A 108,176-nucleotide genomic window follows, 5' to 3' on the forward strand; every position below is an offset into this window, starting at 1 on the left:
CGGGCAAAGTAAGACCCAGACATGAACTGGGGCTTTCCTTACCTGAGCCAAGCTGGCGGCCGGAGGCCTTCAGTCAGCCTGGCTAACCAGCAGGTGCACAACCTCACTGTGAAAAGACTGGTGAGATCAGTGAGTGAGAAACATGCTGTGGCTCCCCACCTTCCCTCAGAGGCCCTTTCCAGACCCTGATCCTAGCAAGCAGGGTCTTCTAAGTCTATTCTCCTCCATTTCTGCACAGCCCTGTCCAGATTTTTTTTCTAAATGGACCCTGAAGTCCAGTTTGAGAGAGTTCACAAGACAGAAACAACAAGCATAATGAACCATATTTAAAATGATATTTTTTCTGCCTTTGGAGTTTGGTTAATTTATAATCTATAAAAGTCTCTGCATAATTGTATCTTGATTAAAATGGTATAATTAGGTGCTCTGGATCTCTTTCCCCTTTCCCTAAGATTATTTCTGTCTAATTGCTTTAATCTGTGTTTTCATGCACCCACTAGAAAATCAAAGCATGCTCCCATGAGGATGCGGGTGAGAGTGAATAAAGCTGACGACTCATTAAGTGCAGCAGAGAGAGGAAACTGCATCTAAATCACCACTATATTAACGAGGTAAAATAAAAAAATCAAACTGAATAACTAACAAAAAAAGGAGGATTAAAAAAAAATAACAACCACAACAAAACAACCCGACACATATTTTATTATTAATTAAGAACATACTGAATAGAAAATTGTGTGTTGTTAAAACAAACTTCCTCCATTGTTGAAGGAGAGCAAAAGGTCTGGCAATTTTAATTCTCCAGATCTGGAGGTGTTTTGGGGAGGGAGCAGAGTGCAGCCCTGCTAGGGACTGAATAAAGTTCACTGAGCAAAGGTTGGAAGACCCGGAGAGGGAGGACATCAGTCCAATACAGCAGTTTAACAGCAGTGACACAATTATTCTCAGTTTGAATGAGAACTGGATTGGACTCTAGAGAAAATGGTAATGGCTGGCTGACTGCATTGCTGGGGGGGCTTGGCAAATCCCTCAAGAGCTGATGAAGCCAAGTCACTGTCCTAAGACCAGAACAACTTTGCCTATTCCTTCCAAGTGACTTTCTGTCTTATTATCAATGATGATCAGGTACAGACCCTGGCAACTAGCTCCAGTACCCTACAAACAGATCACTTATTTCCTTCTGAGTGAGAAGTCAGACAAACAAGGTACTTTAAAAAAGATTCTGTCTGCGTATATGGTTTATTAACAAATGCTCTAGTCTCCTGAGAAGACCAAGGTAGTGCTGTCCTCTGGTCTCCTGTTGCAAGGGGGACTGAATGTGCTGTTTGCTATTTGCCTAGCTCAAGTGTAATTCCCACCCGTTGCAGTGCAGAGAGGCTGATTTGTGCCCCAGATGTGACAGAAGAACTTTGTCACCACCTGTGCACAGCACTGTTTGCTTTCAGCACTGCTGAGCAGCCCAGACAGGGCACTGTGCTGGTGCAGCCACTCTCTCCTGGGACCTGGAGTTCTGCACTTTGTGGCACAGATGTAGTTGGTGATCCAGCTGCCCAAGACATGGGTGACTACAATAATTTCCTGCATGGCAGCTGATGGGATAATACTGAAAAAGAAAGGAGGATCAGCTGCTTTCAGCCCTTGAGTTCAAGAAGAGCCTAATCTAATTAAGTGGAGACCACTATCAAATTACCAGCTCTCTTTTAACGTAGCCATTTTAAGTGGTTTGGTGTATTTATAGCAGGCAAGTTAGGGAGGGCTTTTCTCCCTTGAGGTTACATTTGTGTGTAAGGGGAAGATGTATAATGTTAAGACTTCTGCTTTGAATTACTTCTCATCCCTAGCCTAGAAAACATTTTGCTCAAGGTTTAAGATACCAAAATCTGATCCTAGCTAGTCTCTTCCTATGCCTGTGATTGGAATGTCTGTCTGGCCTGTACCTGAATCTTACTGCAAGCCAGCAGCCCAGAAGTTTCCTTTGGGGATCAAGCTTTCCTTAAAGCAAATCCTTGTGCATCTATCTTGGGTCAGTCGACAGCCTTGAAAGGGCAAGAGGAGGGGCAGGCTTGCTATGGTCAGAAGTCAGCAGCCTTTTCCTGCTGAACTTCGAAGGGGGTGGCATGGACATGTCACCAGTTATTAGAGAGTGAGTGGAGAGGCTCTCAGCCCCACAGCCCAGCACGCTGCTGGTTGATGGAGTGGCCCCAATTTGTCTTCCCCTGATTAGTGTCTCTGGCAGCCTGCAGCCTGCTCCCTGTAATTCCATCTCTGGGGGAGCTCCTGTGTGGCAGGATCTGTGTCAGATGATCCCCCAGGCTCGAAGGAGGGAGGAGATGGGAAATGCTCGTTAGGAGTTGTTTCCATGCATAACAACAGTAATAATCCTTAGCCTTTTATCTAAAGCTTTTACAAATGTTAGTTCATTAACTTCTTTCAATCACCCTCTGAGGTGAGGATTGTTATCCACGGGATTGGACAGATGGGACAAGCTGAGATGTGGAGTGCCCAGCCTGAGGCTGTGGGACAAGTCAGTCAGTGCCACCAGGTCCTCCTTTGCCCTCCAAAAACTTGTCTCTCCTCTCCTGATGAGGGGTGGGCTGGCTTCTACAGGTCACCCTGTCTCTGACAAGAGGAAACCTGGCTGGCAATGTTTGCTGATTGTCTCTCTGGCCACAGAAGGGCTTTTCAAGAGGAGCTGGCACACTGAGCCTCATGCCTGTGTCTCACCACAGAGTGCCACCAAGGGAGGGCTTGACCTGCAGCACACCTAGGCTATGGCACTGCCCTTCCTCCAGCTGCTGAGGCCCCCAGTGTGTTCTGTGTCTGTCAGGTCACCTATATTATTGCTTGTAAGCAGAGAGGAAAAAGGAAGGAAGGGAGAGAGAGATATAGAGGTGGGGAACAAAGCAGAAGACTTAGAAACAAGAGGACTTTTTGTCTCTTTCACCATCCTCATCTCCCTTCCAACTGGGATTCTTCTACTCTTAATGATGTGTCTCATTCTTGATGTGAAAGATTAAAACCCGAGAGATTAAAAGATTACACAAAATGGATGAGATGGACTTTGCTGTCTCTGTCCCTCTTGCTGGGACAGACCACTGGGAAGCCTCTCCTGCTTTTCCTGTCTTGATTCCCCTCCCTTCCCCTCCCACACCTTGATCTTTGCAGATCAAAAGGCCCTTGCCTTCTGATGGTTTGAGCTGTGCTGGCCACCTTCAAGGCCACTCTGATGCTTGTGCAGGGGCAGATGGAGAGAAAGGATATGTGTGAGCTTGGGGGAGCCCAATGACACAATGCTTTAGATGTCTGTCTTCAGACATTTGTCCTCTGACGAACACTCCTTCCCTAGGTGGTCTGTATTGCTGGAGAGCTCTAGAATCAGGCAGGAGAAAGCTCCAGGGTGTCCTGAATCCGTTGCAATGGAAGTACCACCCATTGTGATGTGTCCCCCTTGGAAAATGAGCATGTGGGAAGAAGGTTGGAGCAGGCCAGACTGCTGTTGTATTCCTTTGGCTATTTCTCCTTTTACAGAGCAGGTGCCAGCAGAGGTGAGGGGCCCTCTGAGTAGATCTTCAGTTCTGACAAAGAGATTTTTTCAGAAGGAAGTCTGATAGAGCAGATATTTGCTCCTATTCACTCTTGAGATGTTGGGGGTGTGGAGAGGAACATTTGTTGCACTTTGGTTGGTCCCTCTGTTCTCTGCTCTTCTGTTTCCAGACTGCTTCAACAGTCTGGCTTGAGCTGTCCCACGGTAGTTCCAGGTCAGAGCTGGAAAAACCCAACACCTTTCTGCCCTTTGATTTTGTTGCTCTATCCTTGCTTGAGTTTTGTTGCTCTTCTTGACAGTGCAAGAGCCAGGAGAGTTAGAACTAGCTTTCTCTGAGCAACCACAGCCAGGAGAGGGAAGAAAGTCAATTCCATACCTAGAGGTGCTACCTCATTCCAGGAGAACCTTGTGTCTGCTCTGAGACCTCCTGGGGACAGCAGGGTACAGCCCTTGCCCCCTCCTCTATGTCCACAGCTATAAGAAGAGAATTTGGAACCACTTCCATGCTGGAGTCTGAAAGCAAGTTAGTGTCCAATGCACTCATGGGTTGAGGGCATTGTTATTTCCCAACATGCTGTCCCTTGCATTGAAAACTGGGCCCCCCTCCATTTGGCAAGGATTGAGTCATCGTCACAGCAGAGCAGGAGCCGTTCGTGCTGTGCAGTGCCTGCGCAGTCCTTGCTGTCTCCCACAGCCACTGCAACATGCATCTGCCCATGCAGAAGCAGCCTCATGTCTTTATTCCTGATAGATGTCAGTTCCTGGAAAACAATCCCTTCCCTCCCTCCTCCTGGAGTCCCAAAGCCAGGCTGGGAGGCTGGGAGCACAAGAGCAGGGAAGGAAATCTGCCAACTTCATGTTTCTCCCTGTCGCTCCCTCTTTAGCTGCCTGTGAGCGAGGTTGCAGTAAAATAATGAAATAAAAGCCAAGGACCAGAGAAAGCTGATTCATCCACAGCCCAGGGCCAGCGGCCGGCTCCAAGCAGAGCTGTAAAATCAATCTGTCACTGTTCACCGCAGTACAGATCAGCGGAGAGATTCTGACTGCAACGAGGGCAGAGCCCAGCCTTCTCCCTTGGCCTGCTTTCCCCATCCGTGGGACCCACTTGGGCCCCTGTGGGAGACGGGCAGACGGGCAGGGGAAGAGACAGAGAGGGAGAAGGGCTGATCCGCCGGCTCGGCGAGCTGGAAGCGCTGCCAGCGAGGCTCCCCTCCCTGGCAGCACACCGCAGGTAGTGCAGGAGACTGCGTGGCTGCCTTCCCTGCCCGGCCCTCCCTCCTGCCGGGGATAAGCGGCACAGGGCGATGGGCGAGAGGGGGATGGCTGGCTGCACTCCCCGCCCCTACTCCTTACGTGGAGTGTAGGTACCATCCCCACTGAACTGATAATGCCTAGGCGGGGCACAGAGGGTTAAAAAACCAGTTTTATCATCCCTTTTGTGACTCCCAGATTCTGGGCTGTTCTAGGACTTAACAACTCCCTGGCATATGTTGGGAAAACACTAGGGAATTGCTCTAATAAGGTCAGCTCCCTTGTTCACCCCTAACAGAATCTCCAGTCTTAGAGGACATGGCAACCCAACAGAGCAGGAGCTCAGCAGAAAGGTCTAAACCTGAGTGGTTTTTGGGGCTGTTTTGATCCCCATTAAGGGGGCAGAGAGGTCAGGCCTGACTGTAGGTAGTGGTCTCAAAGACATCGGCACAAAAGAATTAGAAGGTGATTCTTTTTCTGTACCGCCGGACATAGGAATGAGGCACCTCTGCAGCTGACTTAAAGTATCTATGACGTCCTTAGGAGGTTTTTTTTCCTCTCTCAGTGATTTTTTTTTTTTATTTGTGAAGTAAAAAACAACAGAGTCTTTCCAGGGCTTTTTGCAAGGTCAGAGCCTCTGCAAAATAAACATGGGGGTGAGCTTTTGTATCATGCAGATCATCTGCAATAGGACAAATACGCATGGAGGGACTGGCTTTGAATCAGATTGAGGACCCAAATGTCCCACACTGCTGGAAATGTGGTACTTGCTTCTGCTTGTCTCTTGAGGCACTTCTGTTCTGCTGGAGTTAAGTGTTGTTCCTGGGTCAGTGGGAGTATGAGCAAATACCATTTGACCCCCAGAAGAAGCCCTGGTTGCACAAGGATCCTGCCCTAGCCCTTCTGAGTCCAGAAGGGATGTGTGCCAGCAGGAGAGCCTCTGGGAGGCTCATCACAAACAGACTGCAAGATGATCCTGGAGGAACTCAAGCAGGAACAAATCCTGCATTAATTTGGAGTTGGAAACCTTTTCTCCTACTTCAACACCCTCCAAAATTAGATACTGTCTGTCCTTGGAGGAAGTAGAGAGAGATGGAAGCAAGTCTATGTTCCTTTAGCTTTTAGCTTCAAAAGAGCTTGGAGGAAACACCCCACAGTCATAACACCCCAAAGTGATAAAGGCAAGGAAATTTGAGCCTGTAGTTGCCAAGACAAGCTTCCTTCTCTGATTCTGGGAGGTGTGAGTAGTTTTGGCATTTAAATCCACTGGGAACAGATGTCTACAGATGGTCCAGGGAACATCCAGAAGTGTCCTCAGAGCTGCATGCCTGTCTGCCTGAGGAGTGTGTGGGTCTTTGTGTGTATTTTTGTGTCTGGGTGATTTTTCCCACTTGGGCTTGCAGGTTTGGAGTACGAGAGGGCACAGCAAGCTTCCTATGTGTCATTTTCAAAAGAGTTGATGGCTTGTGTGTTTGTGTCTAGTGGGCCAACTTGTTTCTTCATGCCACGCAGCTGATGTTTGCAATCCTGGGCCTCCTTCTGTAGATGGGTCCTTTGTGCTTGCCTGTGTTCTGAGGGAGGCAGCTCATTCCCTTGGGGCTATTTATTGTTTGCCTCCCCATGCAGAGGTTTATTGGTTTGGTGTTCTGTCCATGAGGCTTTTGTAGGCCTGTGAGAAGATTAGGGGCAGTCCTCTGCTTGCTGGGTTTGGATTTACATGAGATGATTACGCATGACCCCTCATGCAGGGGGGTCAAAAGAGCTCACCTTCCTTCTATAAAGCTGCAGGCATGAGACAGATGGGGCCATTACATTGCTCCGTGCTCATTTATTAACTGGAAGGATGGGGACGTGGGCCACAGGTGAGCTTCTTCAGAGGCAATGGGTGTCACAATACAGAATAGAATAGAATAGAATAGAATAGAATAGAATAGAATAGAATAGAATAGAATAGAATAGAATATCCTGAATTTGAAGGGATCCACAAGAAACATTGGGTCCAGCTCCTGGTTCTGCACAAGACAACCCCAAAATCACACCATGTGGCTCACAGTATTGCTCAAATGCTTCTGGAACTCTGTCAGGCTGGTGCTGTGACCAGTTCCCTGGGGACTCTGTTCAAGTGTCAACCATCTTCTGGGTGAAAAATCTTTTCCTAATATCCAACCTAAACCTCCCCTGCTGCAGTTTCATGCCATTAATATAATATATTTAATAGCAGTGCTGCTTGCAGTGGTGTGGGAGTGTGTCAGCCTAATTCTTCTTCAATTTCTGGACTGCATGAAGAAAATCACTAGTTTGCCACTAGAGGTTACACGTTTGTATATTCTGTACCTGAGTCCATGTGAGTGCTGAGGGTGGCAGGCTTAGATGGCTGTTTACCTAGAAGCTGTTGTAAGCATGTTGGTATTTCTGCTGAGGGGAAGGTTTTCACCTAGTTGTTGCGTGTGTGTTATGTTTGTGTGAAACAGGGGGGCAGCAGGTGCCTGTTCAGGTGGGAGTGGAGGTTTCAGGGCACTTCCATTTGTTCTTGAAACCTCTATGCATGCCCAGATGAAGAATGTGGCCAGCTGGCCCAGGAACATGTGGGGTTGAATTGGGCCTGGGTAAATGCAGATGTTGGGGCAGGCTTTTAATTTCAACGTAGCTTCTGAGCAGGAAGCAAATAGTCTCACAGTACTCAGATGGACCTGGAGACATTTATGAGCTAGACTGTATGATGTGGTTGCCTGGAATAGCAGGAGGCTGGACTGTGCATCCTAGGAAGCCAGCTCCCATCCAGTGTCTATAAGTTTTTTCAGCTGTTGCTTGTGTGCATGTCTCTGAGAGAGCAGGCAGTCCCTCCACTGCTGTGGTGAGTGTGAGGGGTGCATCATGTCCCTTCAGCTGTGGTCTTGCTGTCTGTGCAGGGATTATTTATGTCTGTCAGGTGTGCTTCTGCTTTCTGTCAAGGAACTGGGGAGTTATTTCTTAAGAGTGTCCTTGTGCTTGGTAATGTGCTTTCCTAGCAGGTATTGCCTGTGTGAAGTATTTGGGGGCCAAGCTGTGGCTGAGTCCCCAACACCTGGTGCACATGGGTGCTTGTTTCTGACTGTGAGCAAGATCTCCATTGGTCATGGCACGTGTGGGGTTGGGGAGAGGGTGATAGAAGGTCTTCCAGATGTACAGGTGGGTATGTGGCTCCAGGAGCTTCCTGAGGAGCTGTTGTGTTTCTGTGGTGGTGATTTGAGGAGGTGTGTGATAGACAATGTCCCCGGAGCAGTGACATGCATGTGTTTGTGTGTGGATGAAAGGTTTTCTCCACCTCCTGTTACGTTTTTATGTGTCAATTTTTTTAGCAAATAACACAGGGGCTTGTATCCAGGTGTAGTTTCCCATGGCTGTTGCATGTACCTGTGTCAGTAGGTGTACAGCTGTACAGCTGTTGTATACATCCATTTGTGTATGTGTGTGTGTGTGTGTGTGTGTTTGTGTGGCTCCTCAGCAGCTGTTGCTTGTAGCTGTGTGGTTCCTAGAAGCTGTTGTATTTTCATGTGGGTGACTTAATCCTGAGAAGCTGTAGCCTCTGTGTGTGTGCGATTTCCCAGCAGCTGTTGTTTGTGTGTATTCCCGGGAAGCTGTTGTGTGTTGTGTGTAGCTCCCGAGCAGCTGTTGTGGGGAATTGTGTCTGTGTGTGTGTTTGTGCGTGTGTGTGCGGTTCCCAGCAGCTGTTGCATGCGTGTGCTCATGTCTCCGGTGGAGGCCCACCCCTTTCCGCCTGCACCGGAGCAGTGGCTGTGCAGGCGAGGAGAGCTCGGAACTGGCTCCATGAGAGAGGGTCCTTTGCCTGTCAGAGCCTTCCCAGCCGGGAGAAGCAGTGCCGCCGGCTCTGGTCCCTGAGCCCTATCAGCCGAGCCTGTGGCGAATTAATCACTTGCGTTTTAAATGCCAATACAGCCCTTTCTGCCTTCTTCCCCCAGTGATGCGGATGCGGCGAAGGCAGCAAATCCTCCGGCTGTGCGTGCCCTCCCTGGACTGCTGCTCCATCCCCGCCTGTCGTGCTCGCGCGTGTGCATGGCTGGGAGCGCTGCCTAGGTGCGGCCGGGAATGAGCCAGCTGCGGGGCAGGGAACGCTACAGCTCCGAGGGGTGACACCAGTGGGGGACACCCCCCGCATAAACACATCTGCAGGGCTGCAAGTTGCTCGAGGACCGGGGTCTTTTGTGCCTCCACTTCGTCTCTGTCATGCCCCGTATGGAAGCTGGGAGCAGTCACCCCTCCAGAAGCAGGTACGTGTATGTGTGTGCGTGTGTGACACGTTTTTGTGTGCAGTCCTTGTGCTGCTGCCTCGCGTGTCCTCGGCTCCCGGCTGCCGGCCGTGCTTCCTCTCGGAGAAGCAGCTGAGATTGGAAAAGGGGGAGAAGGGCAGGATGCATGGATTGCCCTTTTCCTCCAGCTTGTGCACGCACTCCCTGGGGGTTGGATGCCTCTGATCCGAGGATGAAGGCAAGGGGTGAGTGCAAAGGAGATGGGGAAGTGGCCTAGGGGGTGTGTGTCTGTGTGGGGGGGGAGATTATGCCTACATGGGGTGGTGGGAGGGAGGGAGAGAGGCTTGGAGACGGGTCTCCCTTTCACCGTGTGTGTGTGTCTGTGTGTGTGTCTGTGTGTGTGTGTGTGTGTGTGTGTGTGTCTGTGCTCTGTTTAGGACTGGGATGCTGAATAGGTTCAGGGCTTGCTGCACACAGCTGGGTTTGACCTGTCTGCATCTATTTGGACCTTGCAAAAGGAGGTGATATATGTATCTATATGTACATGTGTCTGTGAATATAGAATGTGTGAATAGATGTGAATATATGATCTGTGTGAGTTCATGTGTGTATCCATGTATAGGTGTAGCTATAGGTGTGCGTATATACCCCCCACACACATGCACACATGTGCATGTTCAGAAAAGACAGTCCTATCTGTGTATCGCCTGCAGTTATGGGACAGAGAAGGAGTCAGTCTCATCCCTCAGCTCCCTGTTCCCTTTCTCTCTGTAAACTTTGCAGGGGAGCCTCTGCGGACAGTGGTTGGTCTGTGTCTGTGTGTCTGTCCGTTGTGTGGAGTGTGGATATTCGCCTGGTTTGCATGCAAGGGAGTGAGTAAATCTCTCCTCTGCTCTCACACTGCTCTGCCGGGAGACTGGCTGGCTGCAGAAAAGTCATTGCGTGGTGTCTGTCGGGTGTGTGAATGTGTCTGTGCTGGTGGTGGGAGCCGCGTGTTTATGTAGGGGCCCAGGACAGCTACTCCAATGCATATGTAAGTGTATATGTATTGCCTGCAGGGTGTCTGCATGCCCGTTTATTCCACCAGAGAAAGCATGCCCACATTTTTATGCATAAGGATCTTCCTGCTTTGGGGCATGGGATGGGGGGGAGGAGAAGCTGAATGAATGAATGGGAGCAAAAGGAGGGGAAGGAGGAGTGATGGGGGGTGGGGGAGAGAGACGAACAGGCGCATCCTATTCTCATCCCAGGACAGGCAGGAGTGCACAGCTGCCGCTGCTCCCATTCCAGAGCTTGGATCTGGCTGGGGAAAGGCAGCATAAATCAGCTAATACTGCAGGAGGCAGCACATTCGGGAGCTGCTGTGCGTAATGCCCTCTCGCGTGTGTGTGCTGGTGTGCCCCAGCCCTGCACTGTGCACGCAGCACACGCGTGCGTGTCCCGTGTCCGAGTGTGCACAGAGCCGGGCTGGCTGTGCACAGACACCAAACAGCCTCCCCAGTGCCCGGGCAACAAACAGGGTGTCTGTGATGGGGAGGGAGAGCATCGCTCCTGTGCTGCGGGCAAATACAGCTGGCACAGGTCCTCTGGCACCCACTCTGGGCTCACACGAGCACGGTAGGTGCAAACAAAAGGGGTGCACAGGGTGCAGGCCGGACTTAGGAACTGCTCCCCTTCCTTTCCCCTGAAGGCTGCAGAGCAGGACCCTCCTCCCCACTCTGGAGGCACAGAGGTATAAACCAAGCTGTGCAGCAGGGAGAGCATTGCTGAGATTGGAGCGGGGTAAAGATGATGTAGGGAGTGGAGGGGGGCCCCATGCCACTGGAGGGGCCTGGGGACTGGGGAGCCTGGCTGCATTGCATGCTGTGAGCCAAGGAATTTGTCATGCACGGAGAGTGGGAGGGAGTGGGAGTGTGTGTAATGTGGGGGAGCTGGGGTGGAGGGGGAGGAAGGAGGCTGTGCTGGGGTATGAGGGAATTTCTGGTGAGCCCTACGTCCCCACACCCCCCCTTCCGGGTCCCCACACATCCCGTCACTCCTGGGTCCCAAGAAGCGCAGCCTGACAGCATCGCTAATGTAATATTCAAAGGAAGCTTCATTTGCATGGAACATGCATTATTAATATATTTAAATACAGCCCCCCTCTCGCCTCCCTGCTCTGTGCAGACCGTACCAGCAGCAGTGAGGAAGCTGCAGGGAGTGGAAGGGTGCCGATGCAGTGCCAGGGGTGAGAAGCAGACACTTTAATCCCACTGATTTCCCCAACCTACCAACCTTCCCCCCACCCCCAACCCCTTCCCCACCTGCCACCCTCCTCACGCTTTTGTTTTCCCTGGGGGGAGATTGGCTTTCAAGGCACCCATCCCACAAAGCATGCAGATTTGTCGGCATGAAGCAAACTGCCTTCATTGCTCTTCCCCCATCAGAAACTACGACACCAAGGGAAGAACTGTGCATGCATGGCCTTTCCCACTCTGCCCCAGCTCCAGGCAAAGTGGGTATTTGGGAATGTGCCGTCTGATCCGCTGCACTGGTGCAAAGCTACGCTGTGGAGCAGAAGCCACTCGGAGGATAGGGAGGGCATTTGGGGAAGGGGGGCATACAGAGGTGGAGGTTTTGCTGGGGGGCAGCTTGCAGTTAAAATGGGAAAGGTAACAACTGCAGGGAAGGCAGAGGGAGGGAAGCATAGCTGTGATGATGTCCGCGGTGTTTGTTCTTACCTGGGTCATGTCAGAAGCCAGATGCAGCTCCGGGCAGAGTGCAGCTGCCTCATCTGACCCTGTTGAAGAGTGGTGAAAAGCTCTGCCCACCTGGGAAAAAAGCTACTGGTCATATCAGGGCCTGTTGAAACCACCCAGTGCTCTTATCAGCTGTGTCAGAAAATATCAGCATACTTGCTGAGGAGAGAGACCTGGCTGTTCTCTCCTTCATCCTAAATACTGTGGGGTTTTTTCCCTTGGTCCTCTGTAAGAATGGACCTGGGCTAAGTTGTTTCTTTTATTAGTGTGAGGGAGGGCAGAGGACATGTAGGTAACACCTCTGTCCTCACACTCTTGTGAGCTCGTGAGGGCTGCCTTGCTCTGAAGGGATGTAATGTCCCAAAAAACACTTGCAGCCCTTGTCCATGCCTGTGCACCAGAGCAGACAGCAGCAGCTTAGGTGCAGAGCAAATGTGTTTCAGCAAAATATCCCCTTTTCTGGGAACAGAGGTGGTTTTGCTTTTCTCCTTCATGGAGGAGCAGAGCTGTCCTGAGCAGTGAGGGATCCCAGGCTGCTGGCAGCTATGGGGAAAGCTGGAGTTTGCCTGGTAGCTCTGCAGGTTCTGCTGGTGAGGATTGCCCAGACTGGAGTTACAGCAGGTGCTTGAGCAGTTCCAAAGGAGCAGAGAGCTCTGTGTCCCCCAGTGCCTTTCCATGTGGGAGGAGGGTGAGGGAGGACATGGAGTGAGCTATTGAAGGAGAGGCAAGCTGCAGGCATGGGAGCCACCTCTTTTGCCAGGGTAGTGGGGCACTGAAATCCCTTCTGTGGTCTGGAAAGGGAGAATGCAGAACTCAGGGAGCAGACCACGGGGTTCTGACCCCCCTCCAGCCCTTTCTCTTTGCTGGGTCAGGATGAGTTTCTCACAGCTGTGAACCAGATGAGTGCTGTTTTTAAATCCTCAGATGAGTCAAGCTTGACACTATGGAGGTGACAATGACTGTGGCACTGCTGTTGTGTTTGCTTCAGTGGTGAGCTGGTCTGGCAGCAGTTACAGCCCCACTTTAGCAGCACTGCACTTGTGCCCTGACTTTCCTGTGCTCCCCAGCTGGTGCTGGTTTCGTGCCTTGCTTTGCCCTGACCTCCTCTTTAAGGGTCTCCTGAGTAGTTCAGGGGTACATAGCCATTGCCTGAGATGAACTGGTTTCTCACCAAATAATTTTCTATCACTGAGGAGAAATGACCTCATTTTCTCAACATTCATAAGCCAAGAGGAAACCCAGTTCCAGCTGACCAGCTGAGGTACAGAAGGAGGGAAGGGCAGTTGTCACTCTTTCCATGGCATTTTAAGAGGTGGCAAACAAGCTACCAGGAGTCAGGTTGAGGTGAGTGACTTGATGGGTTTTGTCCCTAGATGTTGCCACGTGCAGGGAGTCTTTAAAGGTTTCCAGGCATCACTGGTGTGGGGAGTCTCAGTGGCTACATGGTGCCCTACAGCATGGCATCAGATGCTACAGAGATAGGCATGGATCAAATCCCCACAGGTGAGTCTGTTCTGCTGTTGGAGGTGAAGCTCATTCTGTGCTGACCTGACTGATGTGCTGGGGCTGTTCTTTCTTGTCTGCAATCACCCTGGGGAGCGCATCTCCAGCTTTTTCAGCCCTTTAGTACAGAATTTCTTCCCAGGTGATGCTCTGGGGAGCTGATGGTGCAGTACGAATTTCACAGAAATGAGAAGATGTGTCTGGGGGCCAAGAATTTGTGTTCTCTATACATTGACACTCACAAAATGTTAATACCTGTCTGGTTTAGGTAAGCTGTAGGGGAAAGACTGTTTGCAAGAAACTGTGGGTGCTTTTGACTCCTTTGGATGTCTGATAGCAGAGAGATGGAGGAAATTCATCCTTGTGAGGAAGGATCATCAGTAGCATGACTCAGGGAGGGGAGGTCACAGAGTAGGAGGCAGGATCCCTAGCTCTGCCACAACTGCCCTCTAGAGAGTCCCTTTCTTCCCCTTTGTGGTCCTCAGCTTTCACCTCACTTCTGAATAGCTTTGGTGATAATGTAATCACTATGGAAGGGTCTGTAGATACGAAGACTGGCTCAGTATGATGCATGTGCTACCAGTTGCCTTAAGGCAAGGTGTCATATGTTTGTCTTCATTCTTTCCATGGCTCATAGGCTCAATCTGCAGACCAGATGGGTCAGAGCTGCCTGTATATTTTTAGGCTACTGTAAGGACTCCATGAGCTGCTATCTTTCCTCTGGGAGCATTGGTTTATGCATGAGAACATGTATGTTTATGAGCAGGGAGAGCACCATTTTCTGCTAGACTCTGTCCTGTCCTCTTGTGTGCCCAGGTTACATGTGCATGCCCAAAGTCTCAATATACATGGCTGTCATTCCTGCCTTGTGGCATTATCCCTGTGTGTGTGTTCCTGTGTGCACTCGTGTGTGATGCAGGTCACTGGGGGTTTATTTGTGGAGTGAACACGTGTTTGTGTGTGTGTGCCTATGCACCTTTTCCATATCCAGGATCTGATGTCTCTTCTTGAGGTGTGTGACTATGTAAGAGTTTGTAGTCGTGTCCCCTGCTCAGCTGCAGGTCATCTGTCCCACCTGTCCATGTGTCTTCTTCTCCCCACCTCTCATGAACCTTCTTCCTCCTCTCTCTGGGGAGACAGCCTTGAGTTGTATTAGCTGGTGCCACCTGTATGAGGTGAGACAGCTTTCCTGACATCCAGAAACTCAAGGACACCCAGAAACATCAAGCCTTGAAGCACTGGGGAGATTGAATTCATGTTACGTCCAAGGCCTTAGTAAGATCAGTCTGGAAAACCTAGCATGCAGACCTGGGTGCTGTGCTAGCTGAAGGAAGGTGATAAATAGGAGGGAGTTCAGAGAAGAGCTATAAAAATTATGAAAGAGCTGAAGATACTTATTTATGAGGAGAGATTAAAAGAACAAAATATGTAGAGCTTGACTAAACGATGATATGTAACAGTTTGTGTGTATTGAGAGCTGTAAACACCAAGGAAAGGAGGAGATTGTTTAAAGTGGCAAAAAATGGGCAAAGTGAGAGGTATGGATGAAGTTGAGCAAAGAGGAGAATACTTGTCTCTTGAGGATACATGCAAGCTTCCTGCTGTGAGTCCTCAAGCTGTCTATGAAATAGTGTGGCAGGTTCCTGGAGATGCAGCTGCTGGCAGCAAGGAAACATGGTGGTGGGAAGGGGTAGAGGGAACAGGCTACACTCAGCCCTTGGTGGAAGTGGAGTGAGCTGCAAGGCCTCCTCTTTATATGCAGCACTGCCAGGGAAATTCTGTGAGATGTTTGATTGTCTTTCACCTTTTATTGATTCCCTGTCCCGTGGCTGGGAAGAACCCACAGACAGTGCTGTTGAGGGAGCAGAGAGGTGATACAGGAGGAATAAGTAAACAGAGTCTGATGGAGGTGGAGGACATTATTCCCTCTACCCTCTCTGGCTGGAAAGGTAGTCTAGGAAGGAATCTCACAGGAAGTGGCTGTAAGTGAAAAGGGGCTTTTCCACATCATCTTTCTAGGACACTACAAACTGAACCTACCAAAGCAAGGGGTTTATAGTGGGGTCAGGAGGATCAGACTTCCCTCCTCTGAATTCCTAGTCACAGATGGCCCAGAATTGGGACAACAAGGTCAGAAGGATTAATACCCCTCCCTTTTTTCCTCATTGCAGTCATAGGCCAGGAAAATTGAGCGAGATCATAATAAAAGGATTAGTGTGGAGAGCCTGCCATGAATAGTGTGATAGACAGGTCAGGGAAATGGAAGGGAATTCAAGGGGGTTGGACCTGTTACAGATGGTCTGTTTAAAGAGTTCTGTGTTTATCAACACAGGGAAAGGGGATTTGGTCTTAGAAAAGTCTGGAAATAGGCATTGAGGGAGCTAGGGCTCAAGCAGAGGTTTTATTCTCAACAAGGATCCTTACTGGAATGACTGGTTGAAATGATACCTGACATCCTTCCAGCTTTTGGTCAGGGGAAAAAAAATCTTTCTTGGAATGAGCTATGTTGTTTGCTGCCTTGTCCATCCATCTCCAAAATGATCTGATGCACCAAAATGATACTGTTACTCAGAGCTACTCTTCCCCATGACTTCTGGGTCAGTGTAGCTATGGAAAGCCATAGGAATACAAAAAGGACCTTACCAAGCCAGGTCTGTGGTCCTTCCAGTGCAGTATCTCCAGCTGCAGCAGAAAAAAGGAATAGCATATAGGCAGGACAACTGTGTAGTAGCACTTCCTCTGAATACCCTTTCAGCCTCACCATATTTGAAGGACCCAGTGCTGGAAGATCTGTTGTGCACTTTTAGTTCTCAGTGGATTTATTTCCTCCCTGAATTTGTCCTGCCGATTTTTGAGGTCAGATAAGTTTTAGCATCCTCAGAATCTCACAGTAGGAAGTGGTGCAGCACACACATGCAGTTTGTCTTGAACCTGTAACTTTCTGGTTTAATTTCCCGACCCTTCATCTTTGAGTGGCAGGAGGTTGTTAACACCTCTTTCCCCTGCCCTTCCTTTGTCATGTGTGGTGTTATAGACCTGTCTCATTCCATGGTCTCTGTTGTCTCTTTTCCTGTATCCCTTCACCTTTCATCTTCTGCATCTATCTGCTGCCTCCTTCTTGGCTGCGGTGGTGTAGCTTTTAGCAGCAGGACATGGGGCATTGCTGGGTGGGAAGTGACATCACAGCAATGAGCTGCACCAGGTCCACTCCGGTGAAAATGTTTCAGTCAGCTGCAGTGCCCATACATGGTACAGGAGGAGCTGAACAAGCTGGGCAAAAATTCTGAAACCAGCTGAAGGTGCCTTGGTCATCAAGATAGAAGTGGGCAGGCTCTGGGGAGGCTTGAAAAAGAGGAAGGGGATCTTCCATGATCTTCCCAGACACAGAAGTGAGGCTGACAGGTTGGTGGTTCCCAGGGTTCTCCTTTCTACCTTTTTAAAGATGGGTACAGTGCTTCCCTTCTCCCTTTACCTGGAACTTCATTTTACTGCCATGACTTTTTAGATATCATGGAGAGTGGCTTGGCAACCACACTGGGACAATTCTCTCAGGGATGCATATTGTCAGGGCCCATAGACTTATGTATGTTCAGGTTCTTTGGGTGCCCATGAACTTGAACTTGGAGTGGGAAGCACTTTGCTCTCCAAGTCCCCATCCTCCTGTCCATCCACTTAAGAGAAGTGGGAAGAAATGTTGTTATTGAAGACTGAGACAAAAAATTTTATTGAGTACTTTAGCCTTTTCCTCATCCATTGTTAACAGTTTTCCAACATTTTTAATGAGATGTGTACACCTTCTTTAAGCTTCCTTTTCTGGTTAACATACCTGTAAAAGAAGAATAAAAATGAAACATCAGCCATCTTGTGAGTGATCCAACCTATTCTTCAAAAAGAATAGGTTCAGGAGGGGAAAACAGGCTCATGCCAGGGACCAAAGGGCCCTTGTGGGGTGAACAAATGTTGGAGGGTACAGGGAAAGAAGGCACTGTCACTAGTCCTTATGACATTATGACATTCCTACAGAGGAAAATTGTTCTGAGTAACCTTTGAGTCAAGGGCTGTAGGGGACTGGGGTGGGTGGTAGGAAGTCTGTTTAGATGCTGCCAGATGTGGTGTGGGCCAGGGCAAGCAGCAGGGAGAGTGAGAAGACAGCACTGTCAGGAAGGGAAGGAGATGAGCTGAGAGGTCTGCTGTGAAGGGATGGTGAAGGGGTGGAGGAAGAATGCAGAGATATCTCGTAAGCAGAGATAGTGATGACAATCTCTTTAGCAGGCACTTGTGCCTTGGGATTTCAGTCAGGTACCCCACTGGATGCTTCTGGCAGGGAAAGGAGCTCATCTCCAGCCCCAGCACCCTGTCCCCAGCCTGGTAACACCACGGAGAGTACAGCTGCCTCGCTCTTCCTTACAGACCAGGAAAGGTGGTGAGACATTGTATAATATCATGAATGCACAAAGCTTTTCTACCATTAGTCAAGTATGGAGATGGCAAGGGGGAAGTTTTTTTTTCCCCCCCTCTCATTTTCTGTTCTTTCTTTCATTTTGTCTCCTCCCCCATGCTGATTGTAACCTTTCTCCCCTCCCTGTCTGCTCACCTAGCACCAGCTGCATCCTGTCTCTCTGTTTGTTTCCCTTTAATCCATGCAATGGATCAGTGACAGACCCCCACTGTAATTTTTTAAACCGTAGCCCTTTATCTTGAATTGAGCAAGGTCAGGGGAAGCTTCTTAGGGCATCTTTGTATTTTTCTATCTCTGCCTCAGAGCAACTTAAAGGATGGCTCAACAGGATTAGTAGAAAGCACAAGATTGGACAAATGGATTTGGCAGGGGCTGGCTGGTGGGCCTGGGGGAGTGGGAACTTGCTGTGCTGGAAAGTGGAAGAGCTGGGCTCTGCTCAGGGCCTCTGCTGCACCTCTGGGCATGTGAAGGCAGCTGGGCTGAGGCTGAGTGCAGCCCTGGGAGAGAGCCCAGCCTGAGGCACTGCTCCTCGCTAAGCAAGGCTACTTAGCACTGGCTGAGTGCTCCAGGGCCCAGGCACAGGGATATCACTCTGTGCTTCAGGGATCCTTGTTCTCAGCGCAAGCCCTGCTGCAAAGCCCGGAGGGACACACTGGGCACAGCAGAGCCATGCTGGAACAGCATGGGTCAGACCTCAGGGACAAGCCAGGCTCAGGAAGCCATTCCCTGCACTTGTGGGTCCCTGAGACATGCTTTTCTCTTTGCCCCCATCCTGCTGGGTGCTGCTGGCAGCACCAGTCCTCCCCTCCTCTACTCAAACCCGTGCTGGCTCTGCCTGGCCTGGGAGAGGGTCTGCCCCAGACTGACCCTTCACCTGTAATGACCAAGCTCTTTTGAGCAGCCACCTGTGCAGCCAGTCACCAGCCAGTGTCAGAAGGGACCTGTCCCTTCCCCACAACGTTGTCAATCTGCACCAAGCTGGAACCCCCATCATTTATTCTCTGGTCCTTCAAACGACTGCTTCTCTCCTTCAGCTGAAGCCCCTCTGTCCTGTCCTGTATTCCCAGTGCACTGGGGCTCAGTGGTCAGAAAGGAGACTCACCAGGAGCATTTTGCACAGCTGCAGCTGGTTCCTGCAGCCTGCTCCCCTCAGACAGACATCCCCTCCCTCCCTGCCCATGATGTTTGAGCCATATACCCATGGTCTTATCCTGTGTGCATGCGCATGGCAGCATGAATTCAATGTGCAGGGGTGCAGAGATACTTTGGCCTTGCTTTGCCAAGCCTCCCAGAAACATGGGGTGGCTGGGTTAGCCAAGGACATGACTGCTCCTTCCTGGTGCAAGGTTGCCTCACAGGACTTGCCACACTGTGGTCTTCCCATTGTCAGCCCCTCATCTCCCAGGCAGATGAAGGGTCACTCTGGGATCTCATTTCCTCCCCATCATCCTCCTGCAGCAGCCTGGCTGTATGCGCCAGGGTTTGTCTTTGGTCTGGGGCACCCCAGCCTTTCACGTGTGCTGCTCATGGGGGAAGCTCACGCTGTTTCTGCACAGAAGAGGATTTGCATGCATGGTGGGGGAGAGACAGCCTGCCCTGTTTATTCTTAATGCTCCATATTATCTCCATTAATAATGCCACCTCTGCCTTACATGCTAATTAAGGCTCAAGATTGTTAATGTAATAGGGAATTTGGGCAGAGACCACACAAGACTGGCTGGATTAAGTTAACCTTATGGACTGTTAATGGATCTCCTGGAGGGGCATTTCAGCCTAATGAGAATCCAGCTTGAATGGTAATCAGGGGCTCACTCTCTGCATGCCTGGTGGGGCCTGGAAAACTGGCAGGGCTGCAGGGCAAGATGTGGGAAAAGCATCGACAGGAGCTGCTCATGAAGCTGAGCAGGGAAGAGAAGGATGCAAGGCTGGAGGGAAAGACCTCAGTGTGAGGGAAGAATTGGAGTAGCAATGCTGTGGTGCTGCACAGGGGAGAGCCCGCAGCAGGTGCTGAGGCTGGTTCTGTGCTTTTCATGGAGGACATTTAAATATTAGCACAGAGGGCTATTTTCCTGGTTGTGATTGCCAGCAGTGAAAAGGTCACCCAAACTGTCTAAGCCATGAGCAGGGCTCCTCTGTAGGGAAAAAATATCTGGCAAATATTGTCCTGCCTCCTGGAGACCTGCACTGTGGGTCGTGACTGCTGCTAGGCAGTGGATCAGACAGCCAGACCTTCCCAGTCTGTCGTCTTGTACGGTGTGGAGAAAACATCAGAGAAGGGATTTGGTACAGAACACTCTCATGTGTTAAGTGAAAGGCTGAATTCAGAAGAAAACTGGCGACAAAGGGTTCAAAATGGAGCTTAGAGATGAGGCTTTCAGTGCATGGGATTGAGTAAAGTTTGGGGATACCCCAGATTCAGGACTGCAGTTGAGAAAGAAACAGATGGTACTTAAGTGTGAAGGCTCCATTTCATGGCAAAACTGTATGTTTCTGGTCCTGCGTGAAACTGGGTCTTACTGGGAGCCCATGGAGCCTTCCAGGGAAGGTGTGCATATTTTCACAAGTGGTTTCTCTGTGCTAGTTTTGTCCTCCGGAGAGAATAGGTGCAAAGTGGGATATAGGGCAAAAGCAAAGCCTGAAATGGAGGCCAGTTGTTTGCATTTCAGTTTGGGGAGTTGAGTAATTTAGATCAGCCTCAGAACAAACAATAGAGCTCTGGGCAGGGTGTTTGGGAGGGAGGTAGTGATCTGCAGAATAGGCTAAAGAAATAAAGAAATGTCTTTTTGGTTTTCTTCTTACTCAAGTCCCACTGCCCCAGGATGTGATCCAAATGGACAGGCTCTATGCTTTGGAACCCAGCCTGGAAGTTCCCCTGGAAGTGGGATCTGGCTGAAGGTTTAGCCTTCTGATAGGAGCAATAACAGAGCAGCTAAGACGTGTTGCTTTGGCTCCAGAAGAGTGAGTTTGAACTGTGCTGACTGCAATTCCTGCATAAAATTTCTTACTCAACCCCAGCTATGGGTGAAAGTCAGACAGGTATGGCTGCAGCTGCAAGAGCTTCTCCATATTCCCAGCTATAGGGACTGCTCTCTCCTAACTCTGTTACCTTGAGCTGCCCTACCTGAGCTGTGTCAGCCTGAGATGGCTCATGGCTCACATGTGAGCTGAGTCTGGTTTGTAGTGTTTGGGGCTTGGGGGTGGAGGTTTGTTAGTTTGGGTGAAAATCGGTGAGTTTGTAATGCAGTTAAGAGGAATAAGGACATGGAAAGGAAATAGGTCCAGTTCAGGTTGCCCAGTGAGTTTTTTCTTCACTTTCTGGCTCTCAGTATGGGAAAATACCAGGGAGCTGCTAAGAAAGGAGTTCCCTCCCAGTGTGGTGAGTGGGAGTTGGTTCCCAGGGCAGAGCATGCTGCTGCCAGTGAGCTGAGGGAAGGTGAGAAAGGAAAGCGGAGTCCAGGAGGAGAGGCAGTGCAGGAGCCAGACGGACTGTTCCACCCAGAAAGGGGATCCCATCCCTGGAACCTGGATGCTCCCAGGGGTGCTCTCCAGTACATGCACACTCCCATAGTTTTGTGCTGCTGCACTGCACTGCTTTCCCAAGGCTCTGCAGGTGTGCAGTACCACACCAGTGTCTCACCGAAGTAGAGGCTGCCATGCACACACAAGGCAGGGGACCCACCGCCCCCTGACACCTCACAAATGCACCAGTGTTTTCAGCAAGGAGCAGACTCATACACACAGTCACTGCTCAGCCTGCACTGCAGCACTTGATGCACACATGCACATCCCAGACATCCATACCTGGCATCCACTCCCCACAGCAGGCACATGCACAGCACCAACACACAGGTGCTCACCACAGGCCACACATTCCTGCACACGTGGTGCCACATTGTCCATGTTGCCCCCTTCCAGCATTTTCCTCTGCAGATGGGCTCACTCAGGCCAGCACTGACAGGCCCGTGTTTGTGTCTTCCAGGTCCCCCGGCATGTCATCACAAAACTGCGATGTGGCATCTGTTTGAGAGGAACACCAAAGTGCACATCCAAACAAGCATCTGCATCCCACTCAGCTCCTGTTTGCTGTGCTTTCTCAACCCCTTTTCCCTTGTTTAGCCAGTCGCAGTATTTCTTTCCATGCTTCTGAAGCACAGGAGCAGATGGTTTGCAGGTCAGTTTAGGATGATGGTTCCCCTTTCCGCTAGTGGCTCACTTCAGCTGCTTAGCTCAGAGCTGAGTGTCTCAGAGATGAAGATCCTCCTTGCCCATCCACACACAACACCTCTGTGTCACTCTCAGTACCTATTAGAAATTCTGAGTCCAAAGGCCTCTTTAAATTGCCCTCATGACCGTACTTTAACCCAAGTAGCTCTTCAGGCCATAGTGGCTTTTCTAGGTTTGGCAGCATCTGTTAACTTTGACCAAATGAGGCAGCTCCTTCTCCACTCTGCTTTGTACATGTGCCTTGCTGAGACCCAAAAGACTCTCTCCCTTGTCCCCTTTCAGCCTAAATTATTCATCTGCTGTAATGCACAATGGATGTTTGTGGGAAGAGGCACGCAGGTACAATTGAGCACAGTGCCGAGGCACTGACGTTACTAGCAAGCTGAAATTGCCTCGATGCACGGGCCATGCTTAGCTGAGAGAGACAGGAAATTTCTACTCCTTCTAAGCACTTCAGGAAAGTGAATGGTGGTGGCACTGGTGAAGGCAGAGGGGAAGAGGGGCTGTTTGGGACTGAGGTAGCAGTGAGGGCTTCCCTACATGTTTCTTCTGGCTCCTCTGATGCTGCCACATGGACATGGATCTGGTGCAAGCATGGGGAGGTGGGAGTGTGCTGAAGTAGGCGGCTTTGAGGAGTGGAGAATTGTCAGAGTGTGGGAAGTGCACATGAACTGGGAAGGGGCTGAGGCTGCTGGGGCATGTAATGTGTGTGAGGCAATTGCAATGCATACTCCATTGACTACACTGAGGTGTATCCATACATGCTGGAAGCCCATGCTGTCCAATAGCACAGGACACGAGCTTATGGGACTCTTTTCACACTTCCTCCATGTGGCTGGGGCTAGACCCGACTGCAACCCCCGCATTGCCTGTGTCTAAGCCACGCCTGTGCCAGCCTTTTTTCTGCCTGCAAGCTCTTCCTTTTTTATCTGTGCCACCACTGCTCCAATGATCCCAGCGCAGTCGTGGACCCCTGTGCCATATAAGCTACAGCTGCTCTTCCCCGCTGCAAAGCCCATGCTTTCCCCTGCCTTTCCCATTTCCCGGGGGCACACAGGTATGCTTGCCTGCCCTGATGCCGAACCCTGATTGTTGTCCGTCATCGCTGGCAGCATCACGCTGTGACACTGCCGAGCTTGTTAAACAAGCCTGGCAGAGTGCTCGCTGTGCTGTCCCTGGTGCTGGGCCGATCTCCCTTCATTCCCTTGCCCCTTCTTTCCCACTTCGGGTACCTCTTTGTCTTTCCTGGGGCCTGGGGGAAGCCGGTGCCTTCCTGGCCAAATCTCAACTTCCCATAAGGATTTATGCACTTCTTTGCCACGCTTAGGTTTTGCAGTCACATCCCCTGATGCCACTATCAGCCAATTTCAGAGCACTCGGGGCTGGTGGGACTGCGCACTCTCCTTTGCATGCAAATTATGCACATCTAACACCAGAGCAGAGGGAAAGAGAAGGGATGAGTGTGGCTGCTTTTGCAGGCTTTCTGCTCCAGAGACTTTGCCCCCCAGAGTGGGACACATGGGAGATTGTAGAATGGGCAGAATTAACAGTAGTGTGGGAAAAAAAGGGGAAAATCTTATTCATATATGGGGCAGTTAAAGCAGATTTGGTGTGGCAGTGGAAAGTGTGTGTGTGAATTTGCACCTGTGCACTTGCACAGAATAATACAGCTGTCTCTAAAGTGGTTCCAGCTTCATAACTTTCAAGAAAATTTTTTTTTTTTTTTTTTTTTGGTAAGTGGTGCTGGCTGTCTGTGTTTCATGTCTAGTTTGTCTGCCTGTGTTGGATGTTGATGAGTATTTGTGTTTTCTATGTGACAGAATATGTCTGGGGCTAATGTTTAGGATCCAGAAGGATGGTATGCCACTGTGTGGGCTGAGTTTAGGTAGGTAACAGTATCCGATACAATCAGTTTGTATGCTGCAGGCAATTCATAAGCAGAGTATATTTGTGTGTGATATACAGCCACTGGTGCTTGCTTGACTTATGTTCCTGAGTGCATGAGGATGTTTTACGTGCCCTCATTTTCCTACAGATATGTCATTTGCTAATGTGGTTTTTGCACTGGCATGATGTGTGTGTGTGTGCATGGCACTTTTTCTGTACTCTGCTATGGGAGTGGGCTCATTAAATTCTGTGTGTTTGTGCAGTGAGAGTTTTGTTTAAGGGGTCAGGAGCTGGTGGTAGACATGTTTGGGTATGCCGCGTGCATTTGTGCAGGGATCACTATTTGCTGTGCTGTATAAAATGTTTTTGCTGGGTACTCATAGGGGTGGTGGAATAGGCTGGGTGGAGCTGATGTGGCATTGTATGATGGTTGTCTGAGTTATCACGTGTGCATCTTAATACAGATGTGCAACCTTGTAGGTAGGTGCAGGGTGTATGTGAAGAAGAAAAGCACCTCATCCTTTAGAGGAGCTCTGAGTTTTTAGGGGTTGTATGCAAGGTGGTGTGGAAAGACCAGTGAGTAAATGTCTGTGTGTGTGTCCAGTGCGTGTGTGTGTGTCCTGAGTGTGCAGAGTGTCCTTGCAGGTGGTGTGCCTGGGTGACTGTGTGGGCTGGGAGGTGACGTGTGTGCGTGTGGCTGTGTGTGTAGGCACACTTCACCTTCTGCCAGAGCAGCTCTGTCAGCACCTTGCCCTGTGCTGGGTCAGGTACTCTCTCCTTTTGTGCGCAGTGGGACAGCCAGGCTCTTAGCACACAGGCCAACCTCTTTCCCGTGCTTTCAGTCTCTTTCCATCTGGCTGTCTGTCTACTCTGCTGCCTGTGTCCAGTTGTCTGTTCTCATAATCACCGATACGCCTTGACTAGCTCACACCCTACACTGCCTGTGGACTCAGCAGCTGTGCATCTCTCTGTCCCTCCCACACACACACATTCACACACACACACACACCCTGAATCTTCATATGTGGCATATTCAGTTGCCATTGGAAACCTAAGAAAGAAGTGAATCTACCCTCCAAGTCTTAAGCTAGTGGTTTTTTTCCTTTTTTTTTCCCTCCCCTTTCCTCCTCTCCTCACAGAAGGCGAAGTCGTTCGCAATGAATCCATGGCAGCTTCGATCGAGCGCTGAGCTGGAGCACCTACTCACAGGCCACTCCTTCATGTGACTGAACAGAGACCTTTCCCAGCAATCGCCAAGGAGAGCAGAGCCCTGGATTTACCTCCCGCGCAGCCGGGCACCCCTAGCACAGGCACTGCGAGGTAAGGCAGCCTCGGCACCTCTGTCTGTGTCTCTCTCCATCCCGCCCGCCCTCCCTCCCTCTCGTTCCTCGTTCCCCAGAGGTGCGAGGGAGGAGAAGGGCAGGGGTTTCCGCTATGCTGTGAACACAATCTAGGCTTTCATCAGCGCCCTCCCCGCAAAGGAGAGCTGCTCCCTCCCCTGTGAGCCCCTTCCCTTGCGGCTCTGCATGCGTGTGCAGGGAGGGGTTGTTTGCAGAGCAGCCGAGGGACGTGCTGCGGGTCCCCCGCACGCAGTCCCGAGTGCATTCCGCCCCTTTCCCACGCCTCCCCTGGGCACACACCTGTCTGCTCTTCTCCATTCGTCATTTTCCTCCACCTCCCCTATTTCTCGGGAGAAGGGGCAGCCAGGCTGACTCTGCTGCAGCCTCGCCAGCAGCAAAGCTGGGCTCTGCAGCCCTGGCCTGGGTCACCTCAGGGATGCAGCTTGCAGCAGAGCAGGATTGGGCATCATGCTACTGGGAGTGGGCCATAGAGGAGAGGATTCCCCCTCTCTCCTCATCTCACAGATATTTTGGGGATTCCAATTCCCCACAGAAGATGCTGGCCTCCATTTCCTAGCCAGGTACCTCCTCTGAATACCCAGCCCAGCCTGCCACAGCTTTTGGGGTGATGGGCATGCTCTTTGTCACTGCTTATCTGCTGTCCCCTGGTGCTCCTTCTCAACTGGAAGGGATGTTTTCCTACTGGAGACAGTGTGTTTCATAAGCTGGGAACGCCGTGTGCCCTGCACAGGCAGTGAAGGGGCCCTGTACCGAGCCTGACCCATTTTGGGGCGCAAAGCTCTTGGGAGCACCTGAAAGGGCCTCCTGCTGCCTGGGGCTGCCCTCAGTGCCCCTTTCCTCAGCTCCTCTGCAGGCAAAGCAGGAAGATCAGCTGCACTATTTCCATGCCATGTCTCCGTGCTGCTGGAGCTGCTGTGGTGTGGGGGTGGGAGGGGAGTGGGAGCAGCTGTTTCTCCCAGTGCCTGGGCAGGCCCAGACGTGCTGCGAGTCCTCAAGGAGCATGAACGTGCCTGGAGATGCCTCTCCCCAAAATAGACCCTAAAGCAATGAGCTGCTCGCAAAGTAGTGGGTAACCTCAGAGGAGTGGATTTTAAAGGGGAGGTCTGGGAGTTTGCAACCTGCCAGGCTGTAGTTTCAGGCACTGAACAGACTCTGGCAGAGGCCAGACGTTTTCTGAGTCAGATTTTGGGGGCTGTTGTGTCTCTCTGAGGGGAAGGGACTGGCAGGGTCTGTGCTACTGTGCAGCCCCAACAGTGGTGCTGGTGTGGTGTCCCCTGAAGGAGGTGATGGGTTGCTTCCCTCCTGCCCAGGCCCCACCTGGTGATGCTGACAAGGAGGTAACTTCCACTGCATCTTCCACTGCACCTCTCTGCTGCCGCTGCAGGACCCTGCCATCAGTTTTCCCCATCTGCAGTTCCTTAATGCCCCCTGACCCACTACTCCAATACCTACCCTTCTACACAAACTGCTGCCTTCAACTTCTCTTTGCTGCCTCTTGCTGTTGTTCTTCCTTCTCTGGGGTTCCCTGAGCCCTACCTTTCCCTCTTTCCTGTTTCTCCCTTCTCTTTTGTGCCCACCATGGCGGGCAGGAGCAGCTTTGGTCAGCCTTGGGAAGGGCTGATGCTGCCTGGTGGGGTTGTTTCTGGCTGCTGGAGCCAGCTGGTGATACTGTGAAGTGATCCTTTCCCCTGTGGTTCACACTCTCTGGCGCGCGCAGGCGTGTGTTGCGGGTGACAAGTGACCGTGGTGTTGTTGATGTGTCATTCTTCCTCCTGGCTGGAGCCTGGCAGGGAGCGTGCCCATGCAGTCACATTCGGTGTCGTTGTTGAGGAGTTTGCAGAAGAAAGCAAGCTCTTCCCATATGGAGCCTCCAAAGTCATTTGGCATTGGTTAAATTCCTCAGTTCTCTCAGGACATGGCTTTGGCACTGGCTCAGGGTGGACAAGACAATAAATCCAGCTCTAGGGAGCTTGGTACTGGGTCAAAACTGCTGCAGCTACATGGTAGAAAATGCTGATCCAGTATGAATTCACTCTGCTGTTTGAGATTTGTTTAGAAAACAATGCTGGCTTAACTCTGTACTGGCGAGATTTATGTTGTGTTGGGTATTATCTGTCTGCACAACCCTCTCTTGGTGCTGGCTGAGTGCTGTTTGTGTGCCACATCTGGCACGTGCTCCGGATCATGCATGCTATGGCTAATCTGACAGATGTAATTGCACGCTGCAGCCAGCCTGGTTCAGTCCCTCCTGTCAGGCAAGCCAGTCTGAAAGAGGGTTAAATTACAGTCTGGGAGCAAGGCATGTCCCACACCAGGCAGATGCTGGAGAGGATGAGAGGATGGAATTGGTTGGGAGGAGGGCAGGCATCGTGCTGAAAAGGAAGAGGAAGGGGAGGGAAGCATTGTCTCAGCAGGAGAATGTTATTCTCCAGCCCTTACCACTCCACAGGTCAGTGCACAGGCTCCAGGAAAAACATTATCATTCCTCACAGGATCATGTTGGCAGAAAATGGGGTTGCACCATGGATGGAGGCTGAGCCAGCCCCACTGGAGGCAGGGGCTCATTTGGGACAGAGTATGAGTACAAACCCTCACTGTTATGCTGCAGGGACTTGTTCCAGGTCTGCCACTCAGGTGCTTGTCTGCTGGAGGTGGTAATTTTGTTTGTGCTGAAGGGCCAAAGGGCAGGAAGGTGGTGAGGGGTGATTTGCCTCATGCTTTTGTGTGGGTGTGTGCAAGTCTCTGGTGATTAGGAAGGGAATTTGTTGACCAGGTTAGCAGTCTGAAGTCAGTTTTACTGTAAATCCCAGCAAAATGAGCTTTTGGAAGTTAAAGTCAAGAGATGACAGTGTCTACCAAGTCACTGGTAGAGTCCTAATCCTTGCTGCTAAGGGTCCTAATCCCAGCAAACTCTCACACTGGTCACCATGCTGTGCCACAGCTTGCCCTGCCTTTACGTGGAATGGGCAGTAGCCACAAACACAGTGGGAGAGGAGGGGGTTGGGGAGTAGGGATGTGAAGGAGCAAAGCTTGAGGCTGCACAGAGAGATGCTGTGGGGACAGGGAGGTTCAGCCTGTGGCCTCTGCTGACATGGCTGAGTGCTGTCATTTGCAGGCGCTGGATGCTGCAGGAGAATCTGTAATGACCGGGAGGCTGCGTGCCAGGCAGAGGCAGGGATTCACTCAAGCCTCTGTTTGTTTGGGAAGAGAAAGGGAGTTTGTGGCTTGTCACTTGGGAAACAGAGTAGAGATTCAGTGCAGAAGGATAGGCTTCTTGGCTGGGCCTCCCTGAGCAGCCGTGCCACGTGTCTGTGTGTGTCAGGGGACCGAGGGGACCCTGGTACAGGCCATGACTGGCAGCTGGCCATCCCCAACCCCCGTCATGTCACCTCCCCCTCGCACCCTCTGCACAGCCACTGCCAGGCGGCTGAGGACAGCCCTGAGACACACACACACGACAGACCATGGCATGTGAAGAGAGGGAGACAAAGTCAAAAGCCTTGCTAGAAGAGCAGCTGGATGGGATTCGTGCTACCTCCCTGCCTGGTTTATGCCTTGTGCGGTAGAACAGCCTCTGTGTGAGTGTCCATGTTGCTTCATTTCAGCCCAAACAGGCACCTTCAGCAGGGCTGCGTCTGGTGTCTGGGGAGTCTTGTTGGGCTCAGTTGGAAGAAGACCTTTTTCTTCCCCAAGTTCCTTCTCTGTCTCATCCCAGTGTGAGCCCTGTCTTGCTTCATGGAGTGGAGACCTGCAGGCAGTGGAGGGAGGTGTGGAAGAGGGAAAGGGAATCTGAGACACAGACCATGGAGAGAATGCAGACATTGAGATGAGAAAGAGGGACGACCTGAGAGAAAAAGGATAGAAGGAGCAAAGGAAAAAAGGGATGGAAAGGGAGGCAGAAAGAGAGCAAGCATGCCCCTGAAATCACAATGTCGTATGGAAGTATCTTATATTGATATTACAGACTAGACTTTGACCTGACAATATTTGTACTGGGCAAGGATGTGATCTTAAAAGCTCTGTGGCAGGAGGACCAGCACAATAAACTGCTCATCTTCTACCCGCCCCCTTAATTAAGGGAATAGCCAGCCTGTGATTGTCTTGCTCTTAGATGCCTTCTCCTTGTGCATATTTTTCTGCTCCCAATATGGAGGAGGGAACATGGCTGAGAAACCCCTCCTCGTGTCCTCTGTCCTCCTGGCCCTCACCCCATGGAGCCAGAGGAAGTGAATGTGCTGCCCAGCACTGCTGAGAACTGCCTTGCTCTGTACTGGAGGGATGTGGGTGAGGCCTTAGAGGGAGGCACAGACTTGCCTTTAGATGGCTCCCCAGAAAAACTTATGGCCACATTGCCCCATATAGGCAATGTCTGCAGGGAATGAATTCAACAAGCTACACCATTTTTTCTACATTTTTTTCTACAATTGCCCCATCAACATGTCCCACAAGAACTGAACAGCAGCAAAGAGATAAGGGGGATTTATGGAAATTTCTCTTCCTCTTTTATGAAATATACTTGAGTACATATCTGTCAGGTAAGGTATGAATGCCAGGTCCGTCACAGGGTAGGTAGATTTCATACAGATGTTCCAAGTGTCACTTTTGATGGAACTGTGATGGTTTCCAGAAGCTGGAATGCCAGTGTTGGCTTGCAGGCAGGTTGACAGGTGAACATGTATCCACAGCTGGTTGTGTGTTCATTGTGATATAAACCTGGGAGTGCTTCTTCTCCATCTCAAGCTTCCTCCCTGACTCCCTGTTGTAGGACCAGCAGAAGACATGGCTCAAAGTGAGTGGCACACCAGGGCCACAGGACTGTGCCCCATTCTTAACTGCCATGCCTTTTCAAGCCAGCCAGCATGGTGAAATCTATGGAGAACCAGTCTGGCACAAAGGGAGAAACACTCATATAATGGGGCTACTTATTTGAGTTCTCCAGCATTGCCCATTACATTTCATGTCTTGTGGCTGATGCAGTTGAAAGGCAATCACTGGAGCTAACAGCCCAGCAATGTTCTGCTCACCTTCTGATTTACTTCCTTTCATCCTCGCTGGGTTTCATCTCCTCCCAGGTTCATGCATCCCCCAGCACTGAGGTCACTTTCTTTTCATCACACCTTAGGCTGTATATAATCAAGCTAGCACTGTTCCTGCCCTGAATCTTCTGGGGTCAAGATGGAAATCACTATTCAGCAAGAGACCCAAACAAATGAGCAAAACTAGCCTGGTTGGTCAGAACAGAGTGGATGTTATCCAAGAAAACTCGCATTGATCAATTCCAGTCACCTCCTGTGCTTAAAGTGACTCAGTATCTCCATTTTTAGGATGTTGCTGGGGAGCTGAATTCTCTTATGATTTCTCTTGTATCAGCTGTCCCTACCAACAGTATTTGTGAGATTCTTTTCCTGTATCTGCTTAGATGAGGATCTGTTGGAAAATACGCTGGTAGAATAATGGGTGCTAGGACAAAGCAACTCATGAAAAACCCCCAAACCCAATGAAAAAAAGCCCCAACAACTACAAAACCTCCGCCCCCCCTTTCCCTGAACAATAAGTTATCAAGTCCAGATGGTTAAATCCGAGAGTTTGGAAGGAGCTTAAGTGATTGAGCTGCTAACAAAAATATGCAATCTCTTGTGGAAAAAAAAAGCTACTGATTCGGGGAATTGGAGAAGACCAAATGTTGTACCTATATTTAAAAAAAGGCTTCAGTGATGATCCAGGGAATTAAAGATCAGTAGGCTTTGCATCTGTGTCTGCTAAACTGGTGGGAATGATAATTAAAAAGCAGTGCTTGAAGACATCTGGAAGAGTGTGGTCTGATAGGGCCTATACAGCGTGGGTTCAGCAGGGGAAAACTGCATCATGCTAATCTCCTACAACTTTTTGAATGTGTCAATAATGCAGTGGATAAAGGAGAACCAAGTGATATAACATATTTAGACTTCCAAAAGGCTTTTGAAAGATCCTGCTCTTGAGCTGCTAAAGAAGCTAAGCAGTCTGTGAGAGACAAAATATTGACATAGATCAAAAACTGAGTAGGAGACTGAAAGAATGAGGAGATTAAACAGTCAAGTTTCACCATGGCAAAAGGTTAATGTGGCCTCCAGGTTCTCTTCTAAATCCCTTGTGATTTACCTTATTGTTTAATGAATTGGAAAGGTGGGAGGAGAGATATGCCATATGGAAATCAGCAGATGAGACAAAATTATTATGTTGGCTGTGGACAGAAAGGGCTGTGGTAAATGCCTGAGAAAGAGAACTAAGTTAAATGAACACACTGTGCTCTGGTGAATGAAACTGAATCTTGGTATGTTCAAAGTAATGTGTATTCAGGGCACACTCAAAACTCTTTAGATACCAAAAAGGTCCTGAATCAAGAGTATCAGCCAAATGAAAGTGAGGGTGAATGTCTTTGCAGAGCTCTGCCCCATGCTGTGATGCCCTTGAGCAGGCAAATCAGCTGTTTGGATGCAGAGGCTGTGGGTAGAGAGGGCTCTGGAAGAGCTCTTGGTACACCTGCAGTGCTGCTTCATTTGGAATAGCAAGCCAAACCCAGGTCAGCCTTTTCTGAAGGGATTCTGGAGAACTGAAGGGCCTCTGAGGTGAGACAGAAAGCCTGTGAACACCCCCAAGTGAAGATAAGGAGGAGACAGGGGCTGTTGGTGTCACACAGCAGACCGGGAGCGTGTGGTGGGAGGAAATGAAATTATGAGACATATGAGGATATCTGTCCTTCCTTTCCTCATCACCTAGGAGTGAAGGAATGCACAGTGAAATTAAAATGTATGGGATCTAGATTTGTGTAGGATTTTAGGGTTGAACTGTGGAGGTCTGAAGACATGAGAATTTGTCAGGTCCAAGAATTTAGAAAGATTCATAATGGACTTCTGTGTTTTGTGGAGAACAAGAGTACCCCAATGAGCTTTAACTAAGGATGAGCCTGGTTTTGGAGCCTGAACCTGCAGGTTCAGAGCCTACATTAGCCTGCAACTCACAGCAGCAAATAAGAAAATTGAGGCAGGAGTACATTGTCCCTCATTTGTCTGCTTTGATGTTTTTCCACCTTTTCTCCTCCAAATCCCAGTGATATTTTTTGCTGAGAGCCAGTGTGGACAATTCTCTGACCTGGAATGATTGTTCCCTGTGTACATCTTACCTGCTGGGACATGAACAGTGAAATTCTGTTCATGTCTAATCATGTTGAAGTCCATAGTATGAAGGAGAATTTTCATCCTCTGAGTTTGAACTCGGTTCTGGGGAAAACCAAACCCCATCCTTGCCATAGGAAAGGTGCAAACCCACCTAAATTCTTGATATTGCCTCAGATCAGAAACCTAACCTGCAAAATTCCCAGATATTCCTGGGAAATTACACATGCTTCCATCTTCTGCCTGAACTATGGATACAGGAATCAGTGCCAGGATAGCAGGGTACCAGACAACTTTCCAATTTCCAGGCCAAGCTGGAACCCAGAATTAAAAGTCTGCTGGGGCTGAAGGGAGAAGAGAAATTCCTGAGCCTATGGTAACCTTATTTGACTACTTCCTCCTCTCTTCAGTGTAAGGACCTGAGTCTACAAACATATCTTCCCTGTCCAGCATTCCCTATCCAGGAGCATGGTCCCAGTTCTTGTTTGTTTTTTTTTCCCCCTGAGTTCATGATATAGGATGCTGAAATCTTCAACAGCTTGGCTAACTTAGCCTGTTTGATTTCTAGCTACAAATGCATGTGTAGCTACACACAAGTCCCAGACTCTTTGTAAGTATGTCTCCTTCCTGGGCAGTCCATGAGGTGTGAGCAGAGGGACTGCTTACCCAGGGAAATAGACAAAAAACCACTGGGGATCATCTTTGCATGCTGCTCTTTGCTGGATTTCTGTGAGCTCTCTTGTATCCTTAGAGCTGTGATTTGTTTTGATGAGGAGCTTGGAGCTGCACCCACCGCAGCTGATGTGGATAGAGTGGGAGCAGCCAGGCTTGTGTCCCAGTGCCAGGAGACCTGGGGTCAGTATCACACCTTTCCACGTGGGTAAAAGTTCCTGTGAGGCCAGAGGGAGCTTTGGCAGTGTGTCAAAGCTGACATCACCACAGCCCCTGCAAACCTCTGGGCTGGAAGCAACACCTTCAACACCTCTCCTGCAATCCAGGAGCTGGGGACTGTGGGGGCTGAGAGACGCTGACGTCACCCATGCTGCGTGCCAGCAACCCCAAGGCTTTGGAGATGGCTTGATCATCACTACTCTATTATAGCACCTAAAAAGACCTCTGGGATCAAAAGATGATTGCATCTCTCTGCTCTATTACAGCAGCCAATGAACCTCCAGGGCCAAAGGATAAATGCACCATCGGAGTATTACAGCATTTAGAAACCTCACTCACTGACTCACAGCTGTCTGACCCCTCCACCACAACCACTTTGAATTTGTCTCGGCACCCAGCCACCTTCTCTGCTGAGGTGTAGCTGGATAATCCTTGTGCTTTTACAGTGCCTGCCTGTGTGCAGCACTGAGGTGAGACCACACTTTCTTCTCGCTTATTTTGGTACGGGGGGAGCACTGGTCTTGTGATGCATTTGCCAGACCTTCACTCTATGAATGCAGCAAAACAGCACTGAAATAAACCACCTCCCTTTAACACAGCATCAGTGAACCTCTGGCACTGCTTCGCTGTGAGGTGATCTGCTCTTGCCTGGTACAGGGAGGGGGCTCCTCTCAGACTGTTAGAGGTGTTTCAGAAGACAGCTCAGTCCCTGGCGAGAGCTCCGTTGTAAGAGCAACTCGAGCTTACTAATGGCAAGGGGGATACTTTGAATGTCTGGTCAGTGATCCTGGCTTTTAGAAAGCATGAATTAATTTCTCAGACACCCTAGAGAGGTGGAGTTCTGTCATGTTATGAACCTGACTTGTAGATTCTGAGGAAAATCCTGAAAGCTTTTGGTAATAGAGGTTTTAGTGAGTTTAATGCCGATGGAATTAAAAGTCTCTAGGCACTCGTTGTGAATGGATTTACATTGGGGAGATTAGAAAAGGGAAAACATTATTGGTGTCCAGGAAACTCAGGAGAGCAGCTGTCAGCTGGTTTAGATGGAAAGTTCCCCAGTGGGCAGGTGCCCTGGCAGCCAGACAATGCACACACACCCCCATGTGGGGCTGGCTCACACACTCACAGGCTGGGGACACGTCCCAGGGCCACTGTGGGCACGCCACATGTGAACACTCACAATAGGATGTTTGCATCCACCAGTTTTATGGACACACTGAGCATGATTTAATGCAGGAATGGTCTCTTCATTTTGGCTGGCATCTCTTACACAAAGAGCCACATGCCTCAATCAGTGCTGCTGGCCTTTCCCAGCATGTTCATTACTGTGCACTCCTGCTGAGGAGCACCAAGAAGAAATGCCTGCCCTCCTCCCTGCCCACAGACACAGCACTCTGTGCAAAGCAGTCTCCTGTTCATGGATAGGCCTTTCACAGTCCCCCTTTCTTCCCAGCAGAAAAGCACCTGGCGTGTAGCTGTGAAATGAAACAATGAAGCACAGTTAAAGTGAACGCTGGGCAGGGTCCTTGTGGAATAATTTTGTGAGGTTTAATAATTTTGTAGTAAATTTTGGCCAACTCACAAAATCCACCATTTTCAACTTGTTTGGGAGGCTTGGGGAGGCATCTTTATATTGGCCAACTTCTGCTCCTTTTCCCCAGGCCTCAGTGTTTGCCACTGCTGGGGAAAGCATCCTGGAGGCAAATGATTTTTCCCTGTGCCCTTAGACAAGTAAGGCATGATCCTGGAGGGTTTGGCCTTTCTTGGGCTTCCCTGCAGAGGCTGGGTTGCTAAGGCTGTGCTCTTTGCTCAGGGATCAGAGAGGCAACAGAAGAAAAGACACCAAGAGACCTGTGGGGAGAATGAGAAAGGTTAAAGCATTAAGTACATGAGCTGGTTATGCTCCTCTCGGGAAGGCTCCAAGAGATGCTGTTCCCCTTGTTATTTCTCTCCCAAGTCCTTACCACTTGTTGGTGCACCTTTTGAGAGCAAAGATCAGGGTTCATCCGCCCTGGCCTTCTCTTTAAGTGCTAGATCATCAAGCTGAGGACTCAATTAAAATCCTGTTTTGAAGATCTCTATTTCCTCTGCCACACATGCAAACTCACTGGGTGATCAGGCTTTGTTAAGGCAGGGGGGTCCCTGCCCCAGGGAAGATGGGCAGACAGGAGAGCTGGTGCCTTGCCAGGGCATGGAGGTAATAACCTGACTTTATCAATTGAGTGCCCACAATCAAGCCAAGAGCAGAGTTATACCTTCTTTGTAGGGTGAAGATAATGCCCTGTCCACAACACAGAGTGTAGTGCTGGGATTCATACCATCCCTTTTCTTCCTGCACAGCATGGATTACTGCCTGTTGACTCTGGGGGTCTGGGTGAGAGGGAAAGGCTGCCGAATCGTTGATATGCCCTCAAAAGAAGGTGTCAGATGTTGAGTACGAGGGGCAGGGCAGACACGATGTTTCTGGTGGCCCTCCCAGTGAGTGGATAGGTGCCACCAGGGTGTCCACGCACAGGGAGGAGATGGGACAGAGGAAACAGTTGGGAAAGAGGGCGAGCAGTCTCACTGCCTCCCCGTGTGGCCCTTCTTGTGCTGGCAAGAGGAGGTGGGAGTGCAGGGAGTCAGGGAAGGAAGAAAGGGAGGGGGGATGCTCTGTTGGCAAGCTGGCACCCCTCAAAGTGGTGGGGAGCCTGCATTGTGGTAGTCAACCCTTGGCCCTGGGCTTGCCTTCATCAGATGGTTCATGCAGCTTGGAGAGAAGGGGGGTTTTACTTAAAGAATAGAAGCAAAAATATTAATATGGTGACTGGAGCTATGGCAATGCATGTTGAGTGCTCAGCAGTGATGTTTCTGCAGGAACTGGAGTTGTCCCTGGAGCTATGGGCCTAATTATGTGGTGGGGAGGGGAGAAATCTGTTGCTGTGCCCACTGTTCCCAGGAAGGTGCCTGACCTGGCACTCTTGATGATACACTTCTGCAAATGTGTTGATCTGCTGGGCATGCAGGCACCTGCCTTTAGATGGGTGCAGAGCCAGGCTGGGCTCACTTCTGCTCAGGCTGCATTGGCACTGGCAGCACCTGTGGATATCAGCAAGGAGATCCGCTCTGGAATCCGCTTTGCAACTGGCACTGCAAAAATGGTTTTGTTCTTTCTGTATCCTGTGTGAAAGAGCTTCTATCCCACCATTGCCTTTCTTAAGGCATCTCTGTTTCTGTCGATTTATCCACAAGTACAAAGAGGACAGGAGTGCAGGTGGTCCCCCCCGTGCCAGACAGCAGTGCTGGCTGTTGTAATCAGCTCGTTCAGGCAGGATGTGTTCACCCCCTCTAAACAGTAGTCATTGTCTATTCCCAGGCAGAACGGTGCTTTTGGAGGACATCTAGCACAACTAACTCATCATGACAACCAGCAGCAACTTCAGGCTGCTTTCAGAGGGCTGTTTGTGGGATCACCTCAGCCCTTTAGCACAAGATGTACACTTGCAGCAAGCCCTGCCACTACAGAGGACAGAGGGTTCTGTTTCCTGCGAGTCCCATGTCCCTGGCAAACGCTAGCCCATGACCAACGCGTTCAATACTGACAGGTCAGCGTGAGAAGGGAGAAAGAGGATCTTTATCTCAGTGGGATCACTGAGAGCAAATGGGCTTTGCAGCAGTGAGGATGTGATGAAGTTGTCAGCTGCAAAAGACTGTATGTGGTCTTAAGGCCCTAGATGGGGGCAGGCTCTTAAACACATGATGGGGCACACTCACAGCTTCCCTGGAGATGGGAAAAGCTATTTGAGGGCAGCCCTCAGGATTTTCAGGATCTGTCAGTTGCTTTCTGGTGATGAGAAAACCTGGCACATTCCTGTAGGAACTGAATAGCAGAGATTCCAAGACCTTCATTTGCATGATCAACAGGGTTTATGCTCGCTGTTTTTTCAGGGACTGTCCTCTGTGTGAAACTGTAGCCTTGCCACAGAACACTGGGCTGAAGAGAGTGTAGTGGAGGCTGAGTGCACCTGTGATTTATGGGAAGATTACAACCTTGCCTGCACAGCCACGTGGATGTCAGCATGGTTTATATTATCTGCACCACGGTGGCATGTTACATTCTCACAACACGCAGAGGGTGAGAAGGGGCAGACTTTTCAGAGGGAGCTGCCTCTGGGCATTGCTATTTTTTACTTCATCCTTGGAGTTGGTGAGCCTGGTAGTGTTGCAGGGTGACATGTATGAAGAAACCTGACACCAAGCTGGAGGACCTATGAGGCTGTATCATGATATTGCCAACAAAGTGATCTGCTTGCTGTTGCTTTGATGTGATCATACGACAGTTTGATGCTTTATTCAAAGCACTGGTTACAACTTCCTTGCCCTTCTTTCCTAAGCACTTTGAGGCCAACTAATTTATTAATAAATTAGAGGGATTAAAATAAACAGTGCTTTGAAAATCATTAGGCATCCCAAATGCCTGGAAACAAACAGCAGTTGAAGTAAAAATACAAAATGCAAATAGGCTAAGAACTGGGCCATAAAATATTGTATCCTAGCCCCAGGGCAGCTCTGGAAAGAAAAATTGTGGTTTTTTTCCCTTGTCTCTTTGGGTTGGGACGGAGAAAATAGCACTGGGGTTCTGTGAATGAGGAATGGTCCCTGCCCCAATTCATGCAGTGGTACAGAACCTGCCCCACCAGTGGCTTTACTGGCTGCAGAACAGAGATGTGGGGAGATGAGGCCACAAGCACCAGCCACGGGGCTGGAGCTAAGGCAAGATCTGAAGGCTACAGACTGGGGACCATCTGGGTGAGCAGCTGTCCTAGGCAGCTCCTTCTGCTACTCTTGGTCCTGACCCTCACCCTCCAGGCACTGCATACCCAATTCTTTCTTCCTCTCAGTTTGCTGCCTTTCTTACTCCAGCTCCTCTTTCCCTCTCTGAAGACCCAGGGACTGACACAGAAGCATCCAGCATCCAGCTCATCTTCCTTCAGTGGTACCAAAGCTGAGCCCCTGCACTGGTGGAATGCTGGCTGCTGCCAGAGCAATGAGAGACCACTTTACTCAATGACCTCTCCTCGTTCTGCATCCTGGCTGGGGTGATGCATTTATTGTTGCCAGATGCCTTTTTCTTGTCAATCCGTGCCAGTTTACAGTCTTATAACACTACTGTCCCAGTGAGGAAACACAGTCCCTGTGACAGGGTTCACAGGGGTCCGAGGGTGAGGGAAGAGATGAGGATCTGACTCCAAGTTTCAGAAAGCTTGATTTATTATTTTATTATATATATTATATCAAAACTATACTAAAAGAATAAAAGAAAGGATTTCATCAGAAGGCTAGCTAAGAATAGAAAAAGAAGGAATCAATAACAAAGGCTTGTGTCTTGGACAGAGAGTTAGAGCCAGCTGACTGTGACTGGCCATTAATTAGAAACAACTCTATGAGACCAATCCCGGATCCACCTGTTGCATTCCACAGCAGCAGATAACCATTGTTTACATTTTGTTCCTGAGGCCTCTCAGCTTCTCAGGAGAAAAAATCCTAAGGAAAGGATTTTTCAGAAAACATGTCTGTGACAAGTCCCCAAGGAGATCACAAAGGGTACAAACAGTGGATGACGGTATGGGTGATTATCTGATTGCTGTGTTGTTCTGGGAGATGTTTATATGGGGATTACTTGGAAGAGAAAGCTTTTGAAAAATGCATCAGAGCAACATACATGTCTTTGATGTGTTTAAAAACTGGTGTGGTCCTGCTTAAGAAGTGGAAGTAATGAGGGCAATCAGTCTCAGCTCAGTAGGATGATTTTTAGGCCAGAGAAATGTGAAGGAATCACAACTGACTGATGTTCCTGCCCAGCAGAGAACAAGGAGATCCAGTTTTCCAGGCAGTTGTTGGAGGTCCTCTGTTGGTGAGTGAGATATTCCCCACTTTCAAGACTGAATCCTATCCATCATTGGAGAAGACTGTGTATTTGTGAGGAGGAGCAGAGGTTCAGCTGTGAGAAGTTTGCCTGCTTCAGGAATTGCCTGAACCATCTTGAGTTTCTCTTGCGTGACGGACTTCTCAGGCATCACTGGCCAGGGAGAAAGCAGTCAGACAATGAAAGAAAGCTGGTCTAGGAAAAGGCAGAGCCTGTCTGATAATTGAATATTTCTCCCTGCCTGGCCAGCATGCTGTGAGTGGAAGACATCATGAGGCCTAGTGCCTGCCACTGCCAAGGGACTTTTCCCCTCCACACAGCCACTGGGATTTCTAATCCAGGCTGTATAGGACAATGCTGTCATGTTAGTAATGGTATAACTCTCTTAGCAGTCTACCGGTGTGACAGAGTCACAAAGGGAACAGTGTAGGCTGAATATGCACTCATGCTTGCTAAGCCTGTAATCCCAGCTTTGATCTTCTCTCCCTCTTTTCATGTTTTTCATTTTTATTCTTTTTTTTTTTTAATAATAAGTTCAAACTTAATAAGAGTGATTCACCAGTTGCTTGTTTATTCGTCTTTAGAATGGTGTCCAATTTGGATTGCACAGGGCAGAAAGGTGAGGTGTGGGGGGAGAAGGAAGAACTGGGAGATGAAGGGGAAAGCTGGAGAGTGCTCCTGTTTCCTCTCTCCATAGAAACTAAGGCTGGTGTCTTTCTGTGAACCTGAATGTCTTGGCTGTTTTTTCCTCTAGGTCAGAAGAGGCTGATGATCAGCTCTGTTCTCCCATTGGATTTTCATCTTTTGTGGGTTTCCTTGTAAACATTCAGCAGCTGTTAGCAGCTGATGGGAAGTGTTTGGTGGTCTGTGAGATGGATGGAGGCAGGCCCATGAGTGTCCTGAACTTGTCTGGCCTGGTTGTTATGTTTGGATGAGGCAAGGGTCAGTGATGAAGCTAAACCTTTCCAAGGCTGTGTCTTGCAACTGCATCTGAGACTGTGCCTATACCTCTTTGAGGCTGGTCTATTTTCTTTGCAGATCCTAGCAGACCCCAGATGTTCCCAGCCCAGGCAGTTGCAAGACCTGCTGTAGGGCTGATTCTGGCATCATAATGTCTTTTTGCATCCAGCCCCCTCTTGGTTCTGCCTACCTAGGAACCTGACCAGCTCTTCTCAGAAACTGCTTAGGCTGGGCAGCAAGATTCACCATTTTCTTACTACTGCTGGGCATTAGTAATGGCATTACAGCTGCCATTAAGAGCTGCCTTGCACCGTCCTTCTTGCTCTGGGCAGTCACTGGCTTCAGCCACACCTCATCCAGTTTCACCCCAGGTGCTTCTTCCAGGGTGAGCTTCTTCCCTCCTTGTCTCCAGTGGCAGGCACAGCCCTGCTGAACTGCTCTGGGCTGCAGGTGGCTGTTCTTGTGGCTGGGTGACACTGAACATGGGAGACATGGAGCAGGTCATCCGGAATAAGCAGTTAAATGTGGGCTGGTGCATAGGAGGACAGTGAACAAGAGAGGGCAGAAAGGTTAGAAAAACTAGCTTTGGTTTAGCTAAAACTAAACAATTGAAGAGAAGCATTAGAGTGGTACTAAAAGCCTTCTGCTTCCCTTAGTTAAATAATGTGCACTTGTGGTTCACCGTGGCTGGACTGGTCCTGACTCCCAAAGTGCTGTGTCCAGGTGACCCATGTGTGGTGCTGAGACTGCCTGGCATAGAGAAGACAGCTCTGTCTGAAACCAAGGGAAGCTGTGGGGCATTGTGGCAGCTTGAGGGGTGGTGAGTGATGGCAGGCAACATGCTGTCGTGCAGGATCAGCGAAACACTGCTCATCTCTCAAGCCGTCTGCTTCTCTTGCTCTTTGTGAGCCACTTCTCACTTCTCCTTTTCATGTGCTCATATCACCTCTCTTTTCTTTCCCTCACTTTCTCTGTGTGGTGCATGGCCCAGTGACTATAATCCATGATAACTCTGTATTCTCTCTTTTCTCTTCCTCACCACCTTTCTCACTCATCCTTTCTTCGTGTCTCTCACTAACACTCTGTTGCTCTCCCTGCCAATTTATTCTTCTCTTTCCTCCCACACTGTCCCCGTTTCATCAATCTCAGCACAGTCCTGTTTCTTGCCAGAGCTGCTGTTTCATGTTGACTCTGGTGGAGGGAGGGCAGGCAGGTGTGAGGGAAAGGTAACAGGTAGGAAGCAGGAGAGTTGAACTGAGACCTGCTTTGGTGACCACGGCTGAGTCACGTCACCTATTCTGTGGCCTGGCTCCGTTTCTGTGACAGGGAACACTCAGCCACGGGTGAATCTGCAATGCTTAGAGGTGTTAGGGCCAAGGTCTGTGAAGCTCCTGGAAGTGGGTTAAAGCTCTTTGGGTGCCTGTGCAGTTTTTGTTTGTCTCTTGTGCCCAGCTAAGCCCTTGTGCCCAGACTGACACGATGGAGGCATGTTCTCAGCCCTGCCTGCTTTCCAATTCTCAAAATATGCCCCACCCACACTTTCCTATGAAATAACCCCATGGGTTGAAGTTGACAAGGCTCAGCTATGGAGTTTTGATCTGCAGTGATCCAGAGCTTTGTCCCTGCAAATCCCTGGAGACTAAGGGCAACTCCTGTTGATATAGGTGCTGCCTTTGTAATTACACCGATTTGCCTCCCCAGTTCCACCTTTTTCTTATTTTCTTCCTCTCTGCCATGCTGCTTTTCCACCTTTGCATACTGGAGCCTGCCTTGCCTGCTGGCTGCTGAGGGCTGGCCCGGAGCTGCCAGATGCTTGCACCTTCTCAGCTCTCACGGGTAGGAGTTGCTATGGGAGACAGCGAGAAAGAAAAAGTGCCTTCCCCAGCAGCACTAGGAGCCAGAAGTCTTCCATTGAGTGGAGAACACCCCCCTCTTGTGCTCCTTCCTCCCCTCAGCCCCCCTTTAGAGAGCACTCTGCAGAAAGCCGCCTTTGAAGCCCCTTAATTAGTGTCCCGTGTGTCCTGAACGGAGCCCTTCATTACCACCAGCAAGAGGCATAAATTGGCATGTGTTTCAGGTTTGGGCTCAGTGCCAGAATCTTGCTCCAGTCCCCTCCCTCCAAACCTCTCCAGCTTCCCCTCTCCTCAACACACATGCGTGCACACACACATTCACTCTCTCTCACACACAGACACACACACATGCACGCACAAGGGACCCTGCCAAAAGACACATGTCCCCTTTCCATCATCCCACATTTCAGAGGAAAAAAACAATGACAGAGGTCGCTCTGTTCCCTGCCTCCCCACGGCTTGCTCTTGGCTCTGCTGACCCTTCAGCATATGCAACTGCAGGTTGGGGGTCATTATCAGCCCCAGAGTGTCTCTCACAGCCTGTGGATGTGCTCAGAGGGTGCTAATTAGTGAGAGAAGGGCTGATTAGGTTAGAAATTAAGTGTTTATTCTATCTTTCTTTTTTTTTCTTTTTTTTTTTTTTTTTTTTTTTTTTTTTTTTAATATGTATGTGTGTAAAAATAGTGAGGCCAGATGGAGTCTCAGGAATAATGAGAGAAAAGGCAGCCAGGAGTCAAGGGGGGGTGAATCTGTATCCCGTCTCACCTCTCCTGCACACCCTGGGTGGACAGGCTTTCTGCAAACTCACAGCATTCCTGCAGCCACCAGCAGCCACCACACATTCCCTGTGGCTGTCCTTGTTGGGATCGAGCTGGAAATCTCCTCTCTGCACAATGTTCTGGAGAAGCTTTTCATATCTGGAGAGCCTCTCATCTCCATCACCTCATCTTTTCCAGCTCAACCTTAGTGCCTTTGTTTCCCTCCTCCCTCACACTTTTTTAATCTCAGTGTCACCATTCGCGGCAGCCAACAGGTTACTGGCATCACCAGCCTTTCAGTGACACCCCTTGTCTTTGTTGGTGTCTCACCACAAGTGTGCTGTCCTCATAGAGAAATCCTGCCTCACAGGCTCTTGCTCTGCCAGACTGAGGAAATTCAGTCTATCTCTGCCATGGACTTTGCCCTTCCTTTGCAAAAGTTGCAACAGAGGACCCCCAAAGCTGATTAGGAGTCTGATTTCCAGGAGCTCCAAAGTCTCTATACCTGAGCAAACCACATCCTTGTCCTGTTACGTGGCCATTCCTCCCTGCACCTCTGCTGTGTTCAGCCTGTTATGGACCATGGGATAAGGAAGAACAGATCATGGTAGGGCTGAATAGCAACTTTGTCTTGCCACAAGGCTGTTCTGTGCTTCCAGCACTGCAGGGAGAAGCTCTGGGGCCGTGAAGGGCAGTTGAAAAACTGCCTTCCTTCCACTTTACGTAAAGCTGGTCTCTGAGGCCAGTATTTTGGACGCAGTGGACATGGAGCCTTTCTCCAGAGGCCAGTGTTTAGGTTGAAGATACTCAGTTTCCAGCAGGCTGGAGGAGAGGGAAGGAAAGAGGCTGTGCTTAACTGTGCTCTACAGCTTGCTTTCTGGGGTGGGAATTGGGCTGGCAGACTCATGAGTTCGCACAGTTGGAGGCTGGTATCTGCAGCAGGCCACTTCTGTGACCTGAGGGCTCACTCTGATGTTGGCAAGGAAGGCCATCTCTCCCAATTGGGGATATGAGTGTTGAGAAAGGGCTGAGTTTGTTTTGTTGATCAGCTTGGGGAGTGTGTGTGGGGGGAGGTAAGAACTTGTCACTACGATGTGCTGGAGGAGTATCTGCAGGAAGGAGTATTTGCTCAGTAACCAGTGGGGGGATTGTGATCCCTTAGAATCACAGCTGACTGGGATGTGTGGGTCTGACAGCAGAGGAGATTCTCTTGCTGACACTAGGGGGGCCCTAGACTCTTAGCTGCATTTCAGAGCCCAGCTACAAAGTGTCTGGTGCACTGGGGCTTTGTACCTATGAAATAAGAAGTCCAGCTTCTTTTAAGGGCGGGAGAGCAGCTGAGGACTCCCAGCTCCAGGGGGGTACTTGTGGTGGGAAGAGAGGCCACATGTGTGTGCTGGTGCTCCCTGGGCTGTGTGCTGTCAGTAGAACTACATGCATGACTGTTTGGCTCTGGCATGACAGGAGGGTGTATTTGTCTGGGTACAATTCAGACCTCATTCCCTTTTCATTGCAACGGTGTTTTTTTACCATGTGGCTCCTGTAACAGCCAAACAAACAAACAAACAAACACACACACACATGGGAATCCAAACTCCCTATTACCACCACATTGCAGATGCAGCCTGGTTTGGCCTGTATTTCTCCCGTTGCCACAGCAACGGTAAGCCAGGGAGTAAATCAGAATATCCTCTCTGGTGCTCAACACCCCCATATGGCAAAATAAATGGCAGTGTGGAAAGCCTGGTCTGTCTCCCCTACCTCTGCTTCCCAACTCCAGTTCAGCAGAGACCCTCCAGAGACGTCTCATATGCCAGTCAAACCCCAAGGAGATCACAAGCTTCCTCTGCAGGGGATGAGGGAACACCACCTCTGCTGTGACCAGCAATCCCCCTCATTCACTCCTCCAGCTGCTGTGTCTCCCGCGGAGGGTGATTAGGTTGGAATCAATGTTCAATGTTCACGGGTTCAGCTCAGCTGGCTTTTAACAAGATGAGTCCCATCAGCTCCACTAAGGACCAAACAGCATCCAAACCAGGCTTAGCAACCTGCTTCTTGCCTCAGCAAACTCTGCTTACAGCTGGGAGAAACAGAGCCTTTGGAGAGGAGCAGAGCAATCAAAGCACATTTAGGACCAGGACTCCTGTCCAGCTGAGCTCAGAAATATGCTCGCTGGGACAGCTGCCAAAAGGGCTCCACCAGCTACGCTTTGTGTTGGCCTTGGGCACTTCCAAAGTCAGCAATGTGCTTAGGAGAGAGATCTGTCTGCCCAGAAAGAAGAGTCCTTGGGAGGAGAGGAGGGACACTACCCCTGAGAACTGGCGTGGTGCAGTCCCCTGGAAGCAGGGCAGAAACTGGATTCGCATTTTCTACAGCAGCTCCTTCTATGCGCATCCTAGGTTGGATAATTCTAGCCCTGGAGGATGACCTGCATTCCCTTTTATTCCAGCAGCCGATTAGAGGGTATCTGTCACTCGTGCCTCCCCCAGCTTTGGCTGTGACTTCCTTCATTAGGAATCTCACTCTGTTCTTTGGCTGGATTTCCCCTGAGAATCCGATTTATGGCTCCCCAGTGATTGCTGATGTGTAAATACCGTGTGCAATTCAGTATGGCAATGTGAATGCCCTAGTGCATTGGAACTGTTAACCCTTCAGCAGCTGAAGATCCTCTCTCTGTTGTGAAAGCTGCCTTGCTTGACAGGGAGAATCCCAGACTGGGATCACAGGATCTCAGTCTGGCTCTAGGCATGCTTGCAGATCGGTGCAGGTGGGTGGACCATTGCAGGCCTCCTCAGGTTTCTGTGCAGGTGAAAGAATGAGGCAGGAGCAGCCCAAATAAAAGGCAAAAAGGGCCATTTCATGATTAAATGCTAAAGCACAGCAGCAGTGTAAAAATATACATATATCACAAGCCTTAATTAACACAGGCAAAGGGAAAAGGAGAAAAAAACCCACTTTTTAAATGTTTCACAGAGACTATAAACTGGCAGCACAGAAAAAAAAAAAGTAATACATGCAAATTAATGGCATAAATTTAGGGTTACTTAACTTTGCAAATGTTAACAAGCTCATAAAAAAAAAGTTATTCTTTCTCAGTTTCCTGTCGCTGTTTGTTTAATTCTCTCGCTCTCTTTTTTAACTCTGTTGAGAAGATTATGTTTTCAGTATATTCCTCCTAAATTAATTCTGCCTCTCTCTCTTCCTTCTCCCTCCCTCGTCTCTGTCTCTTTCTCTGTACCTTCCTCTGTCTGCTTGCCTTCCTTCCCTGCCTATCTATCATATTCCTAATGTCCCTATCATCATAGTATCTACTCTTGGATACAGTACTGTCTCATTTCTCTCCCTATTTCCTTGCCTGGCTCTCCCCCGCTCACACCCCACCCTTCTTCGCAGCTCTCAGCCTGCTACCCTCTTCTGGATTTTTTTTTCCATTTTTTCCCGTTTTTTTGTTGGGTTTGTTGGGTTTTTTGTAAATTTGTTTGGTTTGGGTTTTTTTTGGGGCGGGGGTGTTTTTTGGGGTGGTGGTGGTGATTTTTTTGCTTTTTTGGGTTTTGTAGGGGTTCTTTTGTTGTTGTTTGTTTGTTTGGTGTTCTTTGTTTTTTTGTTTTTTCCTGTAGCAGTCTAGTAGTCAATATAACTCCAGCCTGGTAATGCTATACACAACACTGCCAATTTCCAAACTTGCATTTTCCCCTGCCACTGGCAGACAAGGAAGGCAAGGAGCAAATGAAGTGGTCTCGCGCTGAACTGCTCACTGCTCAGGCGTTTGAGTGGCTGTTTGTCACTGCAGACTGCGTGGCCGGAGGCGCAGGTACGCCTGTGTGGGCAGGCTGGCTTGGTACAGCACAGCCCCCTCTGAAACAGCTGCCACAGCTCCCCCGACACCGTCCCTTTATTCCAGGCTCTGCCTCCGCACAGTGCGGGATAATAAAGGGCACGGCAGCTCCTTGCTGAGCCTGGCAAGTCATGAGCCCCTGAGGTCACCGTGTCTCTGCTTCCCGCGTGTTTCTTGCTTTGCTTACAGATAAAACTAAGTTTAGAAAACTCAGGCAATTGCCAGTTTAGCTCTGCCAAAACTCATTTCTCCGGAAAGAGGACACACGCCTTTTGTTCTGCTTCTTTTTAAGCTACCAAGGACACCCCAAGTTGCATTACTTGTGACGTAACGTGTCCTGTCCGTGATGCTACAGCGTTCTGTTCTTAGGCTCTTGTTCTCACTGCTTAAAGGGAAGATGGGTAAAAAAAAAATCTTATTTTGACTTATGGACCAGACTGAGTCATAGGAAGACATCATTAAAAAAAGAGAGGGGGTGGATATCATCAGCTTTGGCCACAAGCCATCCTTGGAGCTTTCAAAGTCGCCTGTAAATATTGCTGCCAGCTCTGTTTCAGTATCAGAGACAGCAGTCCTGGCTAATAGCTTTTCTCCTTAGTGGCCCAATTCAGTATTTCAGAATGCTGGAGAGAAGAGGGGGAAGTCAGTGTTTTATTCAACATAGCAATCTCAGGAACAGGGAGGTGAAATTACAAGCTGGACTCCCCTGGCAGCAATGAAAATAAGAAAATCCAAACAAACAAAGGAAAAAAAACCAGACAAAAACAGAATTTCTCAAAGCAAGAGGAAGGATGTTGGTGAGTGGGTAACAGAGAGGTTAGAAAGAGGAAGCACAGAGGGAGAATCTGTTGTGTTTGGAAGATGTGGGAACCATCAACACAGATGTTGCAGAAGAAAGCAATTGAGAAGCTGAATGGGACTTGCATGGGTTTACAGTTGGGTGCATGCTTAAGTGTGTTGCTAAATGGAGACCTGAATGAGTGAGAACAAGAAATAATCATGAGGGAGTCCCTGTGCAGAATCTGTCTCTGTCCAGATTGACATCACAGGCTTTCCCACTGATATAAAATGTTGCTTTTCCTGGGGAGGAAATGAGTCAGGGTGACTCCGTAGCTTAGGGTTTGGCCTATGCAGATTAAGAGGAGTAGCAAGGAATAAATAAAATATGGAATATGCAAGGGTGACTAAGGACTCAAAGAGAAACAAAGAACTGTGGGGGAAAGAATAGGGCCACAGTGAGGAACAAGGAGGGGCTGTCAGATTAATTGCTTTCTAGGGCTACCTGCAGAGAGATTTAGGGGAATAAGCATCATTCCCTGGCCATGAAGTACCTGTTAGGTGGGTTAGTGGGTAAGACATTTATGTGTCTGCATTAGCTGAGTAATGTTCCTTGTTTTTTTGGTCCTTTCAGCCCAGAAACAGTCTGAAGCAAAGTTTGTTTCTCACTGAAAATATTTTCAGTACCTGTGAAATCAGAGGCCCAATAACAATTGTAGCCTCCATCTACTCTGCTACTGACAGCATCGGAAGAGGCAGAGCAGAGAATAGGTGGGGAAATAAGATGGAAAACTGGACTGAGCAAGAACAAAGGAAAGGGTGGGGAGTTTTTAAATTGAGCTGTCCCCCATTTTTGATTGCATCATAGCCTGAATTAGCTTTGGCCTACATAATTAAAATGGAGGATGTCAAGGTATCAGGAGGAAAAAGAATTTTGCTGGGCTACTGGCACGAATGATCTGTTCGCTGCACAGCTGCTGTAGGAAATGCAACGCCATGAGTAGACATATATAATTGTAGAGATGGGGAATGAATAAACGTGTTTCAAAGAACAAGGAGAATTCTAAATGTCAGCAAAGGGGTATATGACTCACTCATTGGGAAAATACTATTATTGGATACGTAAGTAGGACTGTACAAAGCACTCAGAAGAGGGATGCTACTAGAAAAAAGAAGAATTAATAAATGAAGGTAACATTTGGGTAAGTGACAGTGAATGAATGAGGAGATGTGCTATAAATGCCATGAGCTATCACAGGGCCTGGAGTGAAAGCAGAGAGAAAATGCGGGGTTGAGGATGGCAAAGGATGAAAAGAGAGAGATCATGGACGATGAGGAGAAGCATTGCTGGAGACTGCTGAAATACAATGGAATGGATGAGTGTTTGTTATAAAACTACTTGGCTTTTGGCAGAATAATGGTGAAAAAGAGTTTCTGTTCTACTGAGTTGGGATTAAAGAAATAAATGAGGTGGAACTCCATGGGAGGAGAGGAAATGGCTGTGCTGAGGAGGCAGGAGGGGGTCCAGGACCCAGCTGGAACTGGTTGCTGCAGAGGTGTGTTAGGCTGTGATGGACATGTTGTGTGGAGAAATCCCTCCCTGTTTTTCAGAAGGAAAAAGCAGTGTTTAAGTGTAACGGATGATATTGTATAGATTACAGACATGGCTGAAAGAAGCAGTGCAAGACCAAGGCATTTTGCATGAGTCCAAGCCAGGCATTGACGATAATTAACTAATGCTCCCAGTGCAGTCAACAACAAAGTTGCAGACTTCTTGAGTCCAGAACATAATGAACTTGAAACCATTCAGTTGCCAAATGCCGGACACCATTCCAACAGACCCATCCCACATGTCTGGCTGGTCATCCTCACAGCCTGAAACGCTGTGTGCTAGTGCCTCTGCCCAAGCAGAGACCAAGGAGTCCAGCCACTTCTGTGGATGGATCAGTCCCATTTATAGCTAGGGCCAGGGGATCTCTAGTCCTGGAGGAGGAGATTTCCAGAGCCTCTAATTTGGGTCCAGCTGGGAGCAGTTCTTATTTTGGTTTTGAAACCCCGAATCCCCAGCAAGCTGCTTTTCTGGCTGTCTTGGGTTGATTGAGTCGGTAGAGAGACAGATGTAGGTGGATAATGGGAAAGGGGGTGGTAAGTGGCAGAGCTATTGCCTGAGCAGAGAGAAGGATGCCGTGTAAGTACTGCCAGTCCCCATTCAGTGAGCAAGTGGTGAGTCAGGGGCAGATACTGAGTCAGCAAGAACGCGGAGGGGTAGTGGGTGGGTAGAGCACCCTGGCTAACTCTGTGCAAACCACTCAGCTGCAACATTGCTCTCAGCTCCCTGTGGCAAAGTTGCAGGCAGCGGTTCAGGCTACTGCATCCCAGTCTCTCCCCTCCCCATGAAATTCCCTGGGGTGCTTTTCTGAACCAGTGGGGCTTCAGAGAGGGTCCCTGACCACTGCCTCTGGTGGGCAGGTATTTTTCTCACGTGTTTATGAACCTACTTGCAAGCACTGCTTCTCTGTGAGGTGTGGTAGTAAAAGAAGTAAAATGAAAACAGCTGATGAAGGCAGAGAGAGCCCTTCAGCCTGTGTCACCCCAAAGATACTGCTCATGCAGTCAGGGAGCTGGTGGAATGTAGGAGGGGGGAAGAGAGAAAAGAAAGAAAGAAAGAAAAATAGAAATGAGGTAGAAACGAGAGTGAGAGAGAGAAAATATTTGAGAGATGAAAAGAAATTACCATACGGCAGGATCCTGTTATTCAACCTAATTTTCAAAGGACTGCAGCTGTCGCACTGAGATAATCTGTTAATTATAACAGTCATTGTGTTTTGGCAATGGAAGAAAAAACCAGGCTCTAAACAAGGCAAGGTAGTGGGGAAAAGAGAGGGGAGGCACGGCTGTGTCAAAATGCATGTCAGATGCTAGCTTGAAATCTAGGTGGGCGAGCCGGCCGGGAGGAGGGTCCCTCCCCTGCAGGCTGAGCTGTGCCACTGCCTGCGGGTGGAGGATGGAAGGAAGGTGGAAGCATCTGTGTAGAAACAGAATGCCCTGTCCAGTGTGAGGCTACTCCTCTTGCTGAATCTAGGCATGCATTGACCAGAGGAAGAGCTTTGAGGGGCTGAGAGTCTCATTGCCAGTGAGGGAATCTCTCTCAGGCAGCCACCCAGGACAAGGTTAGCTGGAGGGTGAGAGAACGTTGAAGGATGCTTGAATGCCAATGCCTGTGCCCTGCAGGAGTTTGCAGGCCCGGAGGTTTGCTACACAGGGCAAATGGCAGGAAGCGATTGCTGCTCCAGGACATATATGATTCCTTAGGCTCTGAGGCCTCCCTGTAAGCGACTGTAGTGAGCTGTAATTCAAGGACCATGCCCTTTTCCTACCCTGCCTGCAGGGTAGCATGTTTGGGGGCCCTCTAAACTGGCACTGCTGGATTGCTGGGGATGTTATTAGCATCCAGAAATACTGGAAGTATGCTTGGTTTGAGTGAGGGCATCCCTCAAATAGCTTCCTGCTGTTCACAGTCAGACTGCCGAGAGCCAGGACTTGTTGAAGGAAATAGGGCACCAAGGCCAGCACAGGACAGCAGAGGCATCGCAATAACCCTGAGGAGGTGGGGGATCTTCGCAGTGATATCACATACAGCCCAAGGATTTCTCCTGGTCTCATGGCTGGACATGCTGCATAGGAGCACACAACAGCACCAGTGCTCCCACCCTGCTTGTTACATGCTCCCAGAGCCCCCACTCCTGGCCTGTTACCTGCAGCAGCCCGCACACACGCTCATACAGAACTCCCATTCCTGTCCTTTTACCCCTCAACAGCTCACAGACAGCAGAGGTCATTCCCTGTCCCCTAGAGCAGCTCCTTCACACATGCACATGCACAGAGCTGCCCTCACACCCTGCTCCCTACAGTGATTCACGTCAGGGACACACACAGCAGGAGTGTTCCCACCCCTTTCCCTGGAGCCTTCTCCCAAACACACTCGGGTTGTCTCCCATGATCCCTGCACGCCCACAAGCAGCCTGCACTCCCACCCCGTCCCCTGCAGCGCCTCTCACACAGCCAAACACTCCCACCCCTTTCTCCGAGGTGCCTGCTTCACGCAAGCACACATGCACGCACACATAAACTCACAAACAGCCTTTGCCTGCTTCTCCATGGCAATTCCTCCCTTCCCAGGAGCCAGCACCGGTTCTCTGCTTCACAGAGTGACTAAACCACATCCAGCCCCAGCCCACACATCCACCCCATCACCTACAGCGACTCCTCCGCACACACACCCCCTCCACCCCGCGCTCCTGGAGCCGACAGGGCCGTGTCTTTCTCTGCAGTGACTCACACCCACACCGGTGCACCAGGCAGAGCCACTTTGGCTGGCACACTCCCTATGGCAGGTCCCTACAGAGCTTCACACAGACCCCATGCTTCCTCCCCATGGCCAGCAGGAATTATTTCTAAGCCTTTCTACTGCCCCATGTCTGGGTTCATGGCATGAAAAGGGAAGTATGTTTCCCAGGCCTCCCTCCTGGCTCTGGAGGGAGAGAATTGAAGGCAGCCTTATCGGTGATAGTATTTTTTGTGGCACCTTTAATCTCTTGACATGCTCTTCTACCTGAGCAGGCTGTTTCCCAAGCCTACCCCCATGTACATGCTTCTGTGGATTGCTGCTGCAGGCTGTCTGGGTGGAGCTGGCTTGATGCAAATCCGCCTTAATCTTCAATAATCATATTAATATAAAAGGTAACCATTTCACTTTGGAAAACAAAAGTGGCTTTCTGGCCTGCCAGGGAACCACAGGCATATGAAAGACCTTTCTGCCAGTATTTATCACTCTAAAATAAGATTTATGCTTCTAAAGCTCTCTCTTTCATGCTTCTGAGCTGCTTCATTTTTCTCCCTTGAGCCTTCCCATTCTCTCTCTCTTGCTGCCTAACAAATTAGGCATCTAATCGCTGTTGGGAAGGCACGATGGGAGAGCAGAGGTTTTATATACAGCGACGTGTTGTGTTTTTTTCGTGGTTAGTCCTTAAGCTGTTTGTCCCAGCAAAGATTTGGAATCAATGGCAGTGTGTTTGTTTGAGCCTGGGTATGTGAATTCTTCCTTCTGAATTCTTCCTTCCCATGCCCCAAACTGGCCAAAGGGCAGAAGTGCAGAGCAGCATGTCCTTGGGGCAGTTCTGCAGCCCATATTTCATCCCTTTTCCCTTCCTCTCTGCAGGGTCCCATCCTTGCTGGCTGGAATTTGAGCTTTGTGAGTATCCTTGCAGTGGTGTCCTGTGAGAAGCAGCTGTGATGTTGTTAGGTTCCCAGTGTCCTGCTGGGATCCCAGTGGTTTGGGCTTCCAGATGTCAGGGACAGCTGGAGTTTGGGAGCTGCAGTCTTCCTCCCCACTTACAATGGGGCCAGCCCAGCTTTCAGAGGAATGAGTTTCTACCCGCAGGCACTGTGGATTTGTTTAGAGTGAAATGAACCTGCCCAGAGTTGAAGCATGAGATTTCTCTTGCAACAACACTCTGCCAAATTCACAGAGCCTCTAAGGTTGAGTGGACACCCTTCAGCAGGACTCATTGAATTCAGTTCAACTCCTGTAAGGGATGAAGGCTTTGTCTGGTTAGTGACATGGGAACACCTTTTGTCACATGACTTTCTAGAGTGGCTGTACAGCTTCTTTGACCTCTGGAGTTTTGAAGCTATAGAGCTGATTTTAAACAAACGGTGCATTGGAATGGAACTGAGAGATAACTCAGTTTTTATAACTTTCTTAAAATGTTCTAATTTAAAAAATTCCTGCAAGATGTTCTATGAAGATAGGGGATAAATTAGAGAAGAGAGAATGTGAGAAAGAAATCTTCATTGAGACCCATTAAAGGAAAGAGTGTTGTGGAGCTCAACCCTTGGTGAACATCAGAGAATCTACAGTAGAAGGCATTCTCTCTCTCTCTCATGCATGCTCAAATGTCTTCCATGCCACAAAACCACCAGCCATCAGGCTTCCTGCTCCCTCTTCTCTTGGTCCCAGACTTGTCAGAGCTTTTGGGGCACCTATGGGCACAGTCACAAGTTCTTTGCTGCATGACTTGAAGGTAACTCCTGCAATAATTCCCTAGAAGCAGGGCTGAGAGGGAAGGGACTGCTATCCTGTGAGTGCCACAGCTGTGCTTCAAGCTTCTCCCATGGCACTATGCTTCCACTAGAGCCAGATGCAAAAGCAAGGACAATCTCTGGGTGGTGATTTAGAGTGGCTGCAGTGATGCTTAGAACACTGTGAATTACAGAAACTACCCAGCAGACAGGGAGAGTCCCTTCAAGTAAGGCGTGAATTTTGAGTGCCAAGCACCCCTGGGAAAGGCTCCTCTTTAAGAAAGTAGTTAGAGAAATCCTGGAAGGACCTTAAAGCCAAGAAGAGGAGGCAGAGTCCCCTGGAGATGGTGTTTGTGCCCTGAGGCCTGACAGGAGCAGGCAGCACACTGAGCTGGGAAAAGGGATGATGCTCAGCTGCAGCATGAAGCTTAAGAAAGCAGCAGGAGCTTTGGCCTGGTTTCGGGTTGTCCCAAGAGGAGTCAAGAGTGTTTGGCAGGTTTTTAATGCATGCATTTCAAATGGGAGGCTCTTAGCACCGTTTAAGCAATGGTAGAATTAAGTGCTGGTTTTTCCAGTGCAGGGGCCCCCAAGAGGGCAAGGTTGACAAGGTCAGAATTTTAGGCCCAAATTGCAGCTGTATGTGACTTTTCTGGTTGCCTTGTATTCTCTCTCAGTTTTGGTCCTTCCACTCCCTCAGGCTCCACTTTGCCTCTCTGCCTCCTATCCTGCCTGTCCATACTTTCACTGGCTGTATTTTATGCTGCCATCTCACTAGTGACTTCAATCCTGTGTCTTCCCCTGTGCTACCTTGAGCTCCAAGTCAAAGGGATGTTTGTGGCCATTGGCACCTACCTCCTGACTCAGATTTGGGACTCTCCGCCCTCTGTTTCACTTTCCCTTCTCTTTTCTTTCCTTTGAACAATGGAACTGTCCCTGTGGCCTTCTGCTCTTCTTCAACATGCTACAGATAAACACCAATAACATTGGGACATCCATTAATAGAGAGTAAAGCAGAGGGAAATCACTTGGGAGCTGATAGGCTGGCTTTATGCCAGCCAAGGACAGCACAGCTTTCATGGGTGCCATGTCACTCCTGTTCCTTCATGTTCACACGTACACGAGGATGGCCAAGAGCCAAGGGCTTGCTGTAAATCTTGGGTGACACTGAAGAGTGTTGGAACCTTACAACTAAATAAGCCCAGCACATGGAGGTGGTTATCTTGTACCTTCCTTATAAAGCATATCCCATGTTCTAACTCTTTCTCTTGCCCATAAGTTCTCCACAACTCTTGCATCCCCCTTCCTTGGCTCTCTGCGTTGCAGGATTTGTTCATTCTTGCTTTCCCTGTCCTGTGCCTTCTTGCTCTGTTGCCTGAGAAGCAAGAGAGGGAAACAGCCAACTCCATTGTCAGCACCTTTTAGGCCAGCAAAAAGGACAGAGTGTTGCTTCCTTGTGCTGCTGGACTCCAGTGCTGTGTGATTTATGTTTTTTTGGCTGTGGACAGTTACAGGAGTGCAATAGTGCTGCCCCTCATTCCTGGCCTCCCTTTGACTATGGATTGCCTGGATCAGAGAGCAGCTGCTCCCTAGAGGGCAGGACATGGCTGTGGTAGAGTTGGAGACCAGCACTCCTACAGCAATGCTGTAGCAGGGTTTGATGGTGTTGGGCTGAGCTGAAATGGGGTGCTGGGCCATGGGCAGGGGTGCACTAGGCCATGGATTGGGCTGGATTCAGTGCCCTCAAAACCAGTGTGATGGTGGGGTGACAGGAACCATTGGGAGAATGTCAGGGTCTGTGTATTTCTCATACATGGTTACCTTGGGGACCCAAGGGGACCAATGAGTTTGGCTTGAGGAGTGGCTTGATCCTTCCTGTGGCCTGTGGCTGAGGCAAGGCTACACAGCCCAGGTGGGAGGTAGGCAGGAAGCAGGAATTTCTGCATGGTCCCCTTGGTTTTGGCAAACAGCAACGATAAACACCACCTTTTTTCCTATCTATTCCCTAACCCATCTCTTTCCTTTCCAGACTACGAGGACATCTGCCCTTCCAAACCCTCTGTCCTGCCTGATTGCAGCTCCTTGAGTGGGATGGGGTGGCTCTCAGGGATTGCTGGGTTTGCTGCAGAGGAATGTGGTCCTGGCCATGAGCTTCTCTCTGTGCATGTGCACCATGAACAAGCTACAGCAGGCAATGGTGACTTCAGCACACGTCTGCGCTAGCAGAAGGGGTCAAAGCAAGTGGGCTGGGATGTTCCTGTATGGAGCTGGATATTGTGCAGAGTAATTGGTGAGGTGAGACAGGCAGGCCAGAACATAATGCTCAGAGAAGGATGGTGGCTAAAATCTGTAATCTCTAAATCTTTCCACTCCGTGCTTAGGGTGTGCCCCTGGCCTCTGCTTGGGGTGGACATACTTTGGGCACCAAAGTGCAAAAAGCATGATAGTATCTGCCACTCCTTTGTTCAGTGGAAAAAATCAGGCAAAGTGAAGGAACGGTAGAGATAAAGGTAAAGGGACAGAGATGGTGTGGGGAATTGGCTGTGTCTCTCCATGGAGTCACCTCTGGAAATGGAGGAACAAGGCAGGGACTGGTGCTGAGGAATATCAGAGGTCTGTGGGTCCCAGCCTGTGGAGAGCCAGATGTGCCTCCTAGCTGGCATCTGGGGGAACAGCATCAGGAAATTATTTCTCATTGGATTACAAGACTGAGAAACAAATCAACAGACTGTAAAAACCTCTGCCTTCTGCTTCATTGCTGGCTGAGGCAAAGCTGAGGCAGCAGCTGAAGGTTATCACGTGACAATCATAAGTGACATGAGTTTGGTGGCCTCAGACGATGAGCTGTGGGGAATTGAGGGTTTTTCTCTGTCTTTTCCATTGGTGTAGCTCTTCTCCCCCTTCCCTTCTCGGTCTTGGCTTTACTTTTTTGGATTATTGAATATTTAAGTGTTTCTCTGTGACACTATCTCTGATCCCTTAATCCAGCTGGCCTGGTAATTCCACAGACCCAAATCAGCTCAGATTTCTCCACAGACGTAAGCCTTGTTCCTCAAGGGTTCACTCCTCCTTCATTTATCTTCTTTCATTTTATTTCTGCCCTTTGTGTCTCTGTGCTAGAAATTGGTTCAGCTTTTGCAGCAAAAGCTTCAGCGATATCTTTAGTGAGCAGCCTCCCCCCAAAATAAAAGGGGCAAGAGGGGATCTTTAGTTTTCATTAACCAAGGATCCTTTTCTCTGTGTTTTTACAGAGAAAAATTTCTCCTCAAAATTAAAATTAAAAAAAATAAATAGCAGAGTGCCCATGTGTTTTATCTACTGTATGAAATTATTTCCTCTGTGCTGCCTGAGGACACCCCTGCCGGGCTCCTGTCTCAGCACAGTGGGAGAAGGGTTGAAGCTGTAGCTGGAGAGAAAGGTGCTCCAGGCTGTGTTTTGCAGTCAGAACCAGGAGCTTGCCCAGAGCCCAGAAATACATTTATTGTGGTTTAACAGGCAAATGTCACTTTGTCTGCAAGGTGTTTTCTTACAAAGGGGCAGTGTTCATAGCCCCCAAGGAGAGGTAGTAAAGTACGAAGGTGTGAACTGTGCACCACTCTTTGATGGGGGGTAGATGGGTGATGTGCTTCAGATTAGGAGTTCTGGCATTGTTCGGTGAGAGACTGGAGGCTGGTATTTGACACACTGCCTGCTCCCCACCCTCCCCCTCCACTGTGCTCAAGCCAGACTGGTTCACCTCAACAGCCTTGTCCATGCACCAAGAGTCAGGAACAATTTTTAGAGCAGAAGTGGTTACACGTGGTTTGAATTATTTATCCCTCTTGCATCAAGGAAGGAAGGAAAGAAAAAAAGTGTTTGGCTTTTTTGGAGGGGGTGGGGGGAGAAGCTTGTCTGCATTTTCCCTGCTTCATGCATTCTGTGTACATCATTTCCAGGCAGCTGAAATTTCATGGCTTTGGCTGTGCTTGGGGCTTGCCTTTGTTTACACTAGGGGTTTTGAGCCCCCGCAATAACAGCTTTATGTTTCCCACTCTCCTTTCCCTTCCCCTCTACTCCCACGCCACTGCCTTCCCCCGGGTCCCTGGCTGTGATCACACTACTTAAGGGAGCCCAGATACCCTTCTGCATATCCCTGATATGACATTATACATTGTGAGGGTTCCCTCCTTAAAGGCTTATCAGCACGGCAGGCAGTACCACACCTCTCTTGCTTGCACCCCCCTTAAGGTGTCTCTTCCCCATCTCCCTCTTCTCATGAAACATTGCTGTCTATACACTTATCTCAAAGACCTTTCCAAATGATGCCTCTCCTTGTCTTTTGTGTTTTCTTTTCCAGATTCCAGTGACAGATGGATCTCTCTCATGCACACTTGCTCTTTCCTTCTCTGTATTTTTGTTTTCGACATGTTTGATCCGAAGCTCTGAAGCTTCTCAGAGGGAACCCAGGAAAGAAGGAAGAGAAGGAGTAGAAACCAAGGGAGCGTGAGCGGCACGGGAGGCAGCCCTGCCTTGTTCTTGCAAATCACACTGTGGAGGGGCGGGGGAAGACTAGAGGGGGAGGACTTGGGTTTGTTTTGGGGTGGGTTTGGTGTGGGTGGGGGGTGGGTGGGAGGGGAGAAAAGGGGAAAAAGTGTGTGAGTCGCTCATGAGCATCAAAGAAGATTCATTATCCTCGGCCTGAATTTTTGTTTAGAAAAGAAGCACAAGGTAGTTCCCTTCCGGACCAAACATCCATGGTCATAGCTTTTGGGTGTCCTGGAAGAATATTGCATGTGTTCCCCTTCCTCTATGCTCCTGGATTGACCCAGAGGGCAAGAAGAAATTATGGTGATGACATCTCATAGGACTGGGGTGCTCATTCCCTTCCATTGTTAAACCCCCGTTTTTGCCCCCTAGTTTCTTTTTGCTGTTGTTCTGAGATTTGGCGTTGGTTTTTGTTGGGGATTTCTTTTCCCCCATCCTGATGAGGGCACCACTGCAGACCATGCTGTGCCTGGGGTTGTGGGCAGCTGCCCTGCTCTGCTTGTTTTCCCCCGGCACCGTGCGAGGTGACTGCTGGCTGATTGAGGGGGACAAGGGGTATGTGTGGCTGGCCATCTGCAGCCAGAACCAGCCCCCGTATGAGACCATCCCCCAGCACATCAACAGCACGGTGCACGACTTGCGTCTGAACGAGAACAAGCTCAAGGTGGTGCTGTACTCCTCCCTCAACCGCTTCGGCAACCTGACTGATTTGAACCTGACCAAGAATGAGATCTCCTACATTGAAGATGGGGCTTTCATGGGTCAGTCAAACCTCCAGGTCCTACAGCTGGGCTACAACAAACTCACCAACCTGACAGAGGGCATGTTGCGGGGCATGGCCCGCCTCCAGTTCCTCTTTGTGCAGCATAACCTAATTGAGCTGGTCACCCCTACTGCCTTCTCTGAGTGCCCCAGCTTGATTAGCATTGACCTGTCATCCAACCGCCTCAGCCGTCTGGAGGGCAACACTTTCACCAGCTTGAGCAACCTGATGGTGTGCGAGCTGGCTGGCAACCCCTTCAACTGTGACTGTAGCCTCTATGGCTTCCTTAACTGGCTGGCTCTCTTCAACAACGTCACCAAGAACTATGACCGCCTCCAGTGTGAGACTCCACGAGAGTTTGCCGGGTATCCGCTTCTGGTGCCGCGGCCTCACCACAACCGCAATGCCATCACCATCTTCCAGTCCATGTGCAGAGGGGGCACCATCCCCTCCCTCTCCAGGGTCAACCCAACTCCTTACACCCCTGACTCCCAGCGAGATCTGGATGAGGGGTCAGCCATCAGCCCTGGGGATTTTCTCTCAGTCAAGCCTCCAGCCTCTTCCACCACTGACTCCTCTTTCAGTCCCAGCATCAAACTACATGATGTCACAATCACTTCAGCCATCCTGATGGTCACCATCCCTATGCCCTACAGTAAGATGTATGTGCTGGTGCAATACAACAACAGCTACGTTTCTGACATAGCAACACTGAAGAGCAAGAAGGAATATGTCACTGTCAACAAGCTGAAGGCCCACACTGATTATACATTCTGTGTGGCCTCTATCCGCAACAACAGGCGTTACAATCATACTTGCCTGACCTTTGCAACCCGGAGCAAAGGCAGGGAGGATCCTATTTCCAGTACTTCCACCACTACACACTATATTATGACCACCCTGGGTTGCCTCTTTGGGATGGTCATTGTCCTGGGGGTGGTGTACTACTGCCTGCGGAAGCGGAGGATGCAGGAGGAGAAACAGAAGTCGCTCAATGTCAAAAAGACCATTCTAGAAATGCGCTATGGATCAGATATTGATACCAGTACCATGGTCCATCCTTCCCAGAAGCTGGGTGAGCCACCTGTCATTCCTGTCTCACGGATGTCCTCCATCCCTTCCATGATTGGGGAGAAGTTGCCCCCATCGAAGTCAATGGATGCTGGGATGGAGACTCCCAAAGTCACCACGAAAGGTAACTACATTGAGGTGCGGACAGGTGGTGGGGATGGGCTGGAGAGAACCCAGCGAGATGAGGACCTGAGGGAGCTTGACAATGGGCAAGGCTCAGCTGCTGAGATCTCTACTATAGCCAAGGAGGTAGACAAGGTCAACCAGATCATCAACAACTGTATTGATGCCCTCAAGCTGGACACAGCATCTTTCCTGGGTGGTGGGACTGGTGTTGACTCAGATATGGCCTTTGAGTGCCAGTCCATCCCAGCCGGCTCCTCGACTGGGCTAGAGCGGCCCAGCTTTCTTTCCCCACCCTACAAAGAAAGCTCCCACCACCCTTTGCAGCGCCAGCTCAGTGCTGATGCTGCTGTGGCCAGAAAGACCTGCAGTGTCTCCTCTAGTGGCTCCATCAAGAGCGCCAAGGTCTTTAGCTTGGATGTGCCTGACCACCCGCCACTCAGCAAGTCTGACTCCAAATACATTGAGAAGGGCAGCCCACTAAACAGCCCTTTGGATCGTCTTCCCTTGGTGTCTCCGAGCGCCATCCACCACTTGGAGGTCAAGCCTTCTTACCATTGCAGCGAGCACCGTCACTCCTTCCCGGCCCTGTACTATGAGGAGAGCGCTGACACCTTGAGCCAGCGGGTGTCATTCCTCAAGCCACTGTCCCGGTCCAAGCGAGACTCCACGTACTCCCAGCTCTCCCCCAGACACTACTTCTCGGGCTACTCCTCCAGCCCCGAGTACTCCTCAGAGAGCACCCACAAGATCTGGGAGCGATTCCGGCCTTACAAGAAGCATCACAGGGAGGAGGTTTACATGGCAGCTGGGCATGCCCTGCGGAAGAAAGTTCAATTTGCCAAGGACGAGGATCTGCATGACATCCTGGATTACTGGAAAGGAGTCTCTGCTCAGCAGAAGCTGTGACTCTTCCTCAAAAGGAAACAATACAAACCAAGACCCTCCGCCCCCTCCAACAACCAGAAAAAAAAGCCACTTGACTGTGAAAAATAAACCAACAACAAAATACTCCTGACAAATACAAAACTGACAAAACCTTTTCTTAAAGTTTACAACAACTCTTACACAGACACACACACTGACACACACACTGACACACACACACACACACACACACACACGCCGAATTGTCTCTACTGTGTTACGGGGACCATTGTTCTGCCCACAGATGGCTGGGAGGAGCGCCCTGCACTGACACTGTGGTAACAATGTTGGAATGTGGGTGGGTGGGAATGGCCTGGGAGTGGGTGGCAGTGGTGGTAGGAGAAGGGCAAAGATGGACACTCACTGGGCATGAAACTCAGCTGTGAACTATTCATCTTTCTGTTCCTGTTGAAGGCTGATTTTTCTTTTGGGTGGGAAGGAAGGACTTTGGTTTAGAAAGATTCCTTGTCCACCTTGTACACCTGCTATGCCAAATCTTCCATCACTAACTTTTTCCCTCATTTTCTTTAGCAGTGGAGGCTTTTCTCTTTCTCCTGTCCCCTTCCAAAAAAGATGGGAATTGCTGGAAGAAGTTCCCTCCCTTCTTTTCCTTTGCCCTTCCCTATCCTCTCTGTTAAGGGTCCCTGGACTTGAACTTCTTGTTCAGATACTTCACAAACCTCTGTCTTCCTCAGAGGAAGGAGAAGAGATGTGAAGGACCAAGGTGGGTAGGACCTGCCGTATAAGAGGCTCTGTGCCCTTGCTGCTCTTCCTCCTTCCCTTCTCCTGCCACATTGCTGCTGATGAACACCAGCAGTATGGAGGGACGGGCATTCCCCAGGCCTTCTCAGAGCCAGTTTTCTGCCAGTTGGTGGGGAGAAACAGGTTGTGAATATTCTCTTTGGCATGGCAAGCCAGGTCCTCAAGGAGTGGTGGAGGAAAAGGCAGGAAGGTCTGGTCTATCAGAGGTGTATGGGGTTCCCATTTCTCCGTGAGTGTTACAGGTCAGAGGTCCTCTTCACCCCACCTGCCTATGCTCAGTCTGCCCTTGTCTAGTCAGTTTAAAACTCTCTGTTCATGTCCCCTTTACTATGAGGAAGGGACTTGGGGAGGACCTCAGCAGAGCAAGTTCTCCTTGAAGCCTCTGCAGCTCTTCCCAACTGATTTACACCATGGGCTGTGGGGTGGGTGTCCATGAGAAGAGTATCATCCAACCTCCTCACTTCCAGGTGAATGTGAAGGACAGGATTTCAGCTGCTCACCTTACTGGGTTGGCCTCAAAAAGAGTCTTTCTCTTGTATAGGCTATGGATGTTCTGGCACGGATAGGGGACAGCCTAGGGTGAGCACAGGAGCACAGGAAACAAATGGGATGTGAGAATGGGGCCTGGGAGTAGCCCAAGAAGTATGGCCTGGAAGAAGCTCCCTTAGGTGTGCAGCCACACTGTGTGTGCCAGGATAGAGGAGGACTCCAGCATCTGGATGGCAATGTTTCTTTGACTACTTAGACGCCCTCGTGAGAGCGAGAACAACACATCATCTCCTAATCCTCACAGGTGTGACAAACTTTTCTTAGGGATCCTGTCATGTCTTGACAAAATCCCAGTTGCACTTGCTAGATCCCAGCCTCTGCCTCTTGCATAGAAAATCTGTCACACTTGACAATAAGCCTACTGCCCTCTCCACCTATTCCCATTTTTGAGCAATGCAATAAAGCACAATCTTGGCACTATCTCCCCCAGTGTTTTTCTGTCAGGCAGGGGGGCTGCCTGCTGAACTTATCTTTATGCAGCACAGTGAGCCTCCTTTCCATGATCTGCCCAACACTTGACCATAGTTCACCTCTGTCAGGATGAGGGTGAGGGCCTATGTTTTGTTGGCCTTCCCTGAGTAGTTATTTCCTCTTTGAGGTGCTCCTCAGAAGACCCAGTGTTTTTGGGGGCCCTGGGAGAAGGATGAGGGTGTAGGAGCTTCTCTAGGAGGGATTTACATTCTGCATGCAGAGAACTTGCCTGTTACTGCCAGGTAGTAGCAATGCCACCTGTGAGAGCTGGCTTCTGTGCCACACATGACAATTTCACTGTCTGTAAGTGAGGTGGAGCCATAGGCAGAGTCTGATGCCTGAAAACCAGAGCAGGTATCCCCAGAGTGTAAACCTATGAAGATCTGTGGAGTTTCTTCCTTGTAGGGATGCTGATGGTAACAATCCTAAGCCAGGTCCTGACCCCATTGCTTCAGACTTTTCACTGTCAGCCTGCTTTCCCACAGTCAAAGCATTATTTTGCCTTGAGTCCAGACGTGTTTGTGGGACTGACTCCATACGGTAAGAGCCAATCCAACCCAGAGGAAGGGGTGTGTGTGCACATGTGTGTGTGCACCTGGATGCAGGAGGATGAAGGGAAGTCACAACTCAGTCACATCACTGCTGGCAGCTGTCCCTCCATGTTGGGGCTGTGCAGCAAACCAAGACAGGTAAATGCTGTGAGAGATGCTTAGGCACAACAGAGAGATCCCCAGCTACCCCTCAGGGCAAGCTCAGTGGTCTTCCAGCACGGCAACCATCCAAGCAGAAAAGACTAATGGCTGGGGCACAGAACTGATCAGAAAAAGGGGGATGACAGGCTAGGGGGGATGGAGTCTGGTTCCTCTCTCCAACTCTTCCCTCCCTGTGCTTCTCTGCCGTGTGGTCTTGTGAACAGTTCTGCTCAGTCAATACTTTAGGGGGAGCATTAACTTATAAAGGTTTCTGCTTTTTCCCCTCAGCACCTCAATGAGGCAGAAAAGAAAGGTCAGGGATACAGCTATCATCAGGCCCTTCTTTTTTCTCTGGTGGGGGTAAGGCTCGATAGGAGGGAAAAGTAATTTCTCTCCCAGCTGTAGCCCCCATTTCAAACCATTGGATGAAGTTTGCACAAGATGGACTGTTCTGTGGGAGGAAGAGGGCAAGGAAGGGGAACAAAGTGTCTCACCTTCCTTCCTCCTCCCTACTTCTTTGTCCTGCTCCCTCCCTCAGGATGAGGGCTCACAAAGTGATGCCAGCCCTGTTGGAGGAAAGCAGATTTAACGTTCTATTTGCATGACAATTTTACTGTATTTTTCTGAGCAAACACCTGTTGTGTATGTGCCAGTTTGTTGGAATTTAACCTCCTCCCTCCAAGTCTCTCCTGTCCTTGTCCCTGTTTTCTCTGCTCCTTTCATTGATCTCTGATGTGATTTTATGAGAGACTCCTACCAGTCTGAGATGGAACATACCCCAAGGAGAACCCAAACCAATCACCCCATAAACCTCATTCCTTCTTCTTTCCAGTGTCCCCCTTTCCCTTGCTCCAAACGTGGTCTCTCAGCTGCTTTTCAGTCATGTGTGTAAAGGGGTAGGTGTTATATACCAAAGGCCTGCTCTTTCTAGTGGCCATCGTTTCTCCTTGTTATTGAGGAACAGGAGTGAGGCCTGTCAAGATAGATCTTGTAAGAGAAATGGTCACCACCCTCCCTTTGCCCTGGTTGCTCTTTCCCAAAAAGCAAGGTTATTCTTGAGGGAACGTGGAGTGCTTTAGCTGAAGAGAAACCTCTGATACAGTGAAAATTTGATGTGCAGCTGATTTCAATCACTTGGAAGATGTCCCACCACCTTTCTCTTATTGGTTGCATGGAACTCTGAATTAGGTCTATCCTATGCATTCTCCGCCGTGGCTGGCCTGACAGAGGGAGGGGCCTCAAAAACCTCTGTGTTGGCAAAATGTGGAGAAACTGCCTCATGTTTCTAAGGCCTCTGAGGCTTGGCTTTGGCAAGTCCCTCAATGCTGCCTTCTCCCAGGGCAAAGTGGACTTCTGGGGCCAAACCAAGCCCAAACTCTTTCATACTTTATTTCTGGTTTGGTGACTCTTGGCAGAGGAAACAGGGGTTTGGTTCACCTCACTGGACATTGTGGAGAGTGAGGAATGAGGTTGGGTGCAGCCCTGCCCTCAAGTCCCAGGAACAGCCTTGGGGAGAAGCCTGGGCTGGGGTCCTGCACCCAGGGGAGTGAAGGTGAGACTCTGTTCCTCACAGTGGGGCAGAGATCTTTCCCATATCTGCTGGTGCTGCCCCAGTTTATGCTGCAGTACCATGTTCTCTTCTCCCCCTCCCCACTCTTCCATACTGAATAAATCCCTCTTGAGGCAGGTGTGAAATATTCATGACTGACAAATGAAGAATTATGTCGGGCTGAGGAGGCCTCTGTGTGTTTGCAATGCTAATCAGCCTTCTTGGCTGGAGGAGGCTCTGCCTGGCAGGCTTGAAGGAAGGAGGGGAAGATGCAGGAGGAAGGTGGAAAAGGAGCTGAGAAAGAGACGAGGGGCAGACACAGTAGGGGTGAATAAGGTATGGTGAGACCAAGGAGTGGTCAGACAAGGAGGTAACAGGTAGAGGGAGTTGGAGAAGGTGTAGAAGAGGGACAGGCTGAAAGACCTGGGGAAGAGATAGCTACAGTGGAAAGAATGGGATGATAAAGGGACAAAGGGAACAGCAAGGAAAAGGATTGAGTGCAGGGGTGAAGGCTCTCTGAGAGGAGGTGGGGAATAAGTCAGCAGTGCCTGGAGAAAACAATCTGAGCAGACTTCATGATGAGCTGTGACCCCTCTCTGTAGGGCAGAGCTCAGTGCTACAGGGTGGGCAGCTGCCATCTGGGTAGGAGCTGGACCCAAGCCCCAAAAGCACACTTGCCATGCTTGTTGCTGACTGGAAAGCTCAGCTACATCAGGAAGGACACACAGCCTCCAGGAGCCCGGAGAACATCCCTTCCACCATCACCACCTCCTTCCACACAAGATGCAGTCAACAAGACCCTCATGGAGCTGTGTCCTCTTGCTGGAGCCAGCCTGCTGCCCCTCCACTATCTGAGCAGGAGGGAACCTCCTCAGGGTGGCTTGGTGAGGGACGGACACTTTGTGCCACCCCACACCGGGCTATGGGGGTTTCTTGTAGGGCTGGTGGAGCCTGCCCCACCTCAGCCATGCCCTGCCCACCCTATCTGAGCAGGTGTTCTTAGGTCCTTCCCCGGAGAAGGGACAGAGGGGAGCACCTGTTGTGTCCCCCCTACACACGCACGCATTCCCAGCCCCGTCCCTCAGCCGCTTTGGCCTTGTACTGTGAGGGGCGTTCTCGGTCTGCCTGCCCTTGGCTGTCCCCCCACGCGCCCCGGGGAGGTGTCTCTGTCCCTGCCATCCTACTAGGGCGGCTCTCTGCAGGGCTGCCCCAACCCGCCCCGTCCCTGAGTGGAGAGAGGGCATCCTCTGCCTGGCATCTCCTTGTCCCTCTTCCCCTGCTCCTTCTCCTCCCTGCCCCAGCAGGGGTCGAGTTCCCTCCTCCCCCTGTACGGCCCCCTCCGATGCCCCATCCCCGCGCGTTCGGCTTGGCCTTTGCCTCCCCGTAACTACCACCGCCACTGTGAGGCCTTGCTCCTGGCTGGCCTGTCCCACCTTCCTGCTCTCCACCTTCCCAGGGGGAAGAGGAAGAGCCTGTCCGGGTCAGGCCAGACCCTCCAGGGCTGGTACGGCTGGTCCATCCACAAGCACAGCGTCTGGGGTGAGGGGGTGGGAAGGGGCGGGCAGCTGCCGGGCACAGAGAAGGGGGTGTCAGCCCGTGAATGTAAGGAAGGGCCTGGGAGGCAGCTGCTGGGACTGGCTCCTTGTGGCCTCTTTGGTGTTCCTCCTTCCGTAACAACCCTGTGACCCCCCGGTTGTGTATGGACAAATTTAAGTTGGAGTTACATTCTTTACTTTCTTCTTATTTTTTGAATTTATTTTCTTTTCTTCTTTTAGAATTGTATTTCTTTCTTGTTCTTTTCTTTATTTTTTTTCTCTCTTTCCTTCTTTTCCTGTTTTAAAACTGAATGGCACGAAATCGTTTTTCCTCAACTCGGAGATTCCTGTATGGAGAAAATCAATTTCTATATTTGCAATAAATTTCTTATTTAAAAAAAAACAAAACCAAGAAAAAACCTAAAAAAAAAATCAACAAGCAAAAACTATAAAAAGCTGCTTCTGAGTCCATTTGTTCCAGATTTGTCTGGTAGAGAAGGTTGGATGGGATGGGATGATATGGGACGGGATGGGACAGGACAGGACGGGGTGGGATGGGACGGGGTGGGATGGGATGGGATGGGATGGGATGGGATGGGATGGGATGGGATGGGATGGGATGGGATGGGACGGGATGGGACGGAACAGGATGGGATGGGACAGTATGGGATGGGACGAGATGGGAAGAAACAGGGTATGGGTGAAACTGAGAGAGTTGGGTCAGGGCATGGGAGGATTGTCCCAGGCACCCAGTGGTCACTTGCTTCTCCCAAACACACGGTTTCTCTTCCCTTGGCTATTGCCTGTTTTGGACACCAAATTATTTTCACCCAGTTGTCAGTTCTGTCATGATACCAGCCCTTTCCTGCACCAATCAGCACCCAGGTTCTGCTCCACCCAGGGCAGCCAGGTTCTGCCCCACCCATGGGCAGGTCTTCCTTGCCCATGACCTACACAAGAAATCCTCTGTCTGAGCTCCAGAGCTCTCTGGAGGAAGGCAACCCAAGGCAGGCGATCCAGCCGTGGGTAATGACTGAGCAATCTGCAGCCTAATCCACCAGCAGATATCCTGATCTCAGCTCTTCCTAAGCATCAATATTTAAAGTCAAGAATACAGGCAGCAAATCCATGCCTATTGGTGCATTTATACACATAATTAGGCCAATTTGTGTATGGTGACATAGCAGCCATTCCCTTGCATGTCTTGTCTCTTCTCTGTCTCCTGTTTCTTAATGTTTCTAGTTTCTCCTGAGAATGGCATGGCTCCTTGGCTCAGAGGGTTTCTTTTTTTTTTGCTCTTGCACATCCAGCTCTGATTAGACAAATCTAGCCATGGCTTCTAGGCTTTGTTATTGAGTGTGCTGAGCTCACAGTCTCTGCTTCTTGTGTAGCAAAGGACAGGAATTAATGGTTCTAGGGAGTTGTGACTATGGACACAATTGCTCCCGGATATATATGCTGCAGTAGCTGATGACTCTTATTAATGCTTGAATTGATTTGAGAGCAAACCTAGGAGCAGATGCTACTACAGGCAGATGCTTCACAGTCTGACATGTTCTCCACTGGACTTGGGAAGAATGATTGAGTTTGGGAGGGAATGGTGGTGGGCTGTGTATCTCTGGAGGGTGGACAGTGGTACATAGCAAAGAGGAGCTCTTCTGGGGTTAATCTTCATCTGCTTGGTGGAAAGGTGGATGTTTCAGTCAAAGTGATGTTTCCTGGCATCTGCATCTCTGCAGTGCAGGGATTCAGGCCTTCTGAGACAGGGAATCTTCAGACCTTGGGAGGAATTAATGCATAAATTATAAAGAGGCATAATCTAATCAGTAGAGAGCCCCCATGCTGTTTATTTTGTTGCTAAATTCGATTTTGTCTCCACAGTACTTGCATTTCATTTGGTTGCTCTGCCACAGGGATGAGAAAGGACAAGATGTATTTGCAAATGCTGTCTAGGGGGAGCAGGAAGCTTTGGGAAGGGAAGACTGTCAGGGCTGAAGACATCATAAATGTCCTGAAGCCACGTGAGGGCTGTTGGGCTGAGGGGATGTGGAGGAACTGTAGCCAGTCCTCTGGGCCAAAATGATTTGTGGTGAAAGAGTTAAGCAGTGCTTGTATTTAAACAGCCTTTGGTTGATTCCAGTCAGAGAGCTTAGGAGTCCTCTGCTCTGCACACTGTTGTGTGAGATGGTGTGTGTCCAGAGAAGACATGAGGTGTGAGCTGTGTCTGTGTGTCTGCATTACTCTCGCAAGTGCCTCTGGATGTAACTGTGTCCAACAGACTGCAGTTACTGCAGCAAACCACTCTGACCTTTGTCTCCAGAACCTGCTTGGTGGACCATGATGTCTGCATCATGGAGTGAGAGAAGGGCCCAGGGCTGTGGACAGGGAAGTGGCTGCAGTGTGCAGTGTGAGGGTGGCCAGAGTGACTTGGGGAAGAACAGGGGTTCTTTGCACAGCCTCATTATTTGGTTGCCTGCAGACTGAGGAAGACTGTTTTATGTTTTCTTGTGGTTGGTTTGTGCTGATGTGGTTCTTTTTCACCCTTATGAAGTTCAGTGACTTATCCAAGCCATAATTTGCTGCAGCACAGATAGACCTGACCTGGCCCCAGAGCCTTTTGCTGGAAGTCATACGGGACAGTTGTCATCTCTTTGCCCATGTGGACGTGTGCATGTGCCTCTGTGTCGCGGTACCGACAGGCAAGTAGCAACATTGCCCTCTTCTGGACTGACTGTAGGCACTGGAAGAGCATCCCTGATGGAATGGCAGAACAATCCTTCTTCCACTGCAGAGCTAACAACCTTTCTGGGTCTTGATTTCCCATCCAAATCTTGGTGGCTTTTACAATAGCCAGCTTGGATTAGAAGATACTTCTCTGCAGCACTAAGTGCCTGGGCATCTTGAGCCACCATGACTCCTAAGAGAGCAGAGTGAGGAATGTCTCCTCTCCAGATAATGTTGACTCCAATGGAACCAGTAACCAAGAGCTCTGGAGGGCAGTGAACATGTGGTTGAAGATGTGAGGGTCATGCTGCTGAACCTTGTCCTGAGGGCTGTCTCTCAAGGGGATGAGAGCAGTGCTAGGGAATGGTCAGGCTAACATCTTTCCCCACGTCTTGGATGCCTTTTCAATTAAAACACAAATGTGTGTATTGCGCAGAGCTGGAGGACAGACTGAGAGCTACGCAGAGCCCAAGGGAATTTGGGATTCCCAAACTGGGATTCCCAAGTGCACAGGCCATGCTCACCTGTAGCAGGGGAGCAGAGAATGTCACTGAAGAGCCTCTACATTTTCCTTCTCACCCTTGGAGAAACACAAACTGAGAGAAAGAAAACCCAACCAGCCTGAAAGTGAAATATTTAGGAATGAAAGGATAACAGAGAAGAAATGTAGACTTGAATACTTATATGAAGGTTCCCTTGCACTGTTAAGATGATGGGTAGATCACTATCACTGCTGGTCCCCTACAGGGACAAACCTGAGATTCTGCCACAGCTTTGGTGGGACTGTGGCAGTGTCAAGAACTGCTCCATTCCTTGGCTTCCCAAATATTCAACAGGGATCTGTGTCTTCCCCTCCCTTGTCAGGCTCCTTGGAACAGGGTCTGTCTCTCACAACATGGTTATGTGATACCTCTTACGGTAGGATTGCCAGGCTCCTCAGGGACTGGCAGTTAACATGCATTCCCAAAGGAGAAAGGAACGGCATCTAAAATGAGTCCAAGGAGCTGTATTGGTGACTCCTGCTAAGCAAGGCAGAAGTAAGCAGGTGCCCAGCCAATGCTACTGTGGAAAATGAATCAAAGTCTTCATCACTTTTTAAATAAGAAACACTTCAAAAAAGAAAAGTATTCTGCTCCATCTTTCTGTTGGCAGAAAGGGCATCATTAAGAATTCATTGCAACTTCTGCACCCAATTTTCCGGCCCGGTGCCTTGTCCCACTTGTCTTGCTCCAGCTCCAAAGACAGTGGAGGCTGTGCCATGAGTATCGAGGCACAAATGGAACCTGAATAATAAGATGAAACCTGAAGAATGGCTGGGGGGATCTGGGGACCTCTGGGGAGAAGTGGCTGAAGAAGGGAAAAGCATTGCCAGGTGTGGAGCATGAGGAAGAGTCAGACTTGCCCGCAGACTTGCCAGCAAATAGGCACAAACCTGCCTCAGCTGCCTGCTGTTTCTAGACAGTAACACACACCTGGGGATTTCTTTCTACTCTGTCCTTTCCCTTCCTGAACATTTGGAGTTGATGACTGGGGACTCCTAACATCCAGAAATGGCATTGTTGGACCAAGGTCCTGAGCTGCAAGACACTGATGCAGCTGACAAAGGTGGCCAAGCCAAGCCAAGCCAAGCCAAGCCAAGCCAAGCCAAGCCAAGCCAAGCTGTGTCATGGGGTGGATTCAACAGGACAGGATGGTGCAGGTTAAATCTATAAAGGCTGCAGTGACTGTGCCTGTTGTGTGGGAGTGCCTTCAGATAAAGGAAGTGGCTGCTTAATGTCATGATACCTGCTTGTCTGGAGGAAAAGGGGCCTCATTTTGGGCTTTGCTCAAATTGGGCATTGAGCCAGAACACACATGAGATTCCAGCTTCTCATCCCTTTATGATAAGTGGGGAAAGAGCTATTGCCTCTGTTTCTCTGCTGTACATTTTCTGTCTTGTGTCACTGTCAGCCACAGTATTTCCTACCTGTGACACCTGTTTCTCTTTCTCTCTGCTTCTCTAGTGGCAGCCAAGGAGATAATTGGTATTTTTGACTCTGTCTGTTGAGCTCTTTGTGCCAGAAGCTGCCAGATGAAGCTGTGAATTATATAATAAGGGTTAATTAGAGGCTTTTCAGGGCCATATTAGCATACCCCATGAGAGTGGTGCCCTCCTTTTTGGGCCATTGTAGGAAACAGTGCTTATGGGGAAGAGGAGCAAGGAGGTGTCAGTGGCATTGATGGTGGTTGTGGTGGCCAGGAAAAGGATATTCTGGCTCCTTAGTGGCACTAGAGGTGCTGGGGTGGAGCACACAACTCAGGAGAGAGAGAAGCAAGGTTAGACACAGACTGATGGGGTGGAAGTGAAGGGTTTTTAAACTCCTGTAGAGCTGTGAGCTGGTGTTGGAGGGGTAGCTGGGTGCCAGATCCCTCACTGGTCCTTCTTCCTCCCTCCACTGCTGCAGGGAGCTGAGCTAGAAGGTAGAACTTGCCAGGGCAATGTCCAGAGAGAGCAAGGCTTGAGTGACCTCTGAAAAGCCCTCAGCACCCACGACTGCCAGGTGACAGCTCTGCTCCTGGATGAATAGTCTGCTTCTCTAAGAAGGCACCATGGGCCCAATCCTGCCTCTCCAAGAAGGTTGTCCTGCCTGTGGCTGAGTGTGCAGCAGGGGCAGAGCACCACCCCAGCGGTGGAGTGTGAGAGGGAGAGAGGGGATGCTCCAGGTTTTGCTGTCCCTGTTGTCTCAGAGCTTCTCTGTCTACATCTGCCTTCACTCTGCATGTGCTGGGTTGTGTGACCTTGGGGTTGGTGGGGAGACCCTGCTCCCTCAGCCCCTCCCAGCTGCTGTGCACAGAAGGGGGCACTGATTTCCCCAGCCCTGAAGGTGAAACTGCCTGAGGCACCTCAGCCAGCCCAGAAAGAAGATTTAGATGACAGATCTCCTTCCTGCTTTCAATTGTTGCTGTGCAGGGATGCTTTGCAGTGGTTGGATTTGCCAGCACAGCCTCTCTACACCCCCATGCCCTCTCAGAGGAATAAGAAACTTGTTGCTTGCAGGCCTTGGAGCCATCACTTTGGCATATTATGGAATGTTTCCACTGAAAAGTGTAATCTTGCAAGGTGACTACATCTGTGAATTCCCACAGTTACAGCACAACACACATTCCTGGGGCTGAGGACACTGAAGAAGTCCCCTCTGGCTCTGAGGGATGAATGGACTTGCCTGGGTCTCTTGGTAAGTGATATCCCTTGTTCCTCAGATAGAGTTCATGAAACACCTTTGGGAAATGGAAGAGATTTGTCTCCCTTGGTTTCTCTTCACACCACGAAGTCCCAAGTCTGGTCAGTGTGGTGGATGGAGGGAAGCAGCACATGATGGCAGCCAAACCTCTGGGCTTCTTCTGCCTGGCTACCTGTGAGAACCAGCCAGTCACCAAAACACTGTCAGAACAGGACACAGGGTCTCCTCTCACCTCTGATTTACCTTCCAGGCCATCAGCTCCCTCCTCCTTTCCTGCAAACTGTGCTCTCCTCACAATTTTTAACCACTCCCTTCACACTCTCCTTTTTTCCTGTTTTCTCTGTTCTCCTTCACTGACCCTCACCTCTCTGTTCACCGGGGAATAATGATTTATTTTTTCTCCCCTCCCCTCCACCTTCTTAATATTTTCTCTCACCATCTTCCATCTGTTATCCTTTTCCTATTTCTCCATTTCTTTCCTTCCATTCAACCTCCTCTGTCTCCTCCCCTATCCACATATTTTCCCCTCTCATATAATGTCTAATATAATTCCTCACATCTTGAGTCATCCAGACCTGCAAGGAAATGGTTTCCCACAGGGAAACAGAATGTGAGAAACATCTTTATTCACCAAAAATTAAATATTGACCATATGGGGTGGGGGAAAAAAAAAAAGGCAAAAAAAAAAAAAGGCAAAAAAAAAAAAGCAAAAGCCAGCTCATTGTTCAGAAGTGGATGAAAAAAGCCAAAACTTGGGTTTTTTCATGAGCAATATTCAGAACCGGGTTCAGAGGATTTCTGCATCAATATGCACTGAAAATGCTGCTGAGGTTCTCAGGCACTGCAGTGGGGCCAACCTGCACAGCACTGGGGCAGACAGAAGGGGGAATCTGAGATACAATCAGTGCATGAAACAGACTTAGTGTGTGAGTCAGCTGGATATTCTCTGCTGCAGTCATTTCTGAGGTGATGTCTCTGCCCAAATTACTCCAGCAGTGACTCTTTCAGAAATGGCTGTGGTTGTGGGCTGCAAGGGCAGGGGCCCTCTTCTAGCACTGTGCCACACCATCAGACATAGGAGCCTGGTGAACACTCAAACCCTCCCTGGAAAGTACTTCCAGGAGGGATCAAGCACCTTGCCCTACAGACACATTTCCCTGCTGGATGTCCAGATCTCTCATTAAATGTTTTCAGCTGTAACCAGCTTCTTCCACACCCTGACCCCAGAGATGACCTACTGCAGCGCCTGAGCATCACCCACAGGCTGGAATTTCTCAACAAAGACTGCAGTACAGAGGAAGTCAGATTTGGACAGAGGCATCACCTCAGAAATGACTGAAGGAGAGAAAGTAACATACTGTTCTTGCAGGCAGGGGACAGACTCAGCACCACACAGAATGACTCAGAGAGCAGCTTTGGTGGGCAGAGAAAGAAAATCTCAATGAATCCCGCAGGCCTTTCTGTTTCAGTGATCTATTAAACAAACCATAACTCTATGTACAGCAAGTACAGCCTTAATCCCATGTGATCCTGATATTTTTAGCAGCTTGCTCATGGGACTTTTTGCTTCACTAACAGGCGCCCTGAAGCCAGAGCCCAAAGATTCCTAGTTAATAGGTAGATCTCAGGTGAAAACCCAGGTCTGCAAGTGCTGCAGTGAGAGACACAAGATGTTTGATTACAAGAAAAACGTCTTGGGATCTAGCTGAACCAGCCGTTCTACAGCTGGATTTTAGGCTAAATCACTGTGTAACCCTGTTGGGATCCATGGAGATGGGGAGAGGTTGGAGAGGCAGGCATCTGCTTCATCAGTGCTTGGGACACGGGTGGTGGAGCAGTGTGGGATGCTGATGCACACTGAGGCAGGAGGTTGGGAGAGGAGCTGGCAGAGTGCTGGCAATGGGATGTGCCTTCCAGCAGAGCCCTTGGGAGGCTGTGGTGTTTCTCTGCAGGGCACCAGGCCTCTCCCCAGCTGATCCCAGGCCAAGCTGAGTGTTCTGGGGCAGTGTGGGGCAGTCTCCAGGCCCTGCAGAGGCTGTGGCTGTGTGAGGATCTGTGACCAGGCTCTGGGGCTGCAGCTGGGCCCCTCTGCTCTGTGATGTGGAGCATGGGCATCCCACCTGCTGTTACAAATGAGGGGATTTGGTGGGCAGGAAAGGATTCCCCTGATGGGTCAGCTCCTTCTACTGTCACCACCTGGAACTATCTGCACAGAAGAGATTCCTTGGATCTGCACCAGGGTTCCTTGGACAGCACACATCCAGAAGGCTCTTGCCAGAAACATTCCCTGCAGACAGCCATGGCATCAGGGTCTCTCATCTTCCAGATGGGGCAGCCCTCACTGCTTACTCCTCCATTGCTGGGATCTCAGGCAGGAAAAAGGCCCACTGGAGGAAGGCACAGGTTTTCTGGTCTGTATGATCATCTCCAGGTGACCACCAGGAAGAAGCAGCAAATTTATCTTCACAGGTATCATGACCTTTCTTCAAATGAAGGAAATATTTTGTGGAAAAGCAGCAGAAAATTTGCCATATCAGCATGAATCAAAGCTGTCTGCATTTTCTCCTCCACTGAGGATTCTAAAATTACAAATTATCTGAAGAAGGCAAACAAGGCAAAAGTACTGGCTACTCCTTCCCAAGTGAGAACATTGAGTATCCTTGAAATTATTAAACATATAGTTTAAGAAAAATTCAAGAAAAAGTATCATAGTAAAATAGCTGATGAATTTCCTCACCAAATAGCTGATGAATTTCCTCACCAAAATGTGTAAACCAAATTTCTCACCAAAATGTGTAAACCAAATTTCTCAAAGTCTTTGAAGTGCTGTTGGCCAGTATTGAGGAGAAAGGGAGAACACTGGGACAGATGGACCTTCATGACAATCCAGTACATCCGTTCTTCTGCATTATTGCACATCTTACCCAACCTCTGTCAGCCTTGTGCCAAGGTCTGCCCAGCAAGGCTGCTGCAATGCTCTGACATGCCAGGTAACTGTTAGCCTGACACTAAGATCATCTGACAGACCTGAGGGGAAAAGAGCTGCATTTGAAACTTCCCAGCATTGCAGCACTGAGACTCAGAATGGAGTTTCTGCAGCTGCTGTTTCCAGTTCTCCCAGCACACTGTTTAGCAATGTATAAAATTCAGATCTTAAAACTATTTGGTGTGGTCCAAAAGGGCAAGTGGTATGTACAGGTAGGAAAAGAGTTTAAATGTACACAGCAGTAATCAGACAAATGAACAGAAGGGACTACATGTAGCTTGGGTTTCTTGTAAAATGAAAACATACAAGGCAGCACACCTCTGGAGACATGCTTGCCTTGGGGACCACAGTGCCCACATAGGCAGGTGTTGTCACCAAGACCAGGCACACCAGATGACGTGAGAGAGGGACAGGCATGGCACCAGGGCAGTGGAATCCTCTAAGCAGCACAATTTGCCTCATGACAAGAATGCTGACGTCAGTGCTTGCTGACACAGGAGTACGTATGGGAAGTGGTAGGATAGAAAAACCCCAAGATTTTGTTGGTGAAAATAGACAAGGAAAAAGTTGAATCACATGGCTTCATGACCTAAAGCCCCTTCTGAACCAGGATAGGTGTTGAGACAGGGAAGGCCCTGTGGGATTGATCCTGGCAGGTGTCAGGCTGTACTGGATCTGCTAGTGACCTTGCTTGCAGTTGGCTGCAGGTCCTCGCTCGAGCAGATGGCAGGCACGCTCTGCACCGCTCACCCGTGGGACACAGAGCTGAGAGTCCCTGAGTTAACATCCAGGTGAGCTCCCCATGACTGCCCAGAACCTTAAAAATCACAAGAACACAAAATTATGGGAGGCAAAAGGAAGGCCTGGGAAATGCTGGCCGACTGCTGAATGGGACAGGTGCCCTGGTGAGACGGGGCACTGAAAATACTGAGGTATTTAGTGGCTTCTCCAGAAGAGAGGCCACTCAATAAAGCTCAGTCTTTAGTAACAGTACTGGCCTTCAGAAATGCCAGGCCCAGAGGCTGGGGGAAAATAGGGAGCAACTTAACCTGTGTGGAAGAGGATCAGAAAATACTTAAGCGGACTGGACATGTGTAAGTCCATGGGCCCTCATGGGATTCATCCAGCAGTGCTAAGGAAGCTGGCTGGTGTCATTTCAAGGTCAATCCAAATAACCTTTGAATACTCGTGGTGAGTAGAAGTGCCTGAGGATAGGAGAAATGTAAATGTCACTATGGAAGTCTCAGTTTATAGGAAGTCATGGAAAGTACTGTGCCAATGGGAAAGGATGGAACTGAAGTTCCTCTGTGTTTCAATGGCGTGTTAGAACAGAGGGGTGATGCTGCATGCAGGAATCCATGCATTTCTGATTCCTGCCAAGTTGGAACAGTGTTAGTGAGGCAAGGTTTATAGAGGGAGATAAATTAATTTCTTTAGACAAGCCAAATTAAATGTAAAAATGGACAAGCTCCTTTTTGGACTTGCTGCATTTACCTCCTCCTGTGGGCCTGACAAGCTGTCCATTTATTTGTGCTTGTATCCAAGCTGATCCTTCACACAAACCTTGCTGCTCCTACCATCTTCAGACATGACACTTGAGCTTAAGATATAAATTCCTAAATTCCTATTTTCACAAAGGCCAAGCTGTGAAAGCAACATTCCCTACACTCATTGGTGACCTGGGGAGAAAAGGAACCCAAAGATTAAGGATTTGTTTGATGCTATCCTTGCATACGAGTACCCACTGTGATAATCCACACGTGCAGTACGGAAGAAGAGGATCAGCTGTTCCTCCAGGATGTTGAACTGCAGTTCAACAGTTAATCTTTCAGAGCTGATCTTTGGTACAGTATGGTTTGTTCTCACATTGAGCTCACATGGTGCTCAGGTTGACTCATGAGCCTGTCCCACCCTGGAAGCATTGCTTTCTGACAGGTAATAGAGCCAAACAGAGCAGGGTCTAAAGCAAAACCCTCATGGATTTGCCAGTGAAGGCATGTCTTGGTGAATCCTAGGAAATGGGGCATGTTCTTATGTTTCAGATAAGCCATAAGGGTTTGGCTCCTCCTCGAGGGAAGGGAACTGAGTCCTGAGCAAAGCAAATAGTAATAAAGCATACCAAATGGTAATATAGCAAACCAAGGGATAGAGGCTAGCAGGGAGTGAGATACTGCAAACAGAGTGAATATGACAGAGCCTTGTTCCTTGAAACTCCCACCAAGGCCAAAAAGAAACAGACAGAAGAAAAGGAGTTGTCTGAAAGCACAAGTGTGAGGGAGAGAGGGAGAGTGTGTGAAACAGACACTGGGGGAAGGGGATTCCATGCAACACTTGAGAGACAGGGTCCTGAAGCCTTTGTGCTCATGTTGGAGCTTGTGAGAGTGTGAGACGGCCTGTGGGAGAGAGCCCCATGTGTGTGTGTGGGGGGGAGGGTGTGAGAGCCCAGCACAAAGAGGGGGAGACCAAAATGGAGCCTCTCCAACCTCTCCCTGCCTGGGAAGCCACTTAAGGGGCCTGGAGTTGTGGTGGGGTGACACATTTCGTGTAAGGATGGGGAGATGCAAGAGCTATGCACTGACGCCTCTGGCTCAAATCAACGATGCCACCACAACCTCCTGTCTGAACAATGCCTTCCCTGTTTTGGTGCTTACCCTCCATCCCCATCAAACCTGAAACACCACCTGACTGCTCTGCAGAGTTGAGGATGGAAGTGAAGGAGACAGGTTGACCCTTCCATGTACACCGGGAAGCCAAGAAGGACTAACAAAAACGCCCTGGCAGATGGCAGCTGCTGTCCTGCTCCCCCAGCCTGTCCTGCTGCCATTGTTTGTGCCATTTGAAAGCAGAGCAGGAGGCAGACAGCTTTCCCCTTGCTTGCAGGAGGCTCCTCCACAGAGCCAAATGGCCAGCACAGCACAGCCAGGCCCTGCAGCTGGCCAGACCCAGTCCTGTCTCACCACAAACTCCCAGTCTTGGAAAGATGGGAATGTAGTGCTCCTTCCCAGCGCCTGTTTGGCTTGAACACATGAGCTGTCCTGCCCCTGCTGCTTCTGCTTGCCATCCAGTGCTCAAAGACCCCTTAGTTTTGGTCAGGGCTCAGGCCTTTTCAAGCCCTACAAGACTGAGGGAAACATAAATGTGTTGGCAAAACAAGGGTTTCTGCAGTGCTCATGCAGTGTGAAATGCAGCTCAGCTCTGTCAGCTGGAGAGGCAGCAGTGTGAGCCAGGTGCTGGGAACAGCCTGAGTGTTTGAGTGGCTGTCCTCAGAGAGACTAAAAGCTAGAAGAAAGGCATCCCAGTAAAACCCTGGAGATGGGAAGTGATGCCGTTGCTGCAGGTCCTCAGGAATCTAGAGGGGGACATTCTGGTTTCCAGAGCCACGTTTAGTGACCTGGGTTATCCCAGACATTTGCTGAGTGCTGGTCAGTACTAAACAGGACCTGTGGGAGATATTCTGGAGGAGAAGCTGAAGACAGATGGGTGACCTAGCACCACACACCAGTGTTCAGATCTCTGATTCCCTCCTTGACCGACTGTCCAGGGTTGTAAGGTGTGGTTTGGGGGTGTGTGTTCTATTTCCCACCTGTTGGAGGTGGGGCAGTTATCTTCTGTTAATTGGGCAGTTTACTTTATCTCTTCCACAACCAGGTCTCCCTCCAGGGAGATATCTGCTCTTAATGGGCCATTGAGTCTCACTGCATGGCTGATAAAATTACAGCATCACACTGGGAGATGCTCCACCCAGGGGGAGGAGCCAGGCATTCCTACTTGGATAAAATCTGAGACTGGGAACTGCAGCTTTTGCTCACTGGATTCCCAGAGGAAGACCAGGCCCATCTACACCACCACAAGATCTCCAGAAGAAAACTGCACCATTTACAAGATCACTGCTTCAACAGAGCCAGACCTGCCACTGCAGGAGGACTGCAGCCACCATTTAATGGGACTGCTACCAACATCCTGACCCTGATGGTTGTATTGTAACTCTGTCAGTGTTACTGCTTTTTTATTTAATTTTTATTTTCTTCCCTAATAAAACACTGTTATTCCTACTCCCATATGTTTACCTGAGAGCCCCCCTTAGTTTCAAAATTATGATAATTTGTGGGGAGGGGGTTTACATTTTCCATTTCAAGAGAGACTCCTGCCTTCCTTAGCAGACACCTATCTTTTCAAACCAAGTCACTTACATAATTTGTGCTGGCCCTTAAAAGCCAGGACAGCATCAGCACTGCAGATTTTTGGAGGTACCATGAGAAATCATCTGGCAGAGCTCTTTAAAGCCCTGGTGATGTCATCACTGCAAAGTCCTGATGCAGGTCTGTTGAGCAGGTTCTTTACAGGTTATCCCAGCACCTTCAGCTGGCTGCACATTCCCACATACCTTAGCACTGCACAGCAATAGCACAAAGTGTCTCTCAGTGCCAGTTGGGAATATGTTCTGTGAGCTTTGATTGAGACTGATGACATAGGCATAGGCACTGGCCTGCACCAGAGGCATCTCTGGTGCTGCCCAGGTACAGGTCTGCTGAAAATGCCAAGTGTCCGTCCCAGGCTCATGAGATCCTGCAGGCTGTGTACAGCCCGTGGGCTTTAGGACTCCCACCCTTGCCTCAGACAAAACAATGAGGTTGTGTGTGCCAGCCCTGAGGGTGGCTGAGGAGACAGACCATTGGTGTCAGCTTTCTAAGGAAATGCAAACATGCTGCTTTCCTGCTAAATCGAGAGACTGTGAGTAGCAACTTTTAACAAAAGGCAGTGATATTGCCCACATGAGCCTTTAAAAAGACTGAATGATGTCACCTATTTGTGGAGCAGCAAATTGTAATGTCACTTCCAGACTCTAAAGACTGCTGAACCACTTGAGCACGATGTAATGCCCAGCTGACCACTCTTAGTAAGTAGGATGTCCCTGCAGGCACTGATAAACACTTGTTGTGATTACTGAATCAGAGCTGGCTGGGGAATTTGAGCACAGCCTTCTCATTGTACTGCAGGGCAAGTGTCTGAACACACTTAGCAGCAGGAGTGCCTCGGGAGGCAGTTACAGTCCTAGATAAATGCCTTTTAAAGCCTTCTAGAAATCACTGGTCTATGTCAGAGCCATGTGGCTCTAGCTCAGCCACAGAGAACCATGGCTCTGGGGTTATCCCTCTTCATCCAAACATTCATGTTGCTGTTGTCTGTGCAGTGAAGGAGTGTTTCTTCATCGCTGCTTCCAAGAGAATGGATAAATATCCTTAACATCTCAAGCTGGGTTGTGGGTGAATTCAGCTGGATTGAGAACTTGAACAGTCTCTAGGGGTGTGCAGATGTGTCTGAGTGAAAGCCATGCTCATACCCTATGCACAAACAGCAGGCTGTCTGTGTTCAACCCTGCCTAGTGTGCACAGGGAGGTGAGATGCTGCTCCCACTCCCACCAGGCTCCCCTTGGGCAGCCCAGCACTGCCCGTGGTCCTTGCTGGTGCAGTCTGCCTTTCACAGCAGCTTCCTGTTCTTAGAGCCAAAAAGCAAACTGTGCTTCCAGTGATCCCTCTGTGCACGTGCTCTGTGGTGTCCTGCTCCACTACTTCTCCCTCAGTCCCCTGCCTCCTCCTTGGTCACATTCCCATGCCCGTGACCTCCGTTGGTGTTACCTGTCCATCCCCATCAGCCTCTGAGAACTGAGACAACAAACTGACACGCACAAGCCACTGCTGATGGAAGGAGGAAGATAGTCCCCACAGCCCTCTCATCAAGAAGCCCCTCTAAAACCATCCTAATGAGATCCTCCTTGGGGCCCCTGTCAGCTCTGCCTTTCTTTGCAGGCTCCTTTGACAGACGGATGTCAGTTCGGGGAAAGCTGTTTGATGTTCTTCATCTTAATGAAAGTGATCCTCCGGCAGGCACTGTCTCCTCTGCCTCTAGGCAACTGTGGTCTAGCAGTGTCAGGCTACTCTGTGCTTTGTCATACTGGATCCTAATTAGTGGCTGACTCCTGCTGCTTCTGAAGTCAACAGGGAAAACATCCCTCTGGCGGCAGCGGAGCAGAAGGTAGGGGATGGGAAAGTCAGTGCACAGAGGAATGGCAAGGGTCTGTGTGAGTCCTTTCCCATCCTCCTCCAATATTACTGCCATCCCTTTTTCTCTCTTTCCTCTGCTCTTCCAAAGACAGGGGTGGATGTGTAGGCAGCTCTGTGTCTGCTCCCTGGTTATCACTGACCTGTAGGGCACACACACATGCTGCTTTGGGTGAGAGAGAAAGGACTGAAGTTCCCCCAGGCCACTCACTTGGGGCTGTCTAAGCGCTGAGAAGAGGTGAACCTAATGGGAGATGCACTCTAGAGTGAGAAAATATAGATTACAGGATCCCTGCTCCAGATTTTTCCACTGATAATGAGTTGCATCTTTTTGATTCAAGTGGTTGGCTGATGTTCAAGCTCCTGTATTTTGTTTTCCCTTAAGGAGACATATTAACAATAGATCTAGGAACTTCTCTGGGGACACCCTGTATGTCTGTAAAGTGCTGCTCTGGTATGTCAAAAACTAGGAGGCAATTTCTTTGCTGCCCAAACCCTTTTCTTCAGGCTTTTCTTAGTGGTCCTTCCTGTCTGCAGTTTCATTGTTTTCTCAGAATACACTGCTTTCTTTCCTCTCACAAACACCGCTGTTTTATCCTATACCTCCTACTTTTGGGAAATGGTGCATGCCTATGTTTAGATGATGCCCATTAATGCTGCAAAGAGGAGGTTGATTGTGTCCTGGAACCATCTTAAAGAAAGGCAGAAGCTAAATTCATCTGATTAAAGGGCATTCGATCGGTTTGTTGCAGAACTTATTCAAAATCCAGTCAGATCGTCCATCCTCATCCACAAGCAAATGCAATCTCCCGAGCAATCATTACACCTGCAGCATCTCTTTTATTCAGGGCTGTCAGACACTCAGAGCCCTGTCCTGGATTCCTCCCTGCCTCCCCAGTGGGGATGTGTGTGTGGCTGCCCAGTCCAGCATCTATTTGTGCTTGTGTACTGGAGCTTTTGAAGTGATCATTATATTGCTGTATGCAGCACAGTGCGGAACTAGTTTCTTTCCATGGCTCTCCCTATCATTTCTCTGGGATATCTGACAAAGCCTGGTCCCATTACAGCTCTGGAGGCAAGGGGTGCAGTGAGCTGCCTCACCCTTCTGCCCCTAACTTGCAGGTCACTGTGGGCACATTCAGGCTGCAAGAAGATCAAATCTGACTGTGGTGTGGGCATGTGGCCAGTCAATCAATAGGGAAGGCACTGCTCAGCTCTGGTACTTCAGGGTTCCAACCTGGATAGCTGGAAGGGTTTTGTAGCACTGCTGTAAAATTCCAGATTTCTGGAAGCTACTGGAAGGCATAGATAAACCTCTTGGGAAGCATGTGACAACCCAAATACTGTGGTGTAATGAAAAGTCTTTGGGTTAATACAACTGAGATATGGTTATCATAATGAATTTTAAATTATATTTTGAATACTTGGTGGTTTTTGTCTTTGAGCTTTGTTTGTATACAGACTCCTTAATTCAGCCAGAACCTTCCTTTTAGTTTACAGAAGCACATATACTTTCATACATAATTCTCAAACCTCAAAATTGGGCCCTCTTAATCTGACACCAATAAGTGGTTCTTTAAGGGGAATAGTGGTTGAGAGACCTGGAGGCAAATTGCTAGGCTTAGCAAGGGTGGTAGAGAGGGGAAGGGTAGAGAAGATTACAGAACAAAATCCAGAGCTGCTATTTGGAGGAGATGGAGGGAGCAGGGGGGAGTGGAGAGAGGGAAGTGGTTGTCCTTAAAGAAGCATAGAGTCAGGGAGCTGCTGGCCCCTCTCTGGAGGGCTCTGCTTGGCTGGGCAGCTTATTAACTGAAATTGAAAGAAAATGGAGAAGGATCAGGGCAGTGCAGCAGATAGAGGGGCCAAGGAAGGCCTGACTGATGAGGGAAAATTAAGCCCTAAATGTGTTTATCTTTGCTAAGTGATGACTAAGAGGATGTGTGATAACCATCTTGCCATCTGAGAGTCATGAATAACTGTGTGCAAGTGTGTGTGTGTGGGCATGATCTAGGGGGTGAGAGGGACAAGGGATTTCAAAGAGCCAGACCCCAGTGGTCACCTTGCCCCTACACAGGCTCAAGGGCAGGCAGAATCCTCCTCACAGAACCAAAGAGGGACCAGGCATGCTGGGAATGAGGAAAGGTGAGGGAAGTGAGTTTGAGTCAGGGGGAGATGGGATGGGAAGGAAAATAAGGAAATCTTGTTGTTGCTCCATCTCCAGATACAGTGATGTCTCCTGCCCCTCCATTTTTCATGTCATCATGAAAACCTACCCTTTAGTTGCTCTGCCTCAGTCTCCTCACTCCAGACTCTTCATGCTCCTCACTCCCTCTTTTCTTTGTGTTTCCTTCCTACATTTATTCTTGCTCACTCTGTTCACAGTTTCTTCTCTCTGTTGCACATTCCCTTCTCCTTCTTTTTCTCTTCCTTTGCCCATTTCTCTGTCCCCCCGCCCCTCCACCTCCTTCTTTTTCAGCAGGTAGATCTGCATCTGTGATTGAAGGTTCATTTTCCTTTCATTCTGTAGGTGACAAATTCTGACTTGGATAATCACTTGTGAAAAATCAAGAGAGAAGCCAGCTGCTCCAGTGGCAGAGGATCTGGCTGTGATGTTCATGAGGACCGATGGCAGGCAGGGTGAGGGATGGAGGGTGCTGTGCAGGGCAGGGAGATGTTCTTCTTTCCCTTCACAGCAGGGGAGGGAGGACCAGGGGGGGTTGACATGGTTGCTGAACATGTCTAGGACCCATGGGAAATTTCTTCCTCAGGCAATTTTGATCCAAATGAGGAAAACTGGAATGCATTTCCTAAGCTCTGACCTAACAAAGAAAACTGGGTTTTGACCTTCAAGTTGAGGAGAAAAGATGTTAGAAGCATGCAGGGGTTTGACTGCATTGGGAGGTGTGGGGCAGACTGTGTATGCCCACATTGCTGGCTCCAGCTCCAGTTGATGTGCCCAGGGAGTGCTTAGGCAGAGTCCCACCTCGGTGTCTCTGGTATACCATGCTGAAGTGAGCATTTGAAGAGGCCTTGCTCATCCAAACTGTGTGACCATGGGCCTGCTAAAATGTCACCACACAGGTGACGTCCCTTCCACAGAGCACCAGCAACCTCTTAGCACTTGTATGAGTAGTTCTGAGGTGGGCAGTGTTTGTGCTCACTGAACTGGCTTTGTCAGGGTTGCCCTCCCATCGAGCTCACAATCACTGTCTCTGAGGAAATGGCTGGATGTGGAATCTTCCTTCTGCCCTGTGGGAGCTGAGTCAGTGCTGTTTACACAAGAGGGAACTGTCTGTGTCCCACAGCACAGTGGTGCTCACAACAGCAGCCATGGCCATGACACTGGGGCCCCATCAGACAGAAGATCTGGGTTTGCTGGTATAGCACAGAGAGCCTCAGTTTCCTCATGGAAGCACTTCTGCCTGCTTCTCTGTTCATGTAGCCCATGTGGAGTCACCAGGAATCTGCCAAGTTCTCAATGTGAACTTACCCTCTGAGGTGAAATCTGCTTGTTTCTCCCACAGGGGAATCCCTTTTGCTCTTAGGCTTTTGTGCTCTCAAAGGCAGACATTCACCATCTTGCTGTTGGTGAAGAAGAGTCAGGCCTGCTGTGGCATTAGGAAACCACAGTAGATCTAAACTGAAAGATGCCATTGGCCCACCCAGCTGTCTTTTTGTTCTTGGCAGCCCAGTCCTTGGAGTCATCAATCTGCAGGCCCCAATGGCACGGTGGCACTTACACTCTCAGCACTTCTATTTCTGTCTGAGAAGGCATTCCCTTTGCTCTGGAGGAAACTTTCTTCCTGGGACACAGAGGAATGAATAGTGGGTAAAGACAGATGGTAGGAACAGGCAAACCTTTGGGCTAACCTGCACTGTTCCACCTGGACTTTTCTAATGCTTCTCTCCAGTGCCATGAAATTCACTATACACAGGTGTGGGAGAACAAAAGTGTTGGATAAAGAGAAGGAGGAATCTGGGGGTAGAAGGCAGCATGACTAAAGGAGGTAGATAGAAGGCACATCTGACTGGGGCCAGAGGTGACTGTGGGACTTGGGCTGGTACGTGGGCAGAGCTGTGGCCAAGCAGAAAACAGAATTAAATGAAACATGGCCCTGAGGGAGCCACAGGGGAGAAAACTCCTGAAGTCAGAGGCCAGTCTTTCCTGCAAGGGACTCCACAGTTTCACTGACTTAAGAGATCATTCTCCTTGCTCCCCTACCTCCCTCTCACCTGAGCTGGCCTGCCTATGGCTGTTAGACAGGTGCTGCTCTGCTCTGCTCTTCCAAGAGCAGCACATTTCATCAGCCCAGGCCCCTCTAGGTATTCTAGGAGCAGACTGAGGGAAGGAGCATCTATGTTATTAAGTTATAAGGTGTGTTAGCACTTGGGCCAGTGAAAGTCACATATTTGATGTGTTCCTGGGCTCCTAATGAGAAATACCAGCACACAAAACTCCTCCTGTAGGAGACAGAGGCTGGCAGTCCAGGTGATGGGAAAAGGAGGGATTGCTGAGGGTACCAGAGCTGTCCAGGCAGGGGCCAGGGAGGAAGAGTGTGTGTGCACATGTGAGATAGGAAAAAAGGCAAGAAAGAAAGAAAGAAACAAACAAAAAGCTGTGTGTCTTTGTTCACTCTCCTTATTGCTTTAATAATGACAAGCTAATGACTTAATGCCACTCTCCCACCCCACTGACTGCTTGGCCCTCTGCTCAGCAGCTTCCATTGATAGGGGGGAGCAATGCCACTAAGGATGCTGGAAGGTGCTGCCTGGGCTGCCCTGGCTGTGTGGTTTTCCTTCACTCCGTCAGCCTCCCTTCTTCTCTTTCACCAATATGGCTTCGATGCGGCTCAGCGAGAATTCCCATTTATATTTCAGCCTTGCCTGTGACACTGTCCCCGAGTCCCTGCAGCTCTGCCGCATGATTTCCCGCTCTCCCAAACGCTCTGCTTGGCTCAGCTGCTCGCTCTCCCCAGCCTCTTTCCCATTCCTCATCCCTCCATGCAATGTTCCCCTCTCCCTGCGAGCGTCCCCGGTGCCGCCGCTGGCGCCTGCTCTGTCAGTCTCTCCATCTTTCCCTGACAGGGCTCATCCCCTCTCCCTGTGCTCCCAATTAGCACAGGCACCAGGCTTGGCCAGGCAGCTGCTGCATCCAGGGCTGCTCGGGGAAAAGAAGGGGATTTCTGCTTCAGAGCCAAGCCACATGCAGGCTCTCTGGTACCTGAGGCTGCTCTCAGGAATATTCAGCCTTGGGCCTTGCCTTGCAGGCAAGAAGTCACAGCCCAGGCTCTGAGGGGGATGGCAGACTGACCCCCACACCCCTGTTCAGAGCTACCCCCAAAAAGTCTGTCCCACACAGCTACAAGGTGACACATTTGGTGTCCCCTGCTCAGGCTGGCTGGCTGGGCAAAGGTTCCCCCAAGAGACTCCAACAGTGTAGATGTGGCATGTGTAGTAAATCTGTGTCCCCCAGATTGAATAGGTGGGCCAGGCCCATACTTCCACGGGCTTTTGAAGTGTACAGGCTTTGAAATAACCTCTGGAGGATTAGTGTGACAACCTGAGCATTAGATCTCAAACACCCAGAGTTTTCTGAGTCTCCTACACATGCGGCCCTGCTCCCACCCATACCAAGAGAGCCACGGCAGTGATTCCCCCCCTGCACCCAACATCCTGACTCGAGAGCCATCTTCCAGTGGTGGCTACCTGCCCTTCTTTGCCAAGCTCCTGTTGCTCTCCCTGGGGGAGGATGCTCAGGGATTCAAATGAGGCTGAGAAGCAGATGTTGCCCTCATTAGAAGAGAAAATGTAACACATAGAAAAGGAGAGGAGGAGAGAGGGGGGAAGGGACGTGCAAGACAAATACTCTCACTGTCAGCAGGAAAAATTGTCTTGGTTTTGGGAAGGGGTGGTGTCTTCCTGCCCTGCTCCTCTTTTATTGGGATTAGAGTGGAGAACAGTCCAGGCAGGCAGAGCCTTGAGAGGCAGAGGGCTGAAGCAGGCTGTGCCATCTGATTTCACGTGGCCAAAGGCATCAGGAATTCCCCCACACGGCAGGGGCAAGCGTGGCAGCATCTCTGATGGCTGGGGGAAGCAGGAGCCATTCTCTACCTGTCTCCATCCAGCCCTGTCCCCTGCTCCTGCCCTGTTTCTTGCAGACAGACACTTGTCACATACAGATGGTTTAGCCTTGGATGGAAAGGCTTCCCTTGCCTCAGGAAGCAATCCCAGCTCTGAGAGGAGGACATTTGGCTGGAAAGAACTGCAGATCTCACTACCTGCAGGGACCATGTGTGGTTCTTCCCTGTTCCCCCACCTCTCAAAGCAGAGAAGATCAAAGTCTGCAGTGTTTTAAAATCAATTCCTCTTCTGTCTCAAACTGGTTCTCCTTCACTTTTCCCTTTCCAGCCCCATGCACAGTCTGTTCAGAGGGTAAGCTCAGGGGAGCAGCCCTGCTGCTCAACATAGGCAGCATTTAGAAAATACCAGAGCTGAAATTACCTTGTGCTCAGGCCCCTTCATAGGAGGACTGATGCCACTGTGCCTGCCAGCCAGCAGCCAAGCAGGACACGTGCCCTCCCCAGGACTGCTTCCACTTCCCACCTCCAAACCTCGGCCTTTTGGTATCCAGCACATCTCACTGCTCTTTTTAGCCTACCTTCTGTGAGGTCTCCAGGAGTCTTACAGGTTCCTTTTATTTCAGCTGACCTCCCTTGAAGCACCTGAAGTGCAAGTTGTATTCCAGTGCTTCCCTGGCACATGAGGAGTTCCCTTCGACCCTCAAGTTTGCATCCCAGTGACAGGAGAGGGCAGTGAGTGTGGGAGCTGCATGGTAGAGGTGCTGAATCTAGCTTTGTGTTTCCCCCAGAGAGCAAAAGAGGGAGTGAGAGTGGCCCCCCAGAACTCCTGTGGCACAGGACAGGGCTGATGCTGAGTCAGTGCCAAAGGTGAAAGGAGAGAGGACTGGCAGCCATGCTGGGAGTTGGATTCCAAAATCACAGCAGGCTGCTTTTGAAAGCCTCAGTCAAAACACTTCTGCACCTCTGAAGGGGCATCTGATTTACAGATTTTGACAGTTAAAGAGTAAACTTGGCACCTAATGAGTCCTGCACCTGCAGGAAAAATGATATGAAGAACAGGAGAGGATTTCCCTGGGGAACATCAAGAGGAAAAAAATGTAGTGGGAACAAACTTGGAAAAATGCAGTGCCTGGGAGGGGAATCTGAGCAGGTGGGGAATGCAAGGTAGAGGGGGAAGGCAGCGCTTGAAGAGCAGTGGCAGAGCAGGGGACAGGGTTCTGGGGCTGTGAGGAAAGGTGGCTGGGGCAGGTGGGAGGAGTGGAAGACAGGTTGTGGCTGTGAGGTAATTTACAGCGTTCATGTTTGGTGCTGTGCACACAAAGGTAAGCAGTGTAGTCTGAATGCCAAAGAATCTGATCCCAGAGTGGAAGTGAAAAATTGATGCTCACAGGATTGTGGGATGTTCTGACATTGTTTTGCACTTAGGTCACCACAGGATAGGAAATAACACCAAATCAGGCAGCTATCTATAGAAATCCCTTTTCAGTAAATTAGGCTGAGAAGGGATGAAAACAGGGAGCCAAAGAAAGGCTCTGAGAAAGGCTTAACCTGGTCCCAGCACTGGCTGCAGTGAGGTCAGAGCCCTGCCTTGGGATAATCTCCCACAATCTCCACTGTGCTGCCCTGGGAGCCCACTCCTTTCTCTGGAAGGAGTGAACATTATTCTCTTCATTCATTTTAGAGGTGGCCTTTTCTGAGAACCTCCATTCTCATTCTGGCCAAGGCTGGCTTGGCCTTGGGCTTCTCCTACAACTCGATGGGCTGTTTTTGACACTCCTGACAGCTGAGGAAGCACAACCCTTCTTGTATGAACACACTGAAGAAGAGCCTTGTGCTTTCCCTCCTTCTGTCCTCTCTGAGTGGAGAGCTCCCAAGCGGAGCGCGGCTGCCTGCAGGTCTCCCTGCAGAGTGCCTCTGAGCGCCTCAGGCAGCCACCTGGAGAGCACTTGCTCTCTGATTAAAGAGATGAGGCTCCATTAGTGCAGAGAGGGAGCAGAAAGTGAAGGAGAGTGAGAGGCCTGCCATCAGCCAGGGTCCCTGCTCAGCACTTTAGGCTGTCCCTCTCTCAGTGCCATCCATCAATTTAACCCAATACGATGCCATGGTTTTAAGTGACTCCAGCATTAGAAACTCTGTCAGGCATGAGATTTATGGGGTGATGTGTGACAAAGCTGCTGCCTCTGCCAAGTCACACATTTTACTCTTTTTCTTTCCTTCCCAATACTTGTGGAGCTAGAAAATTAGGTCTTCACTGGCCTCTCAAACTCATTTGTGAGACAGGAGAAAGAACCAGCTTTTCTGCTGAGCGTTGAAGGAAGAAAGAGAGGCTATGGAGAATGGATCAGTGTGGGGCATGACAGGGCCAAAAAGACTCAGAATAGACTCATGACAGTTTTCAATAATAATTCAGAGCATTTTTTTCATTTTTCCCTCCTTTTCTTTGCTTGCTCCAAGCCCTCTGTATCCAATACTTATCTACAAGGATAAACTTTATGCTGAGACATCCTAGCCCTTTTGAGGATCTCCTCAGTAGGCTCAAAGCTGTTAGGGTTTTGTCCCTTATTCACAGCAGGATGCTCAGCAGTGCTCTCAGGAGCCTGTTGGCTCCAACAGTGTTCTGTGATAGCTGCCAACCTGCCTGCCTCTGGGCCTCCCAGGATGGCTGAGGCCATGCATGCCAATCAAAGTGTGGCATCAGCTGAGGATGACTGTAGTTGCCTCTCGAGTTTTTCTTGCCAAAAGATATCCAGAGAGCCAGTCCCAATGGTAATGGAAGCTCCAGCTTTCCCAGTAACTGGGTGGGTGCTCAGTAGGGTCACAAAGGGAAGGTGCTTTGGAAAAGGATGTGGAGGAGGTGGGGAGAAAGGGGAGGAGCAATGGAAGACAGACAGGAAGAGGGGCCTGGAGAAAAGCAGCAAGCATGAAATGAGTGTGTATCAGTAGCATGTGAACCAAGAAGTGTGCAGCTCTCGAGTGCTTTGATTTCCTGATGCTCTTCTGCTTACTGCACACTGTACTTGTCCCCTTAGATCCCATTTCTGTCGGATTTAGCAGTGGCCTTGTTAGCCTCACACTAGGTAACCAGTTTGTGGTGAAGAGAGAAGCCCCCAACCATCCCTGGCAGAGCAGCTGTCAAAGTAGATTGGCTTCCAGCCCCTTGCCAGCTGCCCCCAGCGCCGGCTGTCCGTGCGAGTTAAGAGGCCTCTCCTGAGCTGCTGAGAAGTGCCAGAGCCAGCCTGTATCATTCCCAGCATGCAGGAGCATGGAGCTGCTGTCCGGAGTGCAGCTCCCCGGGCTGTGCTCAGCTGGTGCAGGGGCAGCAGAGGATATTTGTGTGCACCGGGGGATGTTGGTGTTCACGTGTGCGCACACACGCGCCTCAGCCGCGCAACTGTGCAGCCGCTGCCCGCGCCGCCACCTCGCAGCCACAAACCCAGGCTGCCACCTGGGCTTTCACAGGCTCACGTGGGCAAATGGGCACGTGGGGAAGGAAGGTGGGCATAGGCAGGCACAGGCAGAGAGCCTGGGCACATGGGTGACGGGAGCTCTGAGGGTATCGGGGCACATGAGCACAGAGCCCAGCGCACACGGTGAGCAAACGTGCATGGGCACACCACAGAGTGTGTTCCCCACCCCTCCACCCAGTCACTGTAAGTAAAGCCTATTTTGTGTGGTATGACATTGTGTCTCCCCTTGCCACATGATCTATGATGATTTTTATCATCTACTGTCTCAGCTGTATGAAATGGGTTGATTTGGCCCTCTCACAGCAAAACCTCCTGCCACTTCTGTATGCACATGCACATGGTTCTGTTCCCCTTCCATACTCCTCATCCCCATCCTCTTACCTTCAGCCAGGTGTGTGCCCATGGATGAGAAGACCTGGCTCTCTAGACTTGGATGGGGTTGTTTATTGCTTGTCAACCAAAAGCCCAATTTCTGAGTTCATCTGAAAGAGCAAAAAACTCCTTATGTGCTCCACTTCTCTCCCTGCCTCACACCCCTGCATTTCTCACTGCCCCTCATGGGCTCTGGCTGATGCTCTGGGCTTGAAGATGTTATTAACATTACAAAAAGGGCTGTCACTTCACAGCAGTGAGGCGAAAAACAAAAAGATGTTGCAATTATGAATTTGTTAGGGAGGCCAGAGGGAGGATACACCTATAGGTGATGGAGAAGCAGCGGGCTGCCCTCATTGCCCTGCCTGCCCTCCCCTTTCCCCACCTCTCCTGCCCTCCCTATTCTTACACTAATGTCTCTACCCTCTTCTCTCTCCTCCCCGTGTGTTCACTCCCTGCTGCTGTCCTGCCGTGGCACTACCTGCCAGGGGCAGCATCACTGCACGTTAATTAGGTCCTGCACGGCTCTGCGGATGAATGCCGCTGTCAGCGGGAGCCTCCCCCACCTCTGCACACCCAGGCTCCTGCTTCCTCCCCATCCCCTGCTAAACAGACCTGTCACACGACCATTTATCCATCATGGCCCTCTATGATAGCAAATTTTTCTAAGGGGTGCACCGAGGAAGTAGAGGCAACAGAAATGGATGAGCCTGTGGTGGTGGAAATTACTGCCTTGGGTGATGTCTGCGGGGGAGCTTTCTGGGAGAAAGAGCATCAGAGTAAGGGTGACTGAAACACATGGAAGGCCCAAGGGTTTGTCTGCTGCTGAAGCCAAACCTTGTCTGACTTTGTCAGGAAATGCAGCCTTCATCCCCCAGACCCACTCTCACAGCCTGCTGGTGTCTTGCACAGTGAGGGAGGAGGGAAGGAGCAGGGCTGGAAGGTTTGGGGGGAACTCCCAGGGTGAGCAGGAGGCAGGAGAAATTGTGGTTGTCACCAGATGAGAGGGTTGGGCATGGAACCAGATGTGAAAGGCTCAGGAGCCTTCCTGGTGTGTTGAACACCCACTGATTTTGCAGGGGAACTCCTACATCCCCCTGGTCTTTCAGCCTGGCAATTGGTGAGGATACTCAGCAAAAGGATGAAATTGGGACTTGTTTCTGGAGACCACAGACACAATAATTCTGGGAAAAGCCCTGCATGGCTCCAGCAGCCATCACAACAGCCTGCTCGACATGGTGGGTGCTTGTTCTTGCTCGCAGTGGAGGCAGCCTGGGAGGAAGGATTTCAGCTCTCCCTGTGCTGTCAGCTCCCCTCTCCTGCCCTGTTTTGACCCAGATAAGTTACAGTGTAATGAATCCCTGGCTCCCCTCGGGATTTCACAGTTGTTGCCATGCTGCGTATCACAACTGCTCACAATTTCATGGTGGTGGCAAGGCTGACGCTCGCTCCCTCCTCCCCTGGAAGGGCCCTTGGGGACAAAGGAAAAGCTCTTTAGGCTAAATTTGAGCTTCAACACGCCAGAGCACATCTCAGCTCCGCTGTGCAATGTGCACCTGCCCTGTGCTGAGCCCATGTGCAGTGAGACCCCACCATCCATCCATGCGTGCGTGCCTGGTGCGGCAGGGCAGGGGTGCAGGTGGGCAGGCTGCCCTCCCTGGCTCCATCCGTGTGGGGTGGGACCAAGGCATGGGCCAGCCTGTCTCTGCAGCTCAGCCTAGATGTACAAGGGGAGCACAACTCCCATGGATAGCGTAACTGAGTCTCAGAGAGGACACAGCCTTGATCCTTCAGAAGAGCCTGGGATGCACAAAAACCGCAGCAGGCTTGCAGAGCCTGTCTCAGCCCTTATACTGAAACTTTCTGTCCCATGAGCTGGACACAGCTGGGATGGCTGTGTTTAGTTTAAGCTGGGCTCTAAGTGTGATCCCCTAAGTATAACATGGCTGGTTAAGTCAGAGATTAAGCATGACCTAGCATAATCATGTGGGAGCACAACTTTTCTTTAGGATTAAAGGTTATCACTTGTGTACTTTGCACTCCTTAGACCCCATTTACCTCCCACAGAGGATCAGTTTCTCTTTTCAGCCTCTGCACCCCTCCTTTGTCCAGACCCCACCTCATTTAACTCTGCCTGCCTGGCCCATGGTTTTGAACCCTGCCCTGCCTGCTGCCCTGGTCAGTGCTTCAGCACTGGCTGAGGACAGCAGCCTCACAGCACTGGAGTGCTTCCTCCTTACAAATTATTGACACAACTCCTTGCCTTCACATACCTGTGGACTCCTCACACCTCTCACTGTTTCTCCTCATGCTGACTGTTGGCAATTACCTCGTCATCTAGCCTTTCTTTTCAAAAATTCCTTTTCATCTCACAGAAGCTTTTTATGTTTTCTTTTCTTCACGGGGAAGGGAGTAGGCAAAGAGGTGTGCAGGGAGGGCACTACCCCAACTACTGCTAGAAATACAAAGGCAGCTTTTGCACAGCCTGGCTCTTAATTGGCTGTACTCTGGGGCTTTGGGGCCTGTCCTCAGTGATGAAACAGAGATGTGCAGTTCCCTTACAGTGGAGGACATTGCAAAAGCAGAGATTCCTGTTTAAGTGGTGGGAGACAGGGTTTGAGAGAATTCGTCCAGAAGCCACAGCATGACCCCAGACAAACCCAGCTCTCTTGTCCTCCTTCTTCACTGGAACCAGCTGTTTGCCTTCCTGGGACTTTTCACTGCCCACCCCATGCATCTGGTGAATTCTCCCAGAAGGCATCATCATTAAGTGTCAATGTGAGAATGAACAGAGAGCTGTTAATTGGCTTGCTTGTAAAAATAGCTTGGTTTCAGCTGGCAGGGGAAGTTGGACCCTGCGTCTTGAGTGCCCAGCCCTGAATTTTGGTAAAGTTGTGGGGGGAGTGGGTCTGTGAGACCTAGTTCCAGATACAGTCCTAGACAGAGTCAGATTTGCCTCCTGCTGCAGCTCAGCTTGACCAGAAGCTTCTAGTGATGGACAGAACTGCCCAGGTGCTGATGTACAGCAGGGATGGAACCCCCAAGCCCCACAGATGGCAGAAAGCTGCAGCAGGGCAGGGTTTAAGATCCCCCTGCCCTTTGCCATAGGTCCTGAATAAGGTCAGCCCTGGTAACTGACCTGTGTGAGATAAAACTACCACTCGGCTGTGATGCAGCACATTGCAAGATTTTGACTCACAAGCTTCCTTCCTGCTTGTGAGAGAGAGTTTCCCCTCACTCATACAAGTGCCCCTTTAGCTGCTCTCCCAAGTCCCAGACAGGAATCCCATGTAGGGGAGAAGAAGCTGCAACATATCCCCAAACCTTCTTTTCAGCAGCATGTGCTACCTGATGGATACTGTGGCCAATCCACTATGCAGCTTTCTCAAACCTGTAGTAAATGTTTTCAGGGAAGTGACTGAAGCATGTGACAAAAGGCAAAGTGCTCTTTTGAGGCAGTTGCACACCTGAAATGGAGAAATGAGCATTGAAATACTTGAAGTGTGCCTTCCAGCTGAGAACAAGAACGAGACAAGCTGTGGGGGTATTGTCTCCCAAGGCACAAGAAGTTAATCTGTATGTTGAATTGTGAGGGGGGGCATTTGCAAGTGGGAAAGGGTGAGGGGCTGCCTCAGGAATAGCAAGTTAAAATCTGTTGAAAAAAAACAAACAGGGTGCAAGAAGCAGGTGGGAGTTCACACCTCAGGGGATCAAGGCTGGGGTGTTTATATCAGCCCATCTTGCCTGGATTTTATTCTGGTGATGAACGTGTTCTGAAAACAAACAGAACGTTGAGGAAGAAACTTGTGGAGCAAATGACTGTTTTTTTGGTTGCTAAGCCATCTGTTCTGCTCCAGCAGCTCACTGAGGGCTCTGTGCGTGTGTTTCTGCGGGGGTGGCTGGCGCTGGCTGGCGTGGCAGGAGGGAGTGCGGGGCGGAGGGGAGGATATGTGTGTGTGTGTGTGTGTGTGTGTGTGTGTGTGTGTGTGTGTGTGCTGGGGAACTCGAGTGCTTCGAGCAAATCTGCTTGGGAGGGGAGGAGGGAAGTTGGCTGTGACAGTGTATGCAAACATATGTGGCAGAGGCCAAGCCTGGGAGCGTCTGTGTGTGGCTGTGCCTTCTGTGCCACTCTGCGAGGCGTGGCCGTGTGGCCGGGGCGGCAGGAGCACGGTGGGTTTGCATCAGGGTAGGGAGCCACAGCTGCACAGCTCTGCAGCTGTGCACTGCACACCTGCCCGCAGCTGGGGACAAAGCTGTGTCTGTGTGTCCAGGAGGGGCTGTGAAGTGACTCTCACGGAGAACATCTGCAGGTGGGCAACAGCCACCCGTGCCCCAGGAGGCCACAGAGGTGAGGTGGCAGTGCAGCCACTGGGAGAGGATGTGGGGCACACTCTGTGAACGACGTGGCCGAAGTGCAGAAGGAGGTGAAGCCCGTGCATGTGGAGTTTATGGCCAGCCCATCACTGTGCAGCAGCCCAGCTCTCCTGTCCTTATGCCTGTCCATCCCACAGCAGCCTCCTCCCCTTCTGCCTTGCAGCCTCATTTGTTTTGCAGTGATGAAGGATGATGAATGCATATTGATTATCTTGAACCAAGCTGTGGAGATCTTCTATCACCACACCCTTTCCCACCCCTGCCCTCGTTCTCATCCTTCCCCTCTCCTTGCCAGACGAGACAGGGTTGCCATAGCAGCTGACAACTCGCGCTCTCCTACCTCTCTGGAGGACAGGCAGCAGCAGTAAAAAAGACGAGTTGTAGGAAGAAACCCATGGCCTGTTTGTGTTCCTTTCTCCTGGGAAAGCAAAGCCTTTGGTGACCTGCTGAGGCTGGTGGCTCCCTCAGAGCATCCAGCTGCCGTGCTGGGGCAGAGCTGCTGCAGTCCTGGGTGTGCACCGTGCTCCTCACCCAGTCGTATCCAGCTGCTGGGCTGGATCTCGTGGTGCCCCTCCTGAAAGCCAAACTGTGCTACCACAGCACTGAATGCAGAATGGGCCTCAGACCGCTGCAAGCTGGCAGTGCAGACATGCTCCACACTGAATCCCACCTCTCCAGGCGTCTCGTGTCACTCAGACACGCTGCTGCACTGCAGGAGCACACCGGGCAGCAGGTTCCACCCCAGAAGTTGCTGCATTAAAAAGTGAGCGAAATGTCTGCTCTAAGCGGCACCATTTAGAGAATGCACTCAACTGATAGCAGAAAGAGAGCTGTTTGTACAACAGTTGGTATCTGAAAAGGTGACACTCCATTTTGAGGATAATATCTTGTATTTATGTGTTTTTAAGCGTTTGTTCCTTAGGACAAAATTCTAGATCTTCAGCTTTTTCAGGTTGGGTCATTCTTACATTTTTACTGTGTGATTATGTCCTGATGCACCTTCTCACAAACACTTCAGTGGCCTTCTTTGTGTGACTCAGGGCCTTTATAAAGGACATTTTCCCCCTCCAAAACTACAGACCCCACAACCTCCCATCACCAACAAAAAATCCACCGAGATCTTTGCTCTGCCTGTGGGGCAAACCACATCCCACAGACATAGAATTAGATTTGGAAGAAGGCAGTAGAAGAAGAAAGTAAGCGAGGTTTGCTGACAGTGACAGGAGGGGAAAATGGAAAAAGAGTTTGGAAGAAGGAAAGTCATGAGAAGCAGAGGGAGGTGAGGCGTGCAATGTGATGGGTTCTTTGTTTAAATGGAAAGCGCAATAATCTCTCCATATTTAGGTGGTGTTTGAAAGAACCTGTTTGGGATTTATTAGAAAATAAAAATGCCCTAATTGAAAGTGAGTAGAGACAATTTGTATTAATAATGGTAGAAATCATCAAATAATGGAATTGTTCAAAATCTATTAGTTTGTTCCATGCAGTGAGAGGAACGGGTTGATTATCTCACAATAGGATATATTAAAAGGAGAGCCCAGTCTGCTGGTCCTCTATGCAGATTAAATACATAATTTATTGAAGCAATTTATTTTCTGTTGGGAAAAAGGGGAAAAAATGGAAAAATATGATAAGAGCTGCAATCAAGTCTTGGATTCTTAATTTGAAGACCTACCTCTTATCTGCCTTTTTTCAGTCATTAGGAAAAAATTACTCATTCCTTCTTTGGGTTTAAAGCTGCAGGAGCAGAGAGGGTGGCTGGGGAAAAAAAATGAGATCTCATGAGGGGGCCTGTTATTCACCTCTTGAGTTTTATATTATTGACAGCAGTTGCTTCAAATCCAAGGCAAATCAACCTTGGGCTGTCTGGAGAAGCAGTAGGCAGAGCTTGGAGGTCAGCTCGGAGGTGTTGCCTGTCTAATCCTTCCCGAGGACTAAAGGAACATGTTGCTAAACTAGAGGTTAATTCAGAGCTGCTTAATTCGTTCATTCTGTCTGTCTGTCTCTGGGCTACTCTGGCCTTTAAAAACCAGAGTGAAGGAATGACAAATTACTTTAGTTTTCACAGTTACAGTCCCTTCCAATCAAAGGGAATTCAAGTGCCTAAAGAGGAATTAGGCATTCACAGAATCACAGAGTGTGCTGATCCTGAACATCAAGCCCAGCTCCTGGCCCTGCACAGGACACCCCAAGAGTCACACTGTGTACCTGAGAGCATTGTCCAAATGCTTCTTGAGCTCTGCCAGGCTTGGTGCTGTGACCCCTTCCCTGGGGAGCTGTTCCAGTGCTCCATCACCCTCTGGGTGAAGAACCTTGGGAGAGGAAAATTTTTGGTCTGCCCCAGGGGACTTGAGCATACCCATATGCAGAAGAAGCAGTTCCAGAATTTTTGCAATCCCAGGGATTTTTCTGTTTGGTGCCTCACCGCCATGTTGATAGGAGGCATTGCAAATACTATCTCATGCTCCTAAGACAAATAGCTGGATTCTGCCTTTAAAAACAGTAGACAGGGTAGAATGAAGACACTGAATTGCAATTTCAAGTATTTTAAGAAAGCTGTCTTTGGATTCAAGATGAACTTAGTGCAGCAAAGACCATGGCTAAGAGTTCTTGTCTATAGAAATCCATTACATCCTGTAGAGAGGATAAAAGCCATTAGAGAAGGCATAAAGAGAAAAACTAGAGGTGTGGTTGGAGTAGGTTTAAAGCAGGGGAGACAAAACTAAGTGTACTCTGCTAAGAGAGTTGTGCTGGGTGGAAGTTTGTGGTGTGGGTCAGAGGTGGGATCTCAGTCCCAGCCTGAGCCACAAAGCAAGGCTGGGGTCCATGACAAGAGGCAGCCCAGAGCTGCCATGGTATCAGGGCAGGAATGGAGCTGCCAAAGCACTCTCTGTTCTGCCAAGAAATTTCTGTGTGAGATACTGATTTTTCACACCTGTGCTTTGCTGTGGAATTATTTCTAAATAAGAACACCTTTGAAAGACTTTGTCTAGCTGCTCATTTCAAGTGTGCAGCTTCCAATCAGTTCTTCTTCTGTGACTATTATCCTTGCAGACATCTGTGCATGCTTGGTACCTTAACACACATTCATTTCTTCTCTTCATTTTTGCTTCTTTCTTTTATCTCTGATCTGCATAGGGACAAGGTGACAATGTCCTCTGCCTGCAAGGAGGAAATTTTTATTTCCTCTATTTCCCACTGTGAGAACTCCCTAGTATATCCTAATAAAGTAGGGCTTGGACAAAAACGTCTCCCCATATTCAAGAAAACACAATCTTCTTTTCCAACTTCCTAGCATGGCTGCAAACTCTTTAACCATCTGCCCAGCATCATTATAACAGGGGTCACTCAAGCGTGTTTGTCCATTCCAGTACTTGCCTAGGTACACTGATGGACAGCTGCTTTGATTCAAACTCAGCCAAATACAACAGTTGAGACCAAAAAATTAAAAGGCTAAGGCTTGTCTTTCTGAAAAAGATTCTCCCATCATGAATTTATTTAAAATGGGACAATCAAAGTGGTAAAAATAACTCACTCATACTTTTAAGAGCAGACCAGATTACTGGGGGAGTAGGTTGAGCAGCTCCGTCAGCTGCAATATTTTTTTCCTTTGGATTCAGCAGTCACACAGCTTCATAGAAGTATGCACAGATACATTGGGCATGTATAAATCTCTTCATCACAAACCCAGGTTCAAATATAACGGTGTAACTGCTGCCCACCTACCCCCAGTGACACTTGCAGCAACCAACACACCCAGGGCATGGCATTCAGCAGTGTTGGACAGGGTCAGGGCCCCAAGTGCACCAATGAGCCTCACATGCTCTGCTGTGGCTTCCACTCACACAGCCTCTGCCCCGGCCCCAGAGGTCTATTTCAGCTCAGGCCAAGGCACCCACTGCTGGGGCACTGTGATTGTGTGGCTCCTGAAAGGATCTGAGGTCTGCTTCATCCTCGTGGTTTATTGGAGTTTGTTAATAGTTCTGGTTGCTGCCACCACCCCCAGGTGACTGCCCTACCCATGCTTATGTTACTCTTGGCTCCTGATCCATCCTTTTTCACGGACTGTTGTTCAGCCTGGAGAAGAGAAGGCTCCAGGGATGCCTTATTGCAGCCTGCCAGCACCAAAGCAGAGACTACAAGAGGGCTCTAGAGGGACTTTTTCCAAGGGCAGTAGTGGTAGCACAAGGGGGAATGGTGGTAAACTGAAATATCTTCATCAGATATTAGGAAGAATTCCTCTACTGTGAGCATGGTGAGGCACTGGAACAGGTTGCCCAGAGAAAGCTGTGGCTGCCTCATCCCAGCACTGTTCAAGACCAGGCTGGAAAGGACTCTGAGCAATCCACTCAGGCCTAGTGGGAAATGTCCCTGCCCATGGCAGAGGGGCTGGAATTAGGTGATCTGTAAGCTGCCTTCCAACCCAATCCATTCTATATTTTTATAGTTCTGTGATCCTGTTTTTGGGTGCTCAGTAGCCCAAGATAGTGGAGGCATGGCAGGGGTGGCTTTGACAACTCATTTTCACAGTGCCTCAAAACCAAATCTTGGCAGAGGATTCTGCTGACTCCTGCAACGCAGCCAGGAGGGAATGCCAGCATTTGTATTTCAAACTTCCTTCTTCCTTTGCTCCTTTTAGTGCTTCCTATCTGTTTCTTGGAGGCAGAAGAAGGGAAGTTTTGCCTTTTGTCCTTTTCTAGTATGTGTCTGGGTATTGGTCAACGTGCATTGCACGGAGAGATGCTTTCCTCAAGATACAAAAATCCTTGAAAATGAGCAGAGTAAAAGATGGAACTGACAGATTTGTTGAACAAGGGGGTTGGACCTGAGGTGACTGATGTTGTCAGTACTGGGAAGAGCAGCCTGGGCTGGGGAGACAAAAGGAGGGATAGTAGGGCTGAGGCTAAGGATCAGGGATGGAACAGTCCATGTATCTTAACTAATGCTCTCTGGCAGAGTAGCAGCGCTAATGGATATTAAAAGTGTCAGCTTCAAGATTTAGCAAAATGGTACCTCTCCTGATGCATCTCATCCTGGCACACAGAGCCTAGAGCAGAGGAAAAATTAGGGCCAGCAGGCTGTATGCACTGAGTGCAGGGTTGCCCTTTCCTCTTGTGAGGGACCTTACTCCTGTTGACTCCACACCTCATGATGACAATCCTGTGCTCTTTGCTAACAGCCTGCCTGTTTCTAGGTGGGGAACCACTGTCTAACACCCACACAGACCTGCTCCCCTCCTCTGTGCCCAGCGGTGCCTTTCCCTTGAGAAGAACAAAGGGAGACATGTCCATCCCTCCAAGGAAAGGAGGAAGTTTGTGTCTGGAGCCATGTCCCCTGGCAGGAGTGGCTGGATGCTGGCTAAGCCCTGCTGGCTATTTCCAGCCTGTTCTGGTGGCAGCACCATCCTCGGTCAGGTATGACTTGCCTCTCTGCTCTGTGGCAGAACTCAGGCAAAAAAGACACTGTCACCCCCAGCCCTTGGAGACTGTCTGGGGAGAGGTAGTGTGAGGAAGGGACTCACCTTCCTTTCCTCACTGAGCAGATGGGAAATCACTGCACATGTGGTACCACAAGGAAAAAAGGAAAGAAAAGAGCTTTCAGGAAGAGGCAGAGCAATGTAGCCTTTGCTATTTCCACACACTCCCCTTGATCTGCTCTGCTGTTCCCTTGTATCTGTGGTGGGTCTTTTTTTTGGCACAGAAGTGGTGACAACTGGTGTCTGATTTGGCTGCTGGGAGGAAAGGTTAATGAAGGGGTAAGTATGATGCTCTGGCCCTTTCCTGCTGATAGGAACATTAGGTTTCATTCCCATTTATCCGTACTCCTGCCTCACCCTCCAGAGTGCTGAAGAAATGGAGTTCTGTCCTTCTGCTGCTTAGCAGACCCAGCCTGGCCTCACGGAGTTGGCCTCCATGTCCCTCTCAGGTTTTCCTTGGCTGCATTCTGCTTTGATCCATCTTTTCCTCAAGTGGCTGCCTGCCACGCTGCCAGCACTGGAGAGGGAAGACCTTGTTACCCAGCCAGCAGGGAGCATTGCCCCTGGGGCACATGAGCTGTCAGTGATCCAAGTAATGCGGGGTTTGCACAAGCTTACTCACAGCTGAAGAGCAAGCCCTCAGCTCCCTTCCTGCCTTCCTCTGGGCTAGGAAAGAACAATGTGCATAGAAATGTCTCACAACTTTCTTGAGCTAATATCCACTGTGTCAGAGGTAGTCACTCTAAAACCTCCAAATTACTAAATTATTGCCACTGACAAATCTTCCTTTATTTAACTCACATCTCTTTCACTTTCAGTCAGGCTCTTCTGCACCTGAGCTGCACCCCAAAGTCAGCTCTGTGAGACAGAGACCACAGCAATGCCTGAGGTCTTCTGAGCAAAAACAGAGAGGGAGGCAGGAACAGGTGCACTATCTGGGTTTCTCCTCTGTCATGCAAACCCTGACGCTAGCATTTTCCTCCTGAGGCAGAGGGCTCTCAGGCATTTGCCCTGTGTGTTCCCCTGTGCCAAGTCTGGGTCTCACCAGGAGACTTGGGTGGCTGTGAGTGGGTCAGGACACAGGCCTGGGAGGGAGCCCCAGGCTTTCCCTGCCCTCAGCCCTTCAGGGCAGCTGCAGAGCTGGGCAGGGAGCACAATCCACCTGGGAGTGTAGCACACAGACTTGGAGCCCCCGGCAAGATGGATGGAGGGCTCACTCTTGCGTCCATCTGTATTTCTCATCTTTTCTTCCCTTTAGGTATTAGAACCTGAACAGGGGGAGGAGGCAAGGGATTAAGGTCTCTGCAACAGTAGGGAAACAGCTTTGCTAAGTGTTTGTCCTTCAGAAGGCATTTGACCTCCTCACCTCCTCCAGAGGGCAGAAGATTTAACAAGATGAACTCTCTTAGGTGCTTTGCAGAGGAGAGGCAGATCCAACAGAGCAAATCCCAGATTCCAGATTACAAAGTGGATTTTTACAAAGGGAATATACTTTGTGGGAAGTGGTGCATATATCCCCTGTAAATGCCCACCACCCTCCTCATGCTCTCCTGTCTGCAAATCCTTGTACAATCCCAGTGCCTGCCCTCCCACAGCCCCATCTCCTGGCTACCCTTTTCCCAGATCCCTGTCCACAGCCTACTTATTCTGAAGGCATCCCTCCCCAAAACCATTCCCAGCTCTTTCCCTGGAGCATCCCTCTTCCTAGTTTTCCTCCATGCCTTCTATTTGTGTCCCATCTGACACTTGACCTCTCTCTTCCCAAGTGTCCTTTGACCCACCTTCCCACAAACTCACTTTCTTTCTCCTCTTCCCAGGAAGCAATCCTGCCCTCTCTCCCTTGCTGCTGATGTATTCCCACCTATAAATGATGCTTGGTGCACTCTTAAAAGGAGCAGATGAAGAAGCCAACACGCCAATGAGACTTGTGTGGCGCCAAGAGATAAAGGCCCCCCTTCCTCATGTACAGACAGACATTCTTGTAAAGCCTCACGGCTGGGACAGGCACTGCAGGTGCAGGGAGAGGGGCTGGAGCAACAAGAAGGTATTGAGAGCATCCCTGACAAGGTGACATGCTGAGCTGGTTTGGGTATTCTGGTCACAGCAGCATGCAAAATCCCATTATGGCTTTACTATGGCGAGTTATTAACACTGAGCCTTCATCGTGCCAGCTGCCCCTGGAATTCACAGCAACAAGTTTGCAATCTCTCAGCAATTCCCGTCTCATAGGAGCAGCCTGTCTGCCCTGAGGAGGGGAAATACACAACAGCTCCCAAGCCTGCCTAGAGGACAGAGGCTTTCCTCTTCTCCTTTTTCCCTCATAGCAACAGCCCCCTGGATGTGCAGAGGGTTCCCAGTGCCCCATGCATTCACCTGCAGTTCTGGCTGCTCAGGCCAACAAGCCTAGCTCTGAAGGGTGTGAGATAAATGTCACCATGGGGAAAGATAAACATTGACCTTTCCTTGAAAAAAAATACAAACCAGACCAAAGCACAAAGGTATTTCTGTGTGTGATTGCAAAGGACTAAGCAGAGCTGCATGTGGTGCAGAGAAATTTGGTGCAGGGGAACACAGGAGGGCAAACACTTGGGGAGATGTAAGGGGACACCCAACATTAGGAGTAGAGTTGGCTGATGAAAGCAGTGCATGGAAATTATACAGATTCTCACCATTTTGTCATAAGCAGCCTAAAAACTAATCATTTCCTTAAAGCCCCAGCACCTGGAGTCAAGGTAATGGAAAAATAATTTCAATTCTCAGATCAAATATGAAAAGGAACGAGGGAAGCCAGATTCTTTCTCTTCTCCAGACAAACAAATGCTCCCAAAATATGACTAGGCAACATTGAAATAAAATCTTGGGGTTTTTTTAACAGTTCAACCTTATGTTTGTGGAAATTGATCATACTTTGATCTAACTTGGGAAAGATGATGGCCAAATGGCAAATGGATATAACAAAGTACCGTAGTGGAAAAAGAATATGTGCATATGTGCGTGTGTTCATAGAATGTTTTGGTGTGAAAGAGACCTTTAAAAATAATCTAATCCATCCCCTGCACTGTGGGCAGAGACATCTTCCATTAGACCACATTGCTGAAAGCCTCCCCAGCCTGGCCTTGAACAGTCCTGGGGATGGGGCATCCCCAGCTTCTCTGGGCAGCCTGCTCCAGTCTCTCACCACCCCCATCACAAGAAGTTTCTTCCTTACATCCAGTCTAAACCTGCCCTCTTTCAGTTTAAATCTGGCACCTGTGAAGAGCCCTCTGGATGGCATTCCTTCCCATGGTGTGTCAAATGCACCACTCAGCTCAGTGTCACCCACACCTGCTGGGGCTGTGCTCAGTGCCCCTCTCCCTGACATTAATGAAGATATTAATTAACCTGGGTCCCAGGACAGGGAAAGCACTCAACACTGGCTATGGCTGGGTGACTGCTGGTGGTCCACACCCCCAGTGTGTTGGCTACCATGACCTGAATCCTAACTGCACCAGAGCAGAGGCACCAGAGCAGGGGCACCGAGCTGTGAGGGGTGCAGCTGTGCGTGCCTGGGCTCTGGGGTCAGCTGGCATTCCCAGGAACCTGATGTGCACTTCTCCCCCACAGCACGTGGCTCTGAGCTGCCTGCTCCCCTCTGTCCCTTTCTACTGCCTCCCTTGAAGTCTCTCTAGCTTTTCTCTGTGCAAAGTACACTTTCTCCTGCTGAATGCCCTCTGCAGAGGGGACCAAGCAGGCCATTAGCTCCTGGATATTGAAATCACAGCTCCAGGTGCAACTGCTGAAAAAAAGTGGAAGGGTGCAGCAAGGAAAACAGAGTTTTACACAAGAGAATCCCTGCTCTATGACAATGACTTCAGACTTGCCAACCCTCCCTTTTTTCCCCTCCCTTCTCTTTCCTGCCCTGTTACCATGCAGTTTATTCTGGGTCTATTATTGGCTCCCACTTTTGGGGATTTTTTTCCCATCCTACCTGTATTCACTCAAGGCCAACCGCAATAACACGAGAAGAAGGGGATATCTCTGATGAAAATTATGAGGATCTTCTCCCACCCAGGCACAAAAATTCTCAGGATCCTTTCCATGCAGAAAGCGAAAATGTGCAGAACTGTCCCTCTCCCTCCACTGAGGGCTGGAATTTGGGGTGTTTTTCTCAGTCAGAAGGCAGCAGGCAACAGGCAAATCACTGTTATCTGTGTGTCTTCCTTTTCAGGGAGGGCTGAGTGCCTTTTTTATTTAGGTAATAACAGGCTTCTGGCAGCACCTCCAGCACAAGCCCAAGCTGCAGGTGAGCAGCAGGAGCAGAAGAGTTTGGCTGAGGTTTAACAGTTCACAGTCCCCTGGATAATAGGGGGTTTTCCCAGAGCTCTGCCAAGGCAGTCTCAGCCTGTCCAGGGAGCAGGAGGGGAGGAGAGGCAGCATCGGGAAAAACAGGGATTTGTTAAGGCAAGTTTATGGAGAGGGATGAGCAAAGCCCAGAAGGTGAAAGGTACCTTGGGAAAGAGAAGCCAGATGCAGAAGTGAGCTGAAAGGATTAGAGCAGAGAGAAGATAAAGGAAGAGAATGGAGGATTCTGGAAAGCAGCATACATTTGGACTAAGTTGAGAACAGTCAAAATTTCTGATGATGACAGAAAGGCCCTAAAGTAGTATTTTTTGAGGAAACAAAATACTAGCCCTCTGCACACTTTATGCCATTTTGGGGGAAGGGTCAATTACAAGCTCCAAGAAATTCCTGACTCTTATGAGAGTTTTCACACAATTGCAGGGGTTTATATTTCTCTCCCTTTTATTTTCTCTCCCATGTTGCAATAGAAGATAAACGAGAGAGCACACACACACAAAAAAACTCCCAACAAACAAAAAAGCAAACAACAAAATCCAACAAAACCAAAAGCAAACACCCAGGCTCAAACTCAGCCATGTGTTGTTTGTTAATATATTCAGACTATTTCAAGGTGTCTCTCCCTTGAAAACAAGTCAATTTTAAAACCTCAGTTTTTCCATCTCTCCAAAAAAGGGTTGAATACAGTTTTCCATGTTCACAATGCACATGTGCCTCACATGTGCTGCTGGATGGTGATACCATTGTGAGCTTTTGCCCCACTGGGAGGTCTGTGACCCCCAAAGGAGGCTCTGACTTACCTGTGAATGTGATCCCAATCAGATGGGGCTTCACTGTCACTCAGAAGCTTGCTGACTAGCAATAAATATTCATAGAACTGATTAGATGTTAATTGCACAAATCACCACCTCTTCAGCCAACTCCAGGAACCTCACTGCCACCCAACACAGTTAAAGAGGCAGCAGAAAATGTCTCTTCCATAGGCCCCTTAAGGTTAATCTGGTGGCTCAGATGGAGGTTAAATGTGTCACCTTGGCATGTCCCTTAACACAGCCACAGCAGGGCTTCCCTGGTTCTGCCCCAGGGCTGTGCTCCTGCTAGTGCAGTCCCCAGGGGCAGGAGCCCAGAGACATCTCTGCAGCTGTCCTGGTCCCCTCTCCCCACACACTGCTTGCTGTCCAAGCCCACAGGGATTGCCCTTCGCTGCTCCTCTGTTATCCCTGTTCTTCCCATCCAGACAGTTTTGCCAGGTCCCTTCAGCAAGGTACGGGAGCAAAGCATGCTGTGCTGGCAGGACATATGGGCCTGTCCCTGCACAGCCTGTGACTCTGAGGGCCCATATGTGATGGCCACCTTGCACCATCCCCACTGTCTCCCTGAGGTGTTGGGCTGGCACCTCCAGTGACACAACTGTCCCCATGGACAGCTGTCAGACTCGAGGTGTCCCCCTGTGGGGAGGCACAGCATCTGTGGCAGAGGGTGCAGGCTGCTCAGAGGGTGTTTGTACCTTGCATCCTCCTGAGGTTTGTGCTGCCCCTGCTCTGGAGCTGAGGTGGAAGCCCTGTTCTTGTCAGTGCCAGCCCTTCCTCAGTGATGACCCACAGAGGCCCAGACTCCTGCACCCTCCCTTGTGCATTCCTTGCACCCCTCTGCCTTGCCATGCACTGCCTCCTTGAACGTGGCCCACCAGCCTCCAGCAGCAAGCTGCTGTCTGTACACAGGCTCACACACATGGGAAGGTGATAACCTGGGACAGGCAACATTCATCTTCATTGCAGAGAGGCAGCAGGATTGGAAATGGCATGGCAAGATGAGACTGCTGCATGCCCCTGTCACAGGCACTTAGAGCAGAGACACTGCAGATGTGACAGCAGTGACACTCCAAGAAATCCTGGCCAGGTCTCAACCCCTGTCTGCCTGGGCTTCCCCCAGCCCCCCAGATGGGCCCTCTGCCAGGCTGGAGACAGAACTGATCCACAGCGAGGTGCAGCAGAGAGGCCACGGTGCCTTTAAGAGCCATCCTGCTCTCTACCTTTGTGCTCTGGCCTTTCTGTGTGAAATGCACACTCAAAACAAAAAAAAAAAAAGAAGGAAGAAGTACCTCAGTACCCTGCCTCAGTGCGTCCCACACCCTCAGGTATTGAGTTGTTTTCTAACCACCAAACATAAGTGATGGGAGACAGCAGGAGCTGCTCCTGTTTGGGTCACAAATCTGACTGCACCATTCCAACCAGCTCCAATATAATGGGGCTGTGCTTCTTTCCATACAAAAGACTGGCTGCCATCCCTCTGAGGCCATTGCAATAGCCTTTCCAATCCAATGGATTTATGGTATGAGCTGACAGAACTGCTGTCTCCTCTTGGTGTCAATCCCTGCTCTGCTGTGCAGGGTTGAGGTATGAGTGCTCACACAGAGGGAGTTCAAAGGCTGGCAGTCCTGGTGCATACAACTCTGTTTAGCTGACTGAAAACAGCTCCTTGATTTTCCTGTTGTGCTGAAGGCTGTGTGATGCACAACTGAGCAGTTTCAGGCCTGACAGGAATAGTGTCTCTAATGGGTGCTCTCACCTTGCCACTGAACACCATCCTGACCAACTTGGATGCAGTCTTGCCTCCATTTGCTCCCGAGCCCCGATCACCAAGAGCACTCAGCCCCTGGCAAAGGACAGGTTCATCTGATGTCCTTTGAT

The 108,176-nt window shown here is 49.7% G+C and overlaps 1 protein-coding gene and 1 long non-coding RNA gene across 3 annotated transcripts; both read left to right on the forward strand.

The window, feature by feature from the left end:
• The first annotated feature begins 7,530 nt into the window (after nucleotides 1-7,530).
• Nucleotides 7,531-58,011, forward strand: LOC135442551 (uncharacterized). Of its 2 annotated transcripts, XR_010438682.1 has the most exons (4): nucleotides 7,531-7,649; nucleotides 8,755-9,063; nucleotides 24,993-25,173; nucleotides 57,759-58,011. It is a non-coding gene; the product is annotated as an uncharacterized LOC135442551 (long non-coding RNA). The 2 variants fall into 2 exon arrangements; XR_010438681.1 differs by lacking the exon at nucleotides 7,531-7,649 and having other exon boundaries at nucleotides 8,538-9,063.
• A 28-nt stretch (nucleotides 58,012-58,039) lies between these two features.
• Nucleotides 58,040-66,817, forward strand: ELFN2 (extracellular leucine rich repeat and fibronectin type III domain containing 2). Its single transcript, XM_064702450.1, has one exon. It carries the CDS (start codon nucleotides 58,386-58,388, stop codon nucleotides 60,810-60,812), a length of 2,427 nt encoding a protein of 808 aa, XP_064558520.1. The 5' UTR covers nucleotides 58,040-58,385; the 3' UTR covers nucleotides 60,813-66,817.
• Nucleotides 66,818-108,176: the final 41,359 nt, after the last annotated feature.

This window comes from Zonotrichia leucophrys, chromosome 1A, assembly GCF_028769735.1.
Source record: "Zonotrichia leucophrys gambelii isolate GWCS_2022_RI chromosome 1A, RI_Zleu_2.0, whole genome shotgun sequence".
Lineage (NCBI taxonomy): Eukaryota > Metazoa > Chordata > Aves > Passeriformes > Passerellidae > Zonotrichia > Zonotrichia leucophrys.

Bases quoted from the DNA above. Each gene is read 5' to 3' on its own strand.
- ELFN2 (XM_064702450.1), top strand. From the start codon at position 58,386: ATGAGGGCACCACTGCAGACCATGCTGTGCCTGGGGTTGTGGGCAGCT.